The sequence below is a fragment of the Lontra canadensis genome, unplaced genomic scaffold (assembly GCF_010015895.1).
Source record: "Lontra canadensis isolate GAN:19392208 unplaced genomic scaffold, GSC_riverotter_1.0 scaffold73, whole genome shotgun sequence".
NCBI lineage: Eukaryota > Metazoa > Chordata > Mammalia > Carnivora > Mustelidae > Lontra > Lontra canadensis.
The window spans coordinates 2261418-2389666 of record NW_022631067.1 but is presented as its reverse complement, the minus strand read 5'-3'; the positions used below and the strand labels follow the sequence as shown (position 1 = coordinate 2389666).

Genomic DNA, 128249 nt, shown 5'->3' with positions numbered 1-128249 from the left:
TGGGTGGCTCAGTGGGTTAAGCCACTGCCTTCGGCTCAGGTCATGATCTCAGGGTCCTGGGATCGAGTCCCGCATCGGGCTCTCTGCTCAGCAGGGAGCCTGCTTCCCCCCTGCCCTTCCTCTCTCTCTGCCTGCCTCTCTGCCTACCTGTGATCTCTCTCTGTCAAATAAATAAATAAAAAATCTTTAAAAAAAAAAAAAAAACAAGCGGCTCCTGGCACCGACAGCGGAGTGATTAGTCTGCATAAGGAAAATGCCAGGCAATAAGGGTTTTAAAAAATGGGGGGGTGCCTGGGGGGCTAAGTCATTAAGCACACCTGAGATCGAGCCCCGCGTGGGGCTCCCTGCTCATCGGGAAGCCTGCTTCTCCCTCTCCCACTCCCCTTGCTTGCATTCCCTCTCTCACGATTTCTCTGTCAAATGAATAAATAAAAATAAAAAATAAATAAAAGCAGCGGAGGGGGGTGCCTGGGTTTCTCAATCCGTTGAGTGTCTGCCTTCAGCTCAGGTCATGATCCCAGGGTCCTGGAATCGAGCCCACGTCTCGCTCCCTGCTCAGCAGGGAGTCTGCTTCTCCCTCTGCCCACCTCCCCCCCCACTTGTGATCTCTCTCTCTCTCGAATAAATACAGTCTTTAAAAAAAAAAAAAAAAAGCAACGGAGGGCCTCCAAATTCCATTAGGAAAAGAACGAGATTGGGTTGAGCATGTTTTTTAAAGATGTTGTTTGTTTGACGGAGAGAGAGAGAGAGAGAGAGCACAAGCAAGAGGGGGGGAAGGAAAGAGAGAGGGGGAAGCAGGCTCCCAAGCTGAGCAGAGAGACCCATGCGGGGCTCGATCCCAGGACCCCGAGAGCATGACCTGAGCCGAAGGCAGAGGCTTAACCCACTGAGCCACCCAGGTGCTGTGGTCAAGTATTTTTTAGAGCAATGCTACTCTGAAATGTGTTAAAAGGCAATTTTCAAGAAAGGGCAAAACCATGACTCCCATAAAGATATAAAAAGCAAACACTAAGGTGCCTGGCTGGCTCAGTCAGGACAGCACACAGCTCTTGATCTCCGGGTCATGACTTTGAGCCCCACATTGGATGCAGAGCCTACTTGAAACAAACAAACAAACAAAAAGTAAATATATGTTAAAAATCTTATTTAGCTCATTGAATGAGGGAGCCAGACAGATGTCATCACTGGCTGAAAGGCGTCAAGGAGATGCGGCTGGGATATACATCAGGCACGAGGAAATGAGCACACGGAGGCAGAACCCTCTTCTCCACGGGGGACAAGGAGCCACCACAGCTTCAAATCCAAGCGAGGCCCCATGCCACCACGCACACCTTTCCTTCACAGCACGAGGGGACGGTACGAGCCCTTGGCCTGCGGTCACGTCCGCACCCGCGTGAGGTCCACAGGAGGAAAGCCTCTACCTCGTCCCCTGCTCGTCCCCGAGCTCCGCAAGGCGCCCGACACGTGGCAGGTGCGGAGCTGACTGAGCGAGCGGGTGGGCGAAGGGCTTCACGCCTCCCGCGGTTCACTCTGGACACGGAACGGGACTGAAACCAGAGGGAACTTGGAGGCGGCCGCACCGACTCCTGGAGCTCGGACAGGCACAAAATGGAGAGTCGACACAGAGCAGGAAGATAACGAAACCCTCGCCTCGAGCCCCAAGAACAGGTACAGAGCGGTACGTGCAAAGGGCACAGACACGACGGACTGTGCCCTTTGCTCTTTCGGGGGCCTCTCTAGGCCCAGCGTGCCTCCTGTCGAGAACGAATGCTGACCATCCCCGGACTCTGGCCGACATGCTACCAGTTTTTTCAGTTCTTTATTCCTGTTGGCTCGTCTCACTCCACAGAAACAGGGGTCGCTTGGTCTCTGACTGGAAGCTGGAACTCAGCATCCCGCAAAATACATGAAAATTAAACAACCAACCCAAACCATGCCCATCAATCAGCCCAAAAGTTATACCTCAGCAGGTCAGAGAGAAGCCACGAGATGGGAATAAGGACAGGTGCCCCCTCCTTACAAGTGCTCAGGGGCCCTGCTGGGCCTCCGGGGAAGGAAGAAAGCCCGGGTGCGGGTCCTGTGAGCCACGCGGGGCCCCTCATGCCCACGTCCTAACTGAGCCGCAGAACCAACCCTGGAAATCGGGTTCACTACCACAGTTTGAGGACGAGGCAGCTGAAACTCAGAGACAGAAAGGACAATACCCTGCCAGAAAACTGTCCCACTGGTTCAGCTAAAAAAAATTCCGCTGCCTCCCAGACGCAGCCGTGTGCTGGAAGTTGGGGCCACTGAACCATCAAGTGGCCTGAGACAACCACTTTCCATGAGACCCACAGTCACCCATCAGCCGTCTGTTCTGAGCAGACGCCCGCTTTGAGTGAGGACACAGAGACTAGCAGGCCAGCCATCTCTGCGGGGACACAGACCTGGGGGTCTTTCCGGCACACAGGCGCGACCTGATCTGGAGTGTCTGCGAACAGGCCAGGCCGAACGTGGTACCATAAAGCACAGGGAGTGCACGTCCTTCCCCAGGACTCGGACACGGAGACCTGGACGGCCCCCAAACCAGGCCCACGAGCTCATGGCAGCGGGTGGTGGGTCCCACGGGCCCTTCTTAAACCAAGTTACCCAGGAACGGCGCAGCCGAGTCCACAGGTGAGAGATCTGGGACCCCCGTCTCAAGGGCAAGTCCAGCGCTGTGCTGGGCCTCCAGCGCTGCACGAGAACACAACCTCAGGCACGGGGCACTCCAGCAGCTCAACATGGCAGAGGAGTGGACGACACGGAAGCTGTTACTTAAGAGACAGGTGGCTCCGAGGTTGGAAGCAGTTTTAACCTAGCACCACAGGGTGCCGGCACTAGACGGGGACACGGCGGTACCCATCGCCCCATCGTGCACGCGCGCAGAGACCCCGTGCTGCTCAGAGCACGTCACAGGCTCACTCTCCCTCACACTAGAGGTCACCTCTGTGAAGGACACACACGCTGGGTGACCATGTGCGGAAAGCCCGGGGCAGTCGGCCCAGCTCAGCCACTTCTGGGCTTCAGGTAACCCGGCACAGATGTGACTTTGGCACCACCCGGGGTCCTGGGACGATCCAGGAGCTAACACACATACAGAGCCAGGAACAGCCCTGGTGTATACAGTAGGCGCTAGTTAAGCAACAGCTGCCATTTGCCAAAATCACAGGGAGGCTGCGGAGACCGGGTCCCCGAACGACGGCGAGGTAGCTGAGCCGCCACCACAAATGCGCGAGCTGTTCTGCACAGCTGCACGGACTCAAACCACACAAGCGCTTCAGGTGCAACCAGAACATCAGGTGTAACTCTCATGCACCCCCGCCGTCTCCCCCGATGCCTGCGAAGGCCCCTAACAATGAAATGAGACCTTTCAAAGGATAAGTAGGAAAAGAGATCAGCAGAATACAAAACCCGAACCTGAGAGCAACTTTTTTTTTTAACCGTCAATTTTTTTTTAATTTTTTATTTCTTTACAGTGTACCAGAATTCATTGTTTATGCCCCACACCCAGTGCTCCACGCAATACGTGCCCTCCACAATACCCACCACCAGGCTCACCCACCTCCCACCCTCCGCCCCTCCAAAACCCCCAGATTGTTTTTCAGAGTCCACAGTGTCTCATGGTTTGTCTCCCCCTCCGATTTCCCCCAACTCCCTTCTCCTCACAACTTTAGTTAGAACAATGCATCCCAGGGCACCTGGGGGGCTCCGACAGTGAGGTATCTGCCTTTAGCTCAGGTCATGATCCCGGAGTCCTGGGATCAAGCCCCACTTCGGGCTCTCTGCTCAGTGGGGAGCCTGCTTCTCCCTCTCCTGCTCCCCCGCTTGTGTCCCCTCTCTCTCTGTTAAATAAATAAGATCTTTTAAAAATACTAAATAAGTAAATACTCCTCTCTTTAAAAGAAAAAAAACACAAAACACAAAACCTGCATTCTTGGGATGCCTGGGTGGCTCAGCCGGTTAAAGGTCTGCCTTCAGCTCAGGTCATGACCTCAGGGTCCTGGGATCGAGCCCCACGTCGGGCTCCCTGCTCAGCGGGGAGCCTGCTTCTCCCTCTCCCTCTGCTGCTCCCCCTGCTCCTGCTCCCTCTCTCTGTCTCTCTCTCAAGTAAATAAAATCTTCTTAAAAAGTGCTCCTCTAATTTTCAGAAATAAAGGAAAAAGCAAACGTATGGCAACTTTCCCACATATTCCATGTTCCCCCACAAAACACACACTCTGCGAGTGTGTCTGGAGAGAAAGGCCATCCACAGGGACAAAGGGAGAAGCTCTCCGAGAACTGTGAGGCAGACCCACCAGCCCGGCTGCAGCACGACTCGCGCACGCCGAGCGCTCGGGGCTCCGGAGCGAGGTGGAGGGTCCCAGGGGCCGCATGGAAACGCAGGAAGGCCCAGCCCCCCTCCTGTGACGTTGGTGAAAAGCAGCCACCGGGGCTGACAACCCAAGAGGGGGACGAGGATTTCTCACTGTCACAAAGCGCACACACGACAGAAGTCCTGGGAGGGGGACGGAGAACATCCGCGGCCTGACTCGGCACAGACAAGCCGACGGGCCCCCGCCCCAGCCCCCCTTCCCGAGGGTCACTCCCGCCCCAACAGTTTTACAAATAAACACAGGAGCAGCTACGAAAGAAGAGATCTTTTGTTTCTCTACCCCAAAAAAAAAAAGAAAGAGAAACAGCGCTTCCCAAACAACGCTCCAGCCAAGGGACGGCTCTCCCGCGGCCACGGGACCGGCCTTGACCCCAGACCCTGCGGCCAGGACGGACGCTCCATTAGGCTGAGCGCTCCAGGCTCTCGGCTCCTCCCTGGCCGGCCGCCCTCCCGCTGGGGACGCCATGAGGACAGTTCACAAGTCCTTTAGGTCCACTGAGCGAGTCAAGCACGGGGAGCTGAGTGAGCACGGGGGGGGGGGGGGGGGGGGGGGGGGGGGGGTGCGGCTGAGGAGGAAGACAGACCCCCCGCCCACCGTCCTCCGGAACAGAGATCCGGCTGCTGACTGCCAGCTCCTCCCGCCCCGGCCACGGAGGCCACAGGCTGTAGACGCGAACCCCCACCATCTGTGGTCCTAGAGCTGTCCCGGCTTGGTCACGGCCAGGCCCTCACCGAGCCGGCCACCAGGCAGGTGCGGGCGGGGTCTGTCCCTCCCAAGCAGGGACAGCCGGCCTCTGGCCTCAGCCTCGCCTGCACCGTGCTGCTCCCAGGGCGGTGGGGACCCGCGGGCGCTCCGCACAGGGAGGGGGTCGGCCGCGCCCGCGGAGGGTCGCAGCACGGAAAGGACAGCGTTAGGTCTGTGTCCCCCCGGCCTCCAATCCTGGCCCGATCCTGCCCCGCTGCCGGCGCAGCAAAGCGCCATTGCCTCCAGCCTGGCTTCCCACGGAGGGGAGCCACCAGAATCCCGGCCGCACAAAGCCGCTGTGAGGCCCGGAGCTTGGCGGGCGCCCCGGGAGCCGGGACGGAGCTCTGCCGCTCGCAGGGTCCGGGCCTCGGGCTCGGCCGGCTGCACGTCAGCCACCTGGCGAGCGTCCCCTGGGGGGCTTCTCCGCTCCAGCACCCCCTTGACCTCCCGGTGGACTGAAACAGCGGAGGCCTGAGATGACAGCCCCGGACGGGACACCGAAAGGCAGCACGGAGCAGGGAGGAGCAGGACAGAGTCCCCACACTCTGACGCCAGCCCCTGTTCTGCCACCAGCTGGCGGCTGGACGTGAGACACGAACTTCTGGAGCCCACCTCTTCACACAGAGGGAGAAGCTGAGAAGACGGGCGACTGCGTGAATCACACCAGCCTCTATCGGCCTCGTCCGCCTGTGCCCCGTTACACGGATGGCACCGTGAGCGACACCTGCCCAGCGAGGACGGAAGACCCTGAGAGGCTCCACCGCCGAATCCCGGCGCCTGCGAGGGCCAGGCCGGTCTCGTGTTGCCGCCAGCAAGCCCAAACAGGTCAGAGCCACGCTCCTCTGTGCCCACGGGCCCACGGCCGTCCGATCCCCGTTAAAAAGGAAGAGGAGGCGTGGCAGGGGCTGAGCGGTTGCAGAAGTGGGAGCCAAGCACAGCGAGAGGCGGGGTGAGGGCAGGCAGCCACCCTTGCCCATCCACACCCTCCAGGTCCACAGGACAAATCAACCAGCAGGGGTGAGGTGCTCTGCGGGAGACACAAGCTCGGCGTAGAGTCTGTTGAGACGCAAATTCTAGAAAGTGCGTGCATTTTGGTTAGCTCACTCAGAGCAGCGGGGAAGGGAGAGCTCCAGAAAGGGCTGGATTTTGCATGCTGGCTGGAAATAATTATCACTGGAAACCAAGGGATTCGTGGCCACGGTGGCCCTCACCGCGCTCCACAAGTGACCTTTTATCTAAAAATCGCTGCGGAGACCAAAACGAACCATGAAATGTGTGTTTCGTGGACCAGCAAAGAAATCAAGACCAAAACCTTACAAATCTTATGTCTGCTACTGCAAGGGGCCGATCTGCAAACGCCCCCTGGTTCCAGACACACGCACGCTACACCGTGTGTGTGTAACACGCATGTTACACGTTACATGCGCGTTACACCCGCACAGAAATGAACAAACCTGGGCACCTGGGTGGCCCAGTGGGTTAAGCCTCTGCCTTCAGCTCAGGTCATGATCCCAAGGTCCAGGGATCGAGCCCCACATCGGGCTCTCTGCTCAGCGGGGAGCCTGCTTCCCCCTCTCTCTGCCTGCCTTTCTGCCTACTTGTGATCTCTGTCAAATAAATAAATAAAAAATCTAAAAAAAAAAAAAATTCACAAACCCGCCCTCAGATTTTCCCACACGTGCTCGTGTAGAGTCAGCTAAGAAAAACAAGCAGCAGCCTATTTTCCTCACGAAGGGGGCTGGGTCTTAATTACCTGCATAATAAACTCTCCAAGTCCGTCCGTGAAAACGAGGTCTCTGAAACGCTGCACGACAAATGAAGGCGAGCGCAGAAACTCACCTCGTCACGAACAGCGTTGGGTCAACTGCTGTCAAACGTCCCCCGACCCTAAAACCCAGAGAGCCTACTCGTGGGTCACTCACCTGAGAGATGAAAATTTGTGTTTACACAAAAACCTCTATGTGCGTATTTACAGTGGCTTTGTCCATCATCACCAAAACCGAAAGCCATCCCAGTGTGCTCCAGCTGGGGGACAGACAGGCATGAACGCCACGGCACAGAGGAATTCAAACGCCTGAAGCAAAGGAAGCCGGACTCCAGACTCCCCACACTCTGGGTCTAGAGAAGGCCAGACTCTAGGTAGGGACAGAGACTCGTCGGTACCATCTGGGGCCGGCGGTGAGCCGAGGAGACTCCAGGGACACAAGATTGTGGTCTACGGTAGAAATGGTTCGTATCTTGATTGCAGTCACACAATTCTAGGTATGTGTCAAGTCTCCTAAGTATACACTAAAAAAAAGTGAATTTTACTGCATAGAGGCAAACATTCAATAAACCTTAGATATAAAACACAACCTAGACAATTCTAACAAAAAACAAAAACTATTACCTACACAAAACTTGTTGCTAATTTCTAAACAAAATCCATACAATACAAAAAAAAAAAACTCCCCAATTTGCTTAAATAGCGTATTAAGCACCAAACAGCATTCTGCTATGTGTAATTTCTTTTTAAGATTTTATATATTTAAATGAGAGACGGAGCGACAGTGAGAGAAGGAACACAAGCAGGGGGAATAGGAGAGGGGGAAGCAGGCTTCCTGCCAAGCAGGGAGCCCAATGCGGGGCTCGATCCCAGGACCCTAGGATCATGACCTGAGCCGAAGGCAGAGGCTTAACCCACTGAGCTACCCGGGCGCCCCACAACTCTGTGTAATTTAAGGAACGGAAGAAAACCAAGTGCACCCTGGCGTCACTTGGGACAGGAGCCTGTCTCTCCAGAGTCACGTGCTGGGACGGAGGATGGCCGAGAATGCGACAGCAGCGTCCTCCTTTGCTCTCAGTCCTTGAAAAAGATGCCTCCTTTCGGACCACGTGGGTTCGGATGTGACACCGCTGTCCCTTTGATTTCACCTCTCCTCCGGCTGCTTTCGAGACTTCCTCCTTGTCTTTCGTTTTCAGGATTTCGTTATGCTGCGTCTCGCAAAGGATCTCTTTCCATTTATACTGTTTGGGCTTCTCTTGGCTTCTAGAACCTGCCGGTTTCTGTCTCTGCTGACTTCGGGAAGGTCCCGGCCGTTACTTCTTCTGGGACTCTGTGAGCCGCACCCTTTCTCCTGTCCTTCCGGAACTGGGACAGCTCGGTGTCCATCTCCCGCCCCACTGGCCGCCCGGCTCCGGTCACTTCCCTCTGCGCTCTCCATGCTCCGGGCTCCGTGTCTGCAGCTGTCTTCCCACACCGTTCCTTTCTCCCCTCCTCCTGGCTAGGGAGTGCTCCCGGAGCCTTCTGGTTTTGTTACGGCACTTTTTTCATTCAGAAATTTCCATGTGGGCCTTCTTTAAATTTGATTTTGCTGAGGCCCTCTATTTTCTCATTTGTTTAGGGGTTCGTGATTGTTCACGGAAGCAGGCTCTGGATGGCTTTCAGGCCCTTGTAGGGTAACACGACCACCTCTGTCGGCTCTGGGCCGGCCTCTCGTCATTGTCCTTTTTGACTCAGTTGGAGGTCTCCCTGGTTCTTATGAGTGTTTTGTTTTATTAAAACCTGAACATTTCCACCCTGTGCTATGAGACACTGGATCTTCCTTAAATCTTCCCTTTGAGCTGGTTCCTTTATCCCAGTAGGGCCCGGGGGGCTGGGGCACGTGCTTTCCCTTCCCTGAGAGGTGGAGGCAGAAGCCAGACTCCCGGGGCAGCCTCCACGGGCACTGCCCAGGAGGAGGGCTTGTCACCTCCTGGCAGGAATGAGAGTCCCCACTCCTATGAGATCTTGATGGTACAGATGGGGGTGCCCCAGCCTTTTCTGAGTGTTTGGCTGGACTACAGCACTTGTGGTCTAAAAGGTTCACTGGGGGGCGCCGGGGTGGCCCAGTCGGCTGAGTGTCCGACTCCGGATTTCCGCTCAGGTCCTGATCTCAGGGTCCTGGGATCGGCCCCGCACCGGCACAGTGGGGAATCTGCTTCAGATCCATTCCCTCTGCCCCTCCCTCTGCTCACACAGTGCGCACACTCTCTCTCTAACAATAATTTTTTTTTGAAAATAATAAAAATAAGTAAATAAATGCACACATACATATGTAAGAGGTTGTTTACTTGGCTACCTCTTTCCTGATCCTTTGGTGAATGAACGGGCTTTCAATTTTGTCTTATCTGTTCCCTTGGGCATTTCTGGGTTGTTGGTTTCTTCAGCTCCAACTCTGGGGAAAATGAGGCAAAAAGAAAACCCAGGGAGCCCACCACTGTGTCACTCTGTGGATCTGGAAATCCCACCAGCCTGCCTTCACTCCACCTTTGAAACGAACGCTGGAATCTTCCTAGGCCAGTGGGCACTTGACAGGAGGACCAGGAGAATCTGTCGTCACAGTGATGAAGCCATTCCCGTGAGAAGAAACAGTCATGGGGCGCCCGGGGGGCTCAGTCGGTGAAGCGTCTGCCTTCAGCTCAGGTCATGATCCCAGGGTCCTGCGATCGAGCCCCACGTCGGGCTCCCTGCTCACAGTCTCTCTCTCTCAAATAAATATTTTAAAAATATACAAATAAAAAAGAATGAACCGTCGTTTAAGCTCATCTGTATGTACACGTGTGGACAGCTGTATGTACACATTTTTGTACAGAAAGGGAAGTTATGTGAGTCACAGCAAAGCAAGAGGGCAAGTCCGAGATGAAATCCGAAAGCCTAGACAATCCTCCAGACACATTAAATGGGCTTCAGGCATGAGTTAACAGTATGGTTGGCCTCAATTAGTTAAATTCTCTGGAATCAGCACCACGCGAGTGAGCCTAAAATACCTCTTCCCGCCCCCAGAGTCCTCGGAGCCCCTCCAGGAGGACTCCGGGCCGACCTCCCAGCCCCCGCACTGTTCACAGGCGTCCTTTGTCCACTGAGGTCTCGCAGGATAATGGCGCCTTGTCTGCCCCGCTGAACCCAGAACCCTGGCTTTCCTTCCACCTGTCTTACCACCCGCATTCATATTCTGGCCACCGTTTCCGATCAGGAGAGCAGAGGAATTCTGCAAACGTGGCCCTGCACCCAGAGGGTGAGCCCTTGAAGCCTGCGGTAACGGGACAGATGGGGACCCGCCCCGGAAGACACGGGCTCACCCACCACGCGGGCTCTGCAGCCTTGGCGTCCATATCTCAGAGGTAAACTGAGATGTTTTTCCAAGAACTGTTTTTAGTGGGGGCTCATATGCTCTTAAGTCCAAGCCCAACCCTCACCCCAGTCCAGTTCAGAGTGGACCACACAACCCCCCACCACCGCTGCTTTTAAGTGACCGGGGTTCCCTAAGGACTGAACGCCGGTCCACAAGTGCATCAGCCTGGCTGTGGGCCGGTAAGACCTCATCTATGCCGACAGCTCAGTCTGCTGACCTCCAGGAAGGGATGTCGTCTGCCACATGCTCTCCCGTCACACAAACACCAACCGCTGGGCTCTGGGCCACCAGGTTCGGGCCTCCGGAGCCAATCGGCAGCCGCGCGAACATCATCAGAGTCAAGGGAGATCTGAGTCCTCCAACCTCAGCTCCAGCTTGCACAAGCTGTCCACCCACTTCGGCACCACGCTCTCGGGGCTCCCAGAACTACACAGTCCTCCCAGGCCAGGCCAAAGGGTCAGCGATCAGCAACCATGGGGTCCCCGTCAAAGAGAGCTACTCTCCTTCTCATCACAACACCAACCTTTCCCTGTCACTCCCTGGATCCAGGAGCAGCTGCCTCCAGGGTGAGCTGGGGGCTGAGGCATCTACACACCGGGGAAGGGGGACGATGGGAGCTCCCGGTCCTCACAGATGGGCCGTCTCCTCTGGTTTCTTCACCAGTGGGTGTGCCCCCCCATCCTTCCGACGCTCACAGGGCAGAGGCCCTCGGCTCTGCCACGGGGCCCAAGACCTCTCGGATAACTTCACGGGCACCACAATGTCATACCCAGACCTGTAGCATCTTCTCCTGGGTTGCACCAAAGTTATCTAAGAGAAAGACCTTAAACCAACTGTCACCTCTGAGATGCAAGGATGGTTTGACATCCTCAAATCAATGTGACATATCCCATGAACAGAGTGAAAGAAAAGAATCATCGTCTCCGTAGATGTGGCAAAAGCATGTGACAAAACTCAACACCCATTCATGATAAAAATCATTAACCAATTAGGGATGGAAAGAACACATCTCAACATGCAGTCATTACACCAACAGCTCTGAATTTCCCCCTCTCTCTGATCTCTCCATTTACTGCAGAATTACTTACGGGGGACCCGCTCAAGCCTCTCTTGTCCTTCTATGACAAGCCTCTCTTGTTCTACTGTGACAGTCGTGGTCTGAAGCACCCAGAGCTGGGAGATGGTTGGTTCTTCCTCAAACACCCACAGAGCCCTTCCTTCCAGGTACTACAGTTCAAGCACCGGCCAAGTTCAGCCACCGACTGCTGGCAGCGCTCCGGGTGGCGGCAGCAACCGCGCCATCTCATGGAGGAGGAAAATGACGTGCAGACACACAACACGCACAGGATCGCACACGTGGCCAGTGGCTGCGGCCGGCAGAAGGGCACACGCCACCCCCAGGGGCACCCCGCAGACACGTCCCAAACCCTGAAGCCTGTAAGAGGTTATGCTATGGGGCAAGAGGGACTAACATCGCAGACAAATTAAAGTTGTTCACCAGCTGACCTTCAGGAGAAACAGGGGAACCCAGTGGAATCATGGTGTCCTCTAAATGTTGGGGAGGGGGCTTGACAAGTCGCGGTCCGAGAGACATGATGACAGACACCACAGCCTTGGGGATGGAGGATGAAGAAGCCACGGGATGCGAGCAGGGAGCTAGAAAAGATGCCAAAACAGGCTCCCCCGGGCCCTCCAGAAGGGAGAGCAGACGGCTGACACCTCAGTTTTAGCCCGGTCAGACCCATTTAGGACTTCCGACCTGAGCTTTTTAAGCCACTAAGTTTGCTACTGAAACAGATTTCCGTCCTGGGAGCGGCGACTGCTGTGACAACACTGGACGTGGCTCTGGAACTGGGCAACAGAAAGAGGCAGGAAGCACACAAGACACGTGATGGAAAGAGCCTGGCTGGCCGTGCGCAGGCCGTCAGAAGTACGGACTCTAACAGCCCCGCCAGCGAGGGCGGAGGAGGAAGAAGGGAGCGGGGGAGAGAAACCCGTATTGTCTTTAGGGGACACCAACCCGGCATGGAGACTTCAGGTAGAAACACGGGTATTAAGGTGCTGCCACCGTGAGCTCAGATGGGAACAGGGAACGTGTTTCCGGAGGCTGGAGGAAAGGGGACTGAGTGGTCCAAACCGGTCCTCGCGGGACAGATCCTGGGGGAGCAACACTGAGCCTCTCCCGCCCCCGGAGGCTGCAGCCTGAGGGACGAGGAAAGGAGGGGGCGGCGAGCCTGCAGGGCTCCAGGGACGGAGTTTCTCTGGATGATCTGGGGTGAAATGACGCCACTGCCTTCCTTGCTGCCCCTCCCCGCCCCCCCCCCCAGTCAAAAACCCACGAAGCTGCCGCCCCGGGCGTGGAGGAGGGGCTGGGCTGACTTCACCCAATGGTGGGACCATCTATCCAGACTGTTCTGGCCAAGACAGCGGTAGCGGATTCCGCTGGGGGCCCATCTCATCCCCGGGCAAGGACCTTTGGCTTCCAGAACGTATCAAACCCTCAGGGTGGTTGCCCCACACCTGTCTGCCAACTAGGCGAAGGTCAGAGCAAGGCACCACGAGAGGAACACACAGCACCTGGAGAGACTAAAGTCTGAACCCCTGAGCTTCTGCCAGCCTCCACGGCCCCATCCCGGACGTGGACGTGACCTTGCCCACTTCGGAAGGCCTCTTGTGTCCCTGAATCAGGTATCCATTAACCAGCCCAGCAAACCTCTCCTCCCCGCTCCAGCTTCCGGCAGGACGAGAGTAAGTCTCTCCAACCCTCCTCTCACCTCTACTACAAAACAGTCTGCCACCGCGCACACCCTCCCAGTACCCCCCTCACCCACCTCCCACGACCAGGGCCAGCACTAAAACCACCCTCCAGCGGGTCCTTACCCTCCACCTTGGTTATGAAAAATCAAATGAACACAGCTTGAGACGCAATGTCTGTGGGATGGGAAGGACGTTCAAGAGGAAGACAGAAAAAGCCCACCCACAGTGGCAGGGGTGCCAGGCACAGAGATGGCCTGTGTCAGCACCAATGCCAAGCCTCGGTCACCCTGTGTGTGTGCACACAGGTCAACTGTGTGGGGACCAGGCCTGGCCACCCCCGCCGCCCCAGGAGCCTGACCCGGCGCACACTAAGGATTTCAGGAACAAGAACGCAGGAGCCAGGAAATGAGTCGCCGCCCCCGGGGCTGAACAAGATGTCTAGGCACAGCATCTGCTGTATTACAAAATCCTCTGGTGATCAGGGTCCCCGCTGCGTCACATCCTGGTCACTGAAGAAAGTGGCCAGCCAAAATTACTTTGCTAGTTCACAGTCTTGACGCCAGAAAGCCTGCTTGGCAGCAAAGGTCAGCTCCCATTCCAGAAACCCCACCTCCCACGGCAGCCGCCACAGGGCCGCTCAGTTGGGGACCCCAACACCAATCCTGATCTTCCCCTTGTAAACCAAGGACAGCAACGAAGGCCAGCCGGCCAGCTAAAGGACCGACAGGGCCAGCCTCGCACAAAACAGGCAGCCAAGTCACTTCAACGTGAAGTGACTTCTGGAGCTTGTGCTCCATCCCTACCAAACGCTTAGCGCTACAAAGTCAGCTTCAGGGAAGCATCTGGGAACGTGTCTGTGCAGCCTGGAGAAGAGAGCAGGGATGGGTACACCCGTCCCTGGGAGACGCTGTCTTCACAGCGTGACTCCAGATCATTTAGTCAGCCATCAACCACCGCACTAAAAGGGGCCGCACGAAAGGAAGCAGGACGGAGCAGGGCAGATGGACATCCGCGAACTCCATCAACTCCACTGTAAACCGAGAGCTAGTTCGAATTTTGTCTACCCAGCAGAGTGGATGCCCAGGCTGGCAATCGAAACTTTCTAGACGGGACCTTCGGTATTTACGTCACTTCTGAAAGTGCTGGGCCTGTGGAAGTCAAGTGCACTGAAACTGCGCCCAGCGATTCAGCGCCTTTATTTACCTCAAACGCCCTCTCCCTCGTCCTGGGGAAGGAACCCTCGGATAGGACTGTCCTTACCAGTGCACTTTTGCAGAGTGAACAAACCAAAAGCCTGAATCAAGACCCTGTGATGTGTTCTTTTGGAAAAATCACAGAAACTGCATGTACTAAAAACAATTCATTGCTATCTTAAAAATGCTTCTGCAGAAAACCGCGTCAGAGCCCCGGGACAGACGGGAGCCGAGATCAGGCAAGTGGCAAGTGAAGTGGGAAACGCAGATGTGGTCCCCCTAAGCCGGAGGTCTGCGCTCGGCTTCCTGGTCTCTAACCAAACCCTGAAAGCCTGCCTGGAAGGCTCTGAGGCTCAACTTCCTCTTTCGTGAAGAAGGGGTCATTACACTAGCCGTGCTCAGCCCTCCAGCTGGCTGGGGGTATCAAATGAGATCCAGTCCATGAGCCTGGGGGGGGCTCCCGTCAGCAGGCTGGAGGGGCTCTGGAGCCAAGCCGATACACGGGGTACACAGACACCAGGAGCTTCTCTCTTTGGAGTGTCACCTGTCATGTCCCTAAGACCCATGGAGAGGCTGAAGTTTCCCACCCACCAAAGAACAAGCAGGGACAGAGAGGGGCCCAGGATGGCCTCCCACTGTGCCTAGGGACCTGATCCGATCTGGAGATGGGGTCACAGGCAGTGCGAAGGCGGGACCCTGTGCAAGGGGCCCCAGCCCTGGGGGGAAGTCCTGCCCTGCCCTGAGGGGCCCTGCCCTGGGACAGCCCGGTCTTGGGGAATGCTTCTCTCCCGCCGCGGGGCCCCAGGATGGCGGGCCCCCGAGCGGTGTCCGCCCTCACCTGCGGTGTCCCAGATGGAGATGTTGTAGGAGCGCCACTGCTTTAGGTAGAAAGCACCGCCCACCGTGCTGACCGTGTCCGGGAAGCGCCGCTCCATGTACCTATGCAGCAGCGACGTCTTGCCCACGTTCATGTCCCCCAGAAGCACGATCTTCCCATCGGGCTTCCTCATCTTCCCGCAGGAAGCCCCCTCCTGCTCCCCGCGCGGGTCCGGCCGGTGCGCGCCGGGCGCCGCTGGAGCAGCCGGTCGCCGCCCCCCGAGCGCCGGACCCCGGGACTCTCGAGGACCCAGACTCGCGGAAGCCCGGATTCGCCGAGACCCGGGCTCGCGGGGAGCCGGAACTTGCGGGGCCCCACCGGGACCCTCCGGCTCCGCCGCCTGAGAGCGCGGAAGAGGAAGTGGGTCTCGCAGCCCGGGCAGGAGAGAAGAACCCAGCCCAGCGCCCACCTGGGGTGTCCAGAGCGCGGCAGTCGGCGCCCGTCGGGGGCACCCGGGCCCCGCCCCGGGCCCGCCCCCCGGCCCGCCCCCTTGGCCCCGCCCCATGCCCCTGCCCTCGTCCGGGTCCCGCCCCGCCCCCACCTCGCCCGCGCCCGCATTGCCCTTGGCTCCCGCGCGGGACGGCGAACTCAGCCCCGCGGGCAGGGCGGGTGGTGCGCGGGCCGGAGGGTCGCTCGGGCAGCTCGCGCACGTGCCCCGCGGCACCGCGGAGGAGTGGGGTCCCTCGCCGGCGGCGCCCGGAGGAGCGCCGGTGCGGCCCTGCCAGCCGGGTGAACGGTGAGCGCGCGCTTCTGGGCCGCGGCCTCCCGTGTGCAGGCAACCGCTCGTGCCGATTCCTCCCCCGACGCGGAAAAGTTCGGAGCGAAAACTTGCCTTTGTCAGCCACAGCGCTGCCGGCAAAACCTCTCCTTCCCTTTTCCAGTGGGCCTGGAGCGCTGCCGAAGTGCGCGCCGTGCGGTCTGGTGTTCCGTTTGGAGAAAGCGCCGAGGCGAGTCGGTGCTGGGTCGAATCCTGCTGGGGGTCTGCTGAGACCGCGGTGCGTGCCGGCGGGCCCCCGAGGAGAGGCCTGGGGCACTCGGGCGCTGGGACTCAAGGGCGCAGAGGTGGGGCGCATCACACTCGTGAGGTGACGGCCACACCGACCTTTCCTAAGTCCTGCCCGCTCGGTCCGGACGCCCGGTGCCGCGGTTCCCGCTCGCCGCCCATCTCTGCGCTTTACCCGCCCTCACACGCTGCCCAGGGGTTTTGGAGAGTTCTCCCGCCCCCTGTTCTCTAGGGCCCTGTCCTGCGCGGTTTTCCTACTGCGATCTGGAATGATCTGGAATCGTACCGCTTCCGCACACGTGGAACTCTGCAGCTTCTCCCTCCAGAACGCAAACTCCCTCGGCGGAGAACAGAGGCTCAAAGGAAAAGTAGATAAAAATTGAACTTCCTTGTAACCCGCAGCCCTTGACCAGTGCTTGAGGCAGGCAGAGTCCTCCTCCAGGAAGCTCCCGATCTTAATGTGCCTTGCTAGAGGGAAAAAGGGAAAAACAGCTTGGTTCGAGAACAGCCAAGCTTCCAGGGCTGGGGGCTACGGTAGCATCATGAAAATCCTTCCTCCCTTTGTCTTTACCTCCCCCAGTTCCAATGATCCTCAAGATCCCCTGCCCGCAGGTCCTGTGGCTGTGCTGTAATAAAACCACCTTTTTGCACCCAAGAAGTCTCAAGAATTCCTTCTGGACCTCCAGCTCCAGACCCTGACATTTCCACAGGATCAGGAAGGGACTTTTTGTGGGGTGCTTACGCATGAGGCTGGTGAAACGGATCTTGCACCCTACAGTCGCTCAAGAAAGCTTTGAGTCAGGGGCGCCTCGGTGGCTCCGTTGGTGAGGTGTCTGACTCTTGGTTTGGGCTCAGGTCATGTTCTCAGGGTGGTGGGATCCAGCCCGGCGTCAGGCTCCGCACAGGGCGTGGAGCCTGCTTAAGATTCTCTCTCTCCTTCTCGCTCTGCCCTTCCCCAGCTTGTGCTCGCTCTCTTTAAAAAAAAAGAAAGCAAGCTTTGAGTTAGGAAAGAATGGGTGAGTTCACCGTCCTTGTGAGCCCAGAACGTGTGTCCTGAAAACACATGGTGACCAGCTATGCCATACCCTCTGGGTTTGCTCACCTGGGCAGCCCCCAGCTGCCCATCCGTGTGGGCAGGCCCCTCCTCCAGGACCCCTCTGGTGAATGCCCCCCACCCTTCCAGCCCTCCCAGCAGGGAAGCCCCCCGCCTTCTAACCAGCTTGTTATACTCACTATTATTTCGTTCTTAGCTCCTGCGGTAATTTTTAAATTCCCTGGGGGCAGGGAGCATGTTTTAAGTGAAGTTTAAACTTCATTTCAGCTCAGCATGCCTTTCTCAGCTCCCCATCATTCACTAAAGGTGGGGCTTTGAGCTACCCGGGCCTTTGGGTTTTGTTCTCTGGTGTCTCCCAAGGTCCTAGAACTGGGCCACAGTCTGTGCCCCGGTCACGTGTATTTGAACACATTTCATTAACTGGAGGTTGTCGCCCCTTGAAAACCTGCTGCTCTCGGAGCAGGTTTGGAGGAGATGGATGGACCCAGGACCTAGCCCAGTGCTTGGCACATACAATTCGCTCAGCAAGTCGGGTAAAAAAAAGTTTTAATTGTCCGGCACTTCAAACAACTAAATTCAACCACAAGAAAGTCTCCGTATCAAATTTCGCCACTCCTAAAAAATGACGGAAGATTGTCAACCGCCTTATTCCTGTTCAGGAGCCTGGAGGGAGGAAGGAGGCAGGTGTTGGCTGAGTCTGTTTCAGGAGCTACTTACCTGCCAAGGACCATGTTTATTCTGCCTGGGCTTAAACCACTGGCCTAACAGGCTAATCCTTTTTCCAATTGCTAGATGAAACGTTCCCAAGGCCAAGAAAAATAGGTAGCTTCCTTTTCAAAGAGATGCAAACTGAGCAATTCTGGGACTCTCCGCAGTGAAAATACAAGGAAAAAGAAAATGTGGTTGCTTTCGTTGGATTTTGCACAGCAACTCGGTAGTGTTTGTAGGTGCCTTTGATGTCGTTTCTGGAGGAGTATTGGTGGTGAGATCCGGAGCCCACAGCCAAGAAAGAATTCTTGAGCCGTCTTTGGTGCAAAATGGTGGTTTTAACTAAAGTCCAGGGACAGGACCCAGGGACAGACAGAGCTGCTGCCCCGGGGTTGTGAGGAGCAACTGACCGTAGGCTTCGGGGTTGGGGGAAGTAAAGATAAGGGAAGTTCCGGAAATGCTTTCATGTGTTACAGGAGACTCACAGGATATAGGAGGCTTGGCTATTCCCAAACCAAAGTTGTTTGTCCCTCTGGCAAGGCACTTAGATCAAGTCGGGAGCTTCGGGGCAGAGCCCTACACTCTGCTGCCTCTAGTATTTGTCAAGTTGCTGCAGGTTATATGGACATCTAGTTGGTTTTGTTTGTTTAAAGATTTAGTTATTTATTTGATAGAGATCACAAGTAGGCAGAGAGGCAGTCGCGGGGGTGGGGGGTGGAAAGCAGGCCCCCCACTAAGCAAGAGCCTGATGCGGGGCTCGATCCCAGGACCCTGAGATCTTGACCTGAGTGACCTGAGCCGAAGGCAGAGGCTCAACCCACACAGGCGCCCCTGGACACCTAGTTTTATCTACATTTCTTTTGTGCCTCAGTTTCCCATATCACCTTGCTGTAGAATACTTACCTTTTAAAGTATGTTCTTCCTCCTTTTGAAAAAGCAAAGGAAAACAAACAGCCACAAAACCAAACCCTGCCTGTCTGTCCAATGCTCACTCAGCGGGGAGGAGCTAAAGCACTGAGCCCTGACCTACATGGGAACAGAGCAAGGAGAAAGACCACCAACGGAATAAACAAGCAAAATATATAGCATCCTAGACAGTGACGAAGTGTTAGATGGAGAAAAACAGAACAGGAACGGCACACAGAGTATGAGGCCTGAGGGCGGTTGCAGGGCGTTCCATTATAAACAACGTGTCTTCAAGATGAAGTTTTCGGAAGGGTTAGGAGGGGATGTGTTGAACACCCTTCATCTGTAGGAAGAAAGGTTCACACAGAGAGCAGTGAGTGCAAAGGCCCTGAGGCGGAAGCCCACCTGGTAGGCTTGATGGACCACAGGAGGTCAGAGCAGCTGGAGCAAGAGAGAGCAAGTAAGCTAGACATCACGTCTGTGAGGAGGAGGGTGGGGGGAGCAGGAAAGGACACTGGGGTCTAGAGGTCATCGTAAGGGCTGTGTCTTCTACTCTGAATGAGATAAAAGGATACCAGAGGATTCTGAGCAGGGGAGAGACAGGATCTGTCCTACACAAGGTCGTCCAGGTGGCCATGGCAGATGCAGAGACCTGGGAGAGACAATGTGTGCTTGAATTAGCATGATAACAGAGGAGCGTTCAAAGCTATTAGCCGTCTGGGTATATTTTGAAGGTGGGACCTAGAGGATTTGCTCTGAATTGTATGTGGAATAAAAGGAGGGAGGAGGGATAGAGAGAGGAACCAAGGACAAGCATGTGGAAAGTTGGGGTGCCACACCCATCTTTATCAGCTCAAGGCTGACAACAGTCCTTCTCCAATCTCAGCACGACCGCAGGCCTGGGACCCGGATCCCTCTTGGTGGCAGTGGCGGTGGTGTCCTGCGACGTTTAGTTGCCTTATGAGGGCAGCCAGAGGGGACTGTGAGCAAACAGCCTCCCTAGAATCCTGCAGCTGATGCAGCGGAGGACTTGTGGAAGCTTGAGACCCCGCCCTCGGCCACACCTGCTGGGCCAGGACCCCAACCTTTACACCCATAAAATACTGGTCTCCTTTTCTGTCGTTCATATCCACAAGACCCACCTCGACTTCAGAACAACAGTGCTGTGTCTGTAAGCTGTTCTCTGAGTGAGCCACGAGCAGGGAAGTTGCTACCCTCCCTGGGGTGGACCCAGTGGGTGGAGCCCTCACCTGAGACGGAAGACAGTGTTGCCTACTTGTTCTGCCATTTCTTTATACTCATCTCTTACTGGAGGGATTGCCAGGTCAGGCGTACCTACTCTGTGCCATTTAGGATTAGTTTCCCACGGACAGGGATAGAAAGCCCCAAATAAATGGAGTTTAAAAGAGACATTTCTCTCACAAAAAAAGTTCTGAGGTAGACCATTTGAGGCTGGCCTGGCAGTCTGTTCTACAAAATCTGCGGGATTCCTTCCAGCTCACAGCTCTGCCAGCCAAGAGGGGACTCTCATCCTCCTTCTGCGGGTTGGAGCTCCAGCCATCATACCCACGTTCCAAGCAGCAGGAGTGAGGAAGGGCTGGCCAACTGGCCAATGTCTGACACATGACACTTTTGCTTACATCCCATTGGCCAGAAGTTAGTCACATGGCCATACCTAACTGCAAGGCAGGCTGGGAAATGTAGTTTTTACTCTGAGTCCTTGTGTACCCAGATAAAAATTCTCTAATTAGGAAGAGAAGGAGGATAGTGGGGAGGGGAGACAGCCAGCAATCTCTGCAGCTCACAGGTGATTAATTGCCTGCAGCCTCTTCCCTTCTCTGGAGCCAGCTGAAGACCCAGGGCCTGATTCGAAGCTATGCTGCTGTGGGGGCACCTGCCAGAAGGCGGGCACTACGTTCTCCCGGGACTGGGGCACGACACGGGACACTCTGTGGGGCTGCCGGACAGACCACATTTGCAGAAAGACTGTGCAGCCTGAGTCTACACACAGATGGGGGGGGCAGGCGGGGGTGAGAACAGTGGAAAACTCCTTTCCCTGCTTGAAAACAGTGAAACAAAATATCCAAGTCTGCAGTGGTGGGGCTTCCGCACACGGGCTGCTGTTGGAGATCAACAACCTGCCACACCCGCTTCTCCGTAGATTTCAAAACGCGTCTTCATTTGCTCTGACATCAATGCCTTCCAGCAGCCCACTTTCTGTTTATCGTAAAAACTATACCAAAACCGCAAAATAAATCTGAGGAATTCTGCAGAAATGGAAACAAACTCAAAAATGGTAATTTCTGATAAAAAGAGAATCTTCCAAAAGAAAAGCTGTGTGGTGCCCCGCGGTGCGGGTTGGGGTACAGCTCCTGCCGGCTGCACCAGCGGCCCCCTTCCCCCACCCTCCAGCCCGCCTGGCCTCAGCAGCATCCGCGGGCACCAACCCTCAGTCACACACACTCGGGGCAACCAGAGATCCCAGGGCTGGCCCAGGATCAGCGCCTGCAACGCCCTCCTGCTTCAAGCGTCTGTCAGACACCCTTCTCTGTCTTGTGATGGACACCACCAGTCTTTGTGTTTCTTTCCCCACAACTGACTGCATCCTCCTTGGGACAAGGATGCTGACATATTTTCCCTGGTGTACTGGTCTGCTCGTCTGCTCGGGCTACTGGTTGGCTTAAAGGACAGAAGTTTATTTTGTCGCAATCCTGGAGGCCAGAGATCAAGGCTGGCCAGGCTCCGGAGGGCAGGAGGGCCCGTGGACAGCTGCCTACTCTCTTGCTGGCAGCCTTCCTCACGTGACTAGACATCGAGATGCAGAGCTGGGACACCTTCCTTTCCTCTGGGAGACAGGGGACCCCTCAGGTCTGGGACCTTGTCTTGGAGGACCTTTGTCTGTGGGGAGGACTTTGAAGGCCTTCCTGGGACAAGAAAGGAGGGTGAGAAGCCAGCGCTGCTGGGGGCCGGGGGGCAGTCCAGTCTTCACTCTGCTTCCTGGCAGGTGGAGGTGTGGACAGTCTGGACCCCCGCCCTCCTGGCCTCCCCTCTGTCTCTGACGCTGGCCAGGACGCCCCATTCCTCTCTAGACCCATGGTTTCTCTGGGGCCCTCCTAAGCTAGGACGCCTCTCCGGCTTTCCGCTAAGACGTGGGGTCCTAACTGTTCGGCTCTGAGCACCCGCTCTCAGGGACGGGTTTCCTTGAGCCAAGCCAGTCAGCCCCCGACTCGCTGGCCACGCTCCCCGCACGCGCGCAGTCAGGAGCGCTGGGTGGCGTCTGGCTCTCCACAGGAGTCTGAGCAGCTCCGGCTTGGAGGTCCTGCTCTCAGCAGCCCTGGGGCCCATCTCTCCAGCCCCCATGGCCTCTTGCACCAGGCCCAGAGCCTCACGGACGACCGCGGGAATGCCCTCCCTTTGCCCGAAGGCGGGCCGGGTGCTTGGCAAAGCCAGCCCTTGGCCAAGCCAGCCCTTGGCCACACTCCCCTAGCTTCTTTGCAGAGTGAGGGGCACTGAGACCCTCGAAGCTCGGAGGACGTGGGAGCCCCTGTCTGCCCCACCGCCCCTTCGGCCCAGGGTCCTCAGCAAAGCTCCTCCAGCAGGACTGTGCCCCCAGCCCAGCTTCTCCGCGGAGAAATCTCGTCCACGCCGCCAGCTCAGGAGAAGGGCCCCTGCACCCTCCGGCCTCCGACTCTGGGGGTCGGTCTGCATCTTCACTGCTCCACCTGCTAAGGCTTTGTCACGCTGTGGGGTGGGGGGTTTGCTGGGTTTTGTGTTCTTTTGCTTTTTCGCCTCCCCCAGAAAGAAGTCCAAGTGGTTCATCCCTCATCTTTCTCCTCCTCTAACACTTGGAGGTAGAGGAAGCTCGGCTCCCCTTGCGAAACTGCGGGCTTCCCCGGGCGGCTGGAACACGGAACTCTAGCTGAGCAGCTTTCGATTTTTCAGTCATCGACGAAGGGATTTTGAATGTGTTGTAAACAGCGAGCGTGCGAGGCCTCTCCCCACTGGGCCGGTCCGTCCCTCACGACCCCGTACACGATGGGAGGGCGTCCGACCCAGGAGAGGGGCGGGGGCTGGGGCGCTCCAGTCTCTGGAAAAGAGTGACTCTTCCCAGTCTTTTATGGACATGCCCATTTTGAAAGATCCCACTTCTCACCTTGGACATTTCTTCTCCTCCTACTCAGACTCTCAGCGGGAATTTTCAGCTATGGCGGGAGCAGGTGTGTGAGCACGCGGCGTCCTCCCTCAGGTGGCTGACGCGCCCTCATTCTCCAGACCCTCATGGGCGCTCGCTGTGATACTTCCGCCAGGGAGCCTTCCCCCCACACACCCTGAACCTGCCCTCCCCCGTGTCACCTGGTACCAACCCAACGGTCACTTCAGCCTTTAGACTCACTTGTGGGCTCTGACCCTCTTTCTCGCTTCCTTCTTGAAAGTCTGTGGCTTTCTGAAAGGTTCCCAGATGACCGCGGACCCCCAGGGCTCTACCCTCATCACACAGATTTGCTTTTTTAAGGAAACTCGCCACATGTTCTTTAAGTCTCCTGTAAGTCTCTATCCGTGCACTGATACTCTGTAGATACAATTTTAGCTGCATTGCCTTGGAATGGAACTTTGTCCCCTCTGCAATCAAACCTCAGTCCTACCAAGAGTAAACTTGTCAGAACAGGCCTTCTTAAAGACTCTAGAATGTCTGAAGATCTGAAAAAATCAAACGTCACGAGGAACATAAAGCTGCTGCAGAAGATGATGACACTTATCTCAGACGAGAGTGCTGTGACCTGTGCCATTAAGCAACCGCTGGGTCTGAGTACAGGATTTCACAGTTCTGGTAAATTTCTCGGATGGCATCGCAGGGAGGTTAGGACTTCACAGAGATGATCAGAGCACCCCACACGTGAGCAGAGATGGGGCCGCAGACAGCGGTCTCAGGGTACAGCTTGGGGTGTGTTGCCAACCCCAGAATAGCCCCCCTGAATTTGTATCTTGCGGGGGGAGCCCTTTCCCTCTACCAACGCAGACTCAGTGGAGGGGCCTGAAAATTCAGCAACAGACCAGTTAACGAGACGAGAGAACACGTCTGTTCACACACAGCATGTGGGCATGCTCAGATGATCGGACCCTGAGCAGAGAGATGTAGGGGTTCCTATACCAACTTAATGGGGGCCAGAATGGGCTGCTGGTAGGGAGCAGATGAGCTTTTAGGGGGGAGTGGGAGGCGTGGCCACTGTGGTGATGTTTGTTCACACATCCTGGTGTGAGGGGTCCCTCTCCTCCCATCGGAGGAAGGAAGTTATGAAAAGGCTTCTTCCTGTGTCCTGCATCCACTCTGTGTCAAACGTCTGCAGCTCAGATAATCTTCATACCAGCTCTGTGGGGCCCAGTGGGTCTCTGTGAGACCCACAGAGCCCTTGTTGGAATTTAGGCAGAAGGATCCTTCCTCAGGGCTGGCTGGGGGTGCAGAGAGCTGAGCTCCCGTGGGCACTGCTCGGGGCTGCCCGAGTTGTGCTAAACAAAATCCCTGCCCCCCAGGGAGGCCACAGCCCGGCATTCCCGGCAGGAAACAGGCAAGATTCCTGCCCTTCGTTGGGCAATTTTGGCTTCATCATTAGGAAGAAAGATACATCCCTGCTGGGGCCCGAATGTCCGTGTCCCCCCAAATGTCTGCTGGGAGACCCAAAGCCCGAGCTGAGGACGTTAGGAGGGCTTTCGGGAGGAAGTGGGTCAGGCGGTAGAGCCGTCAGAAGGGGATCAGTGCCCATAGGAAGGAGACCCTGGGAGATTCCTCTCCCCTTCTGCCAAGAGGGGACCCAGGGAGGGCAACTCTCCTGACCCGGGACTCCCAATTTATGGGAAATAAATTCTGTGGCTTGTAAGGTCCCCAGAGGAGCCCCCAGGACTGGCCAGCTTTAAAGCAAGGTGCTGTGCCCCGGGTTGAGATTTTCATCATTGATGCTCACTGACTTGTCCACACCGTGGCTCTGAAATGTTCTATCAGCTCCTCAGACTTCCGGCCCGCCCCAGGCAGCCCTGCTGACGGGCGCTCCTCCCCCTCTCACCTGCGCCCCAAGGGTGCTTGGATCTGCATTCGAATTTCTGCTTATTCTTTCGACAGCCAGTTGTTTCTACTGAACCCCCTGACGGACAGGTCCACGAGAGAGCAGTCGGGTGACTACGGAGCTATTCCCTACGTCAGGCCACCTGAGTATTTACGTGGGTCTCAGATCATTTATGGAAGCCAGGAAGAACCGTTTACTTTTTGTTTAAAGATTTTATTTTTTTATTTGACAGAGAGAGAGATAGAGTGAGAGAGGGAACACAAGCAGGGGGAGTGGGAGAGGGAGAAGCAGGCTTCCTGCCGAGCAGGGAGCCCAATGTGGGGCTCGATCCCAGGACCCCAGATCATGACCCGAGCCGAAGGCAGACACAGCTGAGCCACCCATGCGTCCCATGAAGAACTATTTAAAACCTGAAGTTAATTTTCAGGAAGCCACGCAGGCGCCCCTCCACTGAGATGCCTGTAGGGAATCCTACAGTGAGGGTTCCAACACAACACGCTTCCCCTATGGGTGTTTGGAGGCTGTGTACATGGGGTCCCCTCTGGGCTTGAGTTCGTCATGACTGCAGCCGCTGTCTAGACCTGTCCACAGAAGAGACACTGACCCCTGAGCGTGTAGAAGCAGAAGGAAGGTGAGGGACCGAGAGAGGGGGTCAGCTTCTCATCCCCACCCCTCCTGAAGCAAAGAACTGGATGTGGAGTTAAGCTGCTTGTTATAAATTGTTCCCTAAAGGGGAGCCTGAGGGGCTCAGTCGGTGAAGCACCTGCCTTCGGTTCAGGTTATGATCCCAGCGTCCTGGATCGAGTCCTGCATCAGGCTCCTTGCCCCATGGGGAACCTGCTTCTCCCTCTCCCTCTGCCTGCTGCTCTGCCTGCCTGTGCTCTCGATCTCTGTGTCAAATAAATAAAACCTTTAAAAAGTAAAATAAATTGGGGTGCCTGAGTGGCTCAGTGGGTTAAATCTCTGCCTTCAGCTCAGGTCATGATCCCAGGGTCCTGGGATCAAGCCCCGCATCGGGCTCTCTGCTCGCCAGGGAGCCTGCTTCCTCCTCTCTCTCTCTCTCTCTCTCTCTGCCTACTTGTGATCTCTGTCTGTCCAATAAATAAATAAATAATCTTTAAAAAATAAATAAATAAATAAATAAATAAAATAAAATAAATTATTCCCTAAAAAAGATACATTGAAGTCCTAGCCACCCATAACCTCAGAATCTGGTACCATTCAGATAATTTAAAACACAACAAAGCAAAAATTAAAAAAAAATTTCATATATTTTTTTAAAATTTTTATTTATTTGACAGAGAGTGAGGGAGAGTGGGAACACAGCAGGAGGAGTGGGAGAGGGAGAGGCAGACTCCGCTGGGCAGGGAGCCTGATGAGGCGCTTGCTCCCAGGACCCTGGGTCATGACCTGAGCTGAAGGCAGACACTTCACCTACTGAGCCACCCAGGTGCCCCTAAAAAGCACTTTAGGTTGCATTATCCTGAAATAAACCGATGTTACTTAGTGTACTGGAAAGATCTTTCCAGATAGCTCCTGACTGCACGAAAATGCATTTGCAGGAAATCTTAGAGGTGGTACCACGTTGCTGGGGTGTGAGTGCGGCTTAACGGGCCCTTCACACATGGGCCACATTGTCCGGGGACCCCCACCACCCTTGTGGACATGGTTAGGAGGAGCCTCCTCGTGGGTATCTTTTTGATTCTGTGGGAATTAGTCCCTAAAGTAAATTCCCAGAAGTGGTGGGGCGCCTGGGTGGCTCAGTGGGTTAAAGCCTCTGCTTTGGCTCAGGTCCCAATCCTGGGGTCCTGGGATCAAGCCCCACATCGGGCTCTCTGCTCAGCGGGGAGCCTGCTTCCTCCTCTCTCTCTGCCTGCCTCTCTGCCTACTTGTGATCTCTGTCTGTCAAATAAAATAAATAAAATCTTTAAAAAAAAAAAAGTTCCCAGAAGTGGGATTGCCTAACCTGCCGCATGTTCATTGTTTTCTACAAAATTGCAAAACCAGCACGTGCTTGTTTTTTTCTTAATCGAATATTGCATAAAAATGAAAAGTAAAAATGAAACCCGTTCCATGCTACTCCTAGGGGTGATTACTGTAAACTGTGGAGAGGAGTTTGAATGAAGCAAGTTGGCGTTGAAATCTTTGTTCTCTCTCTTAATAAGTATGTGACCACAGGAAGGCTCTTAGTACGTTTAGTGCTTAATTTCCTCGTCTGAAAATTCCCCTTCTCATGGGGCGTTGGACACTCAAATAAAATATGGGAAATGGAAGATTCACAGAAATGTGCCCACAGTCACGATGGACGCTGGGGGACTGTCCTTCACACCACACCTTCCAGACGGAAGACGATTAGGTTGAAGATAAGCGACAAAGGGAGGTTAGAGAGCGCAAGCATTCGCACGCGTGTTCCGAGTCGCTCCGGGATGCAGGAGCAAAGTTGGGAAGCGGTGAGATCAGCTGCACAGAACCCGAGGTCAGCGAGCAGTCCGCGTGCTCCACCTGTGGTCCCAGAGGCCAGACCCAGAGGGAAACTCAGACCTTCCAATGTCTTGAGTTAAAAGGAAGAAATACAAAAAAGAACACCCAACTGGCTTGGTAGGTAGAGCACAGGCAACGCTTGATCTCCAGGCATAAGTCCCAGCCCCATGTCGGGTGGAGCGCTTACTAAAAAAAAATCATCATCATCAATCAATCCCTGCTTTGACTACAGTCAGGATATTGACAGTAACATAATCCACTGATATTTAAAAAAGAGTTTAATTATATAATTTTATAAAAAGCTCAGGGGCACCTGGGTGGATCAGTCATTAAGTGTCTGCCTTCAGCTCAGTCATGATCTGGGCTCCTGGGATCAAGTCCTGCATCGGGCTTCCTGCTCCGTGGGAGCCTGCTTCTCCCTCTCCTACTCCCCCTGCTTATGTCCCCTCTCTAGTTGTGTCTCTCTCTGCCAAATAAATAAATAAAATCTTTAAAATAAAAGTTGAAAAAGGAAAAGCACAATAAATTTAAATAAAGCACAAGGAAATATAAAAAAAACAAAAACTGATTTAAAAATATAATCAAAGAAACAACAGAAAGGATGAATAAAATCAAAACCTTAATTTAAAAAAGATTGTTTTTAAAAAAGATTACTTATAGATCGCACTCTAGCAGGACTAAAAAAGAATCACAAAGAAGTATAGGAAAAAAGGCTGTAAAGCTGAAGATAATTTTTTTTAAATGTTATTTGTTTATTTGAAAGTGAGAGAGAGAGCATGAGCAGAGGGAGAGGCAGAAATACGGAGAAGCAGGCTCCCCACTGAGTAGTGGGCCCGATGCGGGGCTCAATCCCAGGCCCCTGGATCATGACCTGAGCTGAAGGCAGATGCTCAACCAACTGAGCCACCCAGGCGCCCTAAACATATGATTTTCCATAAAAATTGGAAAAATCCAGTGAAGAAAAAAATGGAAACTGAAACTACTAACCATTGAAGAAATGGCATCCCTGGTCAAAGGCTTCCCTTCATCGGATGGTATCAGGCCTGGCCTGGGAAGGCAGATAACCAACCCTACTTCATACAGACTATATTGAAAAGTAGAAACACAGGGGACATCAGTTTGTGAGGCTGATATGACGTTGAATAAAATGCAGACCACAGAAGTAGAAGAATGTGCATGACTCACCAATATGACCCGTAAATAAACCTTGTAAATGAAAGATCAACAAAGGACCTTCACCAGGGTCCAGAAATAGCGGCGCACCCTGACAAGGCAGTCCAGCCCCCGATTCACCACAAGGCTGTAAATCAGATGATGTATTATTTACTCCCCCGTGTTAACAGATTAAAGGAAAACAAATAGGATAATTATAACATATACAAAAAATTAATAAAAGGCAATAATTATTCATGGTTTATTTATTTATTTGGCAGAGATCACAAGTAGGCAGAGAGGCAGAGAGAGGGGGAAACAGGCTTCCGCTGAGCAGAGAGCCCAATGTGGGGCTGCTCGATCCCAGAACCCTGAGATCATGACCTGAGACGAAGGCAGAGGCTTAACCCACTGAACCACCCAGACGCCCCAAGTATTCATGGTTTAAAAAAAAAATCTTAAACAACGTGAAATAAAGGATTTTCCTTATCCTGATAAAAGGATGTGATCGGAAGCAAACATACTTCCTGTTTTAACTTTAAAAGCATTTCCAAGCAGGTGAAAGATAAGATAAAGGCACTTTAATCCCCATGATTCATCCCAGAATCTGGCGTCCTGGCCCGCCCAACAGGAAGGAAGGAGAAACAGAAACTAGAAAGGAAAACAAAACTGTCATTCTCTGCAGATGATAACATTTCTTATGTATCAGATCTGAGGACATTTACAGAGAAGTAACAGTTTTCTGGGAACACGAACGCTGCAAAAACAGCGGCGGCACGGTGTCGTCAACAATAAACAATCACACTCTGCAGCAGGGGGCGATGCGGCGCTCCTGAACCCGACGTCGGGGCGGCCACTGGAGTCGGCCAACCAGGCGAGGACCTTCGGGGTCTGGCGGCCGCTTGCCTCCCCCGCCTGCCGTGCTCACACTGGGGGCCTGTCACACGGGTGAGCGCCAGCTGGCGGGCTGCCCAGAGACCGCACAGACCACGACCGAGTCCTTGAACGGAGCCGCAGAGCCCATTCTGGCCGGGCGCCCAACATGGAGTCAGTGGGAAAAAAAAACCCATACAAGGTCATTAGGAGGCTGCTCGTGAAGTTAAGGTGAGGTCATCTGGTGTAGAGCGGGTCCCTAACCCAACGTGACTGGTGTCCTTAAAAGGAGAGGTCACGCGAAGACACAGACACACCAGGGGAACGCGTGTGACAATGGGGGTCACAGTGATGCCAGCCGAGGGTTGCCAGGGGTCGCCAAGGAAGCCGGAAGAGGTGAGGATGTCCCCACAACTTCTGGAGAGAGCAGGGGCTGCAGACACCTTGATCTCAGACTCTGGCCTCCAGATGGGAGAACGGAGAGACAAAGATCTCTGTTGCATTAAGCCTCCCCTTTGTGGGCTTCCTGGCAGCCCTGGAAAAGGAACACACACGGGGATGACACCGACCCAGAAAAATCACTGTGGCGGAGGATGCCGGGGTCCCAAAATCCAGTCCCAGAAGACTCCCTACTGCGGATTTCATTTCTGTAACGTGCGTGAAGAGACACGATCCTAGCGATGGAGGACAGCTCAGGGGGTCGGAGGATGGGAGGGAAGGAGGCGGCTGTCTGTACGAGGGCGGTGAGGGGAACGGCCTACATTCCACGGTAACAACGTCTCTGTCCTGTTGTGACGTTGCGCTCTAGCCTTGTAACATGTCACCGCTGGGGGAAACTGGGCAAAGAGTATATGGGATTTCTCTGTATGCCTTCCAACCACATGGGAACCCACAGCCACCTCAAAATTAAAAGTTTAAGAAAAAATTCGCCACGAGGAGAGCAATCAGGAGTCACTACCCTCCGTACAAGGCTGGGAGTGCGGTGAGGAGCTCTGGGGTGGTAGCTCGAAGAGCGGGGGAACAACCAGACCGTCGCTCACGCCCCCCACCCTCCGACCCCGGGCCATCCGGATCGGCTCACGCGGCACCACGAAGACCTGGGTCCCCTCCATCTCCAGACCCTGCCCTGCTCAATACGGAGGCTCCATGCAGGGGAGATGTCCTTGGGCTCCCGAGGCTTCTCCAGCTCTAGGGATCGTGTCCAGGCTGGCCTCCAGCCACTGGCATCTCAGGGAGAGCAAAGAGGCTATTCCTGGGAGCTTCCCCCGCGGCGGAGAACCCAGATTACATCCCTTATAAAGTCATCAAGCGAAATGGAACGAACCGTCCTGCTTGGTCAGATCCACTGTGTTAACCTGCAGACCTGGGGCGAGAGCCAACCTTCCCAGCTCAAGGCCAGGATCCCATCGACGCCAATCGGAGAGCAGGAGGCAGTTCTCAAGCGGTTTCCCAGCCCTGCCTTTCTCCTGCCCTGCCCAGTGTTCCCATAGCCGGCCAGCAGGCCCCGGCCCGTGACGTGTGGGCCGGCAGATCTGCTCGGGTTCCTACCCCCACGCCCCGCTGCACAACAGGTGACCCGTGCATAGAAACAATACATACTCGCGGAAACAACACGTTCGTTTCTTGACATTCTGCCTCCTACACATCTAATTAAACCTATACCTGTTAGTTGCATTCTGATGGCCCAGGTCAGAAACTCCACAGGCCCCAAGCCTGCGACCCACCTACAGCGTCTCTTAGCTTCTGCAGAAGCTGCAAATCCTTCTTGCTCTACGCGCTTTGACGTTCGATTTGTTCCTTTGGCCTTCTGAGTTGAAGGCCGCCCATGTTGTCATCCTCTGCGCTTTTCTCTAAAGTATTTGTATCTTTTTTTTTTTAAGATTTTATTTATTTATTTATTGGACAGGCAGAGATCACAGTAGGCAAAGTGGCAGGCAGAGAGAGAGAGGGAAGCAGGCTCCCTGCTGAGCAGAGAGCCCGATGCGGGGCTCGATCCCAGGACCCCGGGATCATGACCTGAGCCGAAGGCAGAGGCTTTAACCCACTGAGCCACCCAGATGCCCCTCTCTAAAGTATTTGATGGGGGAAACAAAGGCAAAGGAAAGAATTAAATTTCCTTACTACTTACAGCCCATGCACAGGTCCTTGAAACAGATAGAGGGACCTTCCTCTAAGAGCTCAGCTGCCTCAATGTTGACACTTGGCTGAGGACAAAAGATGACTTTGCCTTGACATTAACCCGACTTCCAGGATCCTGGGAGTTTGCTTTAACATACTGAAATTCCTCCGGAAATTTCCTTTATCTCTTCCCCCTTCCAAGATATGCCAGCAATCATCCTCAAAGCCACGGCCCACTGATACACACCTGAAGGGTCTCACGACTCAGGGTCTGCCAGCCGGTACAAAATAGCCTTATCCTGGCAATAGCTCGCTCCCTCAGGGCCCTGGAAACCTTGTTTCCAAAAAGCCCTGGAGCTTTGTTCTATCCCGAAGCCCCCCCAACTTAAAAGTCTATAACCCGTCACCCCTCACAACCCCAGTGCAGCCCTTTCTACCCACAGGTCCCATCTTCATGCTTTAATGAAACCGTCTTTGTGCACCAAAAATGTCTCAAGAATTCTTCCTTGGCTCTTTGCGCTGAACCCCAACATTCCCACACCAGTATTCATTGGTGACTTTTAAGTTTTTTTTTATTTTTTTTAAAGATTTTATTTATTTGATAGAGATCACAAGTAGGCAGAGAGAGAGGGGGAAGCAGGCTCCCCACTGAGCAGAGAGCCTGGTGTGGGGCTCGATCCCAGGACCCTGGGATCATGACCTGGGCCGAAGGCAGAGGCTTAACCCAGTGAGCCACCCAGGTGCCCCGGGGACTTTTTTTTAAAAGATTTTATTTATTTATTGGGTGGCTGGGTGGCTGAGTCCTTAAGCGTCTGCCTTCGGCTAGGTGATGATCTCAGGGTCCTGGGATTGAACCCCATGTCAGACTCCCTACTTAGCAGGGAACCTGCTTCTTCCTCTCCCACTCCCTCTGTTGGCGTTCCCTCTTTCACAGTCTCTTTCTCTCTGTCAAATGAAGAAATAAAATCATTCAAAATTTATTTATTTATTTATTTGACAAGAATGAGAGAGCACGAACAGGGGGAAGGGATAGAGGGAGAGGGAGAAGCAGGTTTCCTGCTGAGCAGGGAGCCCGATCCCAGGACCCTGAGATCATGACCTGAGCCAAAGGCAGACAATTCGCCCACTGAGCCACCAGGCGCCCCACACGAATGGCTGCATCTTACGGTCCCCGTTCTCTGCTGTTCACCACATACCCTGCAGGGAGGACACGAGGTTCCGCTGCCCCAGTTTCTACCTGGAGACTCACTGGCCCACCAAGCGAGTCAGTGGTTTTCCTCCACAAACTTTGCATCATTTTTTCCCACCCCAAGTAAAGTTGTTGACTAAGTGAAATATTGGTTAGAATTTGATTGCACCATATCCCCTAAGCAGAATCCAGCCCGGCTTCTCTTTGTTTTTCCTTGCCCCTGAATCGGCTGCGAGAAATGACTCTGACCTGTGACACGGTTATGCTCACAAACCAGAGGTTCAGATCCTCTCCTCAAGAGTCTTCTTTAAAGGGCGCCTGGGGGACTCAGCCGTTAAGCTTCCAACTCTTGATTTTGGCTCAGGTCATGATCTCAGGGTCGCGAGATCGAGCCCCACGTCAGGCTCTGCACTTAATTCAGAGTCCTCGTGCCCCTTTCCCTCTGCCCCCACCCCCTGCCTCTAAAACCAACAAACAAGTAAGAGTCTTCATTGGATCTTCAAACTTCCTGGATTGGACTTGAGTTCACCTGCCGTTCTGGCCACATCGGCCTCAGAGCTGCGTGCATCGTCTGCGTTCTGCCTTCCTGGCCGTCTCTACTGTAACCCAGAATAGAAATGGGAAAGCCAGACACCAGCTCCTAGCGAGCCCTAAGAAAAGATTTAGGCGGAATAATGGTGCATCAAGCATCCAGAATGGTTTAGGATCCTCTCACTCCCAAGACAGAAAGCAGTAATTGTCTCCTGGGTTCACGTTCTGCTCGACTAAAGTTCGAAGCATCAGACTTAAATAGGGAACCATCTGGTAATCGCAGTTAGTTCCAGGCTAATGTGCAGGGTTTACAGAGGATTGTGGTCCGAAGACGGAGGACATTTCAAAACTGTCATCCTGGAGACAGTGGAGGGCACCCTGCCCGGAATGAAGGGCGACCTGCAATTCTGGGCTCACTCAGCGGGACTGTTTAGTTCTCAGTGTCCCAGGGCTCGGCCGTCCCATATGGTAGCTGCTAGCCACGGGTGCCCGTTTGGAGTTGGTTAACATTTATTATTTTTTTTTAAATTTAATTTATTTGGGAAAGAGACACAGATAGTGACAGAGAGCACGAGCAGGGAGGAGGAGAGGGAGAAGCAGACCCCCTGCTGAGCAGAGAGCCCAACAAGGGGCTCGATCCCAGGACCCCGGGATCATGACCTGAGCTGAAGGCAGAGACTTAACTGACCGAGGCCCCCAGGAGCCCCGAGTTGGTTAACATTTAAAGTTCAGCCCCCCACTTGCACCAGCCACGTTTCGTGTCCGCGACAGTCGCATGTGGCTAGTGGCTGCCACATTGGAGAGCACAGATAAGGAGCTTTTCCACTGCCACGGGTTCTCATAAACAGTGCTGTTGAAATCCCAGCTCCCGTAAATGTGACAGTTGAATATGTAATCAAAATATGCCACCCCACCCCCAACGGCCCCTGGGTGACATAGTCAGTTAACTGTCCAACTCTGGGTTTCAACTCAGGTCACGACCTCAGGGTTCCGGGATCGAGCCCTGCGCGGGGCTCCGTGCTCAGCTCCAAGTCTGTTTCAGATTCTTTCTCCCTTTCCCTCCGCCCCTCCCACTTGTACTTGCTCACTCTCCAAAATAAATCTTAAAAAAAAAAAAAAAAAAAAAACAAAACACGCCACCCCAAATACACCACTTTGGCGTAAAGATTATCTTGAACTGAAGACAAGGAAGCAGCAGACACAGGGGGGGCTCTGGGCCGTCTCCCTCCACCTTCGAGCAGGGAGTGAGTCTGCCTCGGGACGGGATGCCCCTCTCTGGAACCTGGAAGGCAGGGACCACCATTATCACCAGAGATGGCGATGTTGCCGGGTCGCCTCTGCGTGGACAGCCTCAGTGAACAGCCCTCGGCTTCCATCAACAGCCCCAGTGTCGCCCCCTGGACTCCTAAACCCCATTTCCTTGGTCTGGTCACCTCTCCAGGACTTACTGCCTTTTGCTGTGATGTCACATAAGCCCCGCCCCCTCACCGGACACTTCTCCGGGTCATCGTTTCTTTTCTGGGAAGGCTCCGCTCATGGGAAAAAATGAAAACCCCAACAAGTGAAACGTGTCTTCCTTTTCTCCTGTTCGTCTTTCGCCCGTCTGATTCGAGACCCTTACTCTGAGAGGGCAGAGGGAGACTGCTTCCTCCCTCACACAGTCCACCAAGGATCGCAGAAACAGGGGCTGCTCCGGCAGAGTGGCTGGGCCCCCGACAGGGGTGGGCCTGCCCGTCTCAGGCACAGAGGATCTCCCTGGGATGAAGTCAGGCTCGCTTCCAGTCAGGCGACATCACTTGGCCGCCCTTCTGGTGGATTTCTCTAATTTTATTTGGAGAAAAACTTCAATTAAAGAAAGAGGATGGTATTTTACAATTTAAAAATGAAGGCGATATTGGTGTGAATATCATTTGGGACTTGCTGTATATAAAGCAATTACTTTGAACCCCCAAGTACAATATTGCTCCTCTTAGAGGATTTTAAAACGGTATTTGGAAAGTAACATGAAGTATGGGGCGCCTGGGTAGCTCAGTTGGTTAAGCACCTGCCTTCGACTCCGGTCATGATCCCAAGGTTTTGGGATCGAGTCCTGAGTCAGCTCCCTGCTCAGTGGGGAGCCTGCTTCTCCCTCTCTCTGCTGCTCCCCCTGCTTGTGCGCTCTCCCTCTCTTTGTCAAATAACTAAATAAAATAGATAAGAAAACACAAGGAACATGAAATAAGAGATAAAATACAAGCAAGTATATTACTAGATCAAATACATATGTTTCTATTGCTGACAGAAACATTAAAGGTTATCTCATCTAATTTCACCTTTCGGTGATAAAAATCTCTGTGACCCGTGACTCCCCCCAAATGCTCAGGGTTATCACCAAGGACGCAAAGTCTTTTTTTTTTTAAGGTTTTGTTTATTTGACAGAGACACAGCAAGAGGGAACACAAGCAGAGGGAGTAGGAGAGGGAGAAGCAGGCCTCCCACCGAGCAGGGAGCAGATGCGGGGCTCGATCCCAGGACCCCAGGATCATGACCCTAGCGGAAGGCAGACGCTTAACAACTGAGCCCCCAGGCGCCCCTGTGCTTCTGCATTTCCAATAAGCCCCGGAGAGACCAAAACTACCTGAGCCTGACTGGTTTTTCCTTAAGTCTAAAATTAAAGATTTGCTGATTCTGGAAGTAAAATTTTACTTTTTCCTTCTGGCCACATCCCTTAATCGTACTCCTCTTCTTGGCAAAGCTAAAAATAATAGGTAAGGTGTCACAAGAGTTCTCAAAAGGAAGGAGGGTCACCCAGTTACCAATGGGTGTGCTAGACAAGCTGTTCCCACTGAGGTCATTAAATTAACAGGAATGTAAATCCCTTGTCAGTGTTAGTTCTCAGCCCCTCCTGCGGAGTACGAAAGTGCAGGTTTTTGCAGCTTTAATGATCTTTTCTCAGATTCCGTGGGGGAATACGAAAAGGCACACCTGTGTCCTGGAGTATTACGCAGCCTGCTGTTTCACCTTGGGAACCGTGGAGGGTCTGGGTTCTGACTGTTCTTTCTCAGATCTATTTCCGGGCCTGACTGATGAGGACAGCAGCCTACAGGCCAAGAGCGGGGGGGAGGACAGTTGGAAGGTGAAGGTTACCCTTGGCGGCTGCCACAGGGATGGGTGAAATGTGTTCCAGTTCAGAGGTGAGGTTTGGAAATGAAGTGGGTGCCTGCCTTTCGGACTGCTTACCTTCCCCTGTGGTGTGTGGCCTCGGATGACGCAGGCCAGTGTCCAGGGAGCCCGCAATCTCCTACTCACTTCCTCCACACCTCCAGGCCGGGGCACTGCCAACGCCACAGGGCCACAGCTGAGTAAGGAAGGTTCCCGTTAATTGATCTGTGCGACTTCTCTAAGTCTGCACAGATCTCCCCTCCGTGGCGAGAAGGAACTCACTTCCTGCGTTTCTCTGGGAAGGATTAACACCGTGAGGATCCGAGATGATGGCTCTGAGGCCGGGGTCCCTAGATGAGCCACTGAAATGTAAATATTTAAATATATTTGCATTTAAAGTATCAAAAAGGGTAACATAATAAATAAGATGTAAATAAAATGAATGAAATAAAAATTTATGACTTCACATTGGTAACAAGTAACTTGGTGCTTGGCAGAGGGAGAGGGAAGCAGGCTCCCCGCTGAGCAGAGAGCCCGCTGGGGGACTCGATAAATAAATACATTTTAAAATTCTGAACAAAGTAAGTAAAATAAGAATTCATAAATTTTTGCTGAGTCAAATAAAATTTCAGGAGTTCATACTGGTATTAAATAACCTGGTGGCTACCCAGAAGGTTCATGAAGTTAATCTCACCAAAAAACTGGCAGCTGCTTATACAGAAGATCCCAGGTAAACTCAAAGCATCTGCTAGAACTAATGACAAATGATTCCGCCTGATCAAAAGACACAGTGTCCGAATACGCAAATCAGTGTTTCCATGCACGCACAATGAGCAGTTAAAGATGAAAATTAAGAAAATAACATTTATAGTAGCAGCAAAAGCCTGACTGGGGCGTCTTGATAGGTATGTCCTAAATCACAAATGTGGTGGTGACTGAGGTAGGACATGCTGGGGTCCAGGAGCAGAGAGTCAAGACGGAATTCTCGAGACATCCTCGGTGCAGAAAGGGGGCTTCACTGGAGTGCAGCGACCGGCCCAGTGGGCAGAGAGGGCTGCACAGGGATTGGGACCGGTGACTGGATTTCCTGCTTCCAAGGTGGGAGGGGCTGGGGAGGGCACAAGCCTCCAGGGCATTTTGGGAAAGACAGTTTTCCAGGGCCCTGAGCAGGCTCGCTGTTGTTGGGAAAAGGCTATTCAGCCCCGGTTAGTGACCCGCAGTCCTGACACTTGAGCTGTGTGCCGGTGGGCCACTTGCTGGACGACTACAAACCTGTACCTTGGCGGGTAGAGGTAAGTTTCCAAAGGAATCTCTGTATATGTCAAGTAGACTCACAGGATCCTGGGGGTTGGGCTAAGATTACCTTTGGCCCTTAGCAAAGTGCCAACATCCAGGCAGCTGAGCTCCTAGAGGAAGGTCCCTCTGTCTGTTTCTAGGACCTGTTAACGGGCTGTAAGCAGTAAGGAAATTGCGTTTTTTCTTTTGCCTTTGTTTTCCACATTAGCGATTACATGATTACATACGTTTGTTCAAACTCATGGGAAGTGTGCACCTCCAATCAGTGAAATTTATTGTTACGTAAGTTATGCCTTCTAACTTCTATGCTAACTTCTATAGACATGGTGACGTAGACGACAACAAATGGGTAACTGAGCGGGTAAGTCAAGTAGTGAGAAGTACTAAGGAGAATAATAAGGCAGGAAGCAGGAAAGAAGGGGTGTGGACCTCACCCAGAACGGCCAGGAATGGCTCGGGACCACGTCAGTGTCATGAGAAAGAGCCCGCCAGCAGAAGGGAGAGCAGGAGCATGCTGGCCGCATAGACGAAGGACAAAGAAGTGTAGCTGGGAGAGAGGGAGCAAGGACAGTGGCAGGGGAGTGAAGTGCATGGATCACACAGGGGCTAGAGGGCCAAGAGAAAGGAACTTTGGATTTTACTCAACGTGGGAAAGCACTGGACGATCTGAGATGAGGGAGAAGGCAAGCTGAGGACAAAGCAGAAGCTGACACCCCACAATGACCCCCCACACCCGGTGGAACACGGGTGACATTCCTCAGGCACTCCTGGCTGCCCTAAAGCTAAGAGAAAAAAAAAAAATGATTAATTCATAGAGATGACAGTCCTGCAAGACAGGACGCTCCCTCGGTTTACAAATGACTTAGTGAGTCAAAAGAAATAAGCATCCTTGGGGCGCCTGTGTGGCTCAGTTGGTTAAGCAGCTGCCTTTGGCTCAGTCATGATTCTAGGGTCCTGGGATCAAGTCCCCCAGCAGGCTCTCTGCTCAGCAGGGAGCCTGCTTCTCCCTCTTCCTGCCACTCTACCTACTTGTGATCTCTGTCTATCAAATAAATAAAATCAGAAAGAAAGGAAGAAAGAAAGAAGGAAGGAAGGAAGGAAGGAAGGAAAGGGGCATTCTTGGGGCACCTGGGGGGCTCAGTCGGTGAAGTGTCTGGCTTCGGCTCAGGTCCTGAGGCTCAGGGTCCTGGGATCAAGCCTCAGATCAGGCTCCCTGCTCAGCGGGGAGTCTTGCCTCTCCCTCTCCCTCTGCCTCTGCCTGCCTCTCCCCTTGCTTGTGGTCACTCTCTGTCAATTAAATAAATAAATCTTAAAAAGAGAAAAGAGCATTCTTAAGAAGAACTCAACTTCCAGAAGAAGTTTCCCAACTGTCTTATTGTTAACATCTTGCTACAGGGGAAAACCTGAACCTCAGGAAGCCGAGGCCCCCGGTATCCTGCAGGTCCTCCCTAGTCTATCAAAGTCCTTTCGGAAACCTCCATCTTCTTCCCTCCCCGACTCCCGAGTGTATACTGCGCCCCGTCAGCACCCTGGGGCAGCAGGCCTTTCTGTTCTCGGGTCCTGTCCGCCTGCTTTAACACGGCCGCTGTTCTGCCCCAAAGATGTCTCAAGACTCCCTTCTCGGCGGTCGGCTTGGGACCTCGCCCCACCGAACCTCACCTTCATGCAACACGACCTCGAGGGAGTGACACGGTCTTTCTGTCGCTGCGGGGAGACCAGGAGGCGCACGCAGCCACCATCGGTGAGTTGTGTCCCCCAAGACAGACTTAGGTTCAGACGCCGGTACCTGCCAGTGTAACCTCACTTGAAGGCAGGGTCTTCGCAGACCACCAAGCGACGGTAAGCATCGCGCGCGGGCCTGGCGTCCTCCTAGGAGGAACGTGCCAGCACCCCGGGGCAGGCTCACCGGCAGGCTGCCCCGTGAGAACACAGGCAGGGACGCCAGGGACTCCGCCGCGAGGCGAGGAGCGCCCCGGACGGACGGCCACCACCGGCAGCGCGAGCCCGGACCTGCGGCCTCCAGGGCCGTGAGACACGCTCCTCCGCACTGCACCGCCCGGCACCGGCCGGCCGCGCTCAGCCCGGGATCGCCCCCGCAAGGCGGGCCCTCGGGAGGAGGCAGGCGGGAGGAGAGGGCGCCCCGGTTTCCGACCTGAGCGGCAGGGATGGCGGCGGCCCGGCTCCCGGGGGCAGGGGGCGCCAGCCGGCGGGACAGTCCGGCTCGCGAGTCCGGGGGCGGAGGCGGCCCATGGCGGAATCGGGCCGCGCAAACGTGGGGTTCCAAGGCCTCCGCCGGCTGCCCGAGGGTGCCGTGATGGTCAACCGGGCAGCCTCCCGCCCCGTGCTCTAAGACGCCCCCGGCCCCAAACACGAAGGATGAAAAGACTCCCAAACACCTAGTCCTAAGACGCATCTCCATGCCGGAACCTGCTTTCCGGCAGAACTCCAGGGGTCCGGAGCTGGGCCCCTCCTGGGTTGGGCATTGAGCTTGTCAATCATCAGGGACCGTAGACGACTGGTGGAGGCCAGTCTGTGGGTGGGGTGAGGCCGGATGTAGAATGTCGACTTCCGGCGACGGCGCGTGGGCCGTCGGGAGCCGGAAGTCCGCCGCGAGCTCTGGTTCCGGCGGCGGCGCGGGGGCGGCCGGGAGCCCGGAAGTCCGGGGATGGCTCTGGGTCCCGTCTGGGCCGCCGCCGGGGCCTGCCGCCGAGGTAAGATCGATACCGGCCTCGAGGGCATGGCCCTTCCCGCGGGGGCCGGGGCTCTGCTCGCCGGCGCGGCCGCTGTCGCGCTGCTCTCGGCCGCACTCGTGCTCTACGAGCTGTCGCCGGACGCAGGTACCCGACCGCGGGCGCTCGGCGGGACGGAGGCGCCGTGGAAGGCCGGTCGCGCGCGGGGCCCAGGGCCGCGGGGAGTCGTGCGGGGAGTCGTGCCCGCAACGCAGCCGCCCCCGCGTGGGGAAGGGCCTGCCAGCGCCGGTACCGCGGGGCAGGGTCACGGCTGGGCGCCCCCGGCGACCCCCGAGGACCCCGCCGCGGCCTTGGCTGTGAAACCGGACGGGCTGTGGGGAAGGCATGGAGTCGCGTCAGCAGCGCCCGCGGCCCTCGTGAGGGGCTTTACCCCCGGTTGCCCGGGGTGTGTGCACGGGAAGTACAGCGGTGCGCGCCGGGCGGCGGAGGCGCGGGCGGCTCCACCCCCTTCCCGCCCGCGGCGAGCGCTCGCCCCTCCGTGCGGGGACTGGGCCGAGAAGCAGTGAGCGGCCGCGGTTGCCCGGCCGGTGACGAGCCGGGACGGGGGCGTTCCCGCAGGCTGTGGCTGCGGGCCCGTGTGTGCTGGTGCAGGGCGGGGACAACTGGGGGGCGTTGGCCTTTCGTTACGCAGAGACGACCCTCCTTTCTCTGTTTTAGTGACACACGGTGGCACTCTAGTTCCCGTGCCAGGGGCCGTGCGGGGCTTCGAGGGGTCCCGTAGCTCCTGCCCCTCCCTCACGGCGGCAGAGGGGCCTCCGGGCACAGATTGTTCCGAGGCTTTGACGGGCGGCCCTTCGTCGTGAATTCCCCCCTGCGGTCAGCGGCAGCGCGTCTCTTGGCCTTCGTCCCGGGTGTTACTGTGAGGCTGATCTGCTGAACTTTCACCCAGGACAGGCGCGTTCTGCGCCCTGACTTCCCGTCCTAGCTTTAGGGCGTCTCGGATGCTGTAGGGGTTGCCGTCGGGCCCTCCAGATGGGCTGGTTCCCCCGAGGTTAGAGCGCAGTCGTCCCTCGGGGTGGGTGGTCGGGAATTCTAGGAAACAGCGCAGGCTGAAGAAGTCCGTTCAGCTCTCCAGCTGCCTGCGCCACTGCCGTAAAACAAGCCAGAATCACACGGGTTTGACCTGTTCTTCCAGACTCGAATCCCCGAACGCGACTGAGTTACTGATCGGGATGAATGTCAGATCGTCTCTTGTCAAGGCATTTTCACCCCGGAGAATGGACAGGTCCCGGGGTGCGTGCCAGGACCCGGCCCGGACTGAGTAACTGCGGTGCCGGGAAGTGGAGCCGACCTTCTCTGGCCCTTGCTAGCGGACCGCGCTCTCCCGGGGTGCGCGGGGCAGGCTGGTGAGCCGCGCGGGGTTACTCGCACCCGCGCTTCTGGTTAGACACCGACAACCCCTGCTTCCTACGGGATCTTACTCTCTGGGGATTTGATCCTTGTCGTCTTGTCTTTTGGTTGATGTGGTGACTGTTTGGTTAAAGAAAAATGATTTGCCGTGAAATGGCATTTTGGTAAAATGGTGTCTTCTGGTCTGGCTTATCCATTACTACCCCAGGAGTCTTCAGGCCTGTCTCTGTGGGCTCCGGTTTCCTTACCTGTAACAGGATACACGGGGCACTAATGAGGACAGTAAACCAGGATGCTTTTTTTTTTTTAAGATTTTACTTATTTATTTGACAGAGATCACAAGCAGGCAGAGAGGTGGGGGTTGGAGGGTGGGGAAGCAGGCTCCCTGCTGAGCAGAGAGCCTGCGGGGCTGGATCCCAGGACCCTGAGATCATGACCTGAGCCGAAGGCAGAGGCTTAACCCACTGAGCCACCCCAATAGGGATTTGGTTTTGAGTTTTAGTCTTGTGTCGGTTTGGGAGGTGGAAAGTGTTGGGGTGCACTCCTAGTAATTAACATTCTCACGTGTGGGGGTCTCAGCAGCTGGCACATCGCTGAGGAGGCCATTACAGCTACTCATTAAAGAAAATTACTTGAATAAGATTACTGAATAAAAAGCGAAACTGTGAGAGTGTTAGTAAACATAAAGCCGTGTGCCTTACGGGCCTGGGGGCCGGGGCAGCTTGTGGCCTTCCCGGGAGCTGTAACACCGCCTGGGTTTTCTGCGCTGCTGGGTAACTGGAAGGAAGTGAATGTTGGCTTCCTTTTGTGAGTGTTGTGTAGATCTGCACAGACCCTTTAATTCTAGGGAAAACACGTGCTTTATTATTTCAGACCTCAGGTACACAACATGTTACAGAATGTGGCATTTCTCACAGATGAGCTGGGTTAAATACCAAGGCAAATATGTGGGAAGTTTTTCTAGAAAGGCAATTAAGATCTAGCTGTTTATAAACAATTCGAAATCGTCTTACTATTTTAAGATGCTCCTCTGACCCCAGTGTAAGCTGTGTTCTCTGTTTAGAACGCCATTTCTGGGTTGTTGAATGAGCATCTAATGGAGTGTCTGAGACACGACTGGAAGGTTGGGAGTGTGACTATGGCAGCGGAAGGAGCGAATGGGAGGTTTGCTTTTCCAGCTTGAGAGACGAGACTGCATAAACTTAGTGGAAGATTGACGTGGGGTATGTGTAGTTTCTTAGGTCGTAAGGCATTAAAACACTTTCTGAAAGGTTAACTGGGCTTCGGAAATGTCCGGTTCGTTTCAAAAACAAAGTTGGTACGTCCAGCTAGTGTTAGTGCTGTGTCGTAATTTCCAAGGGTCATTTGCTTACAGAAATAAAATAATGGGGGCGCCTGGGTGGCTCAGTGGGTTAAGCCTCTGCCTGCGGCTCAGGTCATGATCTCAGGGTCCTGGGATCGAGCCCCGCATCGGGCTCTCTGCTCAGCGGGGAGCCTGCTTCGCACCCCCCTCTGCTGCCTCTGCTTATTTGTGATCTCTGTCAAATTAAAAAAAAAATCTAATAATGAAACCGTTGGATAAGAATCTGTAGCATTCGTGTTCAGTCAGCTTTGGGGTGTTCTGGTTAGTAGGCTGTCTTGTTTCAGTCTCTTCGTTACATATGCTAATATTTTTCTGAATGATTCTGTTTTCATGTTTTTCAGGTTTACAAAGAGCATTTTCACTGCATAAAGCACATTCGATAAAGGATATGGAAAATACGTTGCAGTTGGTGAGAAATATTATACCTCCTCTGACTTCGCGGAAGCACAAAGGCCAAGATGGAAGAATCGGCGTCGTCGGGGGCTGCCAAGAGTAAGTGACTCGGAAGATGGTCGTGTTTACGCAGTCTCTGTTGTCTGGCTTTCTGCCCGCGCGTCAGTCAGTTGTCCGTCTGTCCGTCTGGCTGGACCCCAGCAGTCATCTGTCGGTGTGGTCTGATGTTCTGACCCCCGGTTTTTTCCAGGGATGGACTTTGTGACTGCGTAGGAGAGAACAGTGAGGGCCCTGCGTGAGCTGTTGCTCGCACGTCGGTGTGGAGCCTGCGCCCACGGTGGGGCTGGGGCCGGGTTTTCTTGTCTTACACGTTCCTGTATTGACCAGGCTGCGTACCACAAACACGTGTTTCTTTGTAATCTGGAGAAGATTAGCATGTGTTTGGTTTACTTTGTCACTTTGAAGATGTTCTTGGAAGTCATTAAGGAAATTTGACAGCTCCTAGCCTGTTTTCAAGGCTTGCTTTCTTTTTTTTTTTTAAAGATTTATTTATTTGATAGAGACACAGTGAGAGAGGGAACACAAGCAGGGGGAGTGGGAGAGAGAGAAGCAGGCTTCCAACTCAGCCTGATGTGGGGCTCGATCCCAGGACCCTGGGATCATGACCGAGCTGAAGGCAGATGCTTAGCAACTGAGCCACCCAGGTATCCCCAAGGCTTGCTTTCTAGTTCTGTGGATTTTGCTGCTGTGTTGTTTGCACGTAAAATTTTATAACCTGTCCTTGTTTATAAATGATACCTTTGCTTTAGACTTAAATCTGACCTTGGTTACCGTTTCTGCCCCTGCTTACTCTCTGTTCGTATCTATGTGCCGTCTCTGCCTGGCTGTGTATTTTCAGGGGTTTATCACGTAGTTAGGTGTTTCATAAATAATATGTAGCTTCTTCATTTGTTTCCTGACCCCGCGTGACCGACCGTACCTGCTCTGACAAGAGGGTCTGCTTGTTCGCTTTAGTCTACCTGAGGCACTTTCTAAGGCTTGTTATGTTTTCTCTTCGTTTTACATTGTGTGTCCGTTTTTTCCTTATTTTCGCTAGGTTTTTCCTTTTATTAATCTGGAAATTCTCTTATGGTTTCACATCGAGCTGGGGGTTGTCTTTCCTAACTACCGTGATGAATCACACATGCCACTCGGGAGAGAGTTAACGCAGACGAAGAACTGCTAGGGAATTCCTAGCGCATCCCCTAGTACCGCGCGGAACTTGGTGTGCTGCTGCCGGTTTCCTGCCTGGCCTAGTGGTCTGCTCTTGGGGTGGGAGTCCTTGGCCTCTTCTGGCGTTTTCTTTGATGGGACCCTGTGGAGTACTTGCACACCGGCTGTGTCTTGCTGTGGTGGGTGGGCTGTGTTGTGCCTTGCCTGAGCTGGGGAGTCTCAGCGTGATCTTTTTGGTAAACTATGTGAGTGATCACATTGTACTCTAGCCTGTATTTTGCACCACAAAAAAGAAGATTGCCTTAATTTGTAACTTGTTCTTGCTTGGATGTTTGTAAGATTTTCTTTAGAAGTCTTCAGTTTCCTCCAAATGTGTCCCGGTATGTCTTCTTTTCACTAATCTGATTTGAGACTTGGTGAGCCCTTATGTCTGCAGATGTGGTCCCTTTGGATGAGGGAAATGCTCCTCTATTACTGGCTCTCATTTCTCCTCTGTTACTTTCTTCTGCTGCATTTTGGACTCTTGGATCATTAGCTCTTAGATGCTTTTCTTCCTTTAGGTCCCCAGTTAAAGGCCGCCTCCTCCAGCTTCTGGGATGGAGGCCAGCAGTGTGGCCTCCGCCGGGCCCGTGGGCCCTCAAGAGAGCTGAGGGAGTTACGGGTCTTATTTCTCATGTCCCCTCCCTCTCCTGCCTTGTATTTTGGGATATTTACATGGGAAGAGGTGGCTGTGAGGTTTTCTTTTCAGATAAGTCTGTAGTGTAGCATGCTAGGGGTAATTATGTAACTTAAGAAATGTCCATTAGATTTAGGAACTAACCTTTAAAGTAGGATCGTTTTTACTCCGGTTATAAAGGTATAATCTGCTTGTAAAAATTCAAACACCGCAAAAAAGTGGGAAGTGAAGACTTCATACTACCCGTGTAGTAGTACAGCATGGGCACATTATTGGCCTTCCAGACTCTTCTGTGTATGTAACTGTGTTTTACAAAACTGGGACCGTGTTGTCACTTCTGTGCGGGTCTCAGCCTGTCAGGGTCCAGTGCTGGAGTGGGAGCTGCCCCCATGGTTCTTCTATGATCACAGGATGCCCCGAAGTAACAACTATCAGGAAACTCTGGAAAAATAAAGATGTGTTACCTACAAGATCTGAAAGTGACACAGCACTGGGCCCACACAGCGAGGCTGTGGGTGGACAGAGCAGGTGGGCAGGTGAGGGGGGAGGGTGTCACGGTTCACTCTTTAGTGGGGAATGTATAGCATGAGCGCGGGGGTTAAAATCACCAAAAGAGAGAATAGGAGTGGTCCAAATGGTCAGTTACGAAATCAACCAAGATCTTTGAAACAAACTAGCCTTGGTGGGCGGGGGTGGCCCGGCTCTCTGCCTGGTCCTGGGCTGGTGGAGCGTTTGAGGTGGCCGTGCTCGAAGTGGACGCTTTCGCACTCACCGCTTACATCAGATACTTGTTTTCCAAAACAGAAAACAAGCGTCGGGGCTCTGCATTCTCTCTGCTTGCTGTTTGGTGGTGTGACCTCCTTTTCATTTCATGGGGTGTCCTGGCATCGGTCGTTCCCTGTTGCTTCCTAGAGACTGATTCTTGGTGAGTGGTGGTCCTTGTAAAGACGGGCCGCAAGTTATTTACCGTCCCTGTTCATAGGCGACCGGGTCACCTCTGTTCTTTTCCCCAAATAAGCAGCATGGCTGTCGACATCTCTGTACGTTTTTCAACTATGCGCGCATCTGGTTATCTCCCGGGGATCGGGTCCCAGAATTGATACTGGAGCGGCGCACAGACATCTTAAATGTTGCTGCACATGCTGATCGCCCCCTCTTCCTTGCCTGAGGCCATGTTAAAAATAAGAGCACTTGGGAATGGTGGGATGGAAGCCAAGGGAGAGGTGTGAGTCTCAGGGCCTGGCTGAGTGCTGCTGTTGTTGGCGCCGTCAGTGAGCTCTCACGGCCGCCTCGAGCCTCCAGTCTGAGCACAGTGCTGGGAGCGCCGGCGGTCCTGACGTGGCACGGAGGTCTTACGTGACAGCCACCTGGTGCCTTAGTCAGTTGAGTGGCGGACTTCTGATCTCCGCTCAGGTCGGGGTCTCAGGCCTCGCTGGGCTCCCGTGCTATGAGGTGCTGGGCCCTGGGCTCTGTGATCCCCGTCTTCATAACCTCCCGATGAACCGCTGTGCTGGCGGCCTTCTCGGAGGATGCTGACTGTCCATTCTGCCTTTTCAGGTACACTGGAGCGCCCTACTTCGCTGCCATCTCAGCTCTCAAAGTGGTAGGTCTGTTTACAGCTTCTCACTCTAGTCAGCCGTTGGATTCCTTCTTACTGTATTTAAAGACTATTTATTTGAGAGAGCGAGTGTGTGAGAGAGAGAGACCTCGAACGGGGGTGGGGGGTGGTAAGAGGGAGAAGCAGGCTAGAAGCAGGCTCCCCGCTGAGCAGAGAGTCCGACATGGGGCTCCGTCCAGGACCTTGGGATCCTGACCTGAGCCAAAGGCAGACGCTTAACCATCTTAATCACCCAGGCGCCCCCGGAATTTTTTTTTTTTTTTTTTTTAAGATTTCACTTATTAGGGAAAGAGTATGAGCAGGGGAGGGACAGAGGGAGAGGCAGGCTCCCCGCTGAGCAGGGAGTCCGACATGGGGCTCCATCCCAGGACCCTGGGATCCTCACCCGAGCTGAAGGCGGCCGTTTAACCCACTGAGATGCCCCAGAACTGGAATTTGTTTGACCGAAGTTTTACTAGAACTGTCTTTGACCACCGTGATCCGAGAGCGCCGCTGCGTCCTCATGAAGGCAGTCAGCATCTATGCGACTTGGCGGTTTCCCAGGTCTTCGATCCAGTCCTGGTGGCCCAGTTGGCACAATTACTGTGAAACGTGCTCCCGGGGGCCCTTGGGTGACGCAGCCTGAGCTGGTCTCGGGTGACCTGCCTGTTGGGTGGCAGCAAAAGTCTGCTTGCTTCCCAGCCCTTTTCTTAACTTCCTTTCTCATCTAAGCCGCCTGGCTGTGGAGTAAGGGCCCCGGGCAGCCGTGCTGAGGCTGCCTCCCCGTGTGTTGGTGCGCCCTGCTCTGAGTCTGCCTCTCGTGCTCGTTCCTCAGGGCGCAGATCTGTCCCACGTGTTCTGCACCCGGGAGGCCGCGCCGGTGATCAAGTCGTACAGCCCGGAGCTGATTGTTCACCCGGTTCTGTGAGTGTGGCCACTCGGGGGTGCTCACTCGCAGCCGTGCTCCTCGGCCACGGGGCCTTCTTGTGGGCGCTAAGGGCCTCCGTGGAGCGGCTGCTGTACTGAGGGGGTGGTAGGTGGGTGCTAACAGGAGAGAGGAAAAGCAGTAAGGAGCCCACCGTCTGTGGCCAGGAGAGCAGCAGCCGTGCTTATAAGGTGTGGGATGAGGTCTGGGCCCCCGGGGCGCATCAGAAATGGCTGCAGCTTCTTAGGAGACGTCTGGGCCTTGCCTTCGGCCATGCTGCCCACAGCAGTCACGAGGGGCCTGTCGGGCAGGCATGGGGCCTTCCCGCGTTCAGCAGACGCTTCCGCTGCTCTGGGGACAGCATTGAGCCAAGCAGACAAAATATCTCCCATGCAGCCCCCTTTCTAGGGCGGCCCTGTGCTCTAGAGCTTTCTGCAGTGGTGAAAATGTTCTTGGTGCTGTCCAGATCTGTGGCTGCTGAGCACCTGAGATGTGGCCGGTGGGACTCAGAAGCTGTTTTTACGTAAACCGAGTTAAAACAGCCACATGTGGCTGGTGGCTGCCGTATCGAGCGGCACAGCTCCGGAGATGGACGCGCAAGAGAACGGGGTGTTAGAGGGTGGTGAGGACCACGTGGCGGGGCAGGCAGGGGAGAGGGAAGGCCGGCCGTGCGGGCAGCACGTGTGCCATGTGTCACATGTGCACGCTCGTGGCCCATGTGTGTTTCTCACTGGGGTGATGGTGGGCAGGGGCCCAGAGTGTGTCACTCAGGTAGGGACCTGCAGACGTGGGGCAGGACTGGCGTCTCAGCTCAAGCCAAGGGCCTCAGGATGGGGTGGGGGACTGGAGAGGTTTAAGGCCAAGCCATGCAAGTCCTGGGGGTCATTCTCTGGGTTTTGGCTTTCACGTAAGCGAGGAGGAGGGGGGAGGAGGCTGCTAGAGCCTTGCACTGGTGGGGGACAGGATCCAGTGTGCATTTTAAAAGCCTTCCCTGGATGCTGTTGAGAATGCACTTTGGGGCCCAGGGTGGACACAGCGGTTGCCTGAGGAGGGAGTTGTGAGCGTCCTGGTGAGAGTAAGTGATGGGGTAGGAGAAGGGGTCCCATTTGAAAGTGCAGCCCCAGGATCTGCTGACAGGTGGGATATCAGGTAGAAGGAAAAGACGAGAGTCATGGAGGCCGCTTTGGGTTTGGTCCGAGCTAGTTGTGACTCGACAAGGGAGGGTAGTCGGGCGGGGGGCGGGTTTGGTGGGGTGGCTGCGGAGCTGGCTTTGGATGTGTTTGCTGCTGCCTGTAGCACATCCAAGCGGCGTGGTTGTGAGGTGCTGGACGAGAGTGGGGGCTGCGCAGGAGTGCGTGTCAGTGGGGGCAGCCCAGCGCGCCACAGCTGGGAGCCGAGTGGGGGCAGGAGCGGGGAGGAGGGGTGTTGTGGAGAACTCTTGACAGTCTTCTGGAAGGGCCCGTGTCTCTGCTGTTGTCTCTGCGGTCCGGCACGGAGGCTGAGTGCGGGTGCTTGGATCCCGCGGTGGGCTTGTTGGGGGCAGAGCCTTACAAGGTGGGTTCTAACAGAGGAGCGAGATGAGCGGGCAGTTGGTGTGGCGAAGTGACACGGTCCCGTACAGCCGTCAGTTCCTGTTCTAAGTGACAGGGTCCCCCAGTGCCCCTGTGAGTGCATAAAGTATGCCTGTGATGGAAACAAACCGGTTCAGTCTGGAAGGCAGAGACAGTTTTGAAAGTAGCCAGAATGTCTCAGTGTGGCTTCATTTAGATGCCGCAAGCTGGATTCCTGCTTCGGGGTATGAAAGGACGAACTCGTCTGCAGAGATGACGGGGACATGTGGGGGGCTGGCTGCACACTGGGGTTCTGGCCTGGGTCCTGCAACAGCAGGGGGAACCAGGGAAATGCAGAAGAATGTGTAGTCTCCCTAGTAAGGTAGGCCGGTGAGTGCAAGTCGTACTAAACTGCTCTGGCCTCCTCCTCTCGCCGCAGTGACAGCCCCAGCGCCGTTCACGACGTGGAGGAGTGGCTGCCTCGGCTGCACGCCCTGGTCGTGGGGCCCGGCCTGGGTCGGGATGATGCGCTTCTTGAAAATGTTAAGGTAAGTGTAGAAAATTATTATTATGATTATTTTTTAAGATTTTACTTATTTGGGGCGCCTGGGTGGCTCAGTGGGTTAAGCCGCTGCCTTTGGCTCAGGTCATGATCTCAGGGTCCTGGGATCGAGCCCCACATCGGGCTCTCTGCTTGGCAGGGAGCCTGCTTCTCTCTCTCTCTCTCTCTCTCTCTGCCTGCCTCTCTGTCTACTTGTGATCTCTCTCTGTCAAATAAATAAATAAAATCTTTAAAAAAAAAAAAGACTTTACTTATTTATTTGGCAGAGAGAGAGGTCAAGCAGGGGTAGCAGCAGGCCAAGGGAGAGAGAGAAGCAGGCTCCCCGCCAAGCAGGGAGCCCGATGTGCGGCTTGATCCCAGGACTCTGGGATCATGACCCGAGGTGCAGGCGGACGCTTAACTGACTGAGCCACCCAGGCGCCCCAAGTGTAGAAAATTATTGAACGTGTCTGTCCTTGTAGACGTGGCTCATGGAGTCCAAAAAGAAGCATTTTTTTGGAGTTTGCAATGTTTAGCGTTCTGGTTCCTCTTGATGGAATAATTAAGATGGTTTGCGGGAGAAGAAGCACTAGGCAGAGAGGAAGGAGCCTAAAACCAGACGGGCCAGATGGGATGAGTCTCCTGCTCTCAGGGCGTTAGCTTGTGCTACTGCCCCGGGGGCGTCCCCGGGACTGCCTGGTGCGCAGGGGTCTCCGCTCTGGAATGAGGAGCGCGGTGACGGGCACCGGGGGCTGGAGGCGCAGCCGCTCAGCCTTCACGGAGAGCTGAGGGAACAGAGGTGCGAGGGAACCAGCAGTTCCTTCGGACGGATTGTCTGAGAGCCGGTCCCACCCGGTCGAGCGCGGCTCTCGGTGACCCGCCGCCAGCACCGCGCCTCGGAGCGCTCCTGGTTCGGAGCCGGCGCGGCGCATGGCGCAAGCCAGACAGCATGGTGGATCTCGACCAGTTGCGGAACAGTAGGAGCGCGTCCTAGCTGAGGAGCGCCAGAGCCTTTGGTCCGTGTGAGGGGAGGGGACACCCGAGTGGGGCAGCCGGTGGGGAGGCGGCGGGTCTGCTGTGCACTCACGTGTGGAGATGGTGGCGCACTGTGGAGGCGGACTGTGACAGTCTCTCCCCGAGGTGGTGTGTTTCTGGGAAGAGAGGCAGGTGACGGCTCCCGCCAGGCTGGGGATGACCCTCGGGATGATGGGCTTTGTGACCTTTGGTGACTTGGCCATTCATCTCTGGCCCCGCTTAGTCACGACAGAGTGGCGCTCACGACACTCTCTGGCCTCTTTGTCCTCCTCCTCTTGTGCTCGTTGTCCTTGCTGCTCGAGTCATGGCGATGGCTCTCACTCACGTACTTGGGGGACATCGCGAGCAGTTGGTGTAGACAGGTTTGACGTCCACGTGAGCGGCCTTGAAGTTCCGGCGGCTGCTGCCTGCCAGAGCCGGTTGCTAGGCTGTCGGTGACCGCGCCGCGGCCCGAGTGCGTGTGTCCCCGCACGTTCATGTGTTGGGGTCCTGACCCCCAAGGTGAGGTGTCAGGACGTGAGGCTTCTGGGTGGGGGGTGATTGGGTCGTGAGGGCGGAACAGCCTCCTGGATGGGACTCAGGCCCTTGTAGCGGGGGCCCCAGAGCTCCCTCCCCCCCCACCAGGTGAGGACCTGGCGACTGGTCTGTGACCCGTAGAGAATCTTCCGTGGTACCCGTAATCTTGGACTTAAAGCTTCCAGAACCGTGAGCAGTGCGTTCCTGTTGTTTCCAAGCCACCCAGCCTGTGGCATGTGTCACGGCAGCTCGAGCGGACTCCGCGTGGTCTGACCGCCATTCGCTTCAGGAAGCCACTTGTCCAGGTGTCTCTGGAACAAAACGGGAAATGGAGAGGCCCCTGGTGTTGCCTGGTGAGCGGCAGGCCCCGAGTCTGTGCTGACCCTCCTGACCCCCAGGCGCGTCGGTCCCCTCCGAGGAACTGCTGGCTGTCGGCGCCTCACCACGTGTCCCTGGGTGCCCCGGGGTTGGCCACTTCGTCCCTCAGTGGATTTCCCGTGCAGGGAGAAGTTACAGTCTGTGATGGGACGTGTAGAACTTACTTTTGAAACAGCAGTTTAAGCGAGTGGGAAAATGTGCTTAGGTTTTACCAGCTGGGCTCAGAAAATGTGCTTAGGTTTTTCCTTGTAAGTATTTTGCTTCCTTAGGACAAATACGTGTTCCTTAGGACAAGGGCCACACCCGGCGTGGGCTAGGGGACCCGAGATGGGCTGTGCACTTCCCTGGCTGTGGCTTCCTCCCGTGTTCTGCCGGGTACAGCCGGTGACTTGTACTCACGCTGTGCGTTTGCCGTGCGCTGCCCACCGCTGCACTCGTTCCCACACAGGCCCGTCGGTGCTGGTGGTCCCCCGTTTCACAGAGGAGGGAGCCCAGATGCCAGCTGATTCCTGCTCCCCGCCTCCTCCATAGCAGACACTTCCTGGATGTTCCCAGAACGAATTCATTGTCTGCCGCAATCCTGAAAACAGCCCTGTTAGGTGGATTTCTCTCTCTATTCTCATCTTTTTTAAAAGATTTTATTTATTTGACAGGACAAGCAGGGGGACTGGGGGAGAGAGAAGCAGGCTCCTCGCAGAGCAGGGAGTCAGAGGCGGGGCTCGATCCCAGGACCCCAAGATCATGATCTGAGCCGAAGGCAGATGTTTAACTGACTGAGCCACCCAGGCGCCCCATTATCCTTTTTCTTTTTTTTTCTTTTAAAGATTTTGTTTATTTATTTGTCAGAGAGAGAGAGAGAGAGCAAGCACAGGCAGACAGAGAGGCAGGCAGAGGTAGAGGGAGAAGCAGGCTCCCTGCCGAGCAAGGAGCCTGATGCGGGACTCCATCGCAGGACGCTGGGATCATGACCTGAGCCGAAGGCAGCCGCTTAACCCACTGAGCCACCCAGGCGTCCCTATCCTCCTTTTTCTAATGAAGAAATTGAATCTCGGAGAAATTAACTTAGGCCCCTGAGGTGGCCGAGTTCTTAGCTTCAGGTTTAGTTAAGTCGATGCATTTAAAGCACCCAGTTCCGTGGTTTCTAAGTACATTTGCAATTGCGCAGCCGCTCCCATGACTAGTTCTAGAACATTCTCAGCATCCCAAAAGAAACTCCACATCTATTAGCAACTGCTCTCTTTTCCTCTCAAGCTCCCCAGTGCCTGGCAGCCTTTCCTCCACCGATTCCAGGCCCTGCAGGGCAGCGGGGCCTTAGAGGATGCGGCGCTCGGGCCCAGCCGCGTTCACTCAGCAGCATCACGGTGCGGCCCGGGCTCCGCTGCTCCCTGCGGTTGGGGACCTGGCGCGCACCGACCGCACTGTTTCTCCGTCGCGTGCCGGCCGATGGGGTGGCCTCCGCTCTGGGCCGGGGCGAGCAGCGCCCTCTCAAGCTTCGTGTGCGGACCGTTGTGGTAACCCTGCTTCACAGTTGGAGGAACTCCTGCTTGCCGCGCTGTTTTTTTAAAGCACGAATTTTTAATTCTGCTCAAGTCCTGTATTTTCTTCTAAGAGCTTTATTGTTTTAGCTTTCCCACGTAGGTCTGTGGTCCATTTTGAGTAAATTTTTAGGCCTGGTGAAAGTGGATAATCCGTTCCCGCACCACTCTGCTCGCGTCTGGGCCTCCCTGTTGAAGGTCTGGATGGAAGCGCAGGGTTCACTTCGGGGCTGTCCTCACGTTACGGATTTGTACGGCCGTCCTTGTGCTGTGACACGCAGGCCTGATGGCGGCGGCTGTGAGATCCCGCCAGCCTTGTTCATTTCAAGAGCATTTCGGCTGCTGCGCGTCCGGTGTGTTTCCACGGGCGTTTGGGGCTCAGCAGAGGCGGCGGGGAACGTGCTCGTGTAGCAGGCTGGGGCGCAGGCCGCTGCTGCGCGGTACCCAGTGTAACGCGGTGTGCGCTGGTGTGAGCTGGTCTCCGGACCCCGGACGCGGGCTCGATGAGCTCCCCTCGCGCTGTTTGTGCTCCTTGGTAGCTCGCTCTTACTTAAAGGTACGTCCTGGAGGCTTTTCCCTGATAGGACGTGGACGTGTTCCTCGCTACGTTTAATAGCTACATCACGATACACCATATTTAACTGGCTCACGGGGGTGGTTTGCAGCTTTTTCTTAACCTGTCAGTGATGTCTCAGACACTCCCGCACATTGGGCTGTTTGTCCCTGAAGACAGATGTCTAGGAGCTGCGTGGCCGGGCGTGGGCTGCCGCAGCTCCGTCTCACACTGAAGGGCTGCGATTGCCGGGGGCTGCCCTTGCTCTCCCGCTGCCCCCGGGTGCCATGTCCCATGCGGAGCGCTCCTGGTCGGACCACCCAGCCTCGTCTGACGTGTGGGGGTGCGGCTCCTTCCCTCCTTTGCCGTCCACGCCGTAGGGGAGGTTGCTCACTAGGTGGTGGGTGGAGCCGTGGTGAGGCCGTCGGTGGCCTCCCTGCAGCTGCCAGTTACGCATGGCCGGCTCCCTTGCCAGGAACTGCGTAGATCGCGAGTTGGTATTTCTCATCCTCATACAAAGTCAGAGGATTATTTGAGGGATGTGAGTGGATTAGGCCTCTGCCTTCGACTCAGGTCATGATCCCAGGGTTCTGGGTTCAAGCCACATCTCCTGGGAGCCTGCTTCTCCCTCTGCCTCCTTGTGCACCCTCTCTCTCACTCTCTTTTTCTCTGATAAATAAAATAAAAACTTAAAAAAAAGTATTAATTGGGCCATGATCCTCATTTTATACACCGGCAAGCAGAGTTTCAGAGAAGTGAAGAGACTCTGCTCGAGTTCACACAACTCTGAGTCTTTTGGTCTCTGAGCCCGTGTCTTTCAGTCCCAGCAGCTTCCCCGGGGCCTGGAGCTGTGTCCTGGTGACGTCCTAGTGATGTCCCAGACGCTCGGCTGCTATCTGCAGACTCCTTCCCTCGGAGCCCGAGTCAAAGCTGTCTCACAAAGAGTCAGCACTTCTTGGAGATGAGGACTCGGGGCCGTCAGAGCGGCCGTCCCTTGTCCGGGATTTACTTGCTGGTTCCTCTCCTGTTCCCCTCGGGGGTCAGAAGGCGCTTGCTAGGGAGTTCAAGCCGTTGGCGGTGGAAGTGACGGAGGCTCCGCGAGCCACGGCGGCCACAGCAGAACATTGCAGGCAGGGGCTTAAATAGCAGACCTCGGTGTCCTCCTGGTCCTGGAAGGCGTCCCCAAGCGAAGTGTCAGCAGGTTTGTTTTTTTCTGAGGGCTCTATCCTTGGCTGGTAGACGGCCGGCTGCCTGCCCACTGTGTCCTCACCCGGTTGTCGCCATGTGCTGGTCTCCTCCTCCAGTAAGGACACCAGGCATCCTGGAGGGGGGCTCTTGCTTCGTTCTTCTCCGTGTTTTCTACCCTTAATGTGTGTTTCAGGGGAGATGGGGGTTACGTGCTGTTTGATGTGTCATCTCGTCACAAAATACTGGTTCATAGTAAGCGACCGTCTATGTGGTGATCGCAGCAGACACAGAATGCAGCCAATAACCTCTGAGATTTTATTATTTTTTTTTAATCTTTGAGATTTTTAGTGTAACTTTTTTGGAGAGGTGATTCACTTTTATTATCATGGTCACGTTTTAAAACACAGAGTGTTAGAAAAAATGCATAGAAACTCATGATTTGGAAGAATTCTGAAGACTTCGGGTTTTTCTTCTGGGAGCCCTGGGGATGAGTGTTGGTGGGAACTTGGAGCCTCCAGCTTGGGGTCGGCCTCCACGGGCTCGCCTGGCCCGGCGCTGCGGATTGGGCTTCCCACAGACCCGTTTCAGAGTTCCCAGGGCCCCTGCCTTACGGGGGCTGCTCTCTGCTCCTCTGGGTCTTCCGCGTCCTGTGTGCACTTCCGTTTTCTGTGTGTTTGCGCGTGACCTCATGTTGTAGGTCATCAGCGAACTGCTCGCTTGGGCGTCTCGGGCGGTGTTGCTCAGCTTCTCCTCCTTTCCTTGCAGGGCCTATTGGAAGCATCCAAGGCCAGGGACATCCCCGTCGTCATCGATGCAGTGAGTGTGACTCTCCTCTCTGCCCTCCTCCCAGCCAGGCCCCTGAGGCTGTGCCCGACGTCCCTGTCCTTGTCTGCAGGACGGGCTGTGGCTGATTGCTCGGCACCCGGCCCTCATCCAGGGCTACCGGAAGGCCGTTCTCACTCCCAACCACGTGGAATTCGGCAGACTCTCTGAAGCCGTGGTGAGTGCTCACCACCCGGAAGATGGGGCGCAGGCCCTGCCCGTCCTGAGGCGGGTGCGGGACGGCTCGGTGCTTTTGCCTCCGCCGCCCCAGCGGGACAGACTTGCGGATGGCCAGCGAGTCGGGGCGTGTCCCCACATGTGACAGTGCCCTTCTCTCTTGGTGGCGCATGGAACGATGGGGCGTCTTCTCATTGGGACGTCTGTGGTGGGCTGAGAGGCGGGGTGGGGGCTCTAGGCAGCGCACTCGGTCTCTGTCCCGCGTTGCCTCGTCCGTGAAATGGGGCTGCTGAGAGCATCGTTGCATCGGGTGTGAGGACGAAACCGGATGACAGAGGTCAACCCCGGCGTTCTCATGATGTAAGCGTCCCAAGATGCTAGTGCCTCGTTATTCACAGTTGTCCCCTCTGCAGGCCCGGGAGGTTCCAGCCGCGGCAGGGGGAGGGCCCTGAGCGGTGTTTGTGCGTCTGCCCGGGACGTGCTGGCCGGTTATCCTGGGCCTCCTTCCCCTTAGTGGACGGGTCGTCCCCTTCCACGTGTGGGGCCAGAGCTCCGGAAGGAGGGGGTGGGTGTGTAGCGTGGGGAGGTCCTAAGGATCAGGGTGGATGGGCAGGACGTACCCGTGACGGTGGGCTCCTTTCACGTGTCCGACAACGGCCTGATCTGTGCTGTCCCACCTTGTAGCTGAGAGACCCTGGGGACGGCAGCGATCGTCGCGAAGCTGTACGAAGACTCAGCCGGGCCTTGGGGAATGTGACCGTGGTCCAGAAAGGGGAGCGGGACGTGATCTCCGACGGTGAACAGGGTGGGTAGCTGTGGCTTCACGCACGTCACTCAGTGTGGCAGTGCTGGGTGACAGCCCCTGGGAAACCAGTCACGGCACACGCCGTCCCTGATGTCACCCGTGTTCCACACACAGGCTCCCGATGAGGTTGATTTTACTTTTCACCGTCTTGCAAAGGGCAGGGACATGCTGATCCTTGTTGTTGATCCTTGTTGACGCCTGGAGCAGCGGCTGGTTCTGGGGGGTCCGTGGGAAGCTGAGCAGTGGGGCTGCGGCCCTGCCAGCAAGCGGCACCCCGGGGCCCGGCCCGCTCACCTGCGGTGTTCGAGGCGGCACCTGGATGTTTCACTGCTTTGCCTCCTGTTGTGAGGAGGGCTGGATAGTGGGGGAACGCCGGGAGCTGGTGCCCGGGGGGCGGGGGTGCCGGGTGCTGGGTGTGGCAGTCTGCCGCTCGTTCTCTCCCTCGGGCCTGCCGGCTGGCCAGCGCAAAAAGCAGGGGGAGCTGGTGGGTGTCTGAGATGCGCCGCCAGGGACAGTGAGGGGTGGAGCCCCCCTCGCACCCCGCACACAGGTCCTCCCCTCCCGTGGGCTGCCCGGGAGGCAGGGAGCGCCCCCGTTGTTGGAGCAGCACGGAGTTTAGGGCTACTGACCAGAGAGTGGGAGGAAGCAGGACACGCCGAGGGAGTGTTTTCTGAGGGACCCAGAAATCTCTGGGGTTCTTGTTGCTGGAAGGCGCCCTAGACCCTGACACTTCCTGAGGATGGGACCACCTGGCTTCTGTTGCGGCCGCTGGCTACATCGTGTAAATGGATGAGCGGCCAAGGGCGGGGGCCGCGCACTTCTGAGGGTGGCGTGTGTCCCCGAGGGGGTCTAGCGGGCCGAGCCTGCTTTTCCCCCATCCTCTCCAGCAGGCCCGAGTCTGTTCACCGCCCACACCGCACACCTGCTTCTGGGCCGGCCCGGGTCTGCTCTCCTGTAAACCAGGCTGCCGGGTTGAGACATTCGGGAAGAGCTGCCGTGGGTCGGGTCGAGATGGTGCCTCGGGCACAGGAGAGCTCGTCCCCTGACGGCCGTGTCGTCTCCCTCCGCCAGTGCTCGAGTGCGTGCAGGAGGGCAGTGGCCGCAGGTGCGGTGGCCAGGGAGACCTGCTGTCGGGCGCCCTGGGTGTCCTGGTGCACTGGGCGCTGCGTGCCGGACCCGAGAAGACGAACGGGTATGTGACACCTTCGCTTGTCCCCTCGAGAGTTTTACCGCATGAGCTGTGTAAGTGGCTCACACGTTAACGCGGAGCCGCGTGAAATGTCAGTGTCCCGTGGAAGCGATACCGGGGTGGGGCTGATCCCAGGGTGGTCACCTGGGCCACTCTCACTCTGTGTGAGGTTGGGGCCCTGCCCTGTGCCTCAGTACCAGTGGCTTGGGGCGTCCGAGTCCGCTTGAGACCCTGTTCTGGGGATGTGATGTGTACCCTTTGTAAAGCAAAAGAGTGGAGGAGAAATCCGTGGGGCAGGGGTGAGCTGGCTTTGACCCCGTCCCGAAAGATGGGAGTTTCCTCTAGGAGACAGAACTCGGGGGTCCAGGCTTGGCCCGCGTCTGTGGTCAGAGCTGTGAGCGCAGGCAGGGCCCAGTCCTCCACAGGCCCCATCCTCCACACGCATCATGGGGCAGTGGTGGCCACGTGTGCTGGGGCAGGGTGTCCCCCCCCCCCCAGCTGTGAAGCCATGTGAGGCCACGGGGTGGTGGCACACCGGGAGGCAGGGAGCACCTGCCTGGTGTGTCCACGTGGAAACAGCTCTAGGGGCATCTGGGGACGGTGGCCGGAACCCACATGCTCGGATCTTCCAAGTCCTCCCGGCACTGAGGATCTCAGTGAACCGTGACCAGTGCGGGTACAGTTTTCCTCGGGGGCAACAGTGCTGTCCTGTTCTCCAGCCGCGGGGATACGCGGGGATATCCGCGTCCCGGTCGTGAGGCTACCTTCTGCCTCCCAGTCACAGCAGACTTGAAATGGGCTGTTTGGGGTCCCAGGAAATGGGGGGAGGCTGGAGTGTGCAGCGTGTGCTGACAGTCGTCCCTCTCCAGGTGCAGCCCTCTCCTCCTGGCCGCCATGGGCGCGTGCTCGCTCACGAGGCAGTGCAGCCGTCAGGCCTTCCAGAAGCACGGCCGCTCCACCACCACCACCGACATGATCGCGGAGGTCGGGCCCGCGTTCCGCAGCCTCTTTGAAGCCTAAGCTGAGGCCCCAGGAAGCGAGTGGCCCACGGACGGGGAGGCTGTTTGTCACAGGAAGCCACGTCCTGTGTCCCAGCCCTCGGGTGGCAGACCGCGTGGTCCAGGAGTGGATTTTTGGCTGCGTGCGCAGCTGAAGAGGTGACACTAGACCAAGAATTCCTGAACTCCTCCAAGCTGCTCAGCAGGAGACGAGCCGCTGAGCTCTGCGTGTGCTCCGGGAGCACGGGCCTGCCCTACCCACGTGCCATGTGTCCACGCAATGTCCCCGTGGTGGGTGCCCTCACGGGTCCCGTCGATCCTGTTCAGTACCTGTGAGAGTGCTGTTGAGGTGGCGGTCCCCAGGCACTGTGGCCCTAGTGGCCGTGATCACGTGCGCTGCTCAAACATTGATCGGGTTGGAATCGTCTGGGCAGAAGTCATCCGCATCAACTGTGCTTAATGGAGTGTTTCATAATAACCAGTGACCGGTTTCTGGAGGACACAGGGCACTGAGCCCCGGGCACGAGGGCAGGGCTCTGCCTGCTCCTCCTCTGTGTGCGCTCTTGAGTCTGCTGGCGGGAGGCAGTCCCCAGGGGACCCTTGGGAAGTGGCCCAGCGGTTTGCTCTCTCGGGGAGGCAGGACTAAGCTGGACACTCGGAGGGCGTGGCCACACACCGGGGCCAGTACTGGTCCCGGGAGGCCCCAGGTGGGGGGACTGAACACGGTCATGGGAAGTGGATGTGTCCTCAGGAGCAGAATCCGTGAAAAGAAGTGCGCTCTGCGAGATGCCTTGTGAGCCTCTGGCTGGCTTCCGGATGGTGCTTTGGGCGCGCGGTTTTTTCTGCGGCTCCCCGTGGGCTTGGGTCCTGCGCACGGGAGTACTTCCGTAGGCTTCTCCGTGCTTTCTGCAAGGACGGGACCCGTGTGGATCCTTTGTCCCTCTTGACTGATGTTCTGGGATTCAGTCCCCTCGCCCCAGACAGATCCTACCTTAAAAACGTGCGCCGCTCCTTTCACACGTCATTGAGAAGCGTCACCGTGTTTCCCTCTGGGCAGTTACATCTAAATCCTGGTAGCTATTAAAAGGCAAATTTTGGTTTATCTCAACATCGGGTCTTGTATTGTTTTCTGACGGAGCTCATGTCCACTTTCCAGCTTTCCTGAGCGAGGACACGGTCAGCAGGGGGACAAACGTGGGAAAGCTTGTCACTTCACGGTTTTCATCTGTGCCTCCCCACCTTGCGAACGTGCAGTGCTCTTTGTTCCACAGAAGGTCAAGTGCACGCATCACGGAACCGTTTTTGGTTTTGCTCGGAGTTAAGTACAAATCCTCTTGTCCCAGTGCGAGTGAGGAGTACATCCAAGGGCCAGCGGCTGTTTTTAAAATAGCCCTAGACCCACTAGCTGTAGCTAAGGATGGGCTTTTACCCTGAGACCAAGGTAGCAGGGCACGGAGGTCACTGGGGGGGCCAAGGGCAGCACGTGGCCCTCGGGGGACAGCCTGAGCCCCAGGTACTGAATGGACCACCTTTGGGTGTCCCTGTCAAGGGCCTACCTGCCGGGTGGGGTCTCCGCACGAGCTGGCTCACCGTGGGCAAGTCCGTTTCCGAGTGGGTTTCCTCACCTGTGGAATAGGACAATCGTGCCTTTTGGGGTCCTGAAGTTCAGTCACAAGTGAATGTGGCTGTCGAGTGTCACCACCACGCCTAGCGTATTCCTCCCCGCGGCACCCGCGGGACAGGCCAGCTCGGCAGCCCCGGGCTTGCAGCGGCCGGGCCACGGAGGGAGAGCCGCTGGGGGCTGCGCTGTGCGCACCGGCGCGGCCTCCTGCTCTGCGGCCGCGCTCACACCTGGGTCTTGCTCTCACCAGTGCAGCCACCACGTGGTGGTCTTCTGCGGCGAACACGTTACTTCTGTGACAGACAGACGTGGGGCGAGCTGTCCCAGCTCAGGGCCCCCCTCCCCGTTCAGCACCGCCCGGTGCCTGAGGTACAGGCCGCTGGTGCCCTGCTGGACTTCGGCCACAGGCCCCGGGCCCCTGTAGGACTTAGGTCCTCTGCCCCGGGCTTCAGGGCTCATGGTCCTCCCATGATGTCGGCCCAGGGTCCCGCATCAGGACCAGTGCTGGCCCCTGTGTGTGGCCCTAGGTACCGTGAAGAATCCACATTTCAGGCACACGCGATCGGTTGGATTGACTTTAATGCTGACAGGACAGGCACGACAGGAGGCCTCTGCGTAAGCACAGGACGGTGTCGGGGGCCGTCAGCTCCCCGGTCTGCGGTCTTCTGTCCCCTGGTCCAGCAGCTCCCATGTGGACGTGCTGCTCCGGTCCTGCGGAGGAGGCACGGGGAAAGTGGGCCAGACGCTCAGGGCTCACTGCCCGCCCTGATGCCCCCACGGGGCCCGGCTGCAGGCTCCGGGGTGGGGGGCTCAGCAACGTCCGGGCTCTGACCGTCGCACGTTTGCGTGCCGCCCTCAGGGTGACCGTGCCCACCGCCGGCAGGCCACAGCGGCAGCGGCTCACCTTAATGCTGATGCCGTGGGTGACAAGGTCCCGGCGCAGGGTGTCACACGCCTCCAGCAGGGGCTGCCTGTCCAGCAGTTGCTGCTGTCGGGCCTCCCGGGTGGCCGCTCCCGGGGCCAGGGCAAACTGCCGCACCCGCAGCCGGAAGCGGACCAGCTCGTCCACCACGCTGTGCAGGGTGGCCCGGCTGCTGTCCCCTGCAAAAGACTGCCCCGGGCGGAGCGGCATGGTCCGGGGCCCGCGGCAGTCAGTGCCAACCTGACCCAGGGCCTGTCCCCCCCCCGGCTCTCCTCCCCGGGCCCGGGCTGCTGGCCGGTCCCTGCTCTCCTGGCCCACAGGCCCGGTCACGAGGCAGCGCTCCCTAGTGCCGCGGAGAGGCAAAGACCCAGGGCTCCCGTCTGCGTCTGCGGCAGCACTGCCCGGGAGGCCCGCCCGGGCCGCCCTGCCCCCATCCCACAGACGCTCTAGCCTCTCGGGCATCTTTAGCAGCCGGCTCCCTGGGCAGGGTCTGCGCGTGCCAGCCGCGGAGCCTCGTGAAACCCAATCAGTTCCTCGGACCAAACCCCAAAAGTGACGTCCAGCTTGCGTGTGGTTCGCACACACCTACTCTCTCGCTGCCCGTTCACAGACCGACCTCTCCACACCCAGCTGGAGAGCCCACCTACACGACTCCTCCGCCCTCACGGGGAGGGGTCCCAGAGCCTGTCGGTGCTCACGGGTGTGAAGGAAATGACACGTTTACAACCCTGGGGTCAAGCTTCTCCAACCACAGGACCCTCAGTGTCTACCTCCATGATAAAAGACCATTTTTCTGGTTACAAAAACGTGAGCCCAAAGTGGGAGCCAGTGTCCGCCATGGAGGTGGGGAAGGCGAGCGAGGGTTCCTGACAAGGGCCGGGCGCCAGCTCTACGGCACCGTCCGGGAAGCCTGAGCGGTCCCAGCACACGCGTGATGGTCATGCCGGGACGCAGCCCAGGCCTTTCCACGTTGACGACCCGTTTCACAGGGTTCCTGATGCGTGGTCTCACGGTGCAGCAAGGCGGGGAGGGTGCTGGGAGGAGCGGGGCCCGGGGAGAGGGTGCATGTGCGGGAGGCGGGCTGGCGGGGAGCGGGGGAAGGCGCAGAGGCCTGTGCTGTGCGAGACAGCAAGGGGCTTGGCCGGGGAAGGGTCGTCCTACTGTGCACCTGGCCGCACTCGGAGTCTTTCAGGAGAAACAAGGGAAAAGAACGTGTGCAGGACAGACAGCACACGGGGTGCGGCCAAGAGGGGCCGCGGGTTCCGCTCCGAATCCCTGCAGCATCCGCTAGTAAGACACCAGCTCTGACCCGGCTTGCTTTCTCGGGAACATTTTCTCAAGCACGTCAATACGTTCAACACTGTGGTCCGTTAAAACGAACATCGTGAAAGGGGAGAGGGCGGTGGTGAGCACACATGGACCCTCCCACAGGCGAGGACCGCGAAGGGCAGGGCGTACCTGTCTGTCCGCCAGAGAAATCCCGACGGTCTCGAAGAACTGCTCGATGTAGGACACGATGGAGCCGAACACGGCAGGACTCCGGGGACCGCTGGGTTCCTGTGACAGACCACCCAGAGGAGGGGATGAGGGGCCGAGAAAACGCTGTAGAAACTCAGGGACGCGGCAGGCCACTGCTCCTGCCGCGGGGTCACACCTCATGCGGTACGGATGGCCCTGGTGGGACCCCTCACTGGCCCCCCATGTGACCGTGGGGAAGCCAGGGAACACCCCACCTCCATCTGCCCACCTGTAATATGGGGATCTGCTAGGACCTGCATGCTGGTGTCCCCCAGACCCACACGCTGAGCCCTGACCCCCGTTTAACAGCGTCAGCAGGTGCGTCTCCAGGAGGCCACTAGCTCATAGGGGCAGAGGCCCACAGCAGGGCCAGGCGGCATGGGGTGGGGGGGGAGTCCCTGCACATAGCGTCCCCCCATGTCCTGCTTCACATCCCAGCAAGCTCGGAACAGACAGGAAGAGGACACACTTCCTGTTAGCAAACATGCGGGTCCACCTGTCCATGTGCGGGACCTCCCTGCTGGGGGGTCAGCCCAGAGCAGGATGAAGCACCCCAGAAGTCAGGGCAGGCCTGGAGGCCATCCCGGGCAGCTGGCAGGGTGGCGGCTGTGCCTTCCGGGGGAGCGGAAGCCACCACAGCAGCTCCCCACCCTGCAGGCCGTCCCGGGACACACCTGAGCGTGCGCCTTCAGCTGTCTGTTCCCGTGGTGCACGAGCTCCATGACGGCGTCCACGGCCGCGGGCGTGTCAAAGTCATCCGCCAGGGCAGCCTTCACGGCCTCCTTGGTGTGGCGGAGCCTGGGAGAGACATGGGGGCTGCCCAGCAGCAGGAACAGGGTGCAGGCCGGTCCCTCCCCGGGGCAGGCATGACCGTGCATCTGCCCCTTGCCCTTTCTGGGCCGGGCTCACACGTGTGCGCGCAGACAGCCCTCACAGGGTCAGATCAGCTCGGAACCGTCCGTCACCACGGATTTGGAAAAAGTCTCTAACACCTGGGGCTGAACACACCCCGTACACGTATCCCCCAGTGGCTTACAACTGCGGCAGCGACAGCTTCACACGACATCACGCCATGTTGTCAGCCGCCTGCAGTACACACACGGGCCTCGTGCCGGCCGGGTGGAGGGAAGGACAGCCCGATGCAAACCCCCACCCCACAGAGCCTGCGCGCAGGACACTTGGTCCTGGGACCATGGCCCGGCCCCTCTGGGGGTGGGGAGGGTGGCCCCAGGTCCGGGGGACAGTGTCTGCTCACTCCTCCCACCCCATCCCTGCGTGCGGTCCGCCCCCACACACAGCCTGTCTGAGCCTCTAAGCAGCAGCCCTGCTATGCCCAGGGCCCGGTGGCCCTGTCAGGCCTAGGACACAGGCCCCACGGGGCTCTGAGTGTGTCCTGCTCCCCGCACCTGGCTGTGGCCTCTCCACCTCCTTCCCTCCATTGCCAGGCCCCCTCCCCTGCCAGCCAGTGTCCTCTCCCCACCTCCTTTGTCTTCCCCAGCCATGGCAAGGACACCCAGGTCCCCTCTGTCCTCTGTCCTGCACATATGCTGCTTCAGACACTGAAGCTTTGTCTCCAAAGCTAGATCGCTGTTGTCCACTGCTGGCCTTTACCCCACTTCCTGCAGACCCCCCCCGTGTCCAGGCATGGGGAAGGACCGGCCTCAGGGCTGCCTCACACCCAAGTGGAGCCCCGGGACCCCTTCCGGCCATCAGTCACAGCGGCATCCATGTCTGGGCCAGTGAGCTAGGGAGGGGGGAGCCCCTGGACTCTTGTTCCTCTGCCAGGCCCGCGGCCCTGGCTGGTGGGGCAGTGGCTGCTCTCCAGCCTGCCCTCAAGTGACCAGGAAGGGAGAACAGGCCACAGGCAGGACTATTTGTCCCAAAGCAGAACCTGGCCTCTCCTGAGTGGCCTACAGCTCTGTCTTCCCCCTCTACCACTCCTGTTGCTGGGGAGCGCGCAAGAGAAAGGAGTGCCCACGTGTCCTCCCCGGACCCCTGTCCAGATGGCCACACCAAGCCACAACCCCCCCCCAGACGCCCTACCCCACTGCGCTGGGCTTTGTCCCCTGGGCTCCCACGGCTGGGGCCGACAGACTCCACTCCAGTGTCCTCCCTCCTTCCCAGGCCGACCCCCAAGGAGTCTCGGGTTCTTTAGTCCTCTGAGGGAGTCCTCCAGGAGGGGGACCCGCCCCACGGCGCTGCAGGCAGGCACGGGCATCTGATAAACGCCGCAAACCTGTGCCTGCTGCTTGTCTAACGACACGAGCACTTCCCGGACCTTCCCGGCTTCTCACCATCTCTGATGTCAAGTCCGTCTTTGACGTGTGACAAAACAAGGATGACCAAGTTTTCTAACGCAGCAGTGGAACTGGGAACACGATTTCCCTATGTAGTGTCAGGAGCACCCGCACTCTCACAGCCTCCTGGCACCGTCCTGTGACCACACCAACTAGTGTGCGCCGCTACCCATGTGATGCGGACCTGCTGGTCAATTCCTGACCGGGTCTGAGCTTAGCCGAGACCACCCTCCCTGTTCTTCAGCCATCCCGGCACGGCCACGCACCTGCCAGCCCTCCTACCCACGGAGCAAGGTGACCAGAGCCTCTGCATCAGTCACCGACAAACACCAGTGACCCCCCCCTGCCCAGCCACCCTGCAGGCAGGGCGTCCTCATCCCTCCCCAACGGGACCACTGGCTCGCCCGAGGCACCCCTGCACCAGCACCTCCAGGGGCCCTTAGCCTCGAAAAGCCACCCCCCGTCTCGGGCAGCCCCACGTCTGGCGCCCGGGACACCCAGGTGGACGCTGGGAGGGCACCTACCTCTCCCACAGCACATCGTCCCTGACGGGGCCACACACCAGCTGTCCCTTCATGTAGGCCCGGGCGTCCCCCACGAACGCGGCCGCCCCCAGGAGGAGGTGCTTGGCCTCGAGCATGGTGCCGTCGCTGTAGTCAATGGCTGTGAAGGGGATGTGTGAGGTCACCGGGGCTGCCGCTGCCCACGCTTGCACCCGGGCCCCGCCAGTTTGGGGGAAACGCGCAGGGGCTTCGGTCGTGGGGCTCAGTATGCGGAGACCGGCGTGTGTGGGGGGCGGGAGAGCACCCTGCGCCCTGGGCCTTGTCTCAGCAGACCGGCTGTGGTGGGGACGGAGGGCCCCGGGGGGGCGGCCCATGCAGTGAGGACCGGCCCGACTCGTGCACTTCTCCGCACGAGGACATGCCCTCCGCCCAGCCCCACCACCGGACCCCCACACGGGGCAGCCGGGCCGACTGCAAAACCCACGGCCTCCGAGAGATATGCTTCTGGAAGCTTCTGGCTAGGAGCCGGGGCCGGGCTCCCTCTCGGGTGTCAGGCTGGGTTCAGCCATGCGACAGACGCGGCCCCGAGCCCCCCGCGTGCCCACGGGCCCCTCGTCTCGCTCACCTGACCTGTAGCTGCTCCGCATGCAGAAGAGGCGGAAGACATCAGGGGAAAACGTCTTTAGAAAGTCCTGCGGGGGAGAGACGGAGAGACGGAGAGATGGAGAGACGGGAACCCAGAGCCCAGACCGCAGCGGTGGGCCGATCTCGCGGAGAGAGCGGCAGGACTTTTAGGAAAAGCTTTGCTCTGTTCCCAGACTCACTGTGAGCGCAACCCCCCGCTTTGTTTCCGTGTTCCCTGGCCCGGCAGCGTCTGCGGGAAAGGCCATCTAGGGGCGGTCCTGGCTCCGCACCCATGCCCGCGGGAGCCCCTTCCCACGACGCGGTGGCCGAGCGCTTAGGCTCCCTGGGGAACACGCCACCACCTCTGCCTGAACACCAGTGGCCCAGGACCTGTCGCTGAACAGACGACTTCCAGGAGAAGCGTGCCCCTTCTCCGTTCGGAGGGGAACTGGGGACACCTCGCAGACCCTACTGAAACAGCATGAAGTTCAACAGAAGCTCGGTGTGGTGGCCGCAGCGGGCAGCGCTCAGTGGCCTCACGGGCACGGGGGAGGGAGGACGGACTCGGCCCCTGCGGGGATGTGCTCGGCCACACCACCAGGGACCGGCCCTGGCACCAAGGACAAGCCAGCTCCAGCAGGACCATCTGACAACATGGAGTTTGGGTCAAAACCTGAGACCATCCTGTCCCTCAGTCATGGATTCTCTGTGAGAAGAGAGATGTTCTCTGCCCTTCTCCCGTGAACCTGCTCTGTGTCTAGCAGTTTCTGGCCTCTCCTCAGCAACAGTGAACCCAGAGTGTGACAACTGGGGGACACAGTGGCTGGGACCCCGCACGAGGTCCGGCAGGTGGCCCCCCTTGGAGCAGTGACAGGGTCAGGCCCCAGGGTGAAGCTGATCCCTTGCCTCCCCGGGCTGATGGAGCAGGAGCGGCCGGGAGCAGGCGCACGGACAGCCTTGCGGAGAAGGACAGGCGGACCCACCGACCTCCAGTGCAGCGTAGTTACTACACCAGAGTCAGCAGATAGAAAACTAACCTCGTGGCAGCCCAAACACAGCTCCCTGACAGGCAAAGTGTCACCAGGCCCGTGTGCCGGGAGGTCAGGAGGTGGCGCACAACCTCCCAGCCACTCGGTCATCAGGCGGTGACCCTCGCAAACTCGACGCAGTGGCTCACGAGTTAAGGCGGCGACTTTGAGAGTAAAGTAACAGGTCCCAAATCACAACCTAGAGATTAGAAAAGGCCTGTTTTGAGGCGTGATCTGGCCCACTTTCCCCATGCGGACTCAGGTCCCTCAAGCAGAAAGAATCCAGTTTTCCTGCAGACCGTCCTAAAAGCCATCCGTGGTTGCCAAAATGATGAGGGCTCGAAGGAACACCTTTTTCTGCTAGAAACCGGGAAACTGACAGGTGTTTTTTCCATGACAGACATGGCTGAGTGTCCCCAGGGACTGCCCGCAAGGCTGCAGCCTGGCCGAAATACGGAGACTCAGGAGAGGACGAGCACACGCTCACATGTGCCAGGATCAACAGTGAAATGGAAATTTAAAGTCTAGCTGTCGATTTTCACCAACGTAAAAAGGAAAAGGTTAACTGGATTAAGATTCTGTTGTGTTCGTGTGGACAAGGGAAATGGACACTTCCTGCGGGCGGGCACGTCGAGGACACTGCCACGTGGCCAGAGGCTTTCTCCAGAACATTCTGCCTTATGCCACACTACTCATCACACCCAGCACCCTCGTGGGCCCCCAAGGGCTTGTGAAAAGTGCCACACTCTGATACCTAGAACAGTTAAAACGCACGCTCTCTAGTAGAAACGGGACGTCATTTCAACGACCACCAACAGGGCCCCGTCAAGTTAATGAGGGGGCAGCGGGCAGCCCAGCCATTCGGAAGAATGAACCCCACACGGAAGGGACTGACCCCAAAGATTCATTACGTGGATAAAGCAGGTGGCTCACCGCACAAGCACTCGTGTGGAAAGAAAACCCGAGGAACGTATTCACACATGCGGGCTTCGTGAAGAAGCTGGCGACGGCCGCAGGGGTACGGAGCAGGGGCGGCTGGGGAGCACAGCCGGGGGGCGCCCCGCAGCACCGCGTGTCCCGCCCTGGGCTCCTCGGCCTGGTCTGCCGCCTGCAAACTCCCCACCACGAAATCCAGTCCTTCTAAAATCAGACCCAAACGTTACGCTTGTTGGGAACGGGGAGAAGCAAGGACACGGTTCGCTGTGTGGGAAGAGAGTCAGGCCTCCCACACAGATGGCTTCTTTCTGTCGTAGCGAGCGCTGGGAGGGGTCCCCTGTGAACAAGCCAGGGAGCAGAGCAGAGCCGCTCTGGGGACGGCGTCCCGGTGTCCTATCTGTGCTCCCCGCTGAACACAGCGCCTCATGTTTTTGGAAAGTAAAGGAAAAGGGGAAAGACACCCTCCACCTGGAAACAGACTTAACAGATGAGCCTCTGTGCAGCGAAGGGGGACGCCACACAGCAGATCCGTACACTCTGACCGTGCGGGTGTGTGCCACCCACGTGACCCCCACGCCGCCGCCAAGAGTGACAGGAAACACAAGCCCCGCACCGGCAAGTCCACGGGGACAGAAAGACCAGTGGGTGCCGGGGGCTAGGGTGGGGGTGAGTGAGTGCTTCAGGGCACATCAAGCAGGTGGCGGTGGCGGCCGGCCACTCTGAAGACGTGGGGACCACTGAATGACACAGGGTACCGGGCGAGGTCTCGGGTACGGGAATTACGTCTCGGTAAAGCCGTTACTGAAACAATTATTGCAAGAAAATCTTAACTTGAGTTTTAAACTCAAGTGTAAAAACTCAATAGTTTTACTGTTGGTTGTGTTCAATTTTGAAACATGTCAGTTTTAAGATAAAGCCCAGAGCCGGTATGCGGCTGTAAGGAAACAAGACTTTCCGTAAAGGAGGGAGAGAGCGAAGAGAAGCCCGTCCTGTCGTGTGACACGGGGGAGCCCACCGTGAACTCCGGCGACTGACAGCTTCGTCCGCGTGCGTCCGCCTCGTCCGCCAGTTCTGCCCCAAAGAGGCCTGGCAGCGGTGTCACTCCAGCAGAGCAAACACGCCAGATGCCCGGATCCTGGCTCAGGATTCCATGTCCCCACGAGGCAGCGAGGCTCCGTGAAGAAGTGGCAGCTCTGGGGCCAGAGGCAAAGGGAAATGGGGCCGAAAGCACAGGGGCGCACGGGGCGTTGCCCTGGGACGCAGGAACCAGTCAAGGGAGTTGCCTCCTCCCCTTCCCCCAGGTCACATCTGGGATAAATTAGCCCCAAAAGAATAAAGGCTGAGTTGATCATACACGAAGTGCATGAGCAGAGCTTCTAGCAATACTAGAGAGACCCAGACACAGCCCTTCTCTGAAGAGGAGGACCAGCCAGGCCGCAGCGCCGGACAGCGCACACCCCACGGCCGTGGACGTACAAACACCACAGGGGGCAGGTTGTCAGGGAACAGGACGCCCAACGGCAGATAACCTCGCAGCTGTCCGTGTACACGAAAGGGAGATAAGAATGTCCACATCAGAGAGATGTGGGGCCATCGCTGACCCCAGTGCTCAGACCCAACGTCACTGACAGCAGGACAGCCTGGCGCTGTGGCCCGCAGGGGGCTGCTGTGGGAGCCCACGGCACCGCAGATGACGTGTTCCCACCCGTCAGCCCGGCCTCAGTCAAGCCTTGACACCTCACTTCCAGCTCCGGGGGAACAGAACAGGCCACGTGACGCCACAGAGAAGCAAACAGGAACTGCACGACGTTCAACGAAACTGGCCTCGTGTCTTCGAGACGTCAACACCACTTGGAAAATAAATGTAGAGAGACTGCTCAAGAGTAGAAGCCAAAAATACACCCTCAGCCCACCAGCACCGCAGAGCGGCCCTCAGCCCTGGAGACGGAAGAGCTCTGTCACCTGCGCCAGTGGACGGACCTGGAGGATGTCACCCTGAGTGAAACATGCCAGTCACAAGGGCAAATACTGCGAGTCTGCGCGTCCATGGGCTCCCAGAGCACTCAAGGTCACGGGAGCAGGAAGCAGCATGGTGGACTTCGGGGGCTGGGGAGGGCCGCCGGGACTTGCTCGACAGGGGAAAGGTTCGGTCTGGGTGCACGTAACAACAGTCTCGATGGTGACTTTTTGGTTCTGTGCGTTTCACTGCAGTGAAATGTCTTCTGAAACGCCCAAGGAGACACCGCGTACAAATGCGACACACGAACCTGGGCTGGATCCTCGTCTGAGAAGAATCCAGGCTATAAAGGACACTGGGACACAGGGAAAACCTGGTCACTCATGTTGAGGAATGACTGCGGACACGTTTGGCATCCGGGTTACACAGGGAAACATCCTTGTTCTGGGGAGTGGCACGCAGAACGGGGCAGTGTCATGCTGTCTGACGGCTCAGTAACCCCGCGTGCGCCCACCACGCCCGTCGGTCCGGAAAACGCAATAAATGCAGCAAAGTAGTAACCTTGAGTCTACGTGGCGAGTGTGTAAGTTGTGTTTTTCTGTAGGAAAATGTGCAGAACAGTCAGCATTTCCATCAGGAAGGTACATGAAGACGAGTGTATGAGCAGAGCTCCCCTTCTGGCTTCCAGCACCCGCCCTGTGCACAGGGGATGCGCTCAAGCCCCCGGGACGCCTGAGCACGTGACAGGACTGAACCCTCTACCTACGGTGCGTCCCCAGACAGACGTGCCTGTGAGGACACTTAATCCCACTCAGGCCCAGGGATTATCGACAACAGGACAGTTAATCACCGTGACGCTGTGGTGAAAGGGACGTGGACATGGTCTCCCGCTCCCTCAACATACCTTCCTGTCCAGTGCTCACCCCTCTTGTGACGATGAGAGGTGACAAAGCCCCTATGAGGAGGGGAGCTGAGGGGGGACGGACGTGGGTGCCGTCCCCTCTTCCAGACCGCGTCAGTGAGACCGTGCCCAGGAGGACGACTGTGGGTACGATGGTGGGAACAAGGCTAGTGCTCGTGTGTTCAGGGGATGAAGGTCTCATAACTCTCCTTGTCATTTTAGTATTTGCAGTTAAAACTACATTTGGCTTCATGGGCCCAAAGACAAAGAGCAACGTGTCTGAAGCACCCCTGTGAGTTCACACGTTTTCCGTTCACGTTCACACGCTGTCCCTCTGCCCCACGACCCAGCGAAGCCCCAGAGCCACAGGCTGGCAGGTGGGCGGTGGGACAGACACGGGGTGATGGGACTCAGGGTAGCCGAGTGGACAAAGGCTCAGGAAGAAGGTGGCATGAGTGTCCGAATGCAGATGCCGTGGGGAAGCCGGCCCGCAGAGGGCAGGGGGACCCGGCCGAGAACCAGAATGTGGACTGTCGCCGCGTGCTTTTACCACAAACAGTAAGTTAAACGTGGAGGGAGGACGAGCCTGTCAGGGCCGGGAGCACTGAGGGTCAGAGACTTGGGTGGCCCCACACAGCAGCCCTCTGGAAGGTCAGCGGGGCACCATTACCTTAATAGTGATGTAGTTTTTCAGCGATTTGGACATTTTTTCTTCTTTGCCTTTCACGTGCAAATGCCCTGAAACAAAACCAGTAATTTGTTCTGAACTGGGTGGAAAAAGGGGGAGTGGCGGGGGCCGTGAGCCAGCCTCACTCGGCAGGAGGCCAACACCCACATCGCTGAAGGACGGTGCCCCCAGGAGGGAAGCTACAGCCGCGCCGCACCTACTGGAGGGTGTGGGGTCCGCCCTGCCCCCCCCCCACTTCCCCCCACCCCCCCGCCACCATCCCGAGCCCTGGAAACCCCGGCCTGACCGCCTCCTCCGCCCAGAGGGGACCAGGACTCTGGCTCTGAAAACCAGGCACCGGCCATTGTCTGCTGGATCCCGGACATTCCGAGCTGCAGGTCTCTGAGAAGGACTAGTTCGATTTCCCGCTGCACTCCGTGTTCGCGGGCTTCTCCAGAGCCTGCTGGGGGTTCCTTCACCCCCACATATGTGCAGACAGGATGACCCGAGTCAGGGGCTTCTCAGTCTAGCCGGGGCCCCTCTGGGTTTACTTCTGGGGGGGCCTCCTCTCCCAACACAGTAGGACATGGAGTACACGGTGCTCCAGGGCCAAGTGTTCTGAGAACGGGGGAAGCTGTGGCTTCCACGGGCACCTGGGTAGCTCAGTGGGTTAAGCGTCTGCCTTCGGCTCAGGTCATGATCTCAGGGTCCTGGGACCGAGCCCCGCATCGGGCTCCCTGCTCAGCGGGAAGCCTATTTCCCTTCCTCTCTCTCTGCCTTCCTCTCTGCCTACTTGTGATCTCTCTCACTCTGTCAAATAAATAAAATCTTTTACAAAAATAAAAGAAAATGTGGCTTCCAAACGGAAATATAACCTTGAACACATAATTCGATGTTACACGTATATACCAAACATTTTTTAACTTGACAATCTCTAGAGAATGAAACCGTCCGACTACTTCTCTTCCGTCCGCTGACTTTAGGAAGGGAGGACGGCCGCTCCCGTGCGTCAGGAGACCCCGCTGGTCCTCCAGCCCCGGGCGGCCGTGGGGTGGAGGGGATCCTACTGTCCCGACAGTCGGAAACGGGCATAACGACGCAGTGGCAGGACCGCGGACACGTGTGGGTCCCTGGGCCTGCATTCACCGATGGGCACCCGGCAGGTCCCCGCGCCAGAGAGCACAGTATCACAGGACCATGGCCACGACGCCTATGCGGGCATCCAGCCCCAGTGGGCCCGACGGCTCAGTCAGTGGTGTGTCCCCACGTCCCGAGAGAAGGGTAATGTCAAGCCCCCCGTCGCCCACCAGACAGCGGAGCACCCGTGCCTCTGCCGCCACCCCCGCACGGAGAATGGTGCCCACATTCCGCCCAGCCCGCACTTCCTAAAAAGGCACACTCGTAACTCCGATCAGGGGACGCTCCCGGCCAGCCGCCGCAAACCCGAACACTGGAGAGACAGCTCTCTACCGTCGGCGGGGCCACGCGTTTGCAAACGGAGCTGTTTCAGCAATAAACGGAAGCGACAGACCCGAAATAGAACAAATTAACGTGAAGTCGTGACTTACCAGAATGCAGAAAATAGTTTCCCCACTGCTGGCACCGATGGAAGGCCTCGCACTGGGCGATTTCGTTCTCGTGATGTGGAAAAGCCAGATCGACCCCGCCCGAGTGGATGTCCAGCTGGCTTCCAAACACCAGACTGCGGGACAGCGGGACGCGGGTTAGCGCAACAGCACATTCACGGTGAGTCCTCCCGGCCTCCACGCAACCGGCGAGCAGATCGCAACTTAAAATCCGTGTGCGAGGTAACTTATCCGAGGGACACAGAACCTGAGGCTGTTTTTATTTCACAGATCTCTAATTCCGAGCTCTACCTCCTAGTAGAGAAATGGAATTCTCTTTGTTCTGGATAAATACATATACACACATGCTTTTAAAAACATGCAAAATCACCTTTTCTTTCAATAGGTAGAGGTTAGTGGTTTTCCAACCTTAATGAAAGAGCCTATAAAATCAGGAGACGTTCTACTATGGCTTTTGAAGATAGAACTACTTAGCGATCACGTATGAGCAACAAGACAACTGAATTCAAAGCATCACATATCAGCTGCTGGTGTTTCTGCTTTAATGCTCTGTGTCCCTGGAAAACCTCATGTCCCCTAAAACCGCACCCTACAACCAGCAGGGCTGCTGGGGACCATGGAGCTGGCCAGACGCTCAAAGCCTGTGTAACTGTCCCCAGAGCACCTGCTGGGGGTCAGGCTGAGTGGCGCTGCTTCTGACAACAATGGTGAAAATGCAGGCGTCAGCACAGCGAGAACGTGGCCTGAGGGCACCCTCAAACAGATGTGGAGCTCCCAAGGCTGCCGCCTGCCCCTGGGCACCGAGCTCAGTGGGGCTGGGGCTGCAGACACTTGTGAGTTCTCTAAATATGGTTAAAAAGAGGCATTTTATTTATTTATTTTTTTAATTAAGTAAACTCTAACCCCCAACGTGGGGCTTGAACTCACAACCCCGAGACCAAGAGTTGCAGAATCTACCAACTGACCCAGCCATGTGCCCCCAAAATAGACATTTCGAAAATGCCATAGCCTGAGGTCCCTTCCTGCTGACTCTTCTCCCACTGGCCTGGCTTTGGAAAGACCACGTCCACACTGGCCGCGCCACTGGTGGCAGAAACGCACCAGGCTGCTAGTGTACATCCTCGGTCCCAGGCTCATGAAGGGAGCGTAAGACCGGAGGGACAGGACCAGGGAGGAGAGCAAAAGGGCCTCGTTTGTTTCTCTTTGTAATGACTGCTTCATTTTTACGAAGTTCTGAAACAAAACTGGTAGCATTAGGACTTAACAGAGCAAAACAGTGGGGGCGCCCGGCAGCCTTAGTCTGTGACCCTTGATCCTGGGGTCATGAGTTCCAGCCCCTCGTTGGGCATAAAGGTTACCTGAAAAATAAAGCTAAACTGTGTGTCTGTGGTGTTCATTATATTAATCTCTATTCTTTAAAAAAAAAAAGAAAGAAATTAAAATAAATTTTATTTGTCAGAGGGAGAGAGATCACAAGCAGGAAGTGAGGCAGGCAGAGGCAGAAGGAGAAGCAGGCGCCCCGCCGAGCAGAGAGCCCGATTCGGGGCTTAATCCCAGGATCCTGGAATCATGACCTGAGCCGAAGGCAGAGGCTTAACCCACCGAGCCACCAGGCTTCCCTATTAGTCTCTATTGTTGTATGTTGGACCTGATTGAAAATAAAAGAATACCAAGAAGGAATAAAAGTCTATTTTTGTTAGAGTTCAACAAAAACATTTAATGGTTAAGACTAGATGTGCGATTTATTAAATGTTTTCTACCTACTGTAGAGAAATTATTTCTATCTACAATATAAGGGGCACCTGGGTGGTTCAGTCCTTAAGCGTCTGCCTGCGGCTCAGGTCATGATCCTAGGGTCGTGGGATTGAGCCCCACATCTGGCTCCCTGCTCGGTGGGACGCCTGCTTCTACCTCTCCCACTCCCCCTGCTTGTGTTCCCTCTCTGACTCTCTCTCTCTCTGTCAAATAAATAAAATCTTTAAAAATACATAAATACATAAATAAACATCTTTTTACAGCCTAATATACGCCCCACATTGCTCTTAAATCAAAAGTATTTATAAATACATAAGTGTGTACAGTAGGACGGAGGGTGGGATGTGGTTTTTCAATGCAGAGCTGGGCCCTGTTTCCTGACGTCTCAGGACTTCCGGGATGCGTTTCCAGAAGAGTCCTGATGATATCAGCACAGGTGAGGGCAGCAGCCGAGGGTGGTGGGGAAACGCGGCGCCCATCCTTGCTACTCCATAGAACCAACATGACTTGGGTGGGCAGGTCATGGAGCATGAGATCCTCCCACCCAGTGGAAGGGGAAGAATGTCCGTCCACTGACAAGAAACCAGGCTGGGATCAGCACCCAGGGCCCAGCGCTCTCCCCGGACAGTTACTCCTTCCCACGTGCACACTCAGACTCCGCCCGCAAACAGCACCGCACACAATGACAACTGGAGGGAACTGGGTTTGCTGACCTTCAAGTCTCGGTGGAGCCAGTAGTTGGAAATGTTGACCTTAACTGTATTTTCCATGGGTTTCTAATCTTGAAAACTGCTCATTATAATAAGCATCGGCCAGGAGCTGCAACCCGTCAGATACATGAAAATCACGGGTTACTGAAGATACTAAAACCCTCACCTCCACAAACAGAAAATAAATGGACGAGGTTATTCACTGCAGGTATTTCTAAGAGCAAAGCCCTGGGAACTACACGCTCCTCTGTCAGGTCCAAGAAATCCACAACGGTCCGCCCAGCCAGCACCGCACCCCGCCGCTGAGCCACCATGGTGGGAGAAGCATTACAGGCGGTTCCCAGGCCCCGGGGCTGAGTGCCTCCGACATCCGGCGGCCTCAGTTCCACAGCACCCCGACACTGCGAACACCACAATCAGTAAGTCGGATGAACCTTCTGGGTGCCCAGCGCGTGCGGCAGGGACGCTTACACTAGACTGTAGTCCGTTACGTGCGCAGCAGCGTTCTCCGAGAGACAACGTGCGTACGCTCATCAGAAGATACTCCACTGCTTGAAAATGCTGACCATCTTGTAAGCTTCCAGCGAACTGCAGCCTTTTGGCTGGTGGAGGGTCTTGCCTGATGGTGACGGCTGCCGGCCCGGGGCGGTGGCTGCGGCAAGCTGTGAAAAGACAGCAGTAGAGCCGCCCCATCAGCACACTCTTCCGTCATGAACGATTTGTTTCACGCGATGCTGTCTGACAGCGCTGTACCCACAGAAGTGCTTTCAAAACAGGAGTGCGTCCTCTCAAACCTGCCACGGCTTCGTCCCTCAGTTTCTGTCTGTTCTAAACCCTTCGGGGCCATTTCAACGGTCTTCGCAGCATCTTCACCAGCAGAACATTCCTCCTCAAGAAACCATGTTCTTTGTCATCCCTAAGAAGCGACTCCTCGACTGTTCAAGTTTGGTCCTGAGAGCGCCCTGATCCAGTCCCGACTGCAGGCCCCACTTCTGATTCGGCTTCTTCTGCTGTTTCCACCACATCTGCAGTGACTCCCTCCGCCGGAGTCTCGAACCCTCGCAGTCACCTGAGAGGGCCAGGTCGCTGTCTTCTGGACTTCTGCTTATGTTGGTACTTGACCTCTTCCCATCAATCACAAATGTCCTCGGTGGCATCTGGATTGGCAGATCCTTTCCAGAAGGTTTTCAGTTTACTTCCCCAGATCCATCAGAGGCATCACTTGCTGTGGTGGCTACAGCCTTACAAAATGTACTGCTTAAATACTCCTTGCTCCCTGGGCTGCAGAGCGCACACTGTGAGCAGGTGTGAGCATAGCATTAATCCTGACCATCTCCATCAGAGCTCTTGGGTGGCCACGTACACAGTCAATGAGCTACTTGTAGGGTTTTGGAAGGAATCTTCTGTTCTGAGCAGCAGATCTCAACGGTCAGCGTACAAGACTCAGTAAACCATGTTGTGGGCACAGCACAGTCATCCAGGCTTTACTGTTCCATTCACAGAGCAGAGCAATTTCCCGTAAGTCCCGAGGCCCCGGGACTTTTGGAAGGTAAGTGAGCATCGGCTTCAACTTAAAGCCGCCAGCTGCTGCGTGAGCTCCAAACAAGGGAGCAGCTTGTCCTCTGAAGCTGGGCACTGACCTCTTCCCAGCCACAGAGGACCATGGCATCTTCTTCCAACAGAAGGGGGTTCTGTCTCCACTGAAAACCTGGTGTTTAGCGTAGCCGCCCTCATTCACTGTCCCAGCGAGACCTACTGGAGACCTTACTACAGCTTCTCCATCAGCTCCGGCTGCGCCACCTTGCACTGTTACAGAAAGGACTTCGTTCCTTAAAGCACACACACCAGCCTCTGCGAGCTGCAGACTTTCCTTCTACGGCTTCCTCGCCTCCCTCCACCCTCACAGAACGGAAGAAAGTCAAGACCCTGCCCTGGATTAGCGTTAGCTTAAGGGAATGCCGTGGCTGGTTCCATCTCCTATCCAGATGACTGAAACTCTGTCCACCTAAGTACGAAAGCTGTTTCACTTTCTTACCGTCTGTGTGTTCAATGGAGTAGGACTTTCCATTTCCTTCAAGAACGTTTCCGCTACTTTCACAACGTGGCTGACTGTTTGCGAGAGGCCTAGCTTTTGGCCCGTCTTGGCTTTGGACATGCCTTCCCCACTGAGCTTAGTCATTTCTAGCTTCTGATTTAAAGTCAGAGACGCGTGACTTCCACTGACTTGAACACTTAGAGGCCACCAGATGGTTATGAATTGGCCTAATTTTGATACTGTTGTGTCTCAGGGAATAGGGAGGTCTAGGGAGAGGGAGAGAGATGGGGAATAGCCAGGCGTGGAGCGGTGGGCACACACAACGTCGATTGACTAAGTTCACGTCTCACACTGGGCACACGAACACGGCAGGGCTCACGGGCCCCGAAGCACAACAGTAACATCCAATCCTACAGATCATGTATCACCAGGCCAAATACAGTAATAATGACAATGCTCGAAAGACTGAGAATTACACAGACGTGACACAGACACCCAAAGTGAGCTGATGCTAGCGATGGCAACCGACCTGCTCTCCACAGGGTCACCACGAACCTCAACCAGTAAAAACCGCAGCATCCACAAAGCACTGTAACACAAGGTGCGCCTGTTCAGAAGAGCACATGCAGCGTGCCGGCTCCCGCACGCCCACCACACGCACGCACAAGCACAGGCGCTCCTGGCTCCCAGGAGAACCACGGGAAGCAGCAGAGGAACAGTCTATGGAGGGGAATCTACAGTGTGTGACGCGACTGCAGAAAAAGAGCTAGAAGGTGGGCAGACCGAAGACCGAGGAGCCGGGAGAGTGGAAGCTGGGGCAGTGCTCGGTGGGTGTGACCCACGACCATCTCCGGGGGAAGCAGCGGGTAAGAGGATGGTTCACAGGGAGACTGGGAAGATGGTGGAGTAGGAGGACCCTAAGTGGCCTCGTCCCACAGATACAACTGGAAAATACTCATATCCGTGTAAATAACCCAGACAATGACCCAGAGACTCGCAGAACAAACTCCACAGCTAAAGGGAGAGAACAGACCACATCAAAGAGGGTAGGAAGGGCAGAGACACGGTCAGGAGCTAAAAGGGCCCTGGCTGTCTGCAGTCTGAAGGGAGCTGGGGGAGGGATGGCGGGGAGAAGGGCGAGAAACAGACTGTCACGCTGGGGAGCCCACACAAGATCAATCCCTGTACCGTTTGGCTTTGAAAGAGAGAGGAGAATTTCATGAGTTCTTATAACCAGCGAGACTTAAAAGCCTAGAATTTTAGGGGCGCCTGGGTGGTACAATCGTTTGGGCATATGACTCTTGGTTTCAGCTTGGGTCATGATCTCAGGGTTGTGGGATCGAGTCCATGGTCAGGTTCTGCACTCACTGAAGAGTCTTTTGGAATTCTCCCTCTGTCCCTTACCACTGCGCACACTCTTTCTCTCTAAAATAAATAAACCTTTAACACACACAATTTTAAAAATCAACAGCTAGGCTCTGGGAGGGCCAGGAAGATGTCAGGAAGCTGAGTTTCCACCCTTAAAGAGACATTTGGGGGTGTCTGGGTGGTTCAGTCAGTTGAGTGCCTACCTTTAGCTCAGGTCATGATCCCAGGGTCCTGAGTCGATCCCCACATTGGGCTTCCTGCTTGGCGGGGAGTCTACTTCTCCCTTTCCCTCTGCTCCTATCTCTCTCTTTCTTGCTGCTGTCAAATAAATAAACTTTTTTTTTTTCAAAGATTTTATTTATTTATTTGACAGAGAGAGAGAGAGATCACAAGTAGGCAGAGAGGCAGGCAGAGACAGAGGGGGAAACAGGGTCTCCACTGAGCAGAGAGCCTGATGTGGGGCTTGATCCCAGGACTCTGAGACCATGACCTGAGCCAAAGGCAGTGCCTTAACCCACTAAGCCACCCAGGCGCCCCAAATAAATAAACTCTTTAAAAAAGAAAAAGCTTCTCTGTATTTAAAATAAATAAGTAAATAAATAAAATACACTGGATGGAATATATAGGGGGCTAGAAGAATCAGAAGAGCTAATTAATGACGTGGAAGAAGGAATAATGGAAAGTAATTAAGCTGAGCTGGTGAGAGAAAAAAAATATATGCAAAGTGAGAACAGACTTTGGGAATTCAGTGACTCCATTAAGCATAAAACGTGATTGTTATAGGGATCCCAGAATAAGAGAGAGAAAAAGGGGCAGAAAATTTATTTAAAGAAATAATAGCTGAAAACTTCCTGAATCTGGGGAAGGAAACAGACAGATATCCAGATATAGAAGGCACAGAGACTTCCCCCAAGAAAATCAATACAAGAAGGTCTGCACCAAGATACACAGTGAATAAAAAGCAAGACAGTGATAAAGAAAAAAACTTGGGGGGGGGGGGCGGTGCCTGGGTAGCTCAGTCAGCTGAGAGTCCGACTCTTGGGTTTTGGCTCAGGTCATGATCGCAGTCACGGGAGCAAGCCCCGTATCAGGCTCTGCACTCAGTGTGCAGTTGGCTTGAGGACTCTCTCCCACTGTCCCTCCCCAATTCACGCAATGTCTCCCTCTCTAAAATAAATAAAAGCAGCAAGAGAAAAGAAGACAGTTACACACAAAGGAAACCCCATACGGCTATCAGTGAATTTTTCAGCAGAAACTTTGCAGGCAAGAGAGTGGCTTGATATAGACAAAGTGCTGAAAGAGGGACGCCTGGGTGGCTCAGTCGGTTGGTCATCTGCCTTTGGCTCAGGTCACGATCCCAGAATCCTGGGACTGAGGCCCACATCAGGCTCCTTGCTCACTGGGGAGCCTGTTTTTCCTCTCCCTTTCCCTCTCCCTCTGCTGCTCCCCCTGCTTATGTGCCCTCTTTCTCTCAATCTCTCTCTCTGACAGATAAATAAATAAATAAAATCTTAAAAAAAAAAAAAAGAAATATTAAAGGGGACTCTCTGAGTAGAACAGGAAGATCATAACTAAGAGTATGAAAAGGAGGAAATACAGAAACAGTAAAAATAAATATATCTGTAAAAAATCAAGGGATTCACAAAATAAAAGGAAGTAAAGTATGACACACATAGGTAAAACGTGGGGAAGAGTAAAGAATGGGTTCAAGCTGAAGGGATCAGGAACTTAATACTGCCTGCAGAAGATGTTATATAAAGACCTAATGGTAACTACAAACCCCAAACCAGGAATAGATATGCAAAAAAAAAGAAGGAAATTCAGGTATATCACTAAAGAAAGCCAGCAAACCCTGAAAGAAAGAAAGGGAAGAAAGGATCAGAGAAGAATTATAAAAACAACCACAAAACAAGGGATAAAGAAACTCCCAACAAATGAAAGTCCAGGGCCAGATGGTTTTATAGGTGAACTCTAGCAAACATTTAATGAAGAGTTAACACATATTCTTCTCAAACCATTCCAGTAAGTAGAAGAGGAACTCCAAATTCACTCTGTGAGGCCAGCATCACCCCGATACCAAAAGCCGCAAAGACACCACTGAAAAAGAGAACCACGGCCCAGTCTCTCTTATGCATATGGATGTGAAAGTCCTCTACAAAATCCTAGCAAACTGAATCCAACAATATATTCTAAAAATCGTGCACCACAACCAAATGATATCTATTCCTGGGTTGCTAGGGCGGTTTAAATATTCACAAAACAATCAGTGTGATACATGGCATCAACGAGAGAAAGGATAAGAACGATATAACCATCTCAACAGATGCAGAAAAAGCATCTGACAAAGTACAACATCCATTCATGATAAAAACCCTCAACAGAGCAGGTCTAGAGGGAACACACCTCAATATAATAAAGACCATAAATGAAAATCCTGTACCTAACACCGTATTCGGTAGGAAACATTGAGTGCTCTCCCCGTAAGGTCAGGGACAAGACAGGGATGTCCACTCTCACCGTTTCTATCCAGCTCAGGACTGGAAGTCCCACCCTCTGCAATCAGACAACAGAAAGAAACAAAGGATCCGAATTGGTAAAGAAGAAGCAAAACTCTATTTGCAGATGACATGGTATCAGACACAGAAAACCCTAGAGACTTCACCAAAAAACTATTAAAACTGATAAATGAACTCAGTATGCCAAATTAACGTTCAGAAAACTGTTGCATTTCTATTCACTAATAGAAGCGCATTTCTGTTCACTAATAAGGAAGCAGCAGAAATAATCCCATTTACAACTGCACCAAAAATAATAAGATACATAGGAATAAATCGAACCACAGAGAAGAAAGGCCTACACTCTGAAAACTATAAAGCAATGAAAGAAACAGAAAATGACACAAACGAAAGACATCTGATGCTCAAGGACTGGGGAACAAATATTGTTCAAGTGTTCACATCACCCAAAGCAATCTACACATTTAATGCAATCCCCATCAAAATACCAGCAGCACTTTTCACAGAATAAACAGTAACAATAAAGAAGAAAGAATCCTGAAATTTGTATGGAACCACAAAAGGACCGAAATAACCAAAGTAATCTTGAAAAAGGAAAACAAAACTGGAGGGATCACAACTCCAGACTTCAAGTTAAATTACTTGTAGTGGTCCAAACACTACGGTCCTGGCCTAAGTAGACACCACAGATCAATGGAACACAATGGAAAACCCAGATATAAACCCATAATTATATGGCCAATCTTTGACGAAGCAGGAAAGAATGTACAATGGGAAAAGGACAGTCTCTTCGACAAATGGGGTTGGGAAAACTGGACAGCCACATGCAGAAGAATGAAACTGAGTCACCTTCTTCCAGCACACACGAAAATAAACTCAAAATGGATGAAAGACCTAAATGTGAAAAAGGAATCCATCAAAATCCTAGAAGAGAGCACAGGCAGGGACTCCTCTGACATAGCTTCTGACAACACCGTTCTAGGTACGGCTCCTGAAGCAAGAGAAACAAGAGCAAAAATGAGCTCCCGGGACTTCTTCAGAGCAGTAACTCTCTGCACAGCGAAGGCCGACCAACAAAACCAGCAGACGACTTACAGAACGCGGGAAGATGGTGGAAAATCACATACCCAACCAAGGGTTAGTGTCCGAAATACACAAAGAACTGACACATCTCAACACCCCAAAGCAAACAGTCCCAGTGCAAAGTGGGCAGAAGACACGAACGGACACTTCTCCGAAGAAGACACAGAGGCGGCCACGAGACGTGAAAGGACGCTCAGCGTGGCTCAGCATCGCTCAGCATCAGGGAAAGGCGAACCCAAACCGAATCACACCGGTCAGCACGGCTAAAACCCAAACCACGAGAAACAGTACTGGCGAGGATGCGGGGAAAGGGGAGCCTCCTACACTGCTGGTGGGAGAGCGAGCTGGGGCGGCCACTCTGGAGAACAGCATGGAGGGTCCCCAGAAAGCTAAAACTAGAGCTACGTTATGACCGGCAATTGTACTTTTGGGTGTTTGCCCAGAGAACACACAGACACTCATTCAAAGGGATACATGCGCCCCATTTATGGCAGCATTATTTACAACAGCCGAACTGTGGAAGCAGCCCGTGGCCACCGAGAGACGACTGGATAACACTCGTGACGTGTGTCAAACGGAAGAGTGCCCAGCCATGAACATGCATGACATCTCCCACTTGCAACGGCACGGATGGCGTCAGCGTCGTGCTGAGTGAGACGAGCCAGAGAAGGACAAACACCATGTGGCTTCGCTCATGCGTGAAATTTAAGAAACAAAATGAACAAAGCGGGGAAAAAGAGGCAAATCAAGAACAGACTCTTCGAGGCACCTGGGTGGCTCAGTCACTGAGCATCTGCCTTTGGCTCAGGTCATGATCCCAGGGTCCTGGAATCACGCCCCGCATCGGGCTCCCTGCTCGGCGGGAAGCCTGCTTCTCCCTCTCCCACTCCCCTTGCTGTGCTCCCTCTCTCGCTGTCTCTCTCTGTCAAATAAATAAATAAAATCTCAAAATAAAAAAAAAAAAGAAAAGAAACAAACTCTTAAGTACAGAAAACATGCTGATGGTCCCCAGAGGGGAGGGGTGTGGGGGGCAGGGGCCACAGGGGTGGGGGTACAGAGCACAGCACCACGATGGCACGGAGGAGCGTCGAGCACGGCTGAATCCCTACGCTGACACACAAAGCTGACGTAATACTGTACGTTAACTACGCTGGAAGTAAAATTAAAAACTTGATGATAAAAGAGAAAAAGAGCCCCCCCGCCCCCCCGGGGAGGCTGCTGCTCTCACCCGGCCCCTCTGCTGGCCACGCGCGGTACTACGCGGGCCCACACAGGACACAGAACCTTACCTTGAGAGGGTGGAACATTCCACGTGCCAGCCAGGTCTTCCGTTTCCCCAGGGAGACGCCCAAAACACCTCCTGCGGTCTGGCCGCCTTCCACAGGGCAAAGTCGCTGGCGTGCCGCTTGTCCGTCGCAGCTGCCAACAGCAAATGACGGGTCAGGGCCAGGAATCCACGACAGGCAAAGCCACGTGGCCCGGCCACGAGATCCCGAAGACGCGGCTCCTTCGGGCACGTGACCTCCTGCTCCTCTTCTCCCCTGTGAGGGCCGCGAGGACCCCCCAACACCTTTATCTAAAACACGCCCGAGAAGGAGGTCCCGGCGCGAGGCGAGGCGGGTTTCAGCGCGGAAGGGTGGGGGTGTCGCCGATCAAACCCGACGCTTCCCCCCGGGAAGCACTGAGCGGAGCGGCCCGCCTTCCTCCGGCTCCTCCTCGGGCTAGTCTGCCGCAGATGAGTCCGCGGCAACTCCCCCCAGAGAGACAATTACACGGAGAAAGAAGTTATGTGTCAGTGACATCTGAGGAGCAAGAGAACCCAGAAGAGGAGGGTCAGGGGACAGCACTCGGTGGGACGAGCCGGTCCTGGGCTCTGTCTGTCCCAAAGCTTGGCGCCGCCACAACAGGCGACAGGGGACACAAGACGGAGCTGCATTCGGACACGGGAGTATTACTCAGCACTCAAAGGCAATGACCTATCAGGCTCCAGAGACACATGCAAGGTGGCTGCGTGCCCTGTCCCCAAGGGGTTCTGCCCCTGCCTGGGTCCCGGTGGGACCTGATGGCTTCAACGCACATATACACTTAAATGTGTACTGAGTGAAAAAAGCCAGTCTGAAAAGACCCCACACTGTATGATTCTAACCTTACGGCATTTTAGAAAAGGCAAAACCATGCAGACAGTAAGAGATCATGGGTTGCCAGGGGTGAGGAGGGAGGGGGTTGGGAGCAGCTGGGGCACAGGGGAGCTCTGAGGGCAGTAAAGCAGCTCTGTGACACGCATCATTACAGTTATCCAACCCACAGAAAAATCAGCACCAAGCACGAACGCTCGTGCAAACCACAGACTTGGGGAAATGATATGTCCATACAGGTGTACCCGCGGGGACAGATGTCCCATTTCTGGTACGTGACGTTCATGAACATGGAAGGCTGTGTGTGAGCAGGGTCAAGGCAATGTGGCAATATTTGCTCCCTCCCTAAAACTGCCCTAAAATAAAGTCTATTGTTTTTTACGGACTTATTTATTTGCGAGAAGGTGGTGGGGCCGAGAGAGAGGGAGAGAGAGCATCTCAGGCTCCCTGCTGAGCACGGAGCCCGACGCAGGGCTCGATCCCACGACCCTGAAGTCAGGACCCGAGCCGAACCCAAGAGGCGGACGCCCCACCGACTGCACCAGCCAGGCGCCCCTAAAGTCTGTTCAACACAAAATCATCACTGGTGCTAGAACGTGGGTCTCAGAAGCATGTCCTCTGCTTCCCTGGGGCATGGTGGCAAACCCACACGTGTGCGGTGCTCGGTTCTGGCCTTTCTGGAGGGAGCAGGATACTCACGAGTAAGAGGAACAAACACGGTTTCTGAGGAGTCAGAAAACACTGTCACTAACTAAAGCAAATGGCATCGCTGGGGCACCTGGTGGCTCAGTCGGTTAAGCCGCTGCCTTCAGTCCTTTGGCTCAGTTCATGATCCCGGTGTCTGGGGATCGAGCCCTGCATTGGCCTCCTTGCTCAGTGGGGAGCCTGCTTCTCCCTCTGCCTTTCCCCTAGCTCATGCTCTCCCTCTGTCAAATAAATAAAATCTTTAAAAAATAAAAAAATGAAAAAATAACTGGCGTCATTTGTGGAGCGGAGGATAATGTCTAAAGACAAAACTCACTTGGACGATTTGTCTTTGGGGTTTTGGCTCCTCTTGGTTCTCTCAAATAGTATTTTTTTTTTTAAATTTAAAATTATTTTTAACTTTAAATTTTTAAAAATTATTTCGGGGGCGCCTGGGTGGCTCAGTGTGTTAAGCCTCTGCCTTCGGCTCAGGTCATGATCTCAGGGTCCTAGGATCGAGCCCCAAATCGGGCTCTCTGCTCAGCGGGGAGCCTGCGTCCCACCCCCCTGCCCCCGCTTCCCTCTCTCTCTGCCTACTTGTGATCTCTCTCTCAAATAAAAACCTTTTAAAAAAATTATTTCAAATTTATTTCTATCTTCTTCTCCATAAAAATGGCTTCAGTCCAACAGTCACTGAACCAAAGAGTGGCGGAATAAAGGGAAATTTGGCGGGAACGTTCTATGCGGTAAAGTGCCTACAGGATCTGCTCTGCGGGAAAACGCAGGGGGAAGTGAGTGTGGCGGCCAGCGGCAGGCAGCGTTCAAACGCGACAGCAGGAGTGTGTGAAGGTCCCTCCTCAGGGAGGCGAGCTGAAGACCTGGCAGGGAGGAGACTCACCCCTGCGGAGAGGACTTCACCCTCCAAACTCCCTCTCCTTGAAAACAATGAGTTAAAAGCACAAGCAGCAGGGATGGACGGTCGGGCGCCGTCCGCGGGTCTGAGAGGCCGAGCCTGCACTGCAGACCCGGGCCCCAACGTGGGAGTGGGGGTCCACTCACCAGGCTCTCCGACGGGACCAGGGACCACACCGACCAGCTTGCCGTACCTGTCTCCTCTCGACTGCAGGTCGAAGTAGACATTGCCTGTTTGATAAAGAATCCATCATTTCTCAGAATCACCGAATTCTACTCCAGAAATCAACACTGCCCTGTCTGTTAACTAAGTAAAATTTAAATAATAACATAGGAGGGGCGCCTGGGTGCTCAGTGGGTTAAGCCTCTGCCTTCGGCTCAGGTCATGATCTCAGGGTCCTGGGATCGAGCCCCGCATCGGGCTCTCTGCTCAGCGGGGAGCCTGCCTGCCCGTCTCTGCTGCCTCTCTGCCTACTTGTGATCTCTCTCTCTCTCTCAAATACATAAATAAAATCTTTAAAAAACAAACACAAAAAAACAAAGTCCAAATGAATGGCGTCTGCGTTACTGTCAGCTTACTGTGTCTTTACGTTATCGTGATTAGAAGCTCACGATAAAGCAGCGTCATAGAGCGACAAGCCAGCCACGTCCCCGCTAGGGCGCATTAGGTCCTCTGCCCCATGACGACTGCTCTGGGCCGTGGGTCTCATTCTGCGTCCCCGCAGCGGGAAAACAGTGCCCGCGTCTCTGGGGAAGATTGTGGCTCAGTCACCTGGGCCCCTCACAAACGGATTTTTTTTGGAGACGAAATCTAAACACAGAGAGTAGGGTAAAGGAAGATGACAGCAAAGTCTAGTGCGCGCGCCGGGGAACTGGGCCCCGCAGGGATGGAGGCGCGTGGGCAGGAGCCCCTGAAAGACAGGAGCTCACCATCAGCACCCGCAAAACCGGTGTCTTCCTCTTGCTTTATACTTTGTTCCTGCCGCACAACAAGCACCAGACGCACATATCTCAGGTCTGGGCTGGGCATGCTAATGGGTCATTCACTAAAAACCAGCGGCTTTTATGATCCCAGAAGGGACGGGATAGGGGGACATGAGCAGCAAGCTAGCGCAGCCCGTGCCCGGCGGCCAAGGGCACAGCACGGCACCAGGGCCAGGCTGAGTGTCCGCTTTCAGCCCCGAGCAGAGAGGGAACGTCGTGGGAGGGGAAAGCTTGGTCGAGGGGTGAGGACGAGTGGGACTTGGGCAGAAAGGGCTAGAAAGGGGGAGGCCTGGCTGAGGGCCACCGGGACCCCAGAGGGAGCAAATGCCAGGCAAAAAGCAGCGGCTCCCACGCCAGTTGCCGTGAAGTGTGCCAGGAGGACGCTGTCACCGGTCAGCGGTGGGCGACGGCCCAACACCGGGAGCGGCCAGCGGGAGGATCGGTCGCGTTAGAGAACGTTCCAGCACTTGGTCAGATACCATAGCAAGCCAGAAAAGACAGTGACGTGTTTGGCAGCTCCAACAACTTGCAAACACGAGTCCAGTCCAGACCTCCCGGTATCTACCCCACGCCCAGTTAATTAACGGGACCCCTACCTTGTGCTGTGGGGTAAGCGTGCCCATTAGCAATGATTCCTTCGATGAAAGAAACGATCTGAGGAATATTTTCAGTCACCCTCAAGTACACCGTTGGGGGGAGGACCTGACGGAAAGCAAAGGCAAGATGACCTCCCACAGGAAAGGCATGGGTCAGCGACGCCGGCTTTCAGTGCTCACACCCCCTCGCGGCGGGCAGACTCCAACGCCCTTCACCTTCAAGGCTGCCATGTCTTGTTTAAAATCCTCTTCATACAGACTGGCGAGAGAAGCGGGCGACACGTTCATCTGCAGGAAGACGAGGTGAGCCGGTCAGCAGGTCGGTCCCCCTGTGGCCGGCCTCCCAAAGGGGGCCTCTCGTTTTAGCTCCCAAACCCATTCTAGTAACTCAGCTAGGTGCAGAGGCTGACCGACCCCGTTTTCTGGTTAGAGAGAAGAAAGAAATCAACAATGTCACGATTTCTGTTACATAATTCAAAACAACACCCCAAAACACATAAAAAAGCTTCCACTTTTCTAGGGCAAGGGCAAGCTCAATGTAGTCTATGTCATGACCAGAACCTTGGGTTCCTATCTTACCCCTTCCCCTCAGGCAGCAAGAAATTCCGTCAAATGCCACAGTGAGAGCTCTCTGAGAAGTGCTCGGAAAGCAGCAGACAGGTGCAGATGGTGGGCAGGCGGCTGGGGGTGCAGGTGGCTGCGGAGGTGCAGCGGCTGGGGGTGCAGGTGGCCGGGCAGGGTGCAGGGGCACAGGTAGCCCCAGGACACAGACATCACATTCTGAGCCCAGGGCATTTGGGGGCACACTCTGGCAGCCCCAGAGTTTCAGAGGGACTGGCCCAGAAAACCAGGCTCCCCGAAGTATTTTTTACTTTTCAGCAAAAAAAAAAAAAGTGCTCCAAAACCAAAAGCACGACAGGTATGGGACCCCGTGGAGCCTGTGAAGGGACCTGGACCCAAGCTCCTGGCCCCCACCCCCGCCCCGGAGCCAGGGCTCCGCTCCACAGCCAGCACACCTTCACAAGTAAGAGGCCACCTCCAGCCCCGTTACCCCACAGCTGTGTTCCTTCCCACCTGGGGCCCCCGAAGGGCAATCATCCTAGAAACCGTGACCACCAGACATTTACTGAATAAATAAATCTGGTGAACAAAATGGGACTTTACAGCCATGTGGCCATTAGCAATGCCATGAACCTCTGCGCCTTCGGCTTTCTTTGCAACACAGAGAGGACCCCACCTCCCGCCCCGCAAGACTGCTACAAGGGTCATGTGCATCTGGGAAGGACAGCCGTGTGCGCGGACGACGCTGGCTAGTGGCCAGTCACCCGGCTCCCGGACCCACGGATCTGCAGCCCCTCCTGCACGCTTTGCCCCGCACACACGGCCTGCACGCGGCTCCCTCCAAGTCCACCACCGTCCTGCTGGCCCGCCTGCCGGTGGACCGGGAGCTGCTCCCCGGACCCCTCCTCACGCCCTCTCCTTCTGCCGTGACACACGTGCAGGTCCCTCTCTGAGCTAGGGATGCGGACGCCAGACTGCCGGTCGGAGCACAGGTGCACGCATCCTGGCTGGCGGCCTGCCCCCACAGAGGTCACGCAGGTCTGACCCTGACTGAGCCCCTGACCGCACGGGGAGCCCCACTTCTGGACGTTGGCAACGGGACCACTAACACTTTCTTGCTGTAAGTTTAACGTGTGCTTCTCTCTTCTGAAGGAGCCTGAACATCTCACGTGTCGAGGAACCATTTCTATGGAACAGTCCAGGATCACTGCACCCGTTTCTCCAGACCTGTGGAGCTCTTCGCGTCGGTTTGGAGGAAGTATTTTTACATGAAAGAAATCAGCCTTTTCCCTCGCTGCGATCTATTGAAAGTCAGTCCTCAACACAAGGGTTTGTAGAAAAAAAAAAAAAATCAGCCTTTTATCTCTGCTGTTACTTTCAGTTATGGTCCCAGTCTTCATGGTTATTTTCTGTCATGTAGAAAATGTCATTTCTACATTTTTTTAAGAGATTTTATTTATTGGGGCGCCTGGGTGGCTCAGTCAGTTGAGCGGCTGCCTTCGGCTCAGGTCGTGATCCCAGGGTCCTGGGATCGAGCTCCGCATTGGGCTCCCTGCTCGGTGGGAAGCCTGCTTCTCTCTCTCCCTCTGCCTGCCGCTCTGACTACTTATACTCTCTCTCTGTCAAATAAATAAATAAAATCTTTTTAAAAAATTTATTTATTTGAAAGAGAGAGAACACAAGCTGGGGAGGAGCCAAGGAAGAAGCAGGCTCCTCCACGGGACTGCCTCCTCCAGACACCAGCTGCCACAGGGTCCTCTGGCCACTCAAACTCCTGCCACGGAGTCTGAGTTTGGGGGTCTGATCCGAGTCACAAAACTCAGGAAAGCAGTCCCCTTACACCCCAAGTTTATGATAAAAGACACGACTCGGGATGCACAGGGTGAGGGGTGGAGCTCCCAGGCGCTCCCAGCACCCACCTGTGTTCCCCAGCCAGAAGCACAGAGCCCCCTCGTTTTGGGGGTGTTTATGGAGGCTTCATTACTTGGGACAGGAGATTAAAAATCCCGGGTCACCAGCAATCGGCTCAATGCCAGGGGTGGAAGGTGAAAGTTCCCAGCTCTCGCAGGGGCCAGATCTCTGGGACCTCAGCCCCCATCCTGAAGCTCACCAGGGGCCCCACCGTGATCTCATCAGCACGCAGAAGCCACCTTCTCTAGATTCTGTGGGCTTTAGGCGCTCTGTGCCAAGAACTGGGGCAAAGTCCAAACACAGCGCTATGATACCAGGGCCCTGAGCTGACCAAGCTCCAGATTTCTGTATCCAAGTCTGTGTTTCCTTATGTACCTTACACTAACTCTCTCTCCGGGGCAGAGCACCCACCAACCCCAGCCCTGGGCCCCGTCTCGGGCTGTGTCCTCCCCAACCCGAGTGGTCTCCACTGGACGGAGCTGAGCCCGGTTAGAGAGCCCCAAGAGTCTATAGGACAAAGTGCGAGTCCCCAGTAGGTCGTCCAGGCCCAGCCGCCCCACCTCTGCAGCCTCACCTGCCAGGCCCCTATGGCCCAGGGGAGCAGGACGCCGGGTTTCCTCACAGGCCTTCACGTGGCCCCTCAGCCCAGATGGCCTTCCCGCCTTCCCTCCTCACCACCCAGCCTCTGCTCATGCTAATTCTGGGCCAACCTCCTCTGGGGGTCACTTCTGCATTCCACGGAGGTGTGACAGTCCGCCTCGCACGGCCTCGCTGGGCTTATGAAATGAACTATGTCACACAGAGAGCATCTCTCTGTGGGCGCGTCTGCCTCCCTGGACACAAGGCCTGTGAGGCCAGGGCCGGTCTTCCTCTCCCTTCTCGGCACGAAGCCAGGCACAGGCCTGACCCTGGACGGTTCCATGCGTGCTCAGGGACAGTACTGGGAATGGAAATTGAGTCTTCTGTAAGGGAGCAGACGCAGTGGCTCAGCTATTTGGATAAGACAGACCCGGGAAACCCCACCGGGTCTAGTGCTGCCAGCAAACACTCTCTAAACCACTTGACTCCAAGAAGAAAAACCTTATGTAATAAACCATTCCTCCTTGAACCAGTAACTCCACTTTAGGAAAAGTATTCATTGAAACAAGACAGAATGAAAAAAAAAAAAAAGATCTTCACAGTAGTCCTATTTCTAACAGCTATAAACAACACAGCCAACGATGGGGAACTGCTGAGCAGCCCCACGGCGAATGCGATCTAACTGTTAAAAAGGCAAATTAAGGGGCTGGCTCAGTCCGGGAGCGTGCGATGCTTGATCTCAGGGTCGTGAGTTTGAGCCCCAGGTTGGATGCAGAGATTACTTAAACAAATAAAAATTAAAAAAAAAAAAAAAAAAGGCAAATTGGTAGGAAACAGGCACACATGGATTCTAGAAGATAAATCTGAGAGAAAGCAGAATATGGAAGTAACTCAAGAGTGCAAAAATAAGAACAGTAAATTAGGGCATCTCCGTGCGATGAAATGCTATATGGCTGTTTAAAAATGTTCAGGAATATTTAAGAACATGAAAAAAATACTCAAAATATACTAAGTGGAAAAAGCAGACTATAAAACATTATGAAGTATATGGGACACCTGGGTGGCTCAGTGGGTTAAGCCTCTGCTTTTGGCTCGGGTCATGATCCCAGGGTCCTGGGATCAAGTCCCGCATCGGGCTCTCTGCTCAGTAGGGAGCCTGCTTCCTCCTCTCTCTCTCTGCCTGCCTCTCTGCCTGCTTGTGATTTCTGTCAAATAAATAAATAAAATCTTAAAAAAAAAAAACATTATGAAGTATAAATTGGTTTCCCAAAAAAAAAAAATAGTACATGGAGTTTTTAGTACATACATCCTCTAAAATAACAGGAACATAAAGCACTCGGTGTCGTTTTTTGCATAGATTGGATCATTTAACAATCATTTGCAGATCTTCAGAGACAATTGTTAAAGTTGTTAATCGTAAAAACCAGAAAGTAGACTTAAAAATTTATTTATATTAAAAAAAATTATCTATATTTAACTTAACCTCAGTTCAAACTTTCCCCCCAAAGCTTCCCCTAAATGATGCACGAGTTACAGGAGAAGGGCTCTGTGCACAAACAGAGGCGAAAGCGGAACCCCGCCGGAGCTGTTTCCCCAGCCCCGAAGCCGCCCTCCCCCTTCCCTGTGCGCAGGACGCCGGGAGCCGCCGGACTGGGCAAGGATGAGGCTCAAGCAGGAGACGCGGCATCAGAGGCTGTGGTGCCCTTCAGCAGCGCAGAGAGGCCCGGGTCACCTGTCAGCGTGCCCGCGCCGAGCCACGCGCGGACGGAGAGAAGCAGGACCCGCTGGCGGAGCAGCTGGAGGGGCTGCCCCGGGCGCTGGGCACAGCCACCATCCAGAGACGGGACAAGCACATCCTCCGCGCTTACCTCGGCGGCCCTGTGGATGATTTTATCGTCCACATCCGTGATTCCCATCGCCATGACGATGTTGCACCCAAAGACGCTGCAGAGGACCCTGCGGATGATATCAAATCTGACGTACGAGCTGCAAGAGAAGAAACGTCAGCGCGTCTTAGGGCCCAAAGTCACCAGCGGGATCTCGGAAAGGAACGCCCCAACTTCAGGCGGGCGACGGCGCTCGGCGCCCGCACAGCTAGGAGGAGGCAAAGCCTTCGGCCGCCGCGCAGGGCCCAAACCTCCGAAGGAGGGCGCGGCGCCAGCCCGCTGCGCACGCCTGGCGCGGGCTAAGCGAGTCACAGCACGGCAGAACGCTGCGCCGGGTACACAGTCTCACCCGGGCCGTCACCGCCGAGCGCGGGAGCCCGAGCGCTGCGCCGTGGCTACGCGGGAGGATCGGCGCAGGAGGACGCGTTCCAGCTGTGCTCCCGAGAATCGTGCGCACTGTTGTGCCGTATTAACACACCAGCCCGGGGCACCCCGGGCCTCAGTCAGGGCAGCGTCTGCGCTCAGTTCGGGTCGTGATCCTGGGGTCCTGGGATCCAGTCCGCACTCCCGCTCCCTGCTCAGTGGGGGGTCTGCTTCTCCCTCTCTCTCTACCCCTCCCCCCTACTTGCGCAGGCTCTCTCTCAAATCAGTAAAATCTTAGAACAAACAAAAAAACCCACCAGCTTATCAGCCGGCCACACTGGGGCAGCTCAGACGTGTAAAACCAGAAGGACTCAAGAGCCATGTAAAATGTCCAAAAAAGCAAAAAATCAAATCAAAATAAAATAAAATGTCCAGAGTCTGGCTTCCCATAAAAGCAGCCCTAAAACTCAGGGTCGGCAAATCTCGTGCTCATCTGTCACCCACACAGCCTCTGTAACTCGACACAGGCCCTGTCATTGTACCCTGTCTGCGGCCCATACTGCCCCTCCCCAAACACAGCTCCAGTGACCGAGCAAGGTTGGAAGCTCCTTGCCACGCCACGATATTGGATCCTTTGGAGCCTCGACCTGCTTGTTTATAAATTGGGCAGAATCCCATGATGCCAAGGGGCTGCTGAACTCGGTGCCTGTGCAGCACCAATTCGTACAGGCGGGAGCTGTGGTCACCACGGTCACCACCATGCCCTGCATTTGCCACCCACCCCCCGACCCCAGGAGTGGTTTACCGGTGCACTAGGTCAGCCCCTGGCCGGCAGGGTCCCCTGGGGGAGAACAGCACCACCACCCAGTGTCCTTAGGAGAACCACACTGGCGGGTTTGCAAAGCGTTTAGAACAGAGCAAGTACTGTGTCCATTAAGTGTATGTCTTTTTTTTTTTTTCCCGCCAAAGTAAGCTCTGGGCCCAGGGTGGGGCTTGAACTCATGACCGAACTCTACCGAGCCAGCCCGGCGCCCCAACTACCTGTCTTTTTAAAATAGAGGCCCGTGTGGTACCTGGGGAGGCGGGCGGGAAGACATGAACCTGGACAGTACGTCAGGACAGATTTCCAGAACTGGAGAGATGTCCTGAGGATCTGGACTTTACCTGAGGAGCAGCGGAGCCGTGTGAAAGCTCCCCTGCCCCTATGAGCTCACGGCTTCTTCTGAATCTTGAGTTTCCCACCACGCAGGAGTGTCCTGAATGACTCCTGAGGAATGGGCTCTATCGTACAGTCCACCTTCCAGAGAGGATAACCAGTTACCTTTGAGGGGGCGGGGGTCGACAGTGAGGAAGGGGACACTCCGGCTAGTGGGGTGATGCCAAGGCGTCTCTGCCTACGACCCGGGAACATTCATTCAAACGCAAGTTCCCGTAGTATCTGTACTCCTCTCTGCACTCGGGAGGGCAGATACCGACTAGAACCAGAGGCCGAAAAGGAGCTGAAAATAAGGAAGCAGGCTTCCCCCAACTGCCCCTTCCTTCAGCAAATCCTCAGTCTTAAAATATATGTAAATGGTTTTAATGGCTAAGGAAGCCTCTCCTGAGTCCTGCAACTCTGGAAAGTCTCAAGGACCTGAGAGCTGTCCCTTTGGAATGACGCCATTGAGGGAGGGACTGCTCCGTCTCCCGAAGGGGGACAGGCCTGACGGGCCACCTGACTGCTCTCAGCAAACCAACCTCACTGCCCTCACAGACTGTACCCACTTGGCTCTATAAAAGACTGCGATTTCTTTCTGTCTTTGCAATCCTTCCCCAACATATTTTACGCTTCAGTAAAGAGGCCAAAATGTCCTTTTTAAAGTTAGTGGTAAGTTGGCCACTGATTCTGTTTTAACAAAACACAAAGAACACGCCAGCCTTCCTGGATGATGCAGGGTTTTGTAAGAAGTGTAATGAGCTAAGGTAGCTTTTGACTTTTAGTCTAATCTGAAACATAACGAGTTTAAGAAATGAACAAGAGAACATACAAAATACTAGGAAAAGTGTCATTTTGACAAAGATGGGAGTCAGTGCAGCGGATCGTGACGCGGTTGAGAAAGCAAGCAGCGGGAGATGGGACACACCGGGCTCTGCTGGTCCCCGAACGTGTGGCTTCGGGAGAGTTATTCATCCCCAGCAACCGCTCAGCCCCCACCACAGCGCACCTCAGGGACTGTGTAACCGCCCTTTACCGGCGTTTCTTCCTAAAATTGTGAGGATTCAAAGAGATGGATACTATTATCAACCCGTCCCCGGGACGAAGAAACCAGGACTCAGAGGAATAAAAGGGCTTGTCTGAGGTTGGAAAGAAAACGCATAGCAGGCGCCAGAAAGAACTTCTCACCGACTCCTGACCTCATGCCACTAAGCCCACCAAGAAGCATGGAACTCCAGAACAGGCCATGTGTCACCGCTTCTCACGGCCCCCCTGTGACACGGGTGGACGTGCTTCCAGTCGAGGAGGAAAACCAAATGGGACAACAGGCCTCCCACAGCACCGGAATGTGCTGAGTTATCCAGTATTCTTAAGTTGCCCCTTGAGAGATGGAAAAAACCTGCAGAGGCTCTTTCTTTCCAAAAACAGCGTCCCCTGAAGTGTGAAAGTCAAATTCTGAACTCACCAAGCATGGCCCAGGTGCGCGTGATCGTAGACAGTCGGCCCACAGCTGTACCTACGAACAAGGTTACAGTCCACCACGTGAACACATTTGCAAGAAGGGACAGCACATTCTCGGTTAGGGTGATCATATAACCATGCCCTTAAAAAAAATCGTCCAGCGGCCACTTTTGGGGAGTCCGTAGCCAAAGCCTGCCCCGTACCCGGGGCAGCATCTCCGCCTGTGCGTCCGCGGGTTCTGTACTTACTGAGTGCCCACCTGAGACCCTTTCAGCGCAGCGCTACCGCCCCGGGAAAGGCCGGGTGCACACCCTCCGCCCCACGTCCCGGCACCCGCTCCCCCAATCCCGGGCGGCTACCAGGAGGCGGCGTCCGCGCTGCTCACGATCAAGGGGTCTTTCCTCCGGGTGAGGCTGTTGTACACCTTGACGCCCGTGTCGTGGCCCGCCGGCTGCAGCCAGCCCTGCCCGCGTGCCCCCGACGCCTCCCGCGTCGGCCCCTGCCCGGCCCCCCGGCCCCACGCGGCCCGCAGGAGCTGTGAGCCCACACCCGCCCCGAGCGTCCGCAGCATGGCGGGCCCGCGAGCAGCCGCAGAGGCTCGCCACGCCCACTCCGGGCGGGGCTCGCCCTGGACCTGCCCACCCGGAAGAGGGCGTCCAGATCCGCCCACTCCGGGCAAGTTCCAGACAACGCCCCGCCCAACCCGGAAAGGGCCTCCTAGGATCTGTCCATCCCAGAACGGCGGACGCCCAGGCCCCGCCCAACCCGGAAGAGGATCTGGTCACGTCACGCCCATCCCGGAAGGGGATCCGATCGGGTCCCCTCATTCCGGAAGGTGACGGACCTGGTCCCTCCAACCTCGGAAGAGGCGGTCGGGAAGCGGCGGCTGTACCTACTACAGCCGGCCGGGGGCCCGCTCGGCTGCGGCCCTGGGGACCGGGGAGAGTTCTGCGCGGCCGGGGCGGGGCGCCCTAGGCGGTAGAGGGAGGTGCTGCTTCTCTCCGCGAGGACGGGGCCTTCTGGTCCTCGGACGTCGTGGGGGTGTGTGTCTGACGCGGGCGAGTCCGGGCGGGTTCCCACCTCCGGCCGGGGAGCGGGAGGCCGCCGACCCCCGGCGCTCACCGTGCGGGCACCCCCACCGGTTCTTCGCCTGCTCGGGAAACGTGTCTCACCCCCGCGCACCCACAGGGCACTTGTGCGTCCCAGCACAGCACCTAAGCTCCCCAGCGCGCACACGGCACGTCCGCACCCCAACACAGTGCACCCCAGTACATACGTCCGCGCCCCAACACAGCACACGTGCACCCCGGTACACACATCCGCACCCCAACACAGCACACGTGCACCCCAGTACACACGTCCGCACCCGACACAGCACACGTGCACCCCAGTACACACATCCGCACCCGACACAGCACGTGCACCCCAGTACACACGTCCGCACCCCGACACAGCACGTGCACCCCGGTACATACGTCCGCACCCCGACACAGCACACGTGCACCCCAGTACACACATCCGCACCCCAACACAGCACGGTACACCCCGGTACATACGTCCGCACCCCAACACAGCACACGTGCAACCCCGGTACACACGTCCGCACCCCAGTACATACGTCCGTACCCCAACACAGCACACGTGCACCCCGGTACACACGTCCGGACCCCGACACAGCACGTGCACCCCAGTACATACGTCCCTACCCCAACACAGCACACGTGCACCCCAGTACATACGTCCGCACCCTACACAGCACACGTGCACCCCAGTACACACATCCGTACCCCAACACAGCACACATGCACCCCGGTACACAGTCCGCGCCCCAACACAGAATGTGCACCCGGGTACGCACGTCCATGCCCCAACACAGCACACGTGCACCCCGATACACAGTCCACACCTCAACACAGCACGTGCACCCCGGTACACACGTCGGTGCCCCAACAGCACACGTGCACCCCAGTACACAGTCCGCAACCCAACACAGCAGTGCACCCTGGTACACACATCCACACCACAACACAGCGAGTCTGCACCCTAACGCAGCACATCTGCACCCCAGTCCACACACAGCACGTGTGCACCCTGACACAGCACGTTCGCTCTCCAGCACGAACCAGGCGCATCTGCCCTCCTAGGCGTGCACAGCACGTCTCCACTTAGCACAAGGCTCACTTGCACCCCAAGACAGCACTGTCTCCGGATGCAAGACCAAAGCTAGGAAACCACCCATTCATCAAGTAGGTGTAATAGAAGTGTCTACTTGGGATTCATTAAGGTTAAACCTTCTATATCATCTCCTCTCTTGAGAACAAAAACAATCCGAATTGCGGTTTCAGTGGGATTTTTAAAGGCGGATTCACTTGAAGTTTCTTTCAAATTATCTTGACAAAAGTGACCCTACTGATATCTTGCAAAACCGTGTTGAAGGAAGGAAAGAAGGAAGGAATGGAGGAAGCTACGTAGGGAGGGTGGGAAGGAGGGAGGGAGGAAGGAAGGAAGGAAGAAGTCCCCTTTATTTTTGCATTCCTTAAAACCTCACGGAGGTTCCTCAGTTCTTTTTTTGTTTGTTTGTTTTGGTCACCCTATTGAAAGGCAAGTGCTTAAGCAGAGACAAACCAGTATGTTCCTAGAACACTTAATTTTTAATTTTTTTCTTTCAAAATCCCTGGAGTCCAATTCTGCAATTCTGTTTCAAGCTAAATTGTAGTCTAATGTAAACTATGTTCTAACACATAAAGCTAAAATGTCAGAACCTATTGTTCAGAAGTAGAATTCTCCATCAGTGCTAAGCACAGGCTCCTGACTACTCAAAGTTCTACTGGAGTATTATCCCTCCTTCACTACCTGTCTGCATCCCGATCTTGGTTAGGTCATAAGTATCTCCTGTGTCTAGTACAATGTATGTACTTCTCACCCCAGTACTTTAGATTGTGAATTCTTTGGAACTCCCTCACTGTTCCAGCACTACATTCAGAAAAGAGCTGCTGAATTAATCTGTGATGAAATCCACCTGTTGTGCAGGACGTGTGCGGACGTGTGGAAGAAAATTTCCGCCTTGGAGAAAGCTCTGGTCCAGATACTAGATGTGCTAGTAAAATAAGCAAATGAACAAAAGGCAATCTGTGTCAACACACAGAATCCAAGGCAAGGGCTAGAAGTTTTGAAAACACATTTAGTAACAGGGAAGACTGAATCCTGCACAGGAATCTGGACAGCTGGCATGCTGGAATTGGCCCTCAAAAATTCACGACTTTTAAATTAACAATGGTATCTTCTGTTTTCAGAAAACCAGTTGTGTAAGGTGTTCAGCCGTCTTTGGCAGCCGTTCTACTTTACTCAATTAAGTCTTTCTGAAATCATCAGACCAGTGACAAACATAACCCTCTACATAATGGTGATTAAAAATAGGATTCCTAGCTTTGCGCAGTGGCAGCATCGTAGCCAATGAGGTTTATCTGAGGAGCGGTATTGCTAATTGAAAAATATGATTCGCTTTGCAGGTTGAATATTAAGGTAAAGTAAAAATGACTGGGAACATTTATTAGCAAATATATTCCCCAAAAGAAAATCCTGTTTCTTTGAAGTGACTCCTCCCCAGTCCAGGCCAAAACAAAGAAGTGTATTAAAATTAATGATTCCAGGGGCGCCTGGGTGGCTCCGTCGCTAAGCGTCTGACTTCAGCTCAGGTCATGATCCCAGAGTCCTGGAATGGAGCCCTGCTCAGCGGGAAGCCTGCTTCTCCCTCTCCCACTGCCCTTGCTTGTGTTCTCTCTCTCTCACTGTCTCTGTCAAATAAATAAATAAAATATTTTAAAAATTAAAAAAAAATAAATAAAACTAATGATTCCAAATTATCTAGTATGCCATTTCCTAGTCCTTAATGACAACAACCAAAAATGCAGTTCTCAGTAATACGTTTTCTTTCAAGGCCAAATCTTGCAAATTCAAAGTAGAGTAGATAAGGTAGCCTACTGTTTAAGGTATTTCAAGTTTGAGGGGCGCCTGGGTGGCTCAGTGGGTTAAACCTCTGCCTTCAGCTCAGGTTGTGATCTCACGGTGATGGGATTGAGCCCCACATCGGGCTCTTTGCTCTGCAGGGAGCCTGCTTCCCTCTCTCTCTGCCTGTCTCTCTGCCTACTTGTGATTTCTGTCTGTCAAATAAATAAATAAAATTTTTTAAAAAAAGCTATTTCAAGTTTGAGGGAAATATGTTAGCATTTATTTTTATTTTTTAAGCACCTCAAAACATAAAATATTTTGTTCACCTCTTATGTTTTACTCCCATGGCTTTGAGTATCACCTGTTAAACTAGAAATATAACTCAGAAAAAAAAATTAGTATCGTTTTTGCAACATGCTCCAAAGAGCAGAACTGAAACAACCAAGGTAATTCAATGTATCTTCAAAATTAAACACTTTTCCTTAGTAATATATTTAAATCGCATGGTCAGTTTTAGCTCTTGGTGTTCTGATCTTGTTCAGAAAACTGTGAAGTCATCGATATGTATTTTAATAACTTTGTAAAGCTAATACATAAAATACCTTCTGACCTCTTAGCCCACAAGGCGAACTGTCTCATACAACGTGAGCGCCTCAGTCACTGCTGCATCCCCAGTCGGTGAGCGGTAGCGAGCACCTGGTAGGCACTCCTGAGCTATTTCCTGTTGAATTAAGACAACCTTTTGTTTCTGTGTCTGTGGAGTCCATGAAAACATGAAAGGAATCATTATTCAGATAGCATCATGATTTTTTTTTTTAAATTTTATTTATTTTTTTGAGAGAGAGACAGTGAGGGACAACAGGAGCGAGGAGAAGGTCAGAGGGAGACGCAGACTCCCAGGGAGCTGGGAGCCTGATGCGGGACTCGATCCCAGGACTCCAGGATCATGACCTGAGCTGAAGGCAGTGGCTTATCCAACTGAGCCAACCAGGCGCCCTAGCATCATGATTTTTTAAAAAGATAACCTAGTTCAAACCGGCTTGATTATGGTTGTTAGGGGTAAGTTCCTTCTAACCTTTATTCTGAAATTCAAACACTACTCCTTCTACAGTCGGTACACGCAAGGGTCCAACGGACCTATGTCTTTCTTGCTCGGGAACTTTACAATTATTTATATGCCCTCGGAGAAAGGGAGATCTTCTTCTTTTCAACTTAGTCTCTGTATTCCGTAGGGTCTCGGTTGCCACAGGGCGCAGTGCGCAAGCATCTCCCGCAGACCCGCGGCCAGTAAGTCGTTGCAGCAGACGAAATGAACTCCACTCAGCCGGGCGCAGACTGCGAGAAGCGCGAGTCGCTAAGTACCACGACCGTCCTCCCGACCTCACAGCGGACGTCCTGCCGCGGGAAGGGCGCGGGGGTCTCATGGGGAAGGCCGGACCGAGCCGCAGGGCGACCGTCGGTCGAACCACCGGTCGCCCTTCGCGTCCGCCGGACCGGGACCCCCCCCCGCTGGAAGACAGAACAGCTCAGCGCCGGGGCCGCCGCCCTCCCGCGTCCGGCCGCCCCGCGCGCCCCCGAGCACCGCCCACCCCGCGGCCGTCGGGTCGGTGGAAGCGCTGCCGGCTCACTCGCAGCCCCTTTACTTCTCTTTAGGGATTGACCTTTTATTTAAAGATTGTACGTAATCTCTGCACTCACGGTGGGGCGGGGCCTCACAACCCGACTCCAGCGGGGGCTCCGCCGGGCCAGCCAGCCAGGGAGCCCCGAACCGACAACTTTAAACACCGGCCACGGCCTGGGGCTCGCAGTCCGCGGACCCGCACCCCGCACGCCCCGGAAACCCGCTCCGCCGGGGCGAAGCAGGCAGGCGCCGCGGAGCCGGCTCCCCCGGCAGAGGCCGCGACAGGACACCCCGACCGACCTCCCGGGGCAAGGGCCTGCGCGAGCAGGACCTCACAGCCGCGCGCCCCGGCCGGCCTGGAGCAGCCCGGGGCGCGCCGGTCCGAACCGAGCAGGCCCGAGCCCGCCGGACAAAGGCGGAGCGGACCACGCCCACGGGGCGGGGCCTCGGCCGGAAGCGGCGGGCCGGTGCGCGGGCCCGTCGCCTAGGCAACGGGAACGTCTGCGCCGGGCTTTTCAGAAAGCCCGAATACGGGAGCTTAGCGCGGGGAGAAAGGCCGTGGGGGAGGGGAAAGGCCGACACGGTATGGGGAGGGGGTCCCGGACCCCAGGGACCGGACGTCTGCCCCACCCTGCTTTGGGGGGGTCTTTAGAATGAGAGTGGATCCTAGGGCAGAGTCGGGAGGGGGTCGGGATGCCCCGCCCTCTGCGGGAGCCCAGTCCGGAAAGCAGCTCCACTCTCGGGCCCCTTTGTCTGCGAGCCGCTCTGAACCCGGCTCCGGCCGGCAACACAAAGGGAAGGCGGTGAGGACCGCGCAGGCGCGCGAGCCGCTGAGGTTGCTGGGAGCGGTGGTCCGGCCGCCTAATGGTAGGTCTCCTCCCTCCCCGGCGGGTGGCCGCCCTGGCCATGCAAGTGCGCATGCGCCACCACTTCCGCGCCGCACGGCCCGTCCCCTCTCCCCCCCACCCGCCCCCCTTAGGACGCGGGTTTCTCGTAGTCGGAGCCTGGGAGGAGTTATCCGTACTCGCCCCGCCTCCTCTTCATCTTGATTGGCCGGCTGAGGTGAGGGCGGCAAGCGGATTGGGTCTCGGTGTTGCCAGTCTCTTTCGGGCCTTACTTATGCCCCGCTCTGCGGCGGGACTCTGGAGAGTGAGGGACTGGGAGTTCTTAGGGAGGTAGCGCCTCGGGTGAGCGATGGCCTCGGCGGCGGCCGTCCCATGCCTGAGTTGGTTCCCACCGGGTCTTCGGCAGGGCCGGCTGCTCCCCACGTTCCCGGATGGTCCTGCATTCCCGCCCGACAGGCTCTGCTTCCTAGTGCGAAACTCTTAGTAAAGTTCGCGCTTCGCCTGCCGCCCCTGTCCCCGCGACCCCTCCCCAGCCAAAGTGACAGACAAAGCCACACCCCCGCGCTGCCCGGCCGGTGAGGGGCGTGATGAGGCGGGGGCGGGGCCCGCGGGGAGGGGGCGGTGGGGGGGCGGAGCGCATGCGCGGTGCGGGGGGCCGAATGTTTCCCAAGTGTTTGAAACTGGTATTTGGGTTCTCCACGTTGGACAAGTGCGGCGCGGCGGGCGGCGCGCGCCCCTTCCCGCGCTCGCTCGGCCCCGGCCCCGGCCCTTGCGCCGGGGTGCGCGCCCGCACGCGCCGCCCGCGCCCGCCCCGCGCCCGAGGCCGCCGAGCGCCGGCCGGGCCCGCCAGGCGCCGGGTCCCCGGGCCCAGGCGGCGCGGCTCGCAGATGTAGCGGCGCGGGGCCGGCCGGAGGGGGGGCGCCGGCGGGCGGGAGCTTTGCATTTTGCAGCGCTGGGCTCCGAGGGGGCGGGGGCTGGAGGAAGCGGAAAGCCGCGCCGAGTCGCCGGGGACCTCGGTGAACCATGTTGAGCCCTGCCAACGGGGAGCAGGTCCACCTGGTGAACTACGTGGAGGACTACCTGGACTCCATCGAGTCTCTGCCTTTCGACCTGCAGAGAAGCGTCTCGCTGATGCGGGAGATCGACGCGAAATACCAAGGTACGGCGGGAGGGATGGGCGGGGGCGGCCGCTCCATCCCCGCCGGTCGCGGCGCGCCGCCGGGCCGCGGGGCCGTCCTGTTCCTCGCCCGGAGGAGCCGCGGGCCCGCGGCGGCGGCCCTGGCCGGGCAGGAACAAAAGGTCTGGAGCGTCTTTGATTCGCCAAGGTCCTTGTGCACGAAGCCCGGACACGGAGGAGGAAGGAGGAACGGGAGGTCTCCATGCCAGGCTGCGCGAGCAAAGCGCTCTTTGTAGTGAAGTGACGAGGCGGGGTGCTGCGGGGGAGGGGGCTCAGGGGGCGCAGGCTAGGGCGCCGAGGGAGGGATGTGCCGCGGTCGCTGGGGCTGAGGGGCGCAGCGACGGGGCTGCGCGCAGGGCTGCTGGGAGGGCGCTGCGGGCGGCGGGTCCCCGGCTCTGCTCGCCATCCCCGGAGCCACCCCCACCCAGTCCCGAATCTGAGTGTTATATAAAGTCCGGGGTCGACACTCCGCGCCGTGCGGCCTGGGTCGCCGCCGCCCCCGCCCGACCCCCCCGGCCTCCCGTGGAGCTGGACAGCGAGTGAGGGGCGGCGCGGCCGGGTGTAGTTCGCCGAGGGCGAGGGCTTTATTCCGTGCGTGCGGCGGGGAAGGGGAGGGCAGGGCAGGGGAAGGAGAATGGGTCGGGGAGTCGCCCATCTGCTGTGCTCTGGGGCTTGGGCAAAGCTTGTCGGCTCGCAGAGGAACATGGCAGGGAAGAGGACCTGTGGGTCGTTCTCTGCAGCCCCGGCTGCCCAGAGTTCCGGAGAGAGGCGGAGGGTTCGTATCCGCTGGGAATTGTTGGCTGTTGGGGAAACTTTCCTGCCAGGCCAGGCACGGCGCAGGGGGCTGTGTACGGGACGCGGATCGTCGCTCGGAGTTTACTAATGTTTACAGGGCTGCGCAGCAGGGAAACGGAAGCGGGGGGAGGTGGGAAGCGGCCGCACGCCCCGAGCGCACGGAGAGACCCCGCGGCATGGCGCCCCTGCGCGCTCTAGCCGAGCCGGGGCTTCGCAGCGACTTTTATAGGGGTCTTATTAGCATATTGCGAACGTCCCGCTGTGGCCTCCTTGTGATTGGTCTCGGCGTCCCCCATGGAATGTCCTTATCAGTCCGCTGCTGAGCTATTGGCTGCTGAGCCGGATGAGGGTGGGCTTTGCGCAGTGACTGGCACGGGTCTCGTTTCCGCTGCCTCCTTGTTTCTCTGGAGGGGCGGGGAGGAGGAGGAGGAGGTCGAGTTGATTTGAATGTCTTTGGGTCGCCCGGCCTCCGGCCTCGGATTGGCCGTTGGCGCTGAAGGGGCGGGACGTGGTCGGTGATCCTGGGCTGTGATTGGCGTCCCGCTTGGCCTCCGCCCTACGGCCCGGCGAGCCCCAGAGGCGGTGGCTCTCGGGGCGGGGCGCGACGCTCGCCGGCCGCCTCTCCATTGGCTGAGGGCCCGGCCCCGCCCCTCTCCTTCAGGGGCCAGAGCCCGGTCACTTCCGGCCGCGGAGCCTTGGCTGCACCCGCGGCCGAAGCGAGCGTGGCGAGCGTTGGTTCCGGAGCTGCGGAGGACGCGGCTCAGGCCGCACGGACCGGCAGGCGGTCCGGCCGATGGCCCGTGGGTGCGGCCGCGCGGAGCGGGGCAAGCCTGAGTGGCCCCGGGCGGGTGCCTGGTGGGGACGAGCGGGCCCCGAGGGCGCCGAGCCGGGCGGCGACTCGGCGGAGCGAAGATGGGAGGACTCGTGTCGCCGGCGCCGCTGGTGAGCGCCCTGGGGAGTGTGTCGGCACCGGCAGCGCCCCGCACGGCTGCTCTAGCGCCCCGCGCGGTGACTGCGTTGCTGCTTCGGGGCCGGCGGCCCCCGCTGCGGAGCTCCCGCTGCGGCGCCGACGGCCGGCCGGGGAGCTGCGGGGACTCTCGCGGGCAGGTGCGCACCCACCGCTTCGGTGCCCGCGACCTGTGCTGGAGGCCGGCCGTGGCCAGCGGCCTTTCCTCAGTGTGCGCCGGTCGGAGATGGCTCGGAAAGACGAGGTCAGTGCACCACGTTAGATGGCACTCAGGTGGAGCTCGCGTGGCCGCGTCCAGTCCCGCCTGCGGTGTTTCAGGCGTTGCTAGGGCGTACCCGCCCCCCACGGCATCGCGTCCTGGCGAGCGTCCGTGCAGCCTTCGTGGACAGGGCGAGTACGTGTCTAGCAGGTGGACGGGTCAGATGAGTTTTGCCGGAGGCTCGTTTCGTGGCGGCCGCGGCTTCCCTGCAGGGACAGTGGTGTGGAGCATTTTCAGAAGAAGGTCGGCGGCCGCGGAGCTGAGGGAGCCGGAGGCGTTCCTGGTGCGCCGGCAGGACACCCGCCTGTTAGACAGGCGGGGCTGGCTCCGCGCGGCGGTGGCTCTGTTGACACTGGACTTCGCGCGGGGCGTCTAAGAGATACATGCCGCTGTGCAGGTAACGGAAGTACTCCTTGGTGACTTCGTGCAGGGACTTCCGTCTCTTCCACATGCGGGGCTTCACGGGGCTGTAAGCCGGCTCGTGCTGTAAAAACCGGTTACTGAATTCGCGGTAACAGCAACTTTTTTTCTGTGAAAGGCTAGCATTGGCTTTACAGATTTGGTTACCAGTTAAACCAAATAATAGCTTTGTAATATGCAATTAACTCAGGAATAAATCGCAGAAACTCCTATTTTAACGTCTATGAAAAACAGAGCTTAGATAAGTTGAGCCTGTTTATTTTCAGAATTAATTACTCCCAGACACGGGGACTATGGCATTCCTCCTTTCTGGGGGTGGTAGATGGTCTACAGTGTTCTCCTAGGAAGTATCTTCAGAGCCGTCTTCAGTTTAAGAATATAGCCTGGAAAATAATACATACATTTAGGTAACCTTCAGTGTTGGTCTGTGTTCATGTGTTTATTCCAGTGTTAGGTTTATGCCTTGTAACTATCTAAAGATAAGATCTGGAAGGGATGAGGGTTACATTTTATACATCCTGCCTCCCACACTTCCTTGCTGGAGAATAGAATTGCCTAATTTTAAGAGACTGCAAATGGTTTCAGGAGAAAAATCTGATACTATTTATTCATTTCTTTTTTTTTAGTAATCTCTACACCAAACTCTTGGCACTCAAACCCAGAACCCCAAGAACAAGAGGTGCATGATTTTCTGTCTGAGGCCGGCAGGCGCCCTGATACTGTTTAGATTTGTTACTCCTTGGGGAAAATAACTCTGGAAATTTCTGTTTATATTTAAGTAGTTTTTTGGCAAGAATATTTATTTTCCTTGTTTCAATCAAGATTATTTAACAACTTTTATATCTTTAGAAATTGCCCAATTATATTCTGCTTTAAAGATTTTATTTATTTATTTGATAGAGAGAGATCACAAGCAGGCAGAGAGACAGAGGTGGGGGAAGCAGGCTCCCCACCAAGCAGAGAGCCCTATCCGGGGCTGGATCCCAGGACCCCGAGATCACCACCTGAGCTGAAGGCAAGAGGCCCAACCCACTGAACCACCCACAGGCCCCCTAATTACACTTTCCAAATTACATTTTTAAATCATACACACTTTTTTGTTTTAAGATTTTATTTTTAACTAATCTCTACACTCAGTGTGGGGCTTGAACTCAAAACCCAAGATCAGGAGTCACATGTTCTACCGACTGAGCCAGTCAGGTGCCCCCCTGTACGAAGTTTAAATTTAGTACTGAGGGTTTTTTAGTTTTGGTTATGTCTTAAAATCTGTTGATTTTTACAGATGTGACTATGTATTGTCCTAACCAGTAAATGCAAGAGCAAAATTTGACCCCTTTGTTTAAAGGCAAAGCTAGCTTATCTGACTTAAGTTGTGATAAACCAGTTTTGTTTTTAGTAATATAGAGGAGCAAGGTGAGACGACAGTGATGTGACTGACAGACGGAGGCCCTGGGTCACTAGGTGCTATTTACACACATTCTCTGATTTCATGCAGTATTCTAGACATTGGTGCATTAAAATAAAAGGAATAAAGTCTTTAAGTTAGAAGAATATTTGAGTAAAAACTGGAAATATAGGACATAAACCACTTAGTTTTATAGAAAGGAAAAGTTTGGGTAGCAGCACTCCACCTAATTTAAACTTCTCCCCTCAGTTGCTGACCCTGACAGTAATGTTACCCATGCTTTTGAGTGCACGGAGTCCCCTGGGGGCTCTGAGGGGCACTTTGCCAAATGGGAACTGTGTTGGTAATTGTGTTTAGTTCCAGGAATTTTTTCCAGTGGGGGCAAATAAGTCGCTTGAAAGGCCTGTACGTTATAGGATCTTCATACTAGGAAATCTTCCATTGATGATTTCTGTCCTTCGCAATGACTTTTTTATAGACTAGAGAATTTAAATAAAAAGCTCTGTAGTGTTTATAGATTGGGCGTAATGCTTATTTTTCCTTTGCAGAAATCCTGAAGGAACTGGATGAGTATTATGAGAAATTCAAACGCGAGACAGACGGCGTCCAGAAAAGGAGAGTGTTGCATTGCATTCAGAGAGCCCTGATTCGGAGCCAGGAGCTGGGCGACGAGAAGATCCAGATCGTGAGTCAGATGGTGGAGCTGGTGGAGAACCGGACCAGGCAGGTGGACAGTCATGTGGAGCTCTTTGAGGCCCATCAGGAGGTCAATGACACCACTGGCCACAGCGGCAAAGCCGGCCAGGATAAGTCCAAGAGTGAGACAATCACGCAGGCGGAGAAGACCAATAATAAGCGGTCTCGGCGACAGCGCAACAACGAGAACCGAGAGAATGCGGCCAATAATCACGACCACGATGACATCACCTCCGGAACGCCTAAGGAGAAGAAAGCAAAAGCCTCCAAGAAGAAGAAACGCTCCAAGGCCAAAGCCGAGCGGGAAGCGTCCCCTGCGGACCTTCCCATTGACCCGAACGAGCCGACGTACTGTCTGTGCAATCAGGTCTCCTATGGAGAAATGATCGGCTGTGACAATGACGAGTGCCCCATTGAATGGTTCCATTTCTCCTGCGTGGGGCTGAATCACAAACCCAAGGGCAAGTGGTACTGTCCCAAGTGTCGAGGAGAGAACGAGAAGACCATGGACAAGGCCCTGGAGAAATCCAAAAAGGAGCGGGCGCACAGCAGGTAGTAGGCGGAGCCCGCGCAGCGGCGAGGACAGCGGCCGGCCGGTGTATTTATTACGTCGCCACCTGTGCTGAGGCGCAAGGACTGTACATTGTATATTTTTCAAGAATGTTAGAAAAGGAGCCATTCCTTTTGCAGGGATGGCGGTGATTCTCTGCCTTTTGTTTTCATTGGTACACACGTGTAACAAGAAAGTGGTCTGTGGATCAACATTTTAGAAACTACAAATATAGGTTTGAATTAAACACTCAAGTGAGTCTCAGACTGATTTGTTTTGCTTTTGTTTTTGTTCTGCTGGGGCGGGGGTGACTTGGAAGGTATGTGACGCGTTTCCTGCAGAAAGAGTTTCATTTAGCATCATTAGCATTCTTTTAATAAAAATAATGGTATTGCTTCATGAGCACGTCTTTAAATATTAGCCAGATTGCCAGAGTCATAGCCTATAGCACATGTGTTTCTTGCCACGATCACGTATAGCCATATAACAATCCCACATAAAGGTTTAAAGTTTGCAGGTTAGCTTTTTAGACAGGTGAATGCTAAAGTTTTACGTGACAAACATTTTCTATTACTGGCCTGTTCCACAAATGGCCTTTTTTAAATGACTGGGGACAGTTTTAATTAAACTGCATGGAGGTGGTTTAGTCGTGGAACTTCAGAGCACGCCCTTTTGCTGTCACACATCTCCATGTGGCTCCATGCTTCATTCACTGAAGGCGTGTAAATGTACTTTCCAAGTGAACTTACCCTTGCTGCTTTGTAACCAGAAACCTCTGTAGAACCGAGGTGTGTTTTCGACTGTGCACAAGAGCTGTGCAGGTATGAGGTCCAGAAAGAAGTGAGGTTTGACCTCTTTGCTCCTCTTGCAGTAGATTTAATTGGGGTGCAAGTAATTTAAAAATTTTTTCTTTTAAAAACCTATATACCAGCAGTTTAGACAAAGCCTTAAAGCACATTTCTTTTTATTGTTCTTAATAATGAAATAGAAGTACCTAATTGCCAGCAAATAGATGTCAGAAGTATATATTTAGAACAGGGGTTAGGGAATTACCACAAGCCGCATCAGCCTACCACCTGTTCTCACAAGGCCTGTGAGCCAAGAATGTGCTTTACATTATTAAGTATTTTATTTTTCTTTCTTTCTTTCGTTGAGAGTGAGTGTGAGCAGGGGAGGGGCAGAGGGAGAGGGGGAGAGAGAATCTTTTTTTTTTTTTTTTTTTAAGATTTTATTTATTTGTCAGAGTGCGTGCACGAGCAGGAGCAGGCAGAGGCGGAGAGAGAAGCAGGCCCCCTGCTGAGCAAGGAGCCGGACACAGGACTCGATCCCAGGACCCTGGAATCCGGACCTGAGCCAAAGGCTGTGGCTTAACCGACCGAGCCACCCAGGTGTCTCTGGGAAGAGAGAATCTTAAGCAGACTTCACATCCAGCCTGGAGCCCCACACAGGGCTGGATCCCACGACCAGAGGTCATGACCTGAGCCGAAATCCAGAACTGGGTGCCGAACCAACTGAGCCACCCAGGTGCCCCTGTTAAATGCTTTAAAAAAAAAAAAAAAAAGAAGAAGAACCCTGCGAAATAACACGCGAACGTTGTAATAACATGCAGATTTTAGTGTCCGTCAATCAGGTGTCACTGGCCCGCAGTCCCCCATGTTCATTCGCTCAAGCGTTGCGGCTGCTTTTACGATGGCTCAGTCGTTCGCATCGGAGCTCAAACCCCCCCAGAGCTGGAATCCCTTATTTTCCGGCCCCGCGCACAGAGGCTTGCTGACCTCTGGTGTAGACCAACTTCCTTTCTAAGCAATAGTCTGGTTCCCGTTTCGAAGCCGTACACGTTGGAGAGATTTTGTTTCCTCCCATAGTCTTGTGTCGGTTCCGTGAGGCCGCCGCGAAGAAGCGCTGGGGTCACTGGCATCTGAAGTCCCATGTGGCCCTATTTACCATGAGACACTGTGTTGTTTTTGGATTGTTTACTTTATTTGACAAACATTGAGAACTTCATTTGTGCTCGACAGAAATCCCTCAGTGTTTTACAGTGGATTTCCATTATAGAGAACTCCCTGGTAGAGAAATGCAAATTGTAGTTGTGTATGCACTAAAATGTGAACTTTTTGCATATCAGGACCTATGAACAGGCATTTACTTTCCAGCAAAACTTCAAAAAAATTTAAGAATCTTTTTGGCCTCTGCCTTCGTCTCAGGTCATGATCTCAGGGTCCTGGGATCGAGCCCCACCTCAGGCTCTCTGCTCAGCGGGGAGCCTGCTTCTTCCTCTCCCACTCCCTCTGTTGTGTTCCCTCTCTTGCTGTGTTTCTCTCTGTCAAATAAATAAATAAAATCTTAAAAAAGAATCTTCTTGAAGGTTAAAATTTAAGATTTACCTAGACAAATAATAAAAGTTTTTCTCAATGAAAACAGGTACTAGAATACTTGATGACAGTCCAACGCAATAAAAGTGACTTAAGAGAATCTTTGCTTATATAAAATTCCATATGCTAGTTTCTACTCCTGTTTTAAGTAGAGCTAATAATGAGAATTAAGTTACAGGAGTGAAGATTGACTAGCTAATATGGATTTCATATTTAACAGTTCTGGTGTCTGTAAGGGTAGAGAGACAGGCATGGAGGTTCATCTTGGCTGGGTTTGAACCCATCTTTGTCCCTTAGGGGCTTGTGCTTGAAGAAATAGCTTAACTCATGGGGCACCTGGGTGGCTCAGTGGGTTCTGTCTTCGGTTCAGGCCATGATCCCAGGGTCCTAGGATCGAGCCCCTCATCGGGCTCTCTGCTCAGCAGGGAGCCTGCTTCCCCGCCCCCCTCTGCCCGCCTCTCTGCCTACTTGTGATCTCTCTCTCTCTCTGTGTCAAATAAATAAATAAATAATCTTAAAAAAATAGCTTAACTCTTGATCTGTGGCTCACTTTTAAAATAATCGGTTTTATAAACGGTGCTTCCGAGAGAGAAATCAGGGTAAATGAAGAGCGGCCTGGCACGCAGTCACTCAGATGCTGGATACTTGCTCCCACCATTGAGGAAGTTTCCAATAAGGGCAAATGGCGAAGTGTTCTTTGTTCTAAACACGTGAAACATAGAGGCAGATTTTGTTGGATTTGGTGGTCTTTAAGTCTCTTTCAGTATTTCCATCGAAGAGTAAAATCACGCGTGAGTACTCGCAACGTCAAGGTTTAGGCTCGAGATCATGATTGTCTGAGGAGCCGGAGGAGGCAGGTGGCCCTGGGGAGCCGCGCCGCGGACTGGAGTGTGGGCGTAGCCGGCGCCAGGCCCGCTCTTGTGGAACTGCTGCTTCTCCGCGTTTGTTTATGAAAGAATTTTTAATTGAGGTACGATGGACATGGAACGTTTTGGTTTCAGATGTACAGCATAATGCCTGGATGTCTGTGTGCACTGTGAGACGCTCGCGGGAGTCTAGTTAACATCTGTCCCCATGGTTACAGGAGCCGTCGCTGTGGTCCGACTTGGAAGATTGACTCTCCCAGCAGGGGTCAGATCTGCCGCGCAGCGCCACCTGCCGCAGGTCGCCTCCCCACGCTGACTTGCCAGCCGGAGGTCCATAGCCTTCCGCCCCGTCACCCGGTCCCATCCGGCTCTGGCACCCGCCGCTGGCTCTTTGTACCGAATCCCCGAGTTATGATAGTTCAGAGAAAGTCTGGAATGTCTCCATGAGAATGAATTTTAACCTGGACCTGGAAACGTGGCTCCTTCGGGAAACCAGCGCACGGCCCTGGCATGGCGTTCCCGGGGCAGACGGTGCCGTCCCCCCGTCCCCAGCAGGACACTGCGGCCACCCCCGCAGACGTGCCTTCCAGTGACTCGGACACGGCAGTGTGGCCCTCTTGGTCCCCGAGACTATCACAGGGGGCAGGTGCTGAAGTGAGAAAGCTTTCGCCGAAATCAAAGCCGACTTGCCACCACCCGCTCATTTTACAAAGCACAGACCTGTCCTTGAAGTGTCCCGTGTGTCCTGTTCGTACGGTGTTCCAGGGAACGTGCACTCAGGCAGATCAGCTCTCCACGGGCGGAGTTGCTAGCTTTGGGGCAGGCGTGTTTAAAGACGGAACAAGCTTCTGCGGATCAGCCTCGGCCCTTTGTCCCGTCCAGAGAAACGTGTGATTCTCGGCGATCCCTGGGGGGCAGGCCGAGCTCCCCCGCGCTGTTCCCGCGTCGGACGGTCCCGCTCTGCTCCCGGGGCCCCGCCGCTGTTGAGCAGCCCGGGAGGCAGCCTTGTGGGTTTGCTGAGTCCGTCCCCGGGCGTCCAGAGGGGGAGGAAGGTCACGGCCGGAGGGAGGCCTGTCGTAGACCCAACACCCTCTTTCAGTTGTCGTGGGGGCGTGTTTCGGCAGATCTGTTCCGTTGTTCTCCTCGCCCAGCAGACACTAGCGCGGTGCCCCCTCCTGCCCAAAGGGGGGCAACGAATGCGCGGGTGTAGCGGGGAAGAAGGCAGGCACCGGCCGCTTCTCTTGCCTCCGGTCCTCGGCCTTCCCCAGGTTTGTGGGCAAATGCTGCCGCTCGCTCGGCTTCCAGAGAGACCCAGCGCCTGGAGGCCCAGCGCGGGGGGGGGGGGCTGCTTGAGTCCTGCCCCCGCCCCCGCGCCCCCTGCCTCGCCGACCGGAGCTTTCCTGTTAAACAGGAAAATGCTTGGGCTTCAGTCAACTCTAAATAAAACTCTCCAGCTGACGTAGAGCTGCTGCTCGTGGCCCGCGCCTGCTTGCGTCCTTGGCATACCTGGTGGTAAATGTCCCCACGGCCCTGCCTGGGGACACGCTCCTGCCCCCGGAGAGGCGCCCAGACCCAGGTGCGGGGCCCTGAGTCACACGAGGCCACCGTCCCCCACTTGGCCGTGAGACCCATCTTCTGGCATCCCCAGGCTGGGCCAGCGGACGTGCTTGGCTCAGGACACCGCGCTGTTGGCCCTGCGAACTGGCACCGGGAGTGCAGCAACGTGTCCACACCGGTCTCGCCTCTGTCCTCACTGCCCCGTGTGGTAGGGAGTTACCCTGGATCCGTGACTCCGAACCTCACCGGGCTGGGGGTGGAGTGGGGCTGGGGCCTTCCCGGCCGAGCCTGTCCTGGGACCCAAAGGCCCAGGCGGCCGAGCACAGCACGGTCCCTCCTGTTGGTGGACCAGCGCGGCGGCCTAGGCGCTCCTCCTCGTGCGGGGCAGTAGGTTTCGGATGGTCTCTAACCGCTGCGACTTTAGCCACGTGTCAGGCGTGGAGTATCTGCCGTCCCAGAAGCTGCACGAGCTGTGACGTCTCAAGGTCTGAATCGGGACTGGCCCAGTCCAGTTCAGCGCTGGGGACGTCACCTATGTCGCCCAGGGTCCTCACCAGCAAAGTGAGGCCAGGGACGGCGTGAGGCCAGGGACGACGTGTGTGCCACGGTTAGGAGGGTCGGCCCGGCCCACGTGTGCAAGTACCGTACACACACGAGGGCCACAGACGTCACTGGGGTCCACCGTCGAAGGTTCTAGCTGCTGTGTCCGCAGAATGGGAGTGAGAGTCCTTACGGCTGGAGAAGAACAGTCCAGTCTGGCCAGAAAATAAAGTGGCTGTTTTGCCTTCCGTCCCGTGGGCGGCGTGGGTGTGCAGCTGCGTTTCTATAAATGACTCTGTTTCTAGAGCACAGAAGCAGAGAAGGACAGTAATATCTGCGGCAGCCGTCAAAGCTGATGGCGTTTCTTGTTGACTCACCTCTTGGCTGAATTCAAGCAGGCAGACAATTAGTTCAGGCCCTTGGTGTGGAGGTGAGAGAGTCAGAGCCCAGAACCGGGCCGTCACTCAGCAGCGCCGCGGTGGGGCTCCCGGGCCGGATGCGGGTGGTCTGGGCTGTCAGGCCAACGGCCGCGCTGCCGCGCTCTGCTGTCGGACCCTGGGCCCGCGCTCCCTTCTGTGAGCGCTTGGCAGAGCCGCTCTCCATGGGAAGCAGAGCCCTCAGGAAAGATGTGTGCAGTAGACAATCAATCCGTGAGCTGACAGAGAAAAGCAAGACATTTTCTTTTCTAACTTCGAAATGTTCTAGAATCACACCTAAGAATTTCAGATTTGTTGGTGGGAAGGAAATATTTTTACGATGGACGTATAGGCCATTAGAAATGCCACATTTCTAAATGATTACTATTTGAGAAATTGGATTTGGTTAGATTTTGATCACCCCGTGCATTCAATATTTTCTACTATAAAATTTTATAAAAACAAATGTAAATAATCGTTCACTGGGCTTATTAACAACCTGCCCAGGTACGAAGATGCTTGAAAAGGTTTGCTGTCTCCCAGATTTGTCTTTTCCGTGTGAGAAGTTGCTTGCTAAGTATTTTTCTCCATCACCGCATTTAAGCATCTTTGGGCTGCAAGTCCCAGGCATTGACAGACTGTGCCTGAGGCAAGGATGGAAAAGGTAAGGGCCGTAGCCAGCAGGAAGCCAAGCAGCAAGGAGCACAGATGTGCCCCGAGGAACAGCCCTGCCCAGCTGGACACAGATGCACTTGGCCACCATGATGGCCAAGGGCAGACGGCATACTAGACGCCAAGTGGGTCTGGCTCAGATGGTCAGGTACTCTGTTGGGAGTAAACTTTTCCATTTTTAAAATCCTTCATGCCCGGTAGATGCCGTGTTTTGAGCAGGTGGTGACACTGCCGCCGTGGTGGCCAGACCGGATCTGGCTTCATTCTTCCCGCATTCGTTGGGACGTGCTCAGGGAATGGAAATTAACTTGTATATTTCAAGGTAAGTAAAAATTAGGTGGTGGTGGGGATTTTAACAATTCCACGGTCAATATGCATGATTTTCAAAATATTTTTTGGCTCTTTGCATCACTCATCTGCTCCCTAAACATGATTAAAACCTGCATCACGATGGAACATTCTCGGGCACAAAGACGGGCTGCGCCGTCTCCGGTGGTTGCAGGCGGTTGTGTGTGAGGCTGGAATTGCCAGGCGTGTCTCACTCGTCACGCAGCGTCAAAGGCGATTAAGGAACATCTCACTCTGCAAACTTTGGAACCTTATTTCTAGACTCAAGAACATTAACAAAAGCGGAACAGGACCGACTGCAGAAAGGGAGGATGAGAACAGAATGTGTGAGGACACTCCTGAAACCGTTCGTGAGGGTTATTCCGGTCACTGTATATCGGCAAGTCGTCTGAACATTCAGTGTCAAGGACATTATTGTCACTTAGTAACCTCTGACGGGACACACCGGTGTGGCACAGAACTCAGACAGAGCTGCAGGTCTTGCCACCGAGTCTGCGGTGCAGCCTACTTTCTGAAAAATACAGACACTGAGCAGACCACGGAAGAGCCGATTGGACCAAATGGGCAAAAACTCGGAGTGGCAAGACCACTGGGGCGACGGCTGATGTCTTGGGAAAGCAACATACACGGCCAGATTTGCCCATTTTATTTCTTCCTTGACTCCTAGAAAGCTACTTTGTGGTATGAGTCTTAGAATAATTTTATTGATATTTTTAAATATCTGGCATAGGGAGGAAGCTGACAAATGACATATCTGCACGGATGAAAGGCTGTCCTGTCACCAAAAGCAGTGCGCTCCCTCCACAACAGACAGTCTGGAATCTTAACCGTTGAGGCCACCAGGCCAATGTTCCTTAAGTGCAGGAAAAGCAAAAGGTCAACCCCAGCAGATGACAATAAAATGAAGCATGATGTTGAGAGAGTTGGTATGTGCCCTCTGGAGAAGCCACGAGGAACTTCTGATTGAGATGCTGGGCCAAGCCTCAAACACTCAAAAAGCTGGATATATTCATGTCAGGGAGCGGACAAGTTTTAAATCTGTACCTAAGAGCAAACACAAGAACGGAGATTCCCCCAAGCAAAGCAACTCAGAGCCAGGGTCATGAGGAGCTGCCGCAGGGGCGTGCAGGCCACCGGGCCCGGCCGCTCACGCTCACGGTGCCCACAGCTGGCCCCGTTGGGGCGTGGGCACAGGTGAGTCCCCCAAGCCCATCGAGATGGACCTTTCTTTGCAGCTCCCGGCACAGTGACTTTCCCTTCCGCTGGGACAGCTAAGGCGTGAGATCTGGATCTGTGGCACTGGGGGTTGCCTCGGGCACCATGTGGAGAAAGTCGTCCTGGACGACGGAGGTAAACATTGTCCTTGATGCATCCTTGGGACCCCTGAGGTGGCCGAGATGGGAATCAAGAAACCCTTTTGTTCTCAAGCCCCTTCAAGTTGGGTCTGTGTGCTAACCAGCCCCTCTGCCCGGCCCCGCTACCTCCCCACACCACAGCCCCATTTGTCTTTACAGATGTCTGTCGAGCATGTCATACACATGCCTCTGGGGTGGTTTCACAACCACACAATTGTCACCTTCCCTTCAAAGGCAGGGCCTAGTTGCCCTCCCCTGCCCTCTGGATGGATCTCCCGCCCCGCCTGGGCTCGTGGGGCGGGTACCACAGCCGGGACAGTAGACTTCCCAGCTGATCCTGGACAAGGCCACACAGCTTCTGGCCGGACCCTGTCTGTGGAGGCTCCCCCTTGGGACACGGCCTGCCCCAAAGGCCACACGAATGTTCCTTCCACAACCTCAGCTGAGTCCCCTGGGCAGCCGGGGCTGCCGGATGCAGCCACGCTCGGGACGCAGCCACCAGACACACGAGTGAGTCAGCAGGTGGTTCCGAGTCCCAGTGACACCGAGTGTGCAGAGATGAGCGGAGTGCGCCCCAAACCCCCCAAACTGCGGGTGCCTGAGCAAAGCGATCGGGGCGGTTGTTAGGAGCCACAGGTAAGCCGTGCAAGCATACAGTGTGCCTTGCTTTGGACATCAATGGCATCATCCCCAATGTACTGATCTTACGCTAGCTCATTTTCACCTTTGTAATGTTTTGCCCTGGAGATCTTTCCATGTCAATCCGTAGAGATTAATTAACCTATAATTAACTATCGCAAATAATTCTGTCTTCATGTATTTAAACTCTCCTCTGTTGATCAACATTTAGATTGCTTCAGCTTTTTCCTTATTGCGAGCCTTTCTAAGATAAATATCTAATCATGCACATGTGTATTTCTCTATGATACAGAGATGAAATTGTCACAGAAAATCCTCACATTTTTATCTTTATGCCAAGCTGCCCGAAAAGCTATCCCCTTCTATACTGCCACCAGCAGTATATGAGAATACTTACCCCTGTCTTTATCATCACTGGGTATTAACAAAATAAATGTTTTTCCTATCTTGAGAAAAAAATATATGTGATACATTATGTTATAATTATATGTATTATATATTAACTACTAAGTATTAACTACTTAACTTAGTAGTTAACTAAGTATTAACTACTTAAGTGTTACATATTTTATACATATTATATAATAGATACATATATATTTTATATGTAAATATATGTATTTAAATTTAATCTGCACTTTCCTTGTTTGTAGTGATTTTTCTGTAACTCTTCAGTGTCTACTGACCATTTGTGTATATTCTAAAATGGTTGATTTTCTTATTGCTTTGTTCCATGCAAACATTTTCTCCAGTCTGTTGTGGTATTTGTTCACGGCATCTTCTGTTATAAAGAAGCTTTAAAGTTTGAGCTTGGTATCTCTGAACTTTGTTTTCCTTACAGGACTTTATATTATATTACATTTTGATTAAGAAAGTCTTTTCCACCCCAAGATTATGAAATACTCTCTTTTATATTTAAAAAAAAAAAACCCTCCTTTACCCCTCTGGAATTTATTTATTTATTTTTATGATGAAAACCATGGTTAGCTTTAGCCAGCTGGGCTCAGTGCAGACCAGCCAGTTTGTCGGCGGCATCCGAAGCATCCCAGTCAGGGGCCCGTGGAACACATGCCTTCTTCTCTCCACCAGGCCTGATCAAGGTGCTGACCTTGGCCATGACAATGTCACAGAGCTTCTACATGGCCTGTTTGATCTGGTGCTTGTTGGCCTTGACATCCACAATGAACACAAGCGTGTTGTCCCCTGTCTTCTTCATGGCTGACCCAGTAGTCAGGGAGCTCGATGATGGCACAGCGATTGTTTCTCTGGGGGGCGCCCTTCGCAGGGTATTCCGGGCTGCCTCCGGAGACGCAGTCTTGGGTTGTCGGAACGCAGGTGACCTGCGATCTTTGTTTTGTGACTGTGGACGCCTTTCAGCACTGCTTTCTTGGCCTTTGAAGCCTTTGCTCTGGCTTTGGCTTTGAGAAGGGCAGGGGCTTTCTTCTTAGCTTTCAGCATGATCTTCGTAAAAGGTTTTACTTATTTTTTTAAAGATTTTATTTACCTGACAGAGAGAGACAGCAAGAGAGGGAATACAAGCAGGGGAAGAGGGAGAAGCAGACTCACTTGGTCAAGCTGCTGGGAACCCTGTAAAGAAGGTAACAGGCTAGGGGCACCTGGGTGGCTCAGTGGGTTAAGCCTCTGTCTTCGGTTCAGGTCATGATCTCGGGGTCCTGGGATCGAGCCCCGCATCAGGCTCTCTGCTTGGCAGGGAGCCTGCTTCCTCCTCTCTCTGCCTGCCTCTCTGCCTGCTTGTGATCTGTCTCTGCCAAAGAAATGAAATCTTAAAAAAAAAAAAGAAGAAGAAGAAGAAGGTACCAGGCTAGTTCTTCCAAGGGACTCTGATGGCTCCATAAAGTCAACCTTAATTCCTTAAAGCTGTCTGGTCATATCTGGGTCTCTGCATGTCTCTCTCCAAAATGACATTCCAGTTGAAGTCTTGGTAATATGACCAATGTTTCCAAAGGTGTCCTGTTGCAAGAACAGATTCTGATTGAACTTATGCAAATAAATACACAGCCAGGAAAATATGAAAATACTGAGTGTTTCTGAATTCTGAAGAGAGGACAAGGGGACAAAAAGAGAAAGGTTTCATATTTGTTTACAAAAGAATCTTTTACCAAATTTCTGTAAGCCACAGGTAGCTTTAAATCTGGAAGAACGAACATTAGAGAACCAGCAGTGTTTCAAACAAGAGCGCAGGACGCACTTTTCCCATTGCTTCCAAAAATTCTTACTCTTACTTTTATGATCTTGACAGTATCAGGACCTGTACTTGTCATTACAATGCAGTCGACAAGGAAATTCAGTGACACACAACATCTCAATAGTAGCATTACAAGAGATGACATTATACCAGGATATAAAAAACCTTAGGGGCACCTGGATGGCTCAGTGGGTTAAAGCCTCTGCCTTCAGCTTGGGTCATGATCCCGGGGTCCTGGGATCCAGCCCCGCGTCGGGCTCTCTGCTCAGCGGGGAGCCTGCTTCCTCCTCTCTCTCTGCCTTCCTCTCTGCCTACTTGTGATCTCTTTCAAATAAATAAAATCTTAAAAAAAAAAACTCAGATTATATAATTTCTGGAACAGTCATAGTATCCCACCATATAATAAGGTTTATTACCACTAAGAAGGTTTATTGTCACTTATTTGACAATGCTCCCCATGTGATTTGACATACCAAATAAAGAAGAAGAATCAGTCAAGAAGACTTCATTGAGAAGTTAAACTTGGGGAAACATTTATCATGTAAATGGATGTGAGAAGAAAGCCAGGGTAGCAAAACTTAAGTGTGGACAAAATTGATTTTAAAACAAAGACTGTAACAGAGACAGAGAAAGGCAACATATAATAATAAAGGTTGTATCTTCTGGTGGGTTCAGTAAGAAACTTAATCATTGTAAATACTTGTGAACCCGACACGGAAGCACCTAAACACATAAAACATAACAAACGTAAAAGAAATAATCGATAATAAAGTACGATCATAGTAGGGGATATTAACACCCTCTTCTAGCAATGGACAGATCATCCAAACAGAAAACCAACAAGGAAATGGTGGCTTTGAATGACACGTTGGACCAGAAGGACTTCACAGACTCCAGAACATGTCACTCCAAAGCAGAATACACGTTCTTTCAAGTGCACGGGGACTAGTTTCCAGAACAGATCACCCATTAGGCCACGAAACAAGACTTAGTAAATTTAAAAAAACGGAAGTCATACCATGCACCTTTTCTGAAATGTGCTGTGAAACTAGAAATCAACCACAAGGAAAAGTCTGGAAAGAGCACAGAGACGTGAAGTTATCATACATGCATCTACTCAACAATGAGTGGGTCAACCAAGAAACCAAAGAGGAAATCAAAGTACATGGGAACAGATGATTATGAAAACACAACAGTCCAAAACCTGTGGGATGCCAGGTTCTAAGAGGGAAGTTTATAGCAACATAGGCCCACCTCAAGAAGCAAGGAAAATCCTACCCTCGCCTTACGTGTAAAGGAACTAGAAAAAGAAGAAGAAAACAAACCCAAGCCCAGCAGAAGGAAGGAAACAATAAAGATTAGCACAGAAATAAGTGGTGGACAAGGAAAATACAACAGAACAGATTGATGCATCCAGGAGATGGTTCTTTGAAAAGATCAACAAAATTGATAAACCTCTAGCCAGACTCATTAAAAACAGCGAGCAAGTGAGAGGACCCAAGTAAACAAATTACTAATGAAAGAGGAGAAACAGCCAACCCCACAGAAATACAAACAATGTAAGAGAATCATGAAAATTACATACCGAAAAATTGGACGACTTACAAGAAATGGATAAATTCCTAGAAACATGTAATCTACCAAAACGAAGGCAGGAAGAAAGAGAAAATGTAAACAGACCAATCGTCAGCAATGAAATCGAATCAGTAAGGGATAAAACCTCCCAACAAACGAAAGTCTGGGACCAGATGGTTTCACAGGTGAATCCTAGCAAACATTTATTTATTTATTTATTTATTAAGATTTTTATTTATTTGTCAGAGAGAGAGAGAGAGAGAGAATGAGAGCACAGGCAGAGAGGCAGGCAGAGGCAGAGGGAGAAATAGGCTCCCCACCGAGCAAGGAGCCCAATACGGGACTCGAGCCCAGGAAGCTAGGATTATGACCTGAGCCGAAGGCAGCCGCTTTAACCAACAGAGCCACCCAGGCGTCCCACATTTATTTATTTATTTTTAAAGATTTTATTTATTTATTTGACAGACAGAGATCACAGGTAGGCAGAGAGACAGCAGAGAGAGAGGAAGGGAAGCAGGCTCCCCGCTGAGCAGAGAGCCCGACGCCAAATGCAATCCCAGGACCCTGAGATCATGACCTGAGCCAAAGGCAGAGGCTTAACCCACTGAGCCACCCAGGCAGCCCTCTAGCGAACATTTAAAGAAGAGTTTACATGTTTTCTTCTCAAACCATTCCAGTAAGTAGAAGAGGAACTCCAAATTCACTCTGTGAGGCCAGCATGACCCCAAAGACACCACTGAAAAAGAGAACCGCAGCCCAGTCTCTCTCATGCATATGGATGCAAAAGTCCTCCACAAAATCCTAGCAAACTGAATCCAACAATATATTCTGAAAACCATGTACCACAACCAAGTGATATCTATTCCTGGGTTGCTAGGGCGGTTTAAATATTCACAAAACAACCAGTGTGATACATGGCATCAACAAGAGAAAGGATAAGAACAATATAACCATTTCAATAGATCCAGAAAAAGCATCTGACAAAGTACAACATCCATTCACAATAAAAACCCTCAACAGAGCAGGTCTAGAGGGAACACACCTCAATATAATAAAGACCATAAATGAAAATCCCACAGCTACCACCATCCTAAGTAGGGAAACACTGAGAGCTGTCCTCATAAGGCCAGGGACAAGAAAGGGATGTCCACTCTCACCACTTCTACCCAACATGGGACTGGAAGTCCCAGCCTCCGCAATCAGACAAGTAAAAGAAACAGGCATCCGAATTGATAAGGAAGAGGTAAAACTCTCACTATTGGCAGATGACAAGATACTATATATAGAAAACCCAAAAGACTCCACCAAAAAACTACAGAACTGGTAAATGAATTCAGTAAAGTCACAGGATACAAAATCTATGTATAGAAATCTGTTGCATTTCTTTCTTTTTTTTTTTTAAGATTTTATTTATTTATTTGACGCACATAGAGCACAAGTTGGCAGAGGCAGGTGGGGGCGGGGGGAAGCAGGCTCCCCACAAAGCCGGGAGCCTGATGCAGGGCTTGATCCCAGGACCCTGGGATGATGACCTGAGCCGAAGGCAGCTGCTCAACAAACTGAGCCACCCAGGTGCCCCATGGAATAATTTTTTTAAAAGATTTTTAATTTTTAAGTCATCTCTACACCCAAAATGGGGCTCGAGCCCACAACCTGGAGACTGAGACCCACAGGCTCCACCGACTGAGCCAGGCAGGCGTCGCTCTAGGAGTAAACTTAACGGAAGAGGCGAAAGACCTATACTGTGAAAAGCATAAATCACTGATGAAAGAAACTGAAGACGTCACAAAGAAATGTAAAGACAGCACATGCTCTCGGATGGAAGAACAAATATTGTTAAATTGTCCACACCACCCAAAGCAATCTACACAGTTAATGCTCTCCCCACCAGAATGCCGACAGCATCGTTCACAGAGCTAGAATGAACAATCCTAAAATTTGTATAGAACCGCAGAAGACCACAAGTAATCAAAGTAATCTTGAAAAAAAAATTGGAGTTATCATAATTCCAGACTTCAAGTTATATTTCAAGGTGGTAGTCATTAAAACAGTGTGGCACCAGCATAAAAATAGACACCTAGATCAATGGGACACACCAGAAAACCCAGAAATAAACCCACAATTATAAGGTCAATTAATATTTGAGAAAGGAAGATAGAATATGCAATGGGAAAAAGTCTCTTCAACACATGGTGTGGGGAAAACTGGACAGCCACACGTGGAAGAATGAAGCTGAACTGCGTTCTTCCACCATCCACAAAAATGAACTCAAAATGGACGAAAGACCTACATGTAAGACCTGAAGCCATAAAAATCCTTGAAGAAAACATAGGCAGTAATTTCTCTGACATCAGCAGTAGTGACATCTCTCTAGATGTCTCCAGAGGCAAGGGAGACAAAAGCAAAAATGAACAATTGGGACTTCATCAAAATAAAAAGCTTCTGCACAGCAAAGGAAACCATCAACAAAACTAACAGTCAGCCTACTGATGGGAGAGGATATGTGCACATGACATATCTGATAAAGGATTAGTATCCAAAATACATAAAGAACTGATACAAGTCAACACCCAAAAAACAAATGACCAGTTAAAAAATGGGCAGAAGACATGAACAGGCATTTCTTCAAAGAAGACACCCAGATGGCCAACGGACACATGAAAACGTGCTCCACATCACTCGGCATCAGGGAAACACACATCAAAACTGCGGTGAGATCCCCTCACAGCAGTCAGCATGGCGAGAATCAACAACACAGGAAACAACAGGTGTGTGCGAGGATGCGGGGAGAGGGGAGCCTCGTGCCCTGTGGGAGGGGACGCAAGCTGCGGCAGCCACTCTGGAAAACAGCATGGAGCATCCTCAGAAAGTTAAAAACCGAGCTGCCCTATGACCCAGGAATTGCACTACTGGGTATTTACCCTAAAAATAAAAAACACTAATTCAAAAGGATACATGCACCCCTATGCTTATTGCAGCCTTATTTACGATGGCCAGTGTAGAAGGTGACGCAGCCCGTGTCCATCGGTAGATGACGGGATAGAGAAGATGTGGTCTAGGGGTGCCTGCGTAGTTTGATCGGTTCAGCTTCCGACTCTGGTTTGGGCTCAGGTCACGCTCACAGGGTCCTGCGATGGAGTCCGTGCACAGCAGGGGGTCTGCTCAAGATTCTAATTTCTCTCTCTGCCCTTCCCCCCACTTGCGCATGCTGTCCTCTAAAATAAATAAATCTGGGGCGCCTGGGTGGCTCAGTGGGTTAAGCCTCTGCCTTTGGCTCAGGTCATGATCTTCAGGTCCTGGGATCGAGCCCCGCATCAGGCTCCCTGCTCAGCGGGGAGCCTGCTTCCCACCCCGCCCCGCCTGCCTCTCTCCCTACTTGTGATTTCTCTCTGTCAAATAAATAAATAAAATCTCAAAAATAAATAAAGAAAGAAATCTATAAAAGAAAAAGAAGAGGTGGTATATATACACAATGGAAAATTACTCAGTCATAAAAAAGAATGGAATCTTATCATTTGCAACAACATGGGTGGGGCTAGAAGGCATTATTCTAAGTGAAGTCAGTCAGTCAGTTATGGTTTCACTCATATGTGAAATTTCAGAAACAAATGAAACGAAAAAGTAGAGAGGAAAAGAGAGAGAGAGACAAACTGAGAAACAGACTCTTAACTATAGAGAATGTACTGGTGAGACCAAGAGAGCAAGAAGGCGGATAGCAGAGGGACCCTGGGCTTGCCTTGTCCCTCGGACACAGCCAGATCAACAGCAAATCGCAAACGCAAACGCAAATCGTGTGAGCAGCTAGAAATCGACCTGAGGGTTAGGGAAACAATCGGGACAATTAAAGGGACAGACTGTGGGGCTGTGGCAGATGCAAGATCCAGAGGCATGAACTGGGGAACAGAAAAGCCCCGGGGCTGCAGAGGGGGTCGGAGCCCTTTTTGTGGAGAGAAGACAGGGAGAAAGGGGACGTGGGGGGGGAGCAGTGAGATGGGCTCCTGCGAGGAAAACACTCCCCCAGAACCACTGACTGGGGAATCGAGAGGAACTGACAAGAGCTCAGATTCCGAGGTAGAAGCCCCTGCCCCTCGGGGGCAGCACGCCGGTGGGCAGCGGAGCTCCTGGGAGCGGGCAGGGGATGTGGCGTGGGGATGCCCTGGGTGGCACTGGGAGAGATGGCTCGGCCTCCCGGAGTGCGTTTGGAAGGGGCTATACTGCCTCTCCGAGGACCCAAGACCACTGGGTACCACTGAGTGGCCAGTCAACAGCAGGGGACCGGCAGGGGTGGCGTGCAGGGGGCCGATGACTGCTTGCAGCTCTTCGCGGAGTTTTTCTGTAGACTCTGAGCACCTGGGCAGTCGAGGGACTGCTTTTCTGGGGCACAGAGGTGCGGGGGGTGGTGCCGCAGGCCTGTCCTGCAGGGCAGGGGAGCGGGTCCCCACCTTGCCGGGTCCGCCCTTTAAAATTTGGAGGTTTGAGGGAGGCCTGGGCGGCTCAGTTGGTGCAGCGTCTGCCTTCAGCTCAGGTCCCGATCCTGGAGTCTCAGGATCGAGACCTGCCTCAGGCTCCCTGCTCAGCAGAGAGTCTTCGACTCCCTCTGACCCTCCCCCTCTTGTACTGGCTCTCTCATTCTCTCTCTCTCAAATAAATAAATAAAATCTTAAAAACAAAACTAAACGAAGCACACCTACTCAAAGGAATGCCCCACTGTGAGCAAGGAGGAACCCGCCGGTGACTGAGCTGGGGGAGGGCGGCGGGAACAGGACGGCTGGGTGTGCATGGCACACACTGGGCCCACTGCCTGAGGCCCTGGGCAGTGCGGGACCCTCTGTACAGAGCATCACTCTCCGGAGCCAGAACATAACACGCTTTCTTAACATGCAGAAGACAGAAGTCTAGGCACAATGCAAGACAGAGGACTTCTCCCCAAAAGAAAGGTCAGGAAGAATTCACAGCCGGGGTCTTGCTGAAAACAGACTCAAACAATATATGTGAACGAGAATTTAGAGCAACCGTCATAAGCTGGGCTTGACAGAAGCGCAGAAGTTACCAGAAGAACACCGGCTGCCGGCTCTCATTCGGAATAGGAGAGACTGAGAGCTTCCCAGACAAGCAAAAATTAAAGGAGTTTGTGTGCGTCAAACCAGCCCTGCAAGAAATATTACCCGGGACCCTTTGAGCAGAAAGAAACTTTCAAAAGACTAGAAAGGGACAGAGATGATCTACAGAAACAGCGACTTTCTGGGTAATTCAGTGGCATTAAATTCATATCAATAATTGCTCTGAATGTAAATGGACTAAATGTTCCAGCTGAAAGACAGGAAATCAGAATGGATAAGGGAAAACCAAACCAAAACAAGACCCGTCGATATGCTGCTTACAAGAGACTCATTTTAGACTCGTCACCTCCAGACTGAAAGTGCGGGGGCAGAGAGCCATTCGCCACGGTCGTGGTCACTGAAAGAAGGCTAGAGTAGCAATACTTGTATCAGACGAACTAGTTGTTGTTGTTTTTTTTAAGATTTTATTTATATTTGAAAGAGAGAGAATGAGAGAGAGAGAGAGCATGAGAAGGCGGAGGGGCGAGGGAGAAACAGACGTCCCGCCGAGCAGGGAGCCAGAGGTGGGGCTCGATCCCAGGACTCCAGGATCACGACCTCAGCTGAAGGTAGCTGCTTAACCCACTGAGGCACCCAGCATCCCCAGACCAACTATATTTTAAACCAAAGACTAGTAAGAGATCAGGAAGGACACAGTATCAGAATAAAGGCGATCTGATAACTATAAATATTTATGCCCCCAACATGGGAGCAGCCAATTACATAAATCAGTAACAAACATACAGGAACTAACAGAGAGTCACACAGTAAGGGTAGGGGCTTTCACACCCCCTCACAGCAATGGGCAAATCATCTAAGCAGAAGATCAACAAGGAAACAGCGGCTTTGAATGACACACGGGAGCAGACGGACATCACAGATCTATTCAGAACATTCCATCCCAACGCGGCAGAGTACACATTCTTCTCTAGCGCACGTGGGACTTTCTCCAGAACAGATCACATCCTGGGTCACAGATCAGGCCTCAACCAGTACAGAAAGATCGAGATCATACCATGCATATTTTCTGACCACAATGCTATGAAACTTGAAGTCAACCACAAGAGGAAAGTTGGAAAGACCACAAATCCATGGAGGGTCAAGAGCATCCTGCTGAAGAATGAATGGGTCAACCGGGAGGTTAAAGAAGAAGAAAAGAAATACATGGAAATGGGGCATCTGGGGGGCTCAGTCGGTTAAGCGTTTGTCTTTAGCTCAGGTCATGATCTTGGGGTCTTGGGATCAAGCCTTGAGTTGGGCTCCCTGCTCAGTGGGGAGTCTGCCTCTCCTTTTCTCCCTCCCTCTGCCCCTCCCTGCCCTGCTTGTGCTGTCTCCCTTTCTCTGTCCTCTCTTAAAAAAAAAAAAAAAAAAGGAAGGAAGGAAGGAAGGAAGGAAGGAAGGAAGAAAGAAAGAAAGAAAGAAAGAAAGAAAGAAAGAAAGAAAGAAAG

The 128249-nt window shown here is 54.6% G+C and overlaps 4 protein-coding genes and 1 non-coding gene across 10 annotated transcripts in view; 3 read left to right on the top strand and 2 right to left on the bottom strand.

Moving 5' to 3' along the window:
- The window catches only part of RAB20 (RAB20, member RAS oncogene family), a 27014-nt gene extending 11500 nt beyond the window's left edge, over window positions 1-15514 (bottom strand). Inside the window, exon 1 of the mRNA XM_032881050.1 lies at window positions 15080-15514. Coding sequence (XP_032736941.1) covers window positions 15080-15251 — 172 coding nt within the window. The 5' untranslated portion in view covers window positions 15252-15514. The remainder of the gene's footprint in view (window positions 1-15079) is intronic.
- Window positions 15515-40229: 24715 nt separating this feature from the next.
- Window positions 40230-59439, top strand: NAXD (NAD(P)HX dehydratase). Of its 2 annotated transcripts, none has more exons than XM_032881047.1 (10): window positions 40230-40337; window positions 43431-43581; window positions 46928-46973; window positions 47803-47891; window positions 49882-49990; window positions 55954-56004; window positions 56084-56188; window positions 56872-56992; window positions 58064-58184; window positions 59051-59439. In XM_032881047.1, the coding sequence occupies exons 1-10, from the start codon at window positions 40292-40294 to the stop codon at window positions 59199-59201; spliced, it is 990 nt and encodes a 329-aa protein (XP_032736938.1). In that variant the 5' UTR covers window positions 40230-40291; the 3' UTR covers window positions 59202-59439. The 2 variants fall into 2 exon arrangements, with proteins under 2 accessions (XP_032736938.1, XP_032736937.1); XM_032881046.1 differs by lacking the exon at window positions 40230-40337 and adding an exon at window positions 40344-40463.
- A 1939-nt stretch (window positions 59440-61378) lies between these two features.
- Window positions 61379-97044, bottom strand: CARS2 (cysteinyl-tRNA synthetase 2, mitochondrial). Of its 3 annotated transcripts, XM_032881043.1 has the most exons (15): window positions 96833-97044; window positions 96478-96528; window positions 93437-93554; window positions 88734-88805; window positions 88518-88623; window positions 87085-87168; window positions 84496-84625; window positions 73722-73855; window positions 72157-72224; window positions 66666-66732; window positions 66062-66200; window positions 63915-64038; window positions 63181-63279; window positions 61705-61911; window positions 61379-61511 (listed from the first exon to the last, which is right to left on the bottom strand). In XM_032881043.1, the coding sequence occupies exons 1-15, from the start codon at window positions 97042-97044 to the stop codon at window positions 61443-61445; spliced, it is 1680 nt and encodes a 559-aa protein (XP_032736934.1). In that variant the 3' UTR covers window positions 61379-61442. The 3 variants fall into 3 exon arrangements, with proteins under 3 accessions (XP_032736934.1, XP_032736936.1, XP_032736935.1); XM_032881045.1 differs by lacking the exon at window positions 93437-93554 and having other exon boundaries at window positions 96833-96885; XM_032881044.1 differs by lacking the exons at window positions 93437-93554; window positions 96478-96528; window positions 96833-97044 and adding an exon at window positions 90198-90274.
- A 2853-nt stretch (window positions 97045-99897) lies between these two features.
- LOC116881357 lies at window positions 99898-100031 on the top strand. The gene has a single exon (XR_004385393.1). It is a non-coding gene; the product is annotated as a U4 spliceosomal RNA (small nuclear RNA).
- A 2658-nt stretch (window positions 100032-102689) lies between these two features.
- On the top strand, window positions 102690-109422 carry ING1 (inhibitor of growth family member 1). 3 transcript variants are annotated; one of them, XM_032881039.1, is made up of 2 exons: window positions 102690-102909; window positions 108459-109422. In XM_032881039.1, exons 1-2 carry the CDS (start codon window positions 102696-102698, stop codon window positions 109160-109162), a joined length of 918 nt encoding a protein of 305 aa, XP_032736930.1. In that variant the 5' UTR covers window positions 102690-102695; the 3' UTR covers window positions 109163-109422. The 3 variants fall into 3 exon arrangements, with proteins under 3 accessions (XP_032736930.1, XP_032736931.1, XP_032736932.1); XM_032881040.1 differs by lacking the exon at window positions 102690-102909 and adding an exon at window positions 103728-104046; XM_032881041.1 differs by lacking the exon at window positions 102690-102909 and adding an exon at window positions 105027-105229.
- Window positions 109423-128249: the final 18827 nt, after the last annotated feature.

Coding starts and splice junctions, on each gene's coding strand:
- ING1 (XM_032881039.1), top strand. CDS start 102,696: ATGAGAGTGGATCCTAGGGCAGAGTCGGGAGGGGGTCGGGATGCCCCG. Junction 102,910..108,458: donor GGTGGTCCGGCCGCCTAATG/GTAGGTCTCCTC, acceptor TTTCCTTTGCAG/AAATCCTGAAGGAACTGGAT.
- CARS2 (XM_032881043.1), bottom strand. CDS start 97,044: ATGCTGCGGACGCTCGGGGCGGGTGTGGGCTCACAGCTCCTGCGGGCC. Junction 66,733..72,156: donor AAAACTACATCACTATTAAG/GTAATGGTGCCC, acceptor TCTCCCCCGCAG/GACTTTCTAAAGACGTTTTC. Junction 66,201..66,665: donor GCGGAGCAGCTACAGGTCAG/GTGAGCGAGACG, acceptor TCCCCTTCACAG/CCATTGACTACAGCGACGGC.
- NAXD (XM_032881046.1), top strand. CDS start 40,364: ATGGCCCTTCCCGCGGGGGCCGGGGCTCTGCTCGCCGGCGCGGCCGCT. Junction 40,464..43,430: donor CGAGCTGTCGCCGGACGCAG/GTACCCGACCGC, acceptor CATGTTTTTCAG/GTTTACAAAGAGCATTTTCA. Junction 47,892..49,881: donor CTGATTGTTCACCCGGTTCT/GTGAGTGTGGCC, acceptor CTCTCGCCGCAG/TGACAGCCCCAGCGCCGTTC.